The following is a 144,179-nucleotide window of genomic DNA, read 5'->3' on the forward strand; positions in this document are numbered from 1 at the left end:
GTCATATGCTTTCTCCAAGTCTACAAAGACACAATGCAACTCCTTCTGACCTTCTCTGTATTTCCCCAATAACACTCTCAGAGCAAACATTGCATCTGTAGTGCTCTTTCCTGGCATGAAACCATACTGCTGATCACTAATCATCACCTCCCTTCTTAACCTAGCTTCTACTACTCTTTCCAATAACTTCAAGCTGTGACTGATCAATTTTATCCCTCTGTAGTTACTGTAGCTCTGCACATCACCCTTATTCTTAAAGATAGGTACCAAAACACTTTTTCTCCACTCCTCAGGCATCCTCTGACTTTCCAAAATTTCATTAAGCTATCTAGTTAAAAATTCCATTGCCATTTCTCCTAAGCACCTCCATGCTTCCATTGGGATGTCATCTGGGCCAACAGCCTTTCCATTCTTCATCCTCTTCATAGCTGTCCTTACTTCCTCCTTGCTAATCTGTTTCACTTCCTGATTCACTATCCCCACATCATCCAACCTTCTCTCTCTCTCATTCTCTTCATTCATCAGCCTCTCAAAATACTCTTTCCATCTACTCAACACACTCTCCTCTCTTGTGAGTACCTTTCCCTCACTATCCTTTATCACCCTTACTTGCTGCACATCTTTCCCAGATCTGTCCCTCTGTCTAGCCAATCGGTACAGGTCCTTTTCTCCCTCTTTAGTGTCCAATCTCTCATACAACTCTCCATATGCCTTATCCTTAGCTTTCGCCACCTCTCTCTTTGCCATGCGCCTCATCTCCTTATACTCATGTTTACTTTCTTCATCTCTTTGACAATCCCACTTCTTCTTCTTCGCCAGCCTCTTCCTCTGTATACTCTCCTGTACTTCCTCATTCCACCACCAGGTCTCCTTGTCCTCCCTTCCTCTGTCCAGATGTCACACCAAGCACCTTTCTAGCAGTCTCCCTTACTAGTTCTGCTGTAGTTACCCAGCTATTCGGTAACTCTCCACTGCCTCCAGCTCAGTCTACACTAAAGTTCTATCATATCAACATCAGACGCATCAGTAACAAAACAAATAACCTTCATGCATGGTTATATGCGCATGATCCTGACATCCCAACTATCCTGAAACTTGGCTAAAGCCAGGCATCAAAGATGAGGAAATCTCCTCTGCTAGGTTACAACATTTACAGTCTCAAGAGGTCGTCGTGTAGCTATACTGTATTCTAATACCCTGGAATTCTCTCTCTACCTAAATACCCTCCTCCATTGTCAATAATGCTAAGATACTCATCCACCTCCTCAGACTAAATTACACGAAAAGACTGTATATCATAGTTCTATATATCCACCTGGTGAAAAGAACTAACACATTAGAAAATTTCCTCTGCTGGACTACATAAAATATTCTACACAAAACAATAATCCCAGGTGATTTAAACATAGACTGGCTCACCCTCACTGTCACTAAACTTGTACAGTTACAACTCATTCATATCCCACCCATACTCTAGAAGTCAGATATGAAAAAAAAATAACATCATACTGCTTTTTAACAAGCAGACCTTATAAAATGTTATCTACAGGCACTTTACTAGATACATTTAGTGACCATCAACCAATGTTCGCCCTTAAACACACAACTCCTCAACTCAAGAAATGCCATTTAAAGAAGTATAGAATCTAAAAAACTTTAATAAAAAACTTTCTTAATCATTCTTACCTCTATAAAATGGAGTATTCTCAAAACCATTCCACTAGATGATGTAGTCCACCTATTTAATCCTACCTTCCTCAGTGTTCTAAACAAACTGGCACCTAAATGCAGAAAGAGGGTCAAAAAAATACTGCCCCCGGCATTCGGTAACAACCAATAAATTAATGCAGAATAGAATAAGACATGAAAAACATGCCAAGTTAACAAAACACAGAACAATCTCTAGAACTTCAGACATGTTCACAATCAAACCAAAAATAAAAGTTAAAAATGATAAAATAAATCGCTACTTTAACTTAAAAAACAATCACCTTATTTTCCGATACACCATCAAAAAACTTTTATCACCAGAAAGAATAGAGCAGCCCAACCCTTACCATGATATGCACCCAGATAATGCTGCTTCATTATTTAACTCCCTCTTCAGCAACTCCATAAAATCACTACAGCTTAACCTCCAAGTCAGTGGCAACCATAACGCTTTCTTTGTCAACACTGTCCCTACCACCATCATTAAAAAGCACCTCCTACAAAAAAATCCTATCAGCCTATCTGCAGATAACCTACCTGATGAATAACTGAAAGTCTCAGCAATGCCATTGCCTACCCCATCTTAATACTCATTAGATCCATCCAACAGTCTTATGCCCCCTCCTTAAGGAAAAAAATCATTCATCCCAACCCTGCACAACAGGAGAAACACAACTGGTCTTTCCAAAATCTTAAAAAATGCATCCATTCACAACTCCTCTCCTCCACTCAGCATGGCATTAGACCAAACTATAGTACCACTACTGCACTAACATATTTCTCTTTAATGATAGCCGCAATAGATGTAACATTTTATCTTGATTCACTGTAAAGCCTTTGGCACTATCTCTCATAATAATCTGCTCCATCAGCTAGCCTCTCTTGATCTGTTCTACTCCAGTCTCACCTGGTTCATCAGCTACTTGTCCAACAGATCCCAGGCTCTTAACTGGCAATCTGCCAGACTTCCCCAAGGGATCATTACTGTTTAATATATTTGTCACTAACTTACACACTGCCTCAAAACATGCCAAACAAGTCCAATGTGCTGACAATGCAACCCTTATCCCATTCTTCACACAAGCTTCATTCTCCTCCATAGAAAACTGGCTAGCAAAATCAGACCTGATAGTAAACCCAAAGAAAGACAAAGCTTCTCCTCTGCCCTTCTAAATCTAATACCAAATGCAAAGCTAACTTTCAAATCACCTCTGCAAGTAACACATATATTGAGATAGTTTCCAATATGAAATTTCTAGGGGTATAGTAGACAACACCATGACATTCAACCTCCACATCTAACAAGCATTCAAAAAACACATCAGAAGTTAGGGCTGCTGTATACAGCCAAACACTATCTGACTGAAAACAGACAGATAACATTAGCATCAGCCTACCTGCTGCCTGCACTTCTGTATCCCTCTCCTATTTTCAACAACCTCCAGTTTACCCTGACAACTAAACTAGAGAAATGCTATAATAACCTAGATAAATTTGCATCCAAAAAGCCATACTCCAGACATCACTGTATTGCCCTTAGGCACCTGAATTGGCTTGAGCTACCTCGCCTCCTCATCTACTCTCAACTTCAATTTGCACACTGATTAGTCTTTCGCCCTGAACAATGCCCTGCCCTAAGCTGTATACTACAGCTCCAGTCCACCAATAGAGTATTCCACGCTACTAACAAACATCTCGTCCCAATTCACAAAGTTCACGACAAAGCAAGAAATGTACAATTGGTAGAATTGTACCTCAAAATCCTGGAACTCCATTCCTGCCCCAAGTCAGACTCCTCAACTACGGAAATATCTTCAAATATAAATTAAAACTATTTCTGCTTGACATCTGGCTATCCACCTGCTATTCCCCAGGCTAAATTATTCCTAAACTGCCTCTCCTATGTACTCACACGTCAGTGACTTTTTCTTCTCTCTTATTTTTCTGTCTTCTACTCCTCTTAAAATAAAATGCATATAATTATATCTGTCCTAATGTAAAACTATTTAATTGAACCCAGTGCTGGTTATAACATACTGTTTATTCCATAATTATTTGCTGTATTCATTGTCATTGGGTATGTAATACTGCTAATGTTACCTGAGCATTCTGTATGTTGTATAAGGACTAGTGTAAATATATTTTTACAGTTTGTATGTAGTGTTGCTAAATGGCACCTGATTATTGTTGTTTATGTGCTACTGTTATTTCTCATGGAGCTTTTATTCCTGGGCCTCTGCTGAAAGGAGTCAAGTTTGCCCAGTTAGACTTTCCTGGTAAACAGATGGACAAACTGTGTTTGGACCTGTGAGGTCATATGATCGACGGATGAAGAAGTGAAGTCTGACGTCTGGATGTTTTTTGGTGCGCATATATATTTTAGTCAATTGGAGCCTCACATCCACGAAGATTAAAGGAATTACAGTTTTGTATTGATGGACACTGATTCAACTTTTTCTAAATGTATGCAGGTCTGTTTTGTTTAACATGATATTTTTGTAAGCAGTAATGGTCTACTACAATAGTACAGACTCACTGATTTTTGCTAAATGATTATATGGTAATTTATGGTCCCACTGGGTAATATTTAGGGGGTTATTCGCATGAGAACTATTTCAAGATAGTTGATGTTTTAGGTATACAAATTTGTTCTAATTACCCAATGGACAGCATTTTTTGGAATTAGTGCTTATCAAACCATTTAAGAGGGGTGTGTTCAAATTCATTCCTTTATATAGACATCTATGTAGTTGTGGATATTTGTAAATTTTCAGGCCTGCTGGTTCATGATATTCAAACTGATATTAATAAGTGACATGAGATATTTATATTTGACTTATTTATGGTTATTAATGTATTATATTGAACTTATACACACTGATGATATTATACACACTTATTCACACTGAAAATATTACACACTCTTATGCACACTGAAAATGATGTCACTTCTTTTTCTCTTTCCTCTGCTATTTACACTGACATACCTCACATCTTATCACACTCCCCTGCAATCCTCCCCTTACTCTCCACTAGGTACATACATCCCTCCCAAGTTCTATCCAGCTCCTACCTTACTCTTCTATGCCCACACTCAATACACTCTACCACACTACTTATTTATCAAAACAAAATGACTCCCCTCACCAAAACAAATCCCAAAGTTAAAATCCAAATTTCTGTATCCTCTCCCCAACCTTTTTTATCTCTATCCTGACATCACTACTCCTTTCAGGTGATATACGCCCCAACCCTGGTCCTAATAACCAACTCTCATCTTCCAATTCCTCCACTCCATCTACTATCTCTACTACTTCCTCCCCCATCACCTCTATCACTTCCTCTCTTACTACTACCTCCTCATCTATTTTCACTTCCCCACACATAACCAAAAGACTAAATTTCCTCTCCCTTAATATTCAGAGCATCTCCAACAAAGTATCTGAACTCCATACACTCATACAACACTATAACCCCCACATCTTAACTCTCTCTGAAACTTGGCTTAAACCCTACATCCACAACTCAGAGATCTGCCCCCCTGGTTTCAACATCTACAGACTGGATAGATCTAGCAAAAAGGGAGGTGGTGTCGCTATTCCCTATTCTGACTCTCTCAATATCTTACCACTCACCATTTCCCCTCCCTCCTTCCACCCTACAGAGCTACTCATAGTAACCTGCCATCTCAACATCTAACAAAAACTAGCCTTAGCCTCAATCTATATCCCACCAGGGAATAACATTACCATCCTTGAAGATATCTTATCTTGGTGTTTTCATCACATCTCCTTTGAAACTATCATTCTTGGGGATGTAAATATAGACTGGAACTCAGTTAATTATACTATGCCTTCTCATAGTCTCAATCTACATGGTTTTACTCAACTTGTCTCCTCTCCCACTCACCTTGGCAAAAACCACTCCAATTCTATCCTTGACTGGATTCTCATAAATTCTCCAAATTGGTACCACTGGCCAGGTACACTACCTGAATCCATCAGTGACCACCTGCCTATCCACATTACTAGATACTCACCCAACCTCACTAATACTCACCTCATAAAATACATCCGTAACCTAAGAAAATTCAATACCATCTCCTTCGACGGAATCCTCGCCAAAATTAACTGGTCCTGCCTAGATTCTCTACCTTTAAACGACGCAGTCAGCTACTTCAACCAGACATTCCTCAACTCTCTTGCCCCCATCAGGAACATACTTCAACCAGACATTCCTAAACATACTCAACTCTCTTGCCCCCATCAGGAACATAAATGTTAAAGCTAAACATGCTCCCTGGCTATCCAAAGAAACCTTCCACCGTATGCATAAAAGAGATGCCACTTGGAAACAATATCAGAAAAGCAAATCTCCTGCCCTCCTACAATCATACAGGGAACTTAGAAACCTTACAAAAAAAGAGTCAACCAGGACAAAAGAAACTTTCACTTCTCTGACCAATCTCTGCACACTTCTAACCCCAAGAAGTTCTGGACAACCATAAAAACTCTTCTCAAACCTGGCTCACCCACAACTCCCAACCCTTTCCCCAATCAATCACCCTCGGATACAGCCATCCATTTAAATCACTACTTCATTGATACCATTTCTAAACTAGTACCTAACACCACCAACAACCCCAACCCTACCTCTAATTCCACTCCCACTACCAAGCCCACACCTTTTTCACATCCCCAGTCTGACTCCACTAACCTCTCAGACAACTTCATGCTCAAACCTGTCTCTGTTAGTTATATTAAAACTCTCCTCAATAAACTCAAACGTTGTTCTCCCGCCCCTGATAACCTACCTCCCCAATTCCTTAAACTTGCTGCTAACTCTATTGCCCTTCCTGTCACCATTCTAATCAAACACTCTATCCAAGAATCCACTGTCCTCAATATTTGGAAGCAATACTACACTATCCCACTACATAAAGGAGGTAACTCCACAGAACCATCTAACTTCCGTCCCATTGTTATTCTTTCTCCCCTCTCCAAAATTCTCGAAAAGTGTATCTATTCTCAACTACTTTCTCACCTTACTCAAAACAATCTTTTAACCACTACCCAGCATGGGTTCAGACCCAAACACAGTACTAACACTGCACTCTTATCCTTCTCACATACAGTAGCTGAGGCCAGAGGCAATAACAAACTCATGTCCTGCCTTTTTTTAGATCTCTCAAAGGCTTTTGATACTGTCTCTCACAACCTTCTAGTTCATAAACCTTCTCAGCTGAACAATTCCATCCCCACTCTTAATTGGTTCTCAAGTTACCTGTCCAATCGCCTACAAGTAGTTAAGTGGCTAAATTCCTTCTCTCCCTTTCTGGCAGTTCAGACCGGTGTTCCTCAATTCTCAATTCTCAGTCCGCTCCTTTTCAGTCTCTTCACCAATGATCTACACACTGCCTGTAACCTCTCCTCTATCATTCACTATGCAGATGATTCAACTCTGATCTCCATTTCTGACTCTATCAACAACCTCCACCATTCCGCCCAAACTTCATTTCATTCTGTTGAGAAGTGGCTCACCAACAATCAACTCATCCTGAACTCCTCTAAAGCTAAGCTCTTATTATTCCTGCCTAAAACTCTAGCCCAACACAAATCCAGCTTTCTGTTATCCTCTCTAAATGGCACCATCATAAGACCAGACTCACGCACTAAACTCCTGGGTGTCATCATAGATGACCAGCTCAAACTAGACCTCCATATACTTCATTCCATAAAGAAAACACACCAAAAACTGGGCCTGCTTTACAGAAATAGCAAATTCCTGACCCCCAACTCAAAACTTCTACTAGCCCAATCCTATCTCCTCCCTGCCCTCCTCTATGGCTCCCCTCTATTTTCTAATCTCCAAAATAACCTGCTGGCAATGCTTGACCAAACCTACAACAAAATTGCTAGATTTGTCACCAGCAGCTCCTATAAATCCCATCACTGCACAGCACTCACAAAATTACATTGGCTTGAACACCCACAGCTTTTGGCCAAAAGTCAGCTATTCCAAGTGTTTTCAATTCTTAAGTCTAACTCTGACTTTCCATCTCTGTCCAACCTGATCGCTTGGTACACCCCTCCCCGTTCCCTGCGCAGCTCCGATAAACACTTACTGCAAGTCTACAGACCCAATAAGAACATACGTAAAATACTCTATAAACGCTCAATTTCCCTTATCTGAAACAATCGTCCACTCCAAATCAGAAGCCATACCTCCCTTTCTAACTTCAAACATGACCTCATACTGTATCTCCATAACAACCCTATGTGTACCTGCAAACCACCCTACTTAACCCCCTCCCTCTCCCTATTGCCACTTTACCACTAAGGCTGATCTATAAGACCTTTCCTATTTCTATAACTTATTATATCTATATGCTCTCCCTTTTACACCCTCCCTCTAGATCACTACATCCCTCCTCTACTACTTTCTTCTTCTGTACCATCTCTTCCTCTGGTCTGAGGCCCCTTGTACGTACATGTTTTTCTTTTATTTTCTCCTGCACTAGTTTCTTCCTCAGATCTGAGGCCCCCTGCACTTACACAATTTCTCCTTCTTGCCTCTAATCTAATAATGCCATATTATTTTCAAATGATTACCTACAACCTTAATTCCCTTACTGCATTCCTCTTGAATTATCGTTTTTTTTCCTTTTACACCCTTATTATTATATTTTTGTATATAGCTGTTTAGTTCTATTGAGTACATTATTTTTTTTTTATCCATTGTAGTCATGACATTGTTTTTCTCTGTATTATTGTAAACTTGTCTTTACTTGTATGTCTGTTTGGGGCTTTTCCCCTCAGGTCTCCACTGAAAAAAGGTAAATTCTTACCCAACTGTACCAACCCGGTTAACAAATGCAAAATAAATAAATAAATATGTTAAACAAATCCCCCTACATAGGGGTGGTCCTAACTCCTAACCTGGAAATTATAAACCTCAGCCTGACTTACCTCACATGTAAAGCCATGGAACCTGTTATAACTGACCTTAAATTAGAATATCAAAAATCTTACTAGGCTTGACTCTCAGCAGTTTGGTTTTGTGAAGGAAATGCCTAATGAATCTAGTTAACTTCTTCAAGAGGTTTACACATACTGTCAACAGTGGCCATGGGGTTTACATGGAGTATTTTGACCTGGCCAAGATACTCAATATTATGCCCCATGCAAGCATTCTAAATACGCAAAATGCTTAAAAAACAGATCCCTATGAGTATGATCATTAGCAAACTGGATTAAATACAAAACCCACACAATTCAAGAGATAGGTACCTCACTAGAAAGTATGAAGGAAACTAGTGGTGTCCCCCATCGCTTAGTTCTGAGATACCTTCTTTTCAGCATTTACTTTCAATCTCCCGAATAGGAACCAGGACCTCTGGCTAACCAACTGAGAGTTATTACCAAGACCCTCTCTGATGCTCAAACCCTTCTGCAAGAATTCACACTCATAAATACCTGGCTTACTGAAAATGGACTCAGAAAAAAATGAAATAGCATTAAATTTTAGAAAACAACCTTCCTCTCAACATACAATGTAGCCTACACCCCACTACAAAATAAAAGTGGAGTAAAGGACTTTGGTACATAGATTGACAATTCCTTCTTTTTTTTAATCACTCCTCTTTTGATCATAATGTAACAACAGAAGTCAGAAAATCCTTCTACTTAGCTAATTGACAAAGGTTCATGGGTTTATAGGTTGTTAGCCCCGCACCTCAAACCATTTGGGTCCCAAGTATCATGCGGGGGGGGGGGGTCATGTTAGACAACAAGTAGCTAAGGATTTGTAGGGAGGTGTTAGTTAGGATAATACTTTTCTTATTGATGATCTCCATCCATAAGGAACATGGGGACCAGACCGGGGGTAAATTACAATTTCTCATCCAATTGTCAAGGTTTTGTTTGAATAGGATCATGGGAGCCTACTCCATAGTGCTGGGATCCACGGGAACACATATCTGTCTCTCCATAACATTCTGTTTTTGTCACAAGTGAAGCTCAGATCCCTGGATTTAGTGTTACTGGTGGTGTTTGTTTTGTGCATGTGCAACTGGTCCATCAGCGCTGGGTCTGAAGAAGCTCTCTAAGCCAGGCAAAGATCTCCTTTCAGCAGCCTGTAGGAGACTGAATACAGAGACACATCCTAGGTGATCAATGTAAGACAGAGTATTTATGCCCTGAATTCTGCTGATGGGAGACGTTTGAGGGCTATCCAACTGTTTCACGTGTCTGGTTATATACATACCAAAGGGGGCACTGTATTCAATTAAAGGATTGATAAGGGGGCTGGGTAGAGTGGTACTATAACTTCCTTGGAACTGAATGCAATACCTTTACCTATAAGTTGAGCAACATATAATGATTTTCTTACTATCTTAGCTACATGTTGGTCAAAGGCCAGATTGCTGTCTATATATGTGCCTGGATCTCCTACTACTGGGTCAATTCTTAGGCATGTTTTATCCATGGAGTAATTAACTTGTGATAACAGTTTCCAAAGGGCAATATAATGCATTTGTTGGCACTGAGATTTAAGCCATGGCTTTGGCATCAGTCACTGATGTTAAATCCACTTGCAAGATGTTTGCATCTGGGGGGAATCTGTAAGAGCTCCCAATTTACAGTCATCTGCAGACTTGGTGAGCTAGAGGCCTTTAACGTTAGCCTTCACTTCCAAGAAGTAGATGCTAAACAGGAATGGGCCCAGCACAGATCTCTGGGGTACTCCACTGGTAACTAGTCTCTTGGTGGAGGTGGTCTCACTGATACAGAATTCTTGGGTCCTGTCTGTGAGCCAGATGGCAATCCAGTGAGTTATGTAAGGGTTTATGCCTAGCTCAGAGAGCTTGTCAACAATGCCTGAGTGGAGTATTGTATCAAATGCCTTAGCCAGGTCAACATATGCAGTATGCACTGTTTTACCCTCATCCATTGCCTTGGTGACCCTCTCAAAGAAGACTACCAGGTTACTTAGGCATTATCCTCCCTTAACAAAGCCAAATTGGGGTGGGTCCAGTGTCTACAGCTTGCCAATGTCCTTCTTTATCATTTCCACAATAATCCATTCCATGACTTTACATATTAGGCTTGTTAGACTGATGGGTCTGTAGTTTCTTGAGTAGGCTGATGGTCCACCCTTGAGGAAGGGAATGACTACTGGTGTTCTCCATTCACTTGGAACATATCCTGTTTCAAGGCTGTAGATGAAGAGTGCCTCAAGTGGTCCTAATAGGTCATACTGTTCAAGAGGCAACCAAGGATATTATCAGGACGCATGCAAGCAGTGTTCATGGCGTTATCGTGTGCTGCCAGCACCTGGTCCCTGCTGATAGCTGGGGGGATTATGCTAGAGGGGATTTGACCTGGTGCAGCTGGGGGTGAGTGATGACGTCTGAGCTGAATTTATCAGGCAGTTGATTTGCTATGTCACCCTGAATTGTGTATATGGTACCATGCGTGACCAGTTCAGCACACTGTTGTGTGTTACTTGTAAGGTTCTGGATGTAGCTGAAGAAGGCCTTCTGATTGTCCTTAGCTTGTGAGGCTATCCTGACCTCATAGTTGGCCTTGTTGGGCTTGATTAGACCTCTTAGTTTCTTGTTTAGTTGTATAAGATAGCACTTGTCTTTAAGGGAGATGCTTTTCCTCATTTTGGCCATGAGTTTTCTTCTTTTACTCTATATCCTGCTAAGGTGAGGATTCCAGCAGTGAGGTTTATTTTGGATTTATTTCTGGTAGGTAAAGCAGTCTCTGTGCAGCCATTCCATATGCTTCTATAGTGACTCTGTGAATAATTCTGCACAGGTAGCTGTGGTCTCAGGGTTAGGGAGAGCCTTGAATTTTGACAAAGTACCACTTAATAGGATGTAGTTTGCCTTTGAATAGTTCTTAACTGTACTGTTTAGCTGAATTTCCTGGGTTGATTTTTACTTCAAATGAGAGAGCTTTGTAATCTGACCTCACTAGTGAGGACATGACACAGGAGGGGTGCAATACTCTCCCATGCTGGTAAGTACCAGATCCAGTATGTTTGAGCCTCTGGTTGGAGCATGCACTATCTCTTCCAGGGTGTTTGTTTTAATAAAGTCCAAGAAGCGTTGTGCCTGTGAGTTTGAAGCAGTATATGTTTCCCACTATATGAAGTGTCAGTTAAAGTCACCCATTAATAGGGTGTTTGGCTGGATGGTGAACACATCTAAGGGACCTTACCTGTGGGGACTTGCATGTGGATGAGCTCCATGGTATCATCCTATTTAACCAACCTGGGGATATGTTTATTGCTAACACAGATCAAAACACCTCCATCTTTGGCCCAAGTCTGTGCTGTTGTTGTTCTAAATGTGTAGAAACCACTGTAGCCTTGCACTTCCAGAGTACTTTCTATGGCTTTAAACCAAGTCTTGGCCATGGCACAGATGTCTACATTCCCCAGAATGAGGAAGGCTTTAAGGGTGTGGAGTTTATTTATGCTCCGTGCATAGAGCAGTAACACCTTAAGGTTGCTTGTAGACTTTTTCACTAAGTTGGTAGTGTTGTCTTTTTGGCATTACCTAAAAAAAAAGTTCTAAGGGGAGTGGATAAAACTTTAGCCAATATCCAAAAGCCTGGAGGGGGACAGGTGCAACTCATCCATGTCAAAGCAAGTGGTCTTTGATCATGTTCTCCCATGCTGCCAGGTATTGGATATCCCCAGAAGTGATACTAGCAATTACGCCAATTATTAAAATCAACAATTTTATGTTCATACTGAGGCATCAGCTATAGTGAAGGTAGAACAATTCTCAGTGCATGGCTCATACCTCTATATGACACATATTATGAGAGATCCATTATGTCTCTTTTCATATAGTCCAGTGAGGTATCTCTCAGGTCATTTACACTCACATGGACTATGTTGTTGTTGTTGTATCTTTCGGCTTTTCCCGGTTAGGGGTCGCCACAGAAGAACTCCGGTCCGCTAATGATTGGTAGTAGATTTTTACGTACCGAGTTGCCAGCCCTGAAGCACAACCTTCAAAGAAGGTACGCTCATTCACGCATGTCTCCACACAGAAGACGCTTTAGCTGAGAATCGAACAGGACAACGTCTTACTGTGAGGCGACAACGCTACCGCAGCACCACCACCGCAATCACATGGACTATAGCAGAACATATTGGTACCTGAGGTGCAGTAACCTGAGTACGTGTGTGATGTTGCAGATCCTGGCTCCAGACAGGAAACTAACCATTATCTTCCCCTAGTCTAACATGGTGAGTGGGGAATCTGTGCATCGCACAAATCTTAATGAGGTCATCATTCCCTTATCTTCAGCATTAATTAAGCCTAGGGCATTTTATAAGCCACCAAATTGTGTATTTGGCTTCGTTTCCCTATTAGATTAACCTACTGTACCTCTCTAAAAAGTAGGTCAGAGAAGGTACCCTTTTTTTTTTAGTTTTACTGCCTGTGCTCTGCAGGGACACACAGAAGAGATCAGGTGAATTTATATTTTTTTCCATCCACGTGTCCAAATTTCCAAATTAGACCAATTATTGAGTACAGTAACACCCTAGACATATTAAACAACTAGAAAAAAAACAGAGTTTCCTAACTAGGAATATCACAGGCTTAAAGACCCTAAACTACCAAGAAAGGCTGGAAGCATTGTCCTTCTATAAAGTATTCTACTGACTCTTGAAGGTAGAGCTATGCCATGCCTTCCTTCCTTGCCATTAGAGGCCCAGTTATCCTGAATCTCCTGTTATCTCTGCTACTCCAACAGCTCCACAAATACCACAACCAAAGCTTAAATTTTCACCAGCAAATAGGCAAAATAAGACAGGATGAAGAAATAGAATAATCATGCAGTGGCTACCCCAACTCAGGAACAATCTGCCCCTGCAGGTTAAGCAGTGTGATACACCAACATCCTTCAAACAGAACCTGAATAGCTGGATTGGTAAACACAAATTTTGACTGTCCGAGCCCTCCTGGCAAAAGGGGGTACAGCCTGAGGGTGGGTACCTGCAAAGCTAAAATTGTCACAAGACTCAGTTGCCTTGAAATTCCTCTGAATCTTATGACTCTTATAAACATTCATTATTTTTGCTGCTTAGGCTGTGTCACAGTTCTAAATTGTTGAAGAGTACGTCTCTGCTAGAATTTGAGAGACAGAATGATTACCCAGTTCTTTTGAGATGTGCAGCATTTGTTTAATTTTCCACATTATATATGAACTTTTCAAATGCCCCTGATTTTGCATCAAATCTTTGCCCTCTCCCACCTAAATTTTAAGATTTTCCAGTAAATCAGTAAGTATTATAGTCAATAAATAATGCCAGTCATTAGAGTTTCACCTGTTGTTCCTTTAATTATAAGTGACTTTGGGTACAATACTTAAAATCTTTCCCTAATTATGGTCCTGTTTGTCCCCATTATTGTTGACTTAGCCCAGATGTTTCCAGCAAAGACGTTGTGTTCACTACACGCAGAACCTTACTTGCACTTGTCTTGTAAGATGAAACAGATGTCAAACAGTTAGAAATAATTATTTTGTTGTGATTACATATACGGTAAATGTTTATTTTCTCTGCAGTGTATATGGCTGACTGGAAGCAGGGTTCCGCCTAGGGTGCCCCGCTGTCAGCTTTCAAAAAGAACTAACTAGACGTCGGGCGGGAAAAGCGACGCGTTGTTTGCTGCTAAGAAGAATATACTACAGGTTATCTGCTGTCTAGAGACAGAGGGACAGTTAAGTTATGACTGTCGCAGTCAGAGCCTAAGATAGGATATCTATGGAAAGACATAGTGGGGACCTAAGTTGCAGAAGCTGTCGATTTTTGGACCCAGAAGAGAGATATTTCTTGTTTCATTTTCTATACCTTTGTTGCTATTACAATTTGCACTACTGTACAGCGATGTCTGTTCCGAAAATATTTCTGTCTTCGTTTCTAATACAGTGCATACTGAGCCAAGAGGACGAGTACAAGTTAGAAGAACGTCCTTACTTCGTTTTACGGAACCAAAACATTGGTAAGACACTGTGCACTGCGTGCAGAATAACCGATTAAGTTCTGTGCTTTTTGTCTTGTCATCCCTTGCACAGGCCGCACAGCCGGGGATTTGAGTAATATTCTTATTGAAATAGGAGATTTGCTAGACGGTTCTTTGAAACTCATTTTTAATGCAACACCAAGCATCTCTGGCAAATCCCCCCTTGCTGCATCAATAATCAGAAAGCTGCTCTACAAGCAGGTGTTGTTGTGTACGTTGGAGAAGAGGGAGGGGGACGTAGTGCTGTGCAGCAACGTCTTAAATCCCCGTTTTGAAATATAATACTTGTGATATTTAGATATTATTATTTTGTAGACGCGCAATTAAGGATAGTCATTTGTGTTTTGAAAAAGCTTCGTCTCGTGGAGTGTTCTTTTAGAAGTCCGTGGTTCGTTCTGCATTCAGACATCGGTTGTTACACAGTGTCATGTAAATAAATTAGTCACTTTATAGTATTCTCTGGACTGCTGTATGGTCTTAAGTGAATCCCTTTTTGGCCAGATAATACTCCGCGAACGATCGCTAAAGCAACATATTCATTGTTACAATTTATACATGGCAGAGAGTGGAAAAGATACGCTTCTTTCCAGACGCAACTTCACACAAGACCCCCATATAATTAGTGGTAAAAAATCCTTGTATAGGCTTGGTTCAGTTAACGAATGTGTATACCCTGGATTTGTATTAGCGCGGTACCCTCAAATGGGTTTAATTTTATAAAGAAGTTCGGTAAGGTTAATGACTGTTTAAAAAAATCAGCGGTTGGGAGGTGCAAGTTGTCTGCTGCTGATTGCTGTAAGTGCCTGGTTACTTGGGTACATGCAGAAGGGAGCATTGTACTCAATTATGGGTCTGATGAGGGCTGAGTACGCAGTATGACGTACTTTGATCTTGATGCCATGCCTTTACTTATAAGTTGAGCCACGCAGAAGGTTTTCTTCACTACAGTAGCTACCTGGTGGTCAAAGTTTGTTACTATCTCTGTGTTCCTAGATCTCTCACCACTGGGTCTACTTTTAGGAGTATGCTATCAATATTATAATTTGCAATGATATCTGATTTACTGAAAGTAATGATTTTGCATTTTTTAGCATTTCTCCTCAGACCATGGTTTTGTCATCAGTCATTTACCATTTTTAGGCCTGTTGGTAGGGTGTCGGCATCATTTGGGGTTTCAGTGACTGTTCCAGCTTACAGTCATCTGCAGAGTTAGTGAGCCAGTGGCCCCCAACATTAACCCTAACTTCAGAGAAGTATATTCCAAACAAGAGGGGTTCCAACATGGGACACTGCTAGTAACAGGTTTCTTATCAGAAATGGAGTCACTTATCCAGACAACATGTTTCCTGTCAGTAAGCCAGTTTGCTATCCGTGTGACAATGTAGAGGTTTATGCCTAACCCAATAAGTTTATATATGATCCCCGGAGTGAGAGATTGTGTTGAAATATTTTGCCAGGTCTAGATAAGCGGTTTGTACCATTTACCCTCATCCATGCCCCTGGTAACTTTCTCAAAGAAGTCCACCAGACTGGGCAGGCAAGATTTCCTTTTGACAAAGCCAGCTTGGGTCTGCTCCAGTGTCTGGAGAGTTTCTATGTTGTTATTGATCAGGTCCATGATGTCTTAAGACAGGTCAAGCTTATGGGTCTATAGTTCCCTGTGTCGGCTCCCCTTGTACAGGGGATTGGTGTTGCAGTTCTCCATTTCTCTGGAACAAAGCCTGTCTGGAGGCTGTGGTTAAAGAGGGTTTCTAGTGGCCCTGACAGATTCTCTTTTAAGCTGTTTAAGAAGCATCCTGGAATGTCGTCAGGACCCATGGAGGCTGTGTTTTTGGCTTTAGTGAATGTAATGGGTGTGTACTAGGCTAATGCCCTGTAGCCTTTACAAGCCTAGCCCATTGAAATGCTCAGGCATTGTGCCGCTCAACATTAGTTCCCAGTACCTCTATCAAGTAGAGCCACTGGAGTGATCCCCAGTGTGAACTTTCTATTTCCCATCCACTCATCAAGATTTCTCTTTAAGAGGGCCAGTGAGGTGCTCTGCTTGACATCTATGAGAAGTGTATTCCAGAGCATGGGCAGTCTCTGGCTTATGAACATGTCCTTCCAGCATGTTCTGTTGATTGTGGTAATGAGGTTGAGGTTTCTAGAGCATGTGGTGCAGAGGGATTGGGATTTCTTTTAGATGTAGCATTTCTAATAGAGATGGGTCAGACATGGCTTTGTAAGTCAAGCAGAGATTGCCTCTTAGTAGACGATATGATACAGAGAATAGCTGGAGTTTTTTGAGTCTGTCCATGTAGGACATGTGTTTAAGGCGTATAATCCTCTCTGTGAGGTACTTTTGTGGCCTTTCCAGCTGTTGCATTTGTCTAGTGAGGTACATGCCAAATAGGGCACTATACTCTATGATTGGCCTAATGAAGGAAGAGTAGAGAGAGATGATGACCTCTTTCTTCCTGGATGCAAAACCCTTGGTAGTGAGATGTGCCACATAGAAGGACTTTCTGACCACAGTGGAAATGTGGTGGTCGAAGGAGAGGTTGCTGTCAACCTGTGTCCCCAGATCTGTTATAACGCCTTCAGTGTTCAGTGGGCTCCCATCGATGTGGTAATTAGTGGTAACTGAGTTTTTTCCCAAAGGGGATGACGACGCATTTTTTGGCATTAAGCTTAAGGCCATAGTTTTGACACTAGTCATTGGTCTCAGTGAGGATTTTCTGTAGGATGTCTACATCACTTGGGGAGTTAATAATGGCTCCCAGCTTGCAGTCGTCTGCGAACTTGTACAGCCAGAGTCCCTCCATGCTGGCCTGGACTTCTGAGAAGTAGATGCCAAACAAGAGAGGACACAGGACCGATCCCTATCGGATTCCACTCGTGACTGGTCGGCAGTCGGACTTGGAGTCCGCTACTTTCACACTGTGGGTTATATCTGTGAACCAGTTTGCTTCCCACCTAGTTATATAGGGGTTGATGCCTAGTTTGGTCAATAATTCCCGAGTGTGGAATGGTATCAAAGGCCTTGGCCAGATCGAGGTAGGCTGTATGAACTGCCTTGCCCTCATCCACGGCTCTGGTGACTGACTTAAAGAAGTCAACCAGGTTGAGCAGGCATGATCTACCTTTCACAAAACCAAATTGCGTGGGATCTAGAGTTTGGAGATGCCCTATATCCTTGTTAATTAGGTCCATTGTCGGGCTAATGGGCTGGTAATTCCCAGGTTCTGTAGTCACTCCCCCTTTATGGAGAGGGATGACTGTAGCAGTGCGCCATTCAGTTGGGACAAAGCCTGAGGTGAGGCTGTGATTGAACAGGGCACACAGATGTGGTGCCAGTTCACTTTGTAGCTCATGTAGAACACTTCTAGGGATAATGTCGGGTCCCATGGAAGCTGTAGTCTTGGCCTTAGACAATGCAGTTTTAACCTGTGCTGCAGTAATGCTAGCTGCCTGGGATTCCTCCAGTATTGTGATTGGTCCTTTAGCGGGGGAGAGAGGGGTAAAGTTGGCACTGAATCTGTCGGCCAGTATGTTCGCAATATCTGTTGGCTCAGTATAGGAGGTACCATTGTGCAGTAACTCAGCAAACCTGGGTATTGCCATGGCGATTCTTGATAAAACTGTAGAAGGCTTTGTGATTGTGTTTAGTGTCTGCCGCAATTCTGCCTTCATAACTGGCTTTAGAAGTTTTGATGTGGGATCTAAACTTTTGTTGAGGCTAATAAGGGGGTTTTTCCAGTCTTGGCACTTCACCTTTTTCTGCAACAGTTTCTTTATTCTGTTGTAGAGTTTATTAATGGTAGGGGACCACTAGATTGGTTTCCTTTTTTTGGAGGAGAGCGTCTTGGTTCTGTTGGGTATGGCTAGTTCCATGCATTTATGTACATGTTTATACAGTGCATCGGTGTATGATTCGGCAGTCATGCATCTATTTTTCATTGACATGGGTGCCGTGAAGTTAGCCACCTCTGTTTTTAGGAGACCAAAGTCAGCTTTGGAGAAGTTTTTCATGGTGATTACCTTTGCAGGGGGTGTGGGTGAGATGTGAGTTTCCATGGTGATTAGTTTGTGGTTGGATCTAACCAGGGATGAATTGACTATTGGTGTAGAGCAACAGTTGCCCATGTTAGTAATAACCAGGTCAAGGATGTTGCTTCCTCTAGTGGGGGTAAAAATGAGCTGGTCCAGGGCATTGGAATTGATGAATTCCAGGAAGCGTTGGGCCAGTATATTCATGCATGAGTAGTTTTCCCAGTTGATGGATGGAGGGATAGTTGAAGTCACCTAGTATGAGAATGTTGGGTTGGACCCTAATAGTTTCCAGGGTGCTTAGGAATGTGGAGTGAGAGTCTTGGGACATGGTTGGGGACCTATAGCAGGCTATGACCTGAATCGCCGTCTTACCCAATCTTAGTTGTACCTGAAGTATCTCAGATGTGTTATACTGGGCTACTAGTCTGGAGGTGTGTATATCCTTTATGAATATGGAGACACCACCACCTTTGGAGTTTCCGTCCATGTTCTGGGGCCGAAAGGTGTGGAAGGAGTTGTAGCCTGATAGCGCAGGGGTGCTTTCTGCTGCTTTAAGCCAGGTCTCCATTACAGCACAAATGTCGATGTTCTCCGTTTTGAGGAGTGCTTCGAGCAAGTGCATCTTGAGATTTATATTTCTAGCATTGAGCAGCATGACCCTCAGATTACGTTTATTTATAGCTGTTACGATGGTAATTTGGTCTTTGGAACATTGCCTAAAAAGGCACTATAGAGGTGGCAAGAGCCTTAGCCAGTATCCAGAAACCCAGGGGGTGACAGATGCAGGCCATCTCTGGCTAAGCATCGCGGTCTGTCAGTCATTTCATCTCAAGCAGTCAGATACTGGATCCCCTTAGAATGACACCAGAAACTTAGCCAATTGTTGGTCAGTCATTTTTTGCTTGTACTGCGGTATCATTCTGGGTGATGGTAAGATGCTGCTCAGGGCTAGGGTCATACCTGCCTGGGCCACATAATCCGAGAGCTCCTCCATGTCTCTTTTCATGTAGTCCAGGGAGGTGTGTCTCAGGTCATTCAAACCCACATGGACAGTGACAAAGTCATAATTGTACTTGTTGTGGAGTGACCTAAAGTCATACTTGTACTTGTTGTGGTGTGACCTGACTGCGTGTGTTATGTATCAGATTTTGTTCTTCTCAGACCAAAAGCAAAATGTTAGCACCGATGCCAAGAAGATCCACAGTCTTGTCCCAGATGACACAAGGGTCTGCAGGGTTGTAGCCTTTTTCTGGTAGATGCCTCGAATAGCAACCAGACCAATCAGGTACATTAACCACAGACACTCACTCTCCAACCAGAGTCAGGAATCAGTGCACTCCGCTCCCACTCTCACCACGATCAGAATATAAGCACAGATTCCAAGCTGTCCCCTATAAAGCAGTTATTAAGCTTTCTGGTGATCAACAGTCTCTGGTTTATCCTAAACACAGCAGTGTGCACTAGAGGAGTTAGATGTGAAAGTAGGTAACTTAAATTTTACCTATCTAAAAAGTTAAGTTTTAGTGGAGAGTCACTATTTTTAAAATAGCAAGATAGATTGAAAGGGGGTGATCACTTTTGTATTCTAGTACTATGGAATACAGCAGAATGGCCAATAAATTTAAATAGTAGAAGGGGAGTGATTTCACAAAATGATAATTTTGTGCTTACTCACACCAGCCAGTAAAAGCAGAGAGGAAATGAGATATATGGTCAAATTAACATAAGAGGCAGGCAACTAGAAAGACAGTGGTGTTTAAGAACACAACAGTAACCAGGTGGGAAACATTTCTGTCTGACTCACAAGAGACAGAGCTGTGGTCTCTTTTCAAGTTTTAATATGAAATTAAAAGCAGAATACAAGTAAAACAGTGTAAAGAAAACACCACAGTATACAAAATAGAAAAAGGCAATAAAGTAATACAAAATACAACAAATAAAAAGTAAACTAACCTTTCCCTCACAGCAAACTGTAGCAGAGTCTGGGTGAGCCTTTCCAGTAAAGCTGACTGTTAGGGAGATGCTTGCAGGTATTTCTTTGGGTGTAGTAGGAGGTGATGGGGGGAGAAGTTCGAACTGAACTTGTCGGCCAGCATGTTTGCTATAGTTTCAGGCTGGGTGTAAATGTTGCCATTCATGATTAACTCTGCATATTGCTGAGTGTTTACCCTGCGGTTATGAACATAATTAACAAAAAAAATGTCTTATGGTTATCTTTCACCTGGGAGGCTATCTTTGCTGCATCGTTTGCTTTGGCAGATTTGACCAGCTGTCAAATTTGTTTGTTTAGACTGGGGGAGTGTCATTTTGTCTGTTCCTTCCTAGGTTTGGAGAGGATTGCTTCCCTTTTTTTTGAATAACATTTATGCTAGGGGTCCACCAGGGTGGTTTATTTTTGCCAGTAATCATAGGTTTGGCTGTGACAGGTGCTGCCGCCTCTATGAAGCTATGAATGTGGTTGTACCGTGCTTTTGTGTACAGCTCAGAGTCGGCCTTGGTTTCATCCAGGTTTGGAGGGGCTTGGAAGCTTAATATTAATAAACTGTCGCTTAGTTTGAGGGAATTGGCCTTGGTAAAGTTCTTAACAGGTTTGAAGTTTGATTGGGGCTCTAGGTTAGTATTAATACTAAAGGGGATCGTTTTGTGGTCAGATCATACTAGAGAGAAGTTAATGCACAGCAGGGAGCAGCATCCCCCAGTGTTCGTGAGTACTGGGTCTAGGATATTTGTACCTCTGTTTGGGGTGCTAACTAGTTGCTCCAGGGTGTTTGTGTTGACAAAGACCAAAAACCTGTGAGTTAGAGAATTATGGGTTATGTAAGTCTCTCATTTTATGGACGGGTAATTGAAGTCACCCATAAGTATGGTGTTAGGCTGAATGTTGAGTTTCCAGTAGGTTTAGGTAGTTGTTGTGGTTTTCCAGACTCATGTTAAGGGCTTTGTAGCTAGCAAGGATATAAATGGGGGTTGTGCCTATGGTTTGTTGGGCATGGAGCAGCTCATTCGAATCATGTTGTTGGACGAGTCTAGTAGTATACTTGTCCTTTATGAACTCTGAGACACCTCCTCCCTTTATTTTTATCCTGAGCTGAGGATCGAAATGTATGAAAGGTATTCTAGCCTTTGATAGCTGGGGTGCTTTGTGTGGTACTGAACTATGTTTCTGTGACTGCACATATGTTTGCTTTCTCCAGGGTGAGGAGTGCTTCCAGGGAGTGCATTTTTTTATTTAAACTCTTAGCATTGAGCAGCAGTACCTTTAGGTAGTCATGAGGGATTTTTGTTATATTGGAGGGTTTAACAACTTGGCATGACCTAAAAAGGCACTATTGTGATAAACAAAGTTTTTGCCAATATCTAGAACCCAAGTGGTATCAATTGCAAACCACATCTGGCAAAGCATCTTTGTTTGTTAATATCTTCCCCACGTAATCAGAGAGCTCCAACAGGTCTCTCTTCATGCAGTCCAATAAGGTACACCTTAGGCCGTTTATGCCCACATGGACTATAACCTTTGGTACTTGTGGTTTAATGACCTAAGTGCAGGAGTGATCTGGCAGATCTTGGCTTCAGACAAACAGCTCACTGTGATGCTCTTGTTTAGCCTGGTAAGAGGGACATCAATATGTCTTACAATGGAATCCCCAATAACTAGAATGTTTGGCTGTGTGGTGTGTTGCCTAATGGGCTTGGAAGCAGGGCTACTATGATTTTCAGAGTCATGTGTTGTGTGAGGTGCTGTCTTTATTTTTTTTTTTTTTTTGTGCACCAGTCCACTGAGAGATGCTTTTGGCAGGGGTTGGAGGTTTGGGTAGCTTACAAGTGAGTGCCTCCTCATATGTGGGTCTGTGTGTTTGTTAGTGTTGGTAGTGAGTGTTTTGGGTATAAAACTGACAACCTGGTTTGCGTTTTTCTTGTGTTATATGAGACCTCCAATTACATTGTGTATGATTGTCAATGAACATGAGGCAGTTACTACACTGCTTCAGGATGCCCATATCCAGCAGGCCAGAAACGGAGATGACAGGGAAGCACCTATCCATTATACCAGATCCTTAGTTGATAGGAAAGAGTAGGGAGAGTCACTTAAAGGTCTAAGTAAATGTGGTGTGCTTTGATCTCCCAGCTACACAGTGGAGGAATGAGTCATTCAAAAGAACAAGGAGGGGTCTTTGTCTTGGTGGTGAGAGGCACAGAAATAAATGCATACATTTCTTTCTTCTGTACTTTAGTAGAAGGTGACTTCTCACAGTACTTTGTGGTATCTTATAGCTATAATACTGCCAGGAGGAAGTTAGAACAGGAATTACTCCTGGTTGGCCAAGCTGGATCCTGAGGGATCAAACACTTTGGCAAGAAAGGAATAAATCCAAACTGTGACATCCACATCTCTCAGGTATAATTGATGTTATGTATATGTATGCCAGATATTTTTATTTAAATTGGAATGCCCTTTTCCCCCAAATATTGCAGGTAGCGAATGTATTTGGTTGCTTATGGGGTCTGCTTGTCTGTCTTTGCTCCTAATGTAACTGCTTCAGTACAGAGCTGCTTTATTATGATTCAAAGATGACTTGAATGATTCCGATTTCTGTTTAATGCTAATAAAACCAAAGTTATCTTATTTAAAGTTAGCAACTGAGACTCCTCTGCATTTTCCATTCTTCGCATCCAGTCCATAAGTAATGCACATAATGAATGTCAGTACAGTCAAATTAACATGCATCATAACTGACCAAGAATTAAAGTTTGATCACCACATTAAAAAAAGTAATACTTTGTACAAATCAAAACCTGGGACCATTGGATAGAATAATACATTTCTTGAGTGATCATGAAGATCTCTAGACAGCAACGTCCTCCCTTCTGTCCTGCTTCTTAAATACTTCCAGAATATTCATCTCTCAAAATTGGAACACGTCTGTAATAGAGTTGCCAAGTTTATGGATAATGTGCCAGACAAAAACCACCACACCACATCCCTAATTTAGAAGTGAGCCACTGTGCAGTTTTCAGAACTACTCACTCCACTAAGTAGGTGCCCTGATATCCACTTAGTGGCTAATCAGGGGAACAGAGTGGTGTAGCAAAAGCATACTGGGCCCATAACCCACAAGATACGGTATTTAAATCATCCTCTGCTGTATAGCTACAGATATTTTTTGTCTGGCATTTAATCCAAAGGAATGAAGCTATGAGCTGTTAAGAAACTGCTTCCTGTAGTCTGATTTGCATACAGTGTAGCTAAGCAAGTCACTTAAGCAGACAGTGCTCCTGGAGGATTGAGAAATAAGGCTAGGTTTCTCGGTGATCTTTTGGATAACGTGTTGTAGCTAAATATGAACTTAATTGGTTTACTTCATCGCATAACTTGTGGTGAAAATTGCTGCAGCTCATTGGCTCTGAGACATGCTGAGATGAAGCCTAGTGTCCTGGGCAGTCCGAGTCTGATTAGTAGCTCAGGTACTGGAGGAGCAGACCAAGGAGGATATGAGTAAGTGGTCTAAGGACAGAAGCAGTATAGTTTACTTCACTGCTGACTCTTGCAGTGAAGCTGGTGTTCAGTCCACAGCATTTGGTCCGTAGACGTGCATAAGCTGTATTCAACAGTAGGTTTCCAGGAAATGTGCAGTAGAACAACCATGTCCATACCTCTCAACTGTCCCTGATTTTGACTCAAATTTAGTTCTGTTCCTTTTAATCCCTCCTAAAACTGGTGACTTTTGGAGGGAAAGTGGTGAATTGCATTTAATAAATAATGATAATTAAGAGCTGTAAACTTATTTTACTTCAGAAAGTGTACATTAATTCATATTCTCGTACTCTGTGTTAATAGTATTAAGATTTTAAAAGTGCCCCTGATTGTCTCTGATTCTGTTGAAATTTGTCCCCGATTGGTTGAGAGCTATGAGCATGTCTGTTTTGGAAGTGAAAGCATAACATATGTCAGACACATGGGACTGGAGAGCGTAGGATATTGGCCAGAAAATTGTGATGGCTACTGAATGACAGACCGTCATCCTGAGAGGGAAAAAATGACCCAGTCAATCTCAGGAGGGCTAATGGTTGGTATACCATGGGGATAACTTGATTTAAAAAAAAAAAAGTCACTGCATCACAGTTGCAACCCTTTGTTGAAGAAATCATCATAATCACTCAATTTTTTCCACTTTAATTTTTTTGTGTGGATTATTCCAGTATTTAGAAACCAGTTTGTTGATTCACAAATTCATCTTTAAAACGTATTAACGAACACTGTAGCATAAACTTTGAATGCAGCTGCTGCAAAAGTCATTTGTTTTCACTCATGCCCACGTGGTTCTGTCCAGCACTGTCATTTTATCTGTATATGTGTAAATGTTCTGTTGGCACCAGCTCTATTCAGCTGTGTGGTAGTTATCACATAGAATTAAGGTTATGCGTTGCTTCTTATGCTTCATGGTTTGATTCCCTTAGTTTCCCTTTGTACAAGTCACAACCAGACTGTTGTCAGGCTGAATCTGAAAGGGTCTTTGTGGATCAGTGCTCTCTTCCTAGTTAAACAACTGCAAACTTATGATTATTTATTTATTTGTATCTTGAAAATGCTGCTTGTACTAAATATTCTCATTTACTTGTATATTGTTTTGTGTGTAGTGTAGGTTTAGTGATTTGCTATGTTGTCATTTCTGGTTTACTCTGTTGTGTATATGTGAAGCTTTCCTCCATGAGCAGGGTGACCATTTTGAGTAAAATGGCACCGACAGATTTTACTTTCCTTATGCATTCCTTTACATGTGATTCTTCTGCTTACTTCACAATTGAAACTATTAAAAAGTCTGCTCATGCATTTGATATGTCTTTTTCTTTTCAGTTGATAAGTCCTTCTGGAGCAAACTTGTATCGTAGAAGCTACATTCATCCCTTTCAAAGCCAAAAACTTGTTCAGAAGTTTGCTTCAAATAAATCTCTTGGTTTTACCTATCCCTGCTTTACCAGTAAACACATGGAAGACCTTTAAAAAAATTGGGAATGCATGATATGTATTCAGTCTTTCTGGTACTACTTCATTTTTCTAACTGAACAGCCATAAACTTCTTTAGTTGTACCAGAATTGTAGAGTTTCCATTAGAGTTTCCATCAGACGTCCAAACACTCTTGTTTCTTTTACAGTCTTTTTAGCTGAAACCCCTGGAATGATTCCAAGCATCTGTTCAAGTTTTCACGTTATATTGCCAAAAAAAAATTGGAACAGAAAAGATAGGTGTAGCAGTATGATTTTAGCATTTTTAAAAATTTTACTCCAATGATATTACTACTGCCTTTTCGCATAGTGTTACAGTAAACTTTCAGTTAACCGGCACTCTCAAGCAACCAACAAAAAAATAGAAGAAATACAGTACAGTTTTCATGTGTTGCACTTTCTGTTTTGACCCCACAGAAACATACCTTATGTTTTTAGAGTTTTAAAAAGGAAGATAGGAATAAATTCCCTCTCTCCCCAACCTGAGAACAAATAAGTCAAACCAAACAAATAGTATAGGGTACAGTATTAGTCAGGCCTATTTTAATAGTAATTCGCAAGCAACCAGAAACTGCAGTTATCCGACATCTACCAATCCCCATGGGTGCTGGTTAACTGAGAGTTTATTGTATAATGTTGAGGTTACTGTATAGTGTTGAGGTAAGCTGAATTGCAGATTGATCAGAGGCACACAATTCCTTTCAGAGGAATTTGAGAGGTGTTGCATAAATTAAGGTATTTTGCTGTTTACTCTGTAATATCTGTATGCATACCGTTCATAAATTCTGAAACAGATGAGTGTTATATCAACACAAACACCGATCTGTGTACCAGTAAAGAAATCTGCCCCACCTATTCTCTAAATAGCAAACAATCCAGGAAACTTTAAATGTGTGTCCTTAGGAAGGAGAGATCCAGTGGTCCATTTCTAAACCTAAATTTTATTTATTTATTTTTTAACAGCATTATTAAAAATGACATTTAAAAAGAAAGTAACATAGATACATGTATAGTAATAGAAACGAAAACAAACCATAATATTCTCTTTATTTTCATGCAATAATACATTTTAATGCTTTTATTCACTCCAGCATTACATAAGTTGTTAAATTCCTGCCTCCCCTTAAATACCACACCTTCTCCTGAACACTATTGTGCATGTATTGTACCTATAAATTAATTTATTTTTATGTAATTTTCTCCTTCCCTTTTCGAAAGAGCATCCAGTTCCTTTATCTCCTTTACATTATTCAGTCAGTTTACGCAGTGTATCCTCTTGCCCATAGACTCCATCATGAGCTCACAGATAAACACACGCATGCACATTAACATGCGCACTTCCAGCAGTAATCCTTTCCTGAATGTCGGCTTTGATTAAATCTTGACCTAGTAATGTACCTGTCTGATATTGGTCTAATCTTTGGTATCAGTAACTTAACAAAATTAGCATATACAGGAAACTGGTTTTGTTCTGACTTGTAGAAGTACTTTACATGTAACACTAAAACGTGCTACAGAATGTATGGGACAAAGTGAGAAAAGGTGAGTGGTGGGCATAAGTAGGAAAGGACTGGATGGAGAGAAAGTATACATATTAATGGAAAATATTAATTTGTTACCAATGTAAGTGACCTGTATGGAGTAGAGAGACAGGGGCAGAGCGAATTCAGTGCAGTTGCAGTAGATATGGGCAATTAACGATAAAAGGTGAAACCTCATGTTTTGGAGAGATGGGAGAAGAACCATGCATATAGCAAGTAGAAGTTATGATTGAACTCAGGCCCCAAAACTGTGTGGCAGAAACCCTAATCGCTGAGCCACTGCTCTGCCTAAGATAACTGCATTTTTTTTTCATTTTCATCATACAACACACAGTGCATTTGCATATGGTCCGCACAATATTACTAGAGTTATTACTTTTAGACTTCCTAAGAACAGTGTATTAAACTAATAAAATAAGTTTTGTTTCATGTGTAAGCTGCTTTCTAGGCACCAGCACTGCATTTCTGATTACTAGAGCTGTAACAACGTTGATGGATATTGAAGTGCTTATCTCTTTACCTGGTATTATGCTGTTAGAGGCAGCAAATGCACGTTCGTTATCTTGCATGTAAATGTCATTTGTAATTGATATTTTCTTCTGAACCAAAACTGAGTGCAAGAACATAATTCTTTCATTTCTCCAGCACAATGATATTCTCAGCAAGTATTAGAGCTTGGATTCTAAGAATTTTTTCCCAATGAAATAGCTTATAAACTGGAGTATTTATACACATTTTGGTGAACAGCTTTCAGTGCATTACTTTCAATATCATGTTAATTAATCAGATGCTTTATAACTTTCACATGTGGCCTTCACATACCTGCAACAAACATCAAGACTGTACAGAAGTGCCTTCTCCTTTATATCGGGCAGAAGTATCATGCAGGTTCAGTAAAATGTATTTTAAACTACAGGAAAATACAGTGCTAATTGTTATGGAATAATTGTAAGAAAACTCCCATACTAACCCATATGTTTTAACTTTCTTGCCAAGTTAAATCACTTGAGACAAACGTCTGAGTTTGTTCAGTAGTGCAGTAGACTGCCTTTTATCCGGTTTCACTGGGAACCGGACCTTAGACTGGATAAACAAATGGCTGGTTAATCAGAAAAAGCATACAAAATAGCATTTATAGGTTATAAATCAGCTAGAATAACAGGATTTGTGTTAGTATGCATTTTTCTAAAGAATATTTTATTTTATTTATTTTACATTTGTTAACCGGGGGTGTCTGACTGAGCCGAAAAGGCCCTTTTTCAGCAGAGGCCCGGGGAGAAAAGCTCCACAAAGAAAAATTACAGACACATTTAGTTATTTAGACATAATCAGTATACACACAAATTACAAGAGACATGTTTTTACAGTGGTATGCGGCACAAACAGTTACAGTGGAGAGAACAATCAAAAAAGATATTAATTTTAAAAATAAAGGTAAGTAATAGATTTGTGGTGTACAGCTGAACTTTGGAATGTAGGTAGAATACATACATAGTACACAGGTACAGTACATACATTGTAGATTAGCCAGTGTTTGTGAGTAAGATTGAAAACTATTATCAATTGCTCTAGATTTAGTATGCATATGTTATCCGGCCACTAGCCTGGGGAGCAATCATGGCACTGCCAACTTTGCTTGAGATGTTGCCTGATGAGGTCTTTAAAGGAGGCTTTGGATGTGTTTTGAATGCTAGTAGGGACAGAGTTCCATTTTAACTACTATATAGTGCATCTCCAAAGCTATTGTAGCTGTTGGTGACTTCTAGTAGTAGTTTGCTTGATGATCTAAGAGGCCTTTTGGCTGAGTGATGTTGTACTAGGTTTTTGAGGGCAGGACACTTATTGGGGAGGTAATAGATAGAATGACAGAGGCAGAGCTGATTGTAGGTTAGGAGGTTGGGCAGTTCAAGCCAGGGGAGCTGTCTCAAAGCAGTACAGTGATGAGTTCTATATGAGCAATTTGCAGCAAAATGGGCAATTCTGTTATAGCAAGCTTCCATTTTGCTTAGTTCAGTTTTGTTAAGATTAGTCAGAATGGGAGATGTATACAGTAGGGTGGATAGAAGTTGGGAGCGAGCAATGGCTGATCTTGTGTTGTTGGTAAGAAATGGTTTGATACGGTAGAGTGACCCCAGTTTGGCATGTACTTTTTTAATAGTTAAGTTCAGATGACTATCAAATTTTAGGTGGGAGTCTATGGTTATTCCCAATAGCTTAGCCTGTGCCACTGGAGCAATTGGAGTAGCATTTGTGGAGTAGATAGTGAATTGACTGTTAGTGTTTTTGTTAGAACTGGTTATAATCATAAGCTGAGTTTTCTTTGGATTGAGGATAAGTTGGGCTTTGGTAAGGTAGTTTTCAACATCAGAGAATGCTAGTTGAGTTGTTTGCAGGAGGGTGGGAATGTTTTGTGCAGCACAGATTAAGGTAGTGTCATCTGCATACTGAATTATAGATGCATGCTGTGTGGAGGTGTGGAGGTCATTTGTGAAGACTGTGAATAGTAGTGGTCCTAAGATAGAACCCTGTGGGACTCCTATAGTTATGGGCAGCTGAGGAGAGAGAATTTTCCCATTTCACAGCTTGGTCAGTGTCACAGCTAAGCAGTTTTGGAACCAGGTAAGAGTGGAATCGATAGATGATATTTGTTTTAGTTTGTTTAGCAGGATTTGTGTGTAGACTGTGTCAAATGCTTGGACATATCCAAAAAAGAGTTGACTCTGAAACCATGCTGAGTAGGTGACAGGATGTTGCAGTCTAGGAGATAGTTTAGCATCTGGGTATGGATGCATTTTTCTAGGATTTTGGCCAGGGGAGAGTAAAGCAATGGGTCTGTAGTTATTAAGTTCAGTGGAAGTCCTTTATGTATGGGTGTAACATAGGATATTTTCCAGAGTTTGGGCACATAGTTTTCAACAATTGATCTGTTTATGAGAGTGGAGACTGGGATAGCAATAGCATCTGCTGTATTGATGAGGTTTTAGTTTGGAGAGCATGCTTTTTGAAGTGGTGGTGAAACTGTTTGGAGGGTAAAGCTAGTATTAGTGTTATTTGTGTTGGGGGATAGTGAGGAAGGAACTTGTCTGATGATAAGGATAGATATGAATTGAGTTTCAAAGTGGGGAGTTGAATTGTGTCGATGGGAACTTTAGTGTCAGGGTGGGTTGTGTTGGTATTTAGTTTGTAATGTTGTGTAGTAGATTTTTTGGATAGTAATGCCAGGCAGTGTCTCTGGACTTGAGGATTTGTGTCTAGGTGTTGTAGAAATGTTTTGTTGAAATATGCTACAGCCTATTGTGGCCTGGAGTTCAGGTATTTTATTTTTGATACTTCTAATATTAATATTTAGCATGAAGTCTAAAACTCAAATGTCTGTCATTATTTAGCCTAGAGGAGACAGAAGTGCTGTTCTTTGTTGTTTTTTTGCTAGGGCAATGGCAGAAATGTGATCTACTGTAAGTGACTTTAGCTCCCTGTTCCCCCTCCCATATTTTGGGGCAAGCCTCTCTAAATCTCCTGAACTTACATTTACCAATTCCATGGTCACTCAAACATGAGGGAAGAAATCTCCCAAAATGAAGGACTTTCAGTGGGTGCACATTAAGAAACCACACCAGTAGTGACTTCCTGTAGAAAACAGCGATTGCAGATTCACAGCTGGGGATACTGAATTTGGCAGTGGGATACTTCAGGAGTTGAAGCCTGGGGAACTGTAAGAAGCCATTGTAGGAATGCAGGCTAACTTCATGGGGTCTGTGTATGTCCATAGGACCACGGGTTGCGTTTCGGTGCTCTAAAGCTTAGAAGTGGGAATCATTACATTAGAGCTGAAAATCCTATTGGTTATCCCCCTCCCAGAGGCATGCATAAAGCTGACCCATAGAGCAGAGACCAAGTTGCCAGTGACTGGATCAAGAATGAATTTGTGAATTGTTTAAACTCTGCAGGGGTGGAATCTAGTGATTAATGTCCAGCCATGCTTCCTTGGCAGGGGCACAGTATAGCTGATACCTAGCAAAGGCAGCATGCTAGCCAGTTATACGCAGTACTCTGTAAAAGTATGTGTGAAAGTGTTGGGGGGGGTGATAAGCAATGCTCGCATGTACCATGCTTTTGCGTTGCTACATCGGTGGCTGCAGCGGCAGAAGGAAAACTGCTACTGAGAGCAGAATGAAGCCACCTTTTTCAGAAGATCTCCTTGTCTATATGGATTTGTACTCCTGGTTGTCAGAGCCCAGTGAGTATAAAATTGTGATGTACTGGAGCTGGTCTTGACTTGGAAGAATGGTAAATGTAAGACAGATGAAAAACTATGGATCCGTGCAGGTTGTACATTTATTATGAGGAAAGACTTTCTTGAGATGCTAGAATAAAGGCGTGCATAAGGCCAGATAATTTAGCGGGAGGGGGATGCTTATGTGTCACTATACATGTATCTGCAGCAAAAAAAGGAAATCTACTAGTTGGGACAGAATGAAGCCACCTACTTCCTTTTGCATATGTCTGGGACCCAGAAAGCAATAAGTGAATTTTTTTGTTTATTTTTGAGAGGCCAGTCTTTAGACAGATGAGAAGTTATAGATCCAGGCAGGCTGTACAGTACAGTTGTGACAATCAGTTGTACTGAGAGGTTGGATAAAGAAGTTACAGAAGGCTAGAAGATCTGGCAAGGACAATGTAGCCTTCAATGGGTAATAAAAAAAAAAAAAGTTATTTTGAAAAAGACATACTGGAATACACCCACTTTTTTGCATTCTTTTCTGGAAGGAGATAGCATTAGACTAATTTGTAGAAAAAATTAAGAAACGCATTGCTGATCCTCCGACAGAAAATACAGAGAGAACAGAGACAGTTGTATGTCATGGAAAAGGGAGGGACTCCAAGAAATGGCAAGGACAATGTAGCCTTCAAGTTATTTTGAAAGCATTCTTTCTGGAAGGAGATAGCATTAGACTAATTTGTAGAAAAAAAATAAGAAACGCATTGCTGATCCTCCGACAGAAAATACAGAGAGAACAGAGACAGTTGTATGTCATGGAAAAGGGAGGGACTCCAAGAAAATAATATATTGCATTAGTCTGTGTAGATGTTATGTGCAGTTAGTTAGTAACACTTTACAGGCTGTGGTGTCTCTTATCTGTAAGGAATAGGAGAAAAAAGAAAAGTTGTCATTTAAAGGTTACTACAGATACGAATGAGGAACACTGGTACTGAACATTTTGTTATAATGTTAAAATTGTCTGACTATTAAGGCCTTACTGTTTATTTAGTCAGAACACCAGTAACTATAAACTTTACTGTTAACATATGTGATAGTAATTTTTCTGTTGTCCTGAAGTAAAACACTGGTAACAAAACACAAAGCCCAGCAATTTTAACAGTTACAGTTAACTTTCTGTGATAGCAGTTTGGAACTTCATCATAATGTCCATACATTACCAGAACAAGCAATATTTCTTGCCCTTTAGTGCACCTCGTTTGCATCCACTGTTAGCTGCTCATAGTGAAAAATTCTTAAATGATACAGTGTTCCATAATTTAATGTTCAGATTGAGCAGCTTGGGTAGCTTTTTTGTTCTTTCCAAAAATGTGCGGAAATGTCTTTTGAAAAACGATAACCTGCCTTGCCTGATTCAGAACGGTCAGACTGTGAAAAATGCAGTGCTAGTGGCTTGTCAGTCATTTTGCATGTAGTGGTCTGTGGGCATTCAACCTTGTTCTGAGTGACTGGTCTGTCCTTGGACATTTCCTGCATTTGAGTAAATAAACCGCCTTTTTAGAAGTGCATCCAAAGGAACCCTGTAGTTTGAAACTTCTGTTAAGTTGCTATCTTGGAAGCAGTGCAAATCTTCTGACATGTTTTGCACCTTGTATGGTTGCTGGTTTTTGTGCCATTTTAGCCTGTTCTAAATGTACTTCTCAATAAGAAGACTATTTATTTAGATTTGGTGGTTGTTTAAATGACAGTAATGGGAATGCTTGAAACATGTTTCTCAGCTTATCTTTATTGAACATTGTATGTCCCTTTTGATTTTGCATAGTAAGTTCTGGGCGACATGTTGTCACTAGTGGAATTATATGGTAGCTGTGTCGCTATCTGCTGCCCTGTCAAACTCCTTGGCAGAGTGACCTCAAGCAAGCTTGGCTTCTTTCAGTTGTGCCAGCTGTGTCTATGTCCTAGCTGAACAAATGAGGTGATATTGAAGCACTTGACTGTAAATAGCTGCCTTATTTGTGTGGCAGGGATGATTACTGTTTCTGCGCAGATACATCTGTCAGCTGGTTTCCTGTAGACGCGTCTTTAATGTTCATGGTGTATAGTAACCTTAATATCAAGGAAGGTTTCATGAAGTCGACTTCTCCATTCATTGGCTATTTTGTTTCATTGAGTTAACCACAGCTTATGTAGTGTAATAACTGCACACAACACTGTACATTCTAACCTGACATGTTGTTTTCTTTTGAATTCCTGCCTTTTTCATAACCCATTACTTCACACTGAACTGGACATTATTGGAAATGCACATTTACTATTAATCGGAACATCTGTCTTGCTGAGATTGCTTGTTTAGACAGGCTAACGAATTGCTAATTATATCGTGTTGTTTGCCTTCTATGGGTCTGACGGATCTCTGTACACATTTCTTGTATTGTGATTTATTTTCTCATTAAGTGTCAGAGCAGTCTCTGGAGCTGTTATCTTCTCAGCTGAACAAATTTGTCTGTAATGTAACATGCAGGGAGAACCTTTTATTTTTATGGCAGGCCGTAACCTGGCTTTTTAAAGTTTCTCACACACACACACACACACAGTATCAGTTTCTGAGGTGTTAGTTCTCATAGTAAGTATCAGAGCTGCACACTGGCATGTTTGCAAGTTAGCCAATAAGAAAAAGAAATTATGTATTTTACCTTTCTAGTAGAAAGAGAATATTTCATCATTGTGTCTAACATCAGAAACCTCAAGTAATTTCAAAAGCTATGTTGAGCAAATAAAATATTGGATCATGTGTCTGTGTTTAGAGTAACATGCACATTTACTACAAGCTAATTGATTATCAGTTTACCTGCTGCTAAAGACATCATGACAAAATGTACTCGCTTTTGTTTAAGTTGTGATTAGGAAGCCTTTCAGTTGGGGTTTGTACCTTTTTGCTTTAATGAACAAAAGTATTGTTCTCAGTGAGTTTTGCTGCTTCAGGACTGTACTCATTACAGCCATTCAGTGCTAGTATGTTAGTTATAATCCTGTAGAACAGCAGGCTGTCAATGTCTACACCAGTGTTTAACCAGCACACTTCAAGGGCTATGACTTTTATGACATTTAAACTTCAGCTGTGTTGAATATAGGTTCATCAGTCCATGAAATGCTAAGCAATGTAAGCCCATGACACACATATAAACCCTAGGCTACTGTTAAGAGCAGCATCACATAGTATGTATTCTTTTAATCGGCAAAAAATAAAAAGAGAGCCCTTGTATATTGGATTTCTCACTTCTACAACAATTTTGTGCAGTCATGGCACCACAGAATGAAGTGGTGGCAAGCTGAGAAGTGTATCCTTCTCAGTAACAGTATTCATCTTGTCATGTGGTATCCACAACAGAGAGATGTAGTCCCTCCACCATGTGCTGGTTGTGGTTATGGTCTCTTCCAAGTGGGCTATTGCTGGTACACCTCTTGAGGGAGCATCAAAGAAGCATTCTATCTTAAGGTGCTCAGATCACTTCAGTTAATTCTTCTGAACCCAAAGGATCAGTGTCTGTAATCTGAAATCCTTCCACACTGTAATACTTGCTCTCTGAGTAAGCTAAGCTACAATGCAGGGGGAACCTTATTTCTGCCATTTATGATCTATTTTTTCCCCACTACCCAAGGCTTGTAACAATAGACAAGGATGGGGACAAAGAGTTATTACTGAGAGCTTCCTTCATCCTGTGACTGTTGGGTTTTCTTTTCATCACCATATTCTGATGCAGTACACACAGTTCTGATGGAGAACAAGATACTTTTTCTGATTTTGGAAGAACCAATTTTCATCCCAACCACTTCACAGTGTACATGCTTTAGTGCATGCTTAGGGTCACAATCACATGAAACTGGGAGGACAATCGTCTACAAACAGTAAAGATGTCATACTCTACGACCTTGGCTGCACCGTGATATCTGATGCATCAAAATCTCAAACAAGAGGCAGTCTTGATGAAGTCTCATGCTCACCCTTATGTATTCCACTTGATGCCAAGATGCCGACTCATCTCTCACTTTTCAGATATGGGTGGGGGATTGTATGCCACACATCTGTGGTATGGCACCCCTTAACTCTTGTAACACTTTTTTCTAAAAAGCTTTTCAGTGTGTATAACCATATGCAGCAAATATGGATCTATAAGCAAAACCCAGTGATCCCTCAACTGTCTTTGTGAGAGAAAGTTGGTCCACTGTTCCATGAATAAGATGGAATCTGCACTGCTTTTGAACCAGAGTTTCTGCTATTGGATGAATTCTCTTTTCCAGGAAGGCTGAAGTGCATGACCTCACTCTAACTGAAACATGCGTAGGCACTGTCCCACCATTCTACACAACAATGAAAAGGCTGTTAAACGTGGCGCTCCAGCAGTACCCAGGACTTTCTTCTGCAGCAGAGCTGTGTAATCACATGGCCTCCTCTGCTGAAATCTGAGACTACCTTCTTCTGGCATCATACTCCTTCCTTAATGTGATGGCTCCCTTCACTGCTGCTTTCACCAATATGTCCTAGAGTTTTCATAATAAGAAACACTGACCACCTTTGGTCCACAATTCTTTGCCATAACCTCAGCTGGATAGGTTTTGAATATGGTCTATTCAAACTTCATATCCCCTGTGACGCCCATGCACTGGCCCAGTAATCACCCAGAATGATACCACAGTACAAGGACAAAATGATTGACTTCAACAATTGGCTAAGCTTCTGGTGTCATTCTAAGGGGATCCAGTATCTGTTTGCCTGGGATGACATGATTGGCAGACCACGATGCTTTGCCAGAGATGGCCTGCACCTTTTGCCCTTGGGATCCTAGGTACTGGCTAAGGCTCTTGCCACTCCTAGGTTCAAATGACATATTCACCACCGTAACAGGTACAAGCAAGCAAAATATGAGGGTAATGCTACTCAGTGCTAGAAGTCTAAACCTCAAAATGCACTCACTCGAGGCACTCCTTAAAATGGAGAACATCGACATCTGTGTAGTGACAGAAACCTGGTGCAAGGCTCCAGAGAGCACTCCTGCATTACCAGGCTATAATTCATACCATACTTTTCAGCCACCTAACCTGGACCACAAAACTAAAGGTAGAGGTGTGTCCAAATTCATTAAGGATATCCACACCTCCAGGCTAGTTGCTCAGCATAATGCATCCGAGATTATCCAAGTGCAACTAACTCTGGGCAAGATCGCAGTCCAAATTGTAACTTGCTATAGATCCCCCACCATGCCCCATGATTCCCACTCCTCATTTCTTGATACACTGGAAAATATTAGGGTACAACCCAACACCCTAAGAATGGTCGATTTCAACTACCCCATCATTAACTGGGAAAATGACTCCATGTACCAACTCTTTTGCTCAACTTTTTCTGGAATTCATAAATTCCAATACGTTGGAGCAACTTATCCACACCCACACCAGGGGCAGCAGTATCCTAGACCCGGTCACTACCAACATGGGCGACTGGTGTTCCACACCAGAGGTCAATTTCTCATTGGTCAGATCCGACCAAGCTAATCACCCTAGACATCCACATCCTGCTCCCACCCCCCATTTGGGAAACTACCGTAAAAAAATTTCTCCAAAGCCAACTTCACGCTTCTTAAGACAGAAGTGGCAAACTTCACAACACCCATGCAGACAGACAATAGAGGTACAACTGCTGAATCCTATACAAATGCACTTTATAAGCACTTACATGAGTGCATGGATCGTGCTATCCTTAACAGAACCATGATGTTGTCCTCCAAAAAAAGGAAGCCAATCTGGTGGTCCCCTCCCATATACAAACTCCACAACAGAAGAAAGAAACCGTTGCAAAAAATCCCGTGACTGGAGGAACTCCCTGGTCAGCCTCCGTAAGAAGCTGAGATCCCTCATAAAATCCTCCAAAACTGGTTACGAAAACAAAATCGCCACTAGTTCTAAAGACAACCATAAAGCATTCTATAGCTATGTCAAGAATCTCAATGGCAACACTCAGATCTGCTCTGAGTTGCAGCATAATGACACTAAATATACAGAACCAACTGATATTGCCAACATCCTGGCAGATAGGTTCAGTGCTAACTTTACCCCCCTCTCATCCCCTAGAGGACCCATCTCTATACCAGAAGAGTGCAAAGTTCCTGTAATCATGGCTGCACACGTAAAAACCACACTCTCTCCAAAGCCAAGGACACAGCATCCATGGGAGTTGACAGCATCCCAGGCTGCATTCTACACGAAATACAGAACTAATTGGCACCTCACCTAAGTACCATGTTCAATCATAGCCCCACCTCAGGCTTTGTGGCCACTGAATGGTGCACAGCGATGGTTATCCCATTCCACAAAGGGGGAGCCACCACAGACCCCAGGAACTACTGCCCCATTAGCCTGACGAGCCTGGTCTGCAAGCCCATGGAACGTATCATCATGGAGCTTATAAACAAAGACATTGGTAATCTCCAAACTCTGGACCCCACCCAGTTCGGGTTTGTAAAAGGCAGATCATGTCTCCTAAACCCTTTGAAGCAGTCACCAAAGCCGTAGACGAGGGTCAGGTGGTTCACACAGCCTATCTAGATCTCTCTAAGGCTTTCAACACCATCCCCCACTCTGGAATTATAGATAAACTCACTAAACTAGGTATAAATCCCTATGTCACAAGATGGGTTGCCAACTGGCAGAACCCACACTGTGAAAGGAGCAGACTCCAAATCTGACTTCAGACCAGTGACAAGTGGAGCACCACAGGGTTCAGTCCTGGGTCCTCTCCTGTCTGGTATCTACTTCTCTGAAGTACATGCTAACACAGAAGGTCTTTGGGTAACGAAGTTTGCAGATGACTGCAAACTAAGAGCCATAATCAAAACTCCTAACGATGTGGACATCCTGTAAAAGGGCTTCACTGAGACAGATGCATGGTGTCAAAGCCATGGCCTCAAACTTAATGCCAAAAAGTGCATTGTCATCCCCTTTGGTAAAAGCTGTGTACCCATGAACTACCACATAGCCGGTAGTGTACTTAACACCGAAAGTGTGACAAGACAAGAGACCCTGGGACACAGGTGGACAGTAGTCTTTCCTTTGATAATCACATCACCACAGTAGTCAGGAAATCCTACGTGGCACACCTCACAACAAAACGTTTCTCATCCAGGAAAAAGACGTCCTTGTTCCCCTCTACTTGTCACTCATTAGACCCATTATCAAGTACACCCCTTTTGGTATGTACCTCACAAGGCATCTACAACAACTGGAAAGGCCACAGAAATACCTCACAAAGTGGATTACTGGCCTCAAACAGATGCCCTACGCAGACCATCTCAAAAAACTCCAGCTTATTCCATTGCATATCGCCTACTCAGTGGCAATCTCTGCCTAACATATAAAGCTATGTCAAACCCAGAGCTGTTGACATGTTCCACTTAAAGAAATCCCAATCCCTCCGTGCTACATGCTCTAGGGACCTAAACCTTGTCACCACAATAAACAGAACATGCTGGAGGGATAGATTCCTGTCCCAGAGACTTCCCATACTCTGGAACAAACTACCTATCTATATCAAAGTTCCTCATTAGCACTCTTCAAGAAAACATCTTGATGATTGGATGGGAAATAGAAAATTCACCCCAGGGGTCACTTCTGTGGCTCTGCTCAAGAGGGGCACAGGAAAATAATTTTCTTGGGTGGCAAAAGCCAGGGTACCTTTTTGACTAGGCTTATATAGGCCCTAGGGCCAATAGCCTAGTACCTACCTATGAGCCTCAATCCTCACCACAAGCACCAGCGAGGGGTGTCCACATTGGGAGGATAACCAGTATGGGAGGGTGGCCTAATGGTTAAGGTGTTTCCCTTACAAACACAAGGTGCAGGGTTTGAGTCTCACAAAGGATAATTGGCTAGGCTGAAAATGGCTCAGAAGGGCAGTTAGCCTAGTACGAACCTAAGATGCACGGTAAAGTACAGTTTCCCTTAAGACCACAGAGGGATCACAGTCAGTCTGGGGCTGGTTTCTCTCCAGATCCCCAATAAGACTCCCTACTGGCACAGCTATAGGGTTAAGATCTCAGCCGAGTGGCCAAGCGAAGACCTCCAGCACCCTCTCTGTCCAACCAGTGCTTCATGTCCCTGCCCAAGTAGCTGACAAACACACACTTTGAGATTTGACTTGTATACAAACCCACAGACACTCCTGGGGAAGGCTTCATTGGGAAGGCTGGCACAGGTTTACTAGCTATGCCCCCTTCTGCCCAGACTATAAGGTAGTTATCACTGCCACCAGCCAGCTCTTATCAACTACTTTTAAGGCCCTTACCAAAGGCTGCCCAATCTTGCTGTGTGTTACTATTGGCTAAATGGTAAGTGTGACCAAGACTTTCAAGGCTATTGGAGTGGCCTGTACAGTGTCACCAAATACATGCAAGTACTCTCCTAGCTTAAATTATCTCTACACAAAACAGCCACAGTTGAAAAGTTTAAAAATATTTAATAATAAAAACACAAGATAATACTCATTAATTCAACACAGTGATAACAGAGAGTTCAGAGATCACAGGAAAATAATTTAAAACCGTATTGTAGATGGTCTCGCATAAATATAGAAACTAATCTGCCTATATTCCTATCTGTCTCTAAGAGAAACTATGTTCTAAATTCTACTTACAAGGCAAAGTGCTGGTGAGTTGTTGTCAGCTTCAGAACAAAATACAAAATGCTATTCTTACTTTCTTAGATAGCCCTTAAATTGACTATACACATTACTGCTGAGTCATTTCAGATTACATCATTTTTGACATTTCTGTTTAACTTTCCTTGGCTCACAGAACTTTAACATTTCTTTCTAATCTGCACCTGCCAGGAAGCCACAGCAATAAAAGATACTTTTTACATGTGAAACCTATTAATTATCCCTGTCTTAAGACAATAGAAAGAAGCTCCTAGCACAGACATCATGTCTCTTAGCTTGAGATAAACTGGCTTTATAACGCATCATAAAATTCTTTATTTATCCGCTTATTTTCTTAGAGTTTGCCAGTTAACTTTGTATGCCCCAGTTTTCTACCATGAAAACATACATTACATAAGAATAGAGTTACATTTTGAAGCTCAGCACATAACAGCTTTCTTATATTTATAAAACAAGCCTGTGGATCATATTAATATTTATAATGACCTAGAATTACTTACAAAATTCTATGTGGCTGGGCTGGCAGCCCCTCAGTTTTTCAAGTGTCCCTTGAGAAACGTTGCTTGAGAGGGTTGCTTGGGTTGAGTCTATCTTCGTATACCTTACCCCATTCCCTGTCTTGAGAGTCCATCTGCATTGGCGTTGCTAACCCCACTGTGGTGCTGCAGTGACATATATTATTGCAACGCTAGGCTCTTTGCAATTTGGCATTTTGTTGGCTGGCTCAATGTAACCATGTTAGGGGATTGTGATCTGTAACTAGACTGAATTTTCTTCCATACAGATAAGGCCGAAGTTTCTGCAGTGCCCACACTATGGCTAGACATTCCTTTTCTACAGCTGCATATAGCATGCCTCCCTGGGTTGGAGCCTACGACTGAGATAAACCACTGGGTGCTGTCCTCCCTCTGAAGAAATCTGGCTAAGTACAGCCACCATCCCATGGTTCGAAGCATCCACCTGCACAAGTTACTTGCTGTAATCTGGACTGGCTAACACAGGGGGTCCTACGAAAGCTTCTTTACTTTTCTGGAATGCCTGCTCACATGCTGTGGTCCACACTAGCTTATCTAGCCTGTTTTTCCTTGTCAGGTCTGTGAGGCAAGCAGCTATGGTACTACAATTGGGGATGAACTTTCTGTAGTACCCTGCTATCCCTAAGAATGCCCTCACCAGCTTTTTGGCAATAGGTGCAGGCCATGCCTGGATGGCTTCCACTTTGGCAGGTTCTGGCCTGATCTTACCACTCCCCACTCCATGTCCCAGGTAGGAGACCTTTGCCATACCACCTGACATTTGCTCGGCTTAATGGTCAACCCTGCCCTCTGTATTCTGCCCAGCACCTCCCTGACATGTCGAAGGTGCTCGTGCCAGAAATGGCTGTAGATGGCAATATCATCTAGGTAAGCAAGGGCAAACCCTCCTGCTAGGATATGGTCTACCAACCTCTGGAAAGTTGCTGGGGCATTTTTCATTCCAAAGGGAATCTTTGTGAACTCATACAAGCCAAAAGGAGTCACAAAGGCTGACCTCTCTCTAGCACTGGGATTCAAGTACACCTGCCAGTAACCCTTGGTAAGATCAATGGTGATAAGATACTTAGCCCCACCCAGCTGCTCTATGGATTCATCTGTCCTAGGCATGGGGTAAGCATCTGACTCTGTGTGACTATTTTATTTCCTGTAGTCCACACACAACCTAGTGCTGCCATCCTTCTTTGGCACCAGCACCACTGGGGTGGCCCAGGTACAGACTCCTGAATTACCCCTACTTCCAGCATTTCCTGTATCTCCTCCGTCAGAGTCTGACTCTCTCAGGCACCCTATAAGGGGGCTGCCTAATAGGCCTTTGGGGTCCTGTATCCACCTGGTGCTGCACCAGGTGGGTGCACCCTGGTTTCCCAGTGAACATGTCCCAAATGGATTTCTCTAACCTGGGTAGAAGATAGCTGCTGGGACATTGCTACCCCTTCCACTGAGGTGTCAGCCTGAGCCTCACTGAGGAGATCAGTCCCCACATCTCCCTCAGACTCCTCCTGCAGTCCACTGCAAATACTCAGCACAAGGGCTTCCCTATCATGGTAAGGTTTCATTGTGTTAACATGGTACAATTTGTGACCCTGCCTAGCAGTTCCACCATGTAGTTAACATCACTGGCCTTCCTTGCCACCTTGTAGGGTCCCTCCCAGGCTGCCTGCAGCTTGCTGTGTCTGACTGGAATGTGAACCATTACCTGCTGCCCTACAGCATACTTTCTAGCTCAAGCATTCCTGTCATACTAGACCCTTTTCTGCTGTGAGGCGTCTGCCAGGTTCTCCTGGGCCAAACCCATGAGTTCCCTGAGCCTTGTCCCGAGGTTTAGGACATATTCCACAACAGACTCCTTGTGAGATTCACATTCACCCTCCCACTCATCGCGAATCAAGTCTAGAGGCCCCCTCACCCTATGCCCATACAACAACTCAAAGGGTGAAAAACCTGTGGATTCCTGGAGAACCTCTCTGTAAGCAAACATGGGACAGATGTTTATCCCACTCCCTCTTAAACTGGTCTGCAAATGTCCGTAGCATGGACTTGAGTGTAGAGTTTAACTTCTCAACAAGACCATTAGTCTGGGGATTGTAGGGGGTGGTCTTTAGGTGCTTCACCCCACAGTACTTCCACAGACAAGCCAGCAGGTCTGACATGAAATTGGCATCTCTGTCGGTCAGTATTTCTTTTGGGAAACCTACTTTGCTGAAAACCTCCAACAAAGCATTTGTCACCTTTTCTGCCTCAGTAGAGGAAAAATCCACTGCCTCAGAGTATCCTGTAGTATAATGTACTACCACTAAGATGTACTTTTTCTCTGTGGAACTTGGGGTACTCCACAATATCCATAGCTACCCCCTGAAATGGCTCCTCAGTCACAGGCAAAGGCATCAAAGGAGCTTTCTTGTCTCCTGCCTTGCCTACCTTTTAGCTCTGCTCACAGGTCCTGCAGTGCCCTGTTACATCTCTGGAAATCCCAGGTCAGTAAAAATTCTGCATAGTACATCTTTGTACATTTTATGCCTATATGACCTGCAAATGGAATATCACTGGCTAGGGCTAGAAGTGCCAGACGGTAGGCTCTAGACAGTACCAACTGCTGTATTTTCTCACCCTCGAGCCTTCCCTCAGGGGTCAACTCTCTATACAGTAACCCTTTGTCCCAGTATACATATTCCCCCTTCCCTTGAGAATCAGGTGGCTCACTAGCTACCTGCCTCAGGCCTTGTAATGCAAGGTCGGAGAGCTGAGCCTGCCTCAACTCTCTCTCTCTCTCTCTCTCTCTCTCTCTCTCTTTGTAACCCTTCCCAGCTCCCCTTCTACAGAACGTCTGGTATCCTCTGACAGCGGTGCCTCACTGTCAGACCAGGTACTGCTACTCACCTCTGCCCTTGCAGTCACTCTGTTCACGGGAGCATCAGTACCCACAAGCGGCTGTGGCTCACCTTCAGTCTCACTGCTACAGGGTAGCTTCCTCTCTGAAGTAATCACCTCAGCAGTCCTGACTGCAAGTGTGCAGTTTGTCTGGGACTCCCCCAGGATACCAAACCCACATGCTTGTCTCCAAGCCTGGCTGCGTGTAACTGCATAAACACATGGTACTGCCTTATCAGAATCCTTCCCTATCAGGACATCTGCAGGATGATAGTTTGGTACTCCTGTTGTCTCAAGACAACCTACTATTGGCATTTTGTCGTTCCCACTTACTGGCTCTCCCACCTTTGTTCCCCACCATACCTCCATGGACATCTGTATGCTACACAGCCCCACTAGTTGCATTCAGAACATTTAACCCTAGGTCCTGGGCGAGTACCTGGACTAGTGGCTTCCCCTGCCACTGTCAGATTCTGTTGGGGCAGTCTGGGCTGCCCACCATGGGTTCCCTTAGACCTATGAGCAGCACTGGGGGTCCCTTTCCTGTGCAGGGATGCCCTGTTTGCTAGGTATAGGTCTCCCTGCTTCCCCAACTCATCTGAAGTAGAGCATTGGCTATCTGCTAACCAGATCCTTATGTCCTCAGGCAAAGTGCTAAGGGCTTGTTCCATCACCAAAAGGTCTGTCAGCCCTTCAGAAGTGGTGACCTGACATCCACTCACCCACCTATGAAAATAAGTGCTTAGTTCAGCAACATATTCACACACACTTTCATCTGCCTTGCATCTATGCTCTCAAAAAGTTTTCCTATAAGCTTCAGGTGTTAGCTTAAAAAATTCTAGCAAACAATTCTTTACAGCATTATAATTTAAGAAATAATTGTCAGACAGTTTTTGGAAAGTACATTTACAGCTTTACCTTGAAGTAAGGGGGTCAGGAACCATACCCATAGCCTTTGGCCAACATCATACTGTTTACATACCCTCTCAAACATGTGAACGAAACTGTCTAAATTATCCCTGTATAAACTGTGGAAGACATTTACTGACCTTTGTTGCTTCAGGGGTTCGGTTACTCTTTTCCCCATTACCTCCATGACTCTGGAGAAGAGTCAGCATCTCCTTTTTGTTCTGCCTGTCCTCCTCCTCAGCTTCCAGGTGTAACAATTTCTCATTCTCCTCAGCCTGCAGACATCACAGTTTCTCTGCTGCTTCTATTTCCAACCGCTTGGCCTCCAACTGAAGTCTCTTTAATTCCAAAGGGATTTTTAAGTCCTGTGTAGAAAAGTTGAGCTGTCCATTCTTTGTGTTGTACATCTCCACGGCCAGTCTGATTATCTTCCTGGTTGCTATTTTCTGATACGGCTGGGACCAAAGCTGCAATCATGTCTGCTTAGTCAGGTTTCCATGGCCCATCCTTTAGCCTGGCACATCTCGGCCAACTGGCTCCTTATCAGCTTACCATACTCCTCTGCTGACATGCTTGCCTGCTCTCCTGACTGACTAAGCTAACAAAAGAAATAAAACAATTGTAATCTGAACTCTGAATATTAAGTACAAAAACACCTTCAGTGATCACTGTACACATGCTACAGGAATTCACTATCTACACCCCCTACAAGCTAACTAAAATGTGATGTGGCTAACTCACCACTATCAACCAATTAATATTTGATGTGGATATCCCACCACTGCCAAACAGTTAATATGGGATGCCCGTGTATTGGCCCTGTAATCAAGGAGCCTCAATCCTCACCACTAGCAGCAGCGAGGGCCATGCACCTTGGGACGGATAACAAGTTCATACACAGTAAAGTACAATTTCACTTAAGAGCACACAGAGATCACAGTCAGTCTGGGGCTGGTTTCTCCCTTTCTCTCCAGATCCCCAATAAGACTCCCCACTGGCACAGCTATAGGGTACAGATCTCAGCCGAGTGGTCAAGCCAAAACCACCAACACCCTCTCTGTCCAAAAAGTGCTTCGTGTCCCTGCCCAAGTAGCTGACAAACACACGGTTTGTGATATGATTTATATACAAACACACAGACACTCCTGGGGAAGGCTGACACAGGTTCTCCAGCTATGCCCCCTTCTGCCCAGACTGTAAGGTAGTTCCAACTGCCACCGACCATCCGTATCCACTACTATAAAGGCCATCACCAAAGGGTGTCCAGTTATACTGTGCAATGTTATTATTATCCAATTGGTAAGTGTGACTAAGACTTGAAGGCTATTTAGGAGTGGCCTGTACAGTGTCACCAAATGCATGCAAGTAATATTTTCTATACAATAAAAAATAAAAACAAAATAATAAATAATAAATAAAAATAATAAAAAAGAGAATATACTTCAAAACTCATCGATATAACACTGAAAGAAGAGAGTAAATAGATCACAATAAATAAATCTTTGAAACAATATTGTTATATCTGCTCTAACATAAATATAGAAAACAGCCTAAACTATACATCTATATTCCCTAGTGTTTCTAAGTCAAATTCAACTTCAAAATCAAAACTTACAAGGACTTTTGCTAAGAAGGATTAACTTCATATTAAAATATACTGCTGAGATATTACTTTCTGAGATGGCCCTTTGAGCTGAAAATATATTACTGCTGAGTCATTTTTGACTTCATAATATGTCTCCCCAGACATCCTTTCCCTTAAGAGTAAGACAATAGAAAGAAGTTCCCAATTATAACACCATTTCTAGCTTTGCTTAAAGCTTGTTTATAAATACATTTTAAAATTCATTATTACATTACTTATTTTCTGTATTTCCACATTTTTCTGCTTTCTAAATACAGGTTGCAGCAGCAGGCAGTTTCTGGATTTCTGCTTTCTTTTCAGCAGGCTGCACAGGTCAAATGGCTGGGGGGAATCAAGAGAAAAGGGGGGTAGGGAGAGCTAATGGATGGGGCCAATGGAAGGGTGACCACAAAAAAGAAGCTCAAAACCAAATGCCAAAACCACAAAAACGAGGACTTAATTAAATATGCTGACCTGGGGGCAAACCAAAAAAAGAGAATCCATGCTACAAAATGGAAGTGGAGAAGAAAAAATATTTCAATGCATTGACTACATGGATACAAACTTGAAAAACAAAAAAAAAATAAATTACTTTTCTAATCAAAAAACAAAGCTGGTCAAAACTTCTAAAAAAAAGCACAGCACTCAACTACTTACACTTCTACTTTATATAGTTCTATTATAATAATATATTCAGCTTTATAAAAAGTACCAAGTAACATGCTAAGTACCACCTCTGTGATACCCCTTCCTAGAAAAGAAAAATGTCTTATCCAAAAAGACCTGCTGCCTGATAACAACTATCTATTTGTTTCAGAAAACATGATCACAACAAAAATGAAATAAGCAACAAACAACAAGCTTCAGGATATTTGCTTGGGTCATGGACACACATGACATGATCACACATGATAGATTACATTCTGTTTAGTTTACGGTAAAGCCTGCAAAGATTACTGCAAGTTTCAACAAAATGTAATGAGCTTCTGAAAATACTGTAATCTGGTCCTTTTATTTCAATATGCAAAATAATGCAGTTATATAGTTTTTATAAGGTTATGTAGTATGTAAATATTCTCTGCATGGCAACAACAGAAAAATCTTTTTATTTTGATAATTTTTAATGCTATGCTTATATGCTTATTACTGCACTTGCATATTACAATGTCAGACCTGATGGTCATTAAATTATTGCTATACTTAAACAAACACAGGGCAGCAGGCATTCAACAACATGCATTTTTAAATCAATAAATCAACAATATAACAAAAACATGAACAGAAAACTAGAACATTCTGCAAAATCAAGGACAGATGAAAAGCCACGACTCTACTTGTGTCCATCTTGGATGGGGGGATAGTCCATCTGCACACTTACACTGCATAACTGCTCCTTGCCTTGCTTGGACACATGGAAAGTGAGTGGGGTACAACAAACATGTCAACAAGTATGTTTGAAATGTATCTGTCTGGCGGTGACGGGGACACGATTTGTCATACTCTCACTCTCAGAGCAGGAAATGGAAATCTGGACAATAAATAAGTGGGACAAAGGCCCAAAAATAAGGACAATTTTTAAATATTGCTCTTACAAACTTAGGAAGTTAATAACAGTAGGTCTTGCATTAGTATGAATTTTCTGAAGGGTATGAAATCTGAAACTCGTGTCTGTCATTATTTTCTAACTTCAGTCTTTAATGATGCGCCACTAATTTGCCAGAAAAACACAATTTTATGAAAACAGACCAAAAATGTGATGTGAAAATCTGTTCCTAAAATACATTCCAGGAATAGAAAGAAAACAGTGTGGTACAAAGAAATAGACTACTACTGTATATTAGTCCCAAACAATACAGTACGCTTGAAAAATGGCTGCTGATACTTAAAAAGTTAGAATTATGCTGGGTTACTAACCTACCATAATAATTTGCATGCTAGTCTGCCTGCTTATTAATGTGCAGTCTAGGAAGTGAAAGAATCCTCACTTCCAGTGTCCTCCCTGCCAGCTTTCAGAACAAAAACATACTGAACAAAAAAGAACATACTCAGTAGTCATAGCTGTAAAGGGGAGTGTAATCCCAAAAGCCAGCATTTGTTTTTACAAGAAACCTCTATATGTATATATATATATATATATTGTGGCTGTACCTAAGTATATTTTCATCTATACCATGTTACAGAAATTAATCTTTGATTCATTTACAATTACCATTAAGATTCCTCCCTAGATGGAACCCTTCAAAAACATTCCTCCCTAGAGGGAACCCTTCAAAAACAGGCATGCACCCATTTCAAAAAATAGAAGCAAACAATTTCTTGTCCCCGATATTTAAGTATGAGAGATTAAACACAGATTCATCAAGTCAGTCATTTGAATGCACAAACTATCAAGTCTTCATACTGTACTGTAGAATGCATTTCATATTAGCAGAGTAGAATATACACATGCAGGTGTGTAGTGTACATTTTAAGCTTAAATCCTTGTCAGAAGCCGGTCTAGCTTTCATAGTAAACCCGATGAACTGTGTGTGCAAGTACACAAGGAGACGTTTTCACAGTCGCCTATAAATGCATCGGAGCAGAAGAGAAAATGTTTTCCAAAACTAGCAGGAAATTAGAAATGGTCCAGCTATATCACTTGGCGACTTACCGTTAGTTGTAAGAAGGTGAACACAGGCAGCAACCAACAAGGTACGGAGCACATGACTAATTAAAAGTTTTACCCTACCTTTTAATCTGCTGTTGTGTTTCTGGCCATTTCACAATACGAACTGACAAATCCACAGAAAAGAGGAGTTTCTTTAAATGTAACTTTCCAAAACAGATCTGGATGTCCAAGTCTTGGCAAAAACTGTAACAGCTATGAACCCTTTCTTTGAAGAACCTGTCCCCAGAGGCTGAGATTCTGACACACGTCCCACCATTCACACACACCCTAATTTATTAATACCTAACAGCAGGCCAGGTTGCATATTATTTTTAAAGGGAACCCGATGTTGGTCAGCATGTCACGGGTCCATGCTACTGTAGATATAATTTGGCGATGCTTCTTCTCCATGCAAGGCTTTGACAATTGGGTGCATCACTGGCTGTGGAATTTTGATTACCACAGTCCACAGCTTTAAGGAGACATGTTATGGACCTGGTACAACTTGTAAAATCGTGACCAGATGAATGGCCTTGTTTCCGAGATGATGCAGTCCTGAGTCACCACTGGTAGTGGTACATCAATGAGTGTGAGGTGCACTGCTGATAGAGAGCTTGGGGCTTTGAGTAGGCAAGGCTGGCAAACCACTTTACATGATCAACTGCTGCTTTGTGCCTTCATCAGCTCCATTCTCAGGACTCCTACCTCTCAACCTCTTACAACAAGAAATCTGGACATAAAGCTTGTACACATCTGTTTCCATTACATGGTGCAACCATGCAGGTGATGTGCAAATTCAGCCTGATGCTAATTATTATTTGCTAGTTTTGCTGTTTGCTTGTTTCAACCCATGGAATAAGTATCGATCACTCCCGCAGTTTTCATAGTAGTGTGGTTAGTAAGACCAAGCTTCATAACTCTAATCACTTTTGCTCAGGAATCAGACAAAAATAAAGGGGACAAAAAAGACCCTACAGCAGATAGAATTCTTACTCTAACTCCCTTAATAGTGTCAAAATTACATTACTCTAACTCCCTTAATAGTGTCAAAATCACATTAGAGAGACCTGTGGTTCACAGCAAGGGTTCAAAATATTTAGATAAAGGAAACGCCATTAGCAGATCAATCAGCCATAAATGTAGCAATCTCTTCACCATTTGTAAATACAATATGGGCCCAAAAGAAAGAGGGAAAGTGTGATAAGTTTGCATCAGCCAAGCTAAACTGCTGGGCTACAAACCAGAAGGACAGAGTACTGACTGAGAATTGCAAATAGTCTGAACTCACAAGATGCTCAGCTCAAAGAGAATTCTTGCTGAATGGGGAAAGAAATCTAATCTAAAAATTGTAGAGGGGCAGCCCCAACATGTGAAATACCTTTTCTCTGTCAAGGATAGAGTATTGTATATCTGTCGGACACCCACCTCTGTAAATTTAAAGTTAAATGAGTGACTTGACTGTCCCTCTCTTGTCTGTCTGACAATCACAAAGTTAGGATTAGAATGGGAATCAAAGTTCAACTATGTCAGCAGAAAGCAGAAACAATTTTTGTTTCAGCAACTGTATGGTAGCAAAAGTACTCTGCTACTACTGATTGATTCTCGCTCTCTTTTTCGGGAAGAGAGTGAGAACCAGTCAGTAGCCGTCCATGTCAAGTACGAGACTGCAGACGTGGCAGTCAAATCCTCTTCCACTTTACCATGTGGTTAAACCACATAGACTTCTGGGCATCACACTGATGCCTTCGCTCCTTAATCTGGACTACTTTTTACAGCAGTCCAGATTTACAAACTAATTTAATAAAAAATAAAAAAAAACTCTGAACTCACCGAGCATGCACAGTTAGAGTTCCGGGACTTTGCGAGTCAGTCGGACTCAGAGCTATGCAAAGCACTGCAGCCAGATAATTAATTTATAAATATTTTATTTTTAACCTTTCTTTTCTTTCCAGCTTTGGGGGGGGGGGGGGGGGCGAGCCGCCACTGGTGCACAGTGGTTACATTTTTGAAGCTCAGCACATAAGTTTTCTTACATTTATAAAACAAGCCTGTGGATCATATAAATATTTATAATGACCTAGAATTACTTACAAAATTCTAACTGTCTGGGCTGGCAGCCCCTCAGTTTTTCACATCCCCAACCACCCCAGGTGTACAAGAGAATCCCTCTTGAATGTAGGAGTTGAACATATTCCCTACTAACATACAGGCTTTGCATTCCCAAGAGATCTTTATTTATTTATTGAGGTATTTGCACTTTGATCAGGGCTTGGACCGCAAGGATAAGGGTGAAAAAGAAGGGTACATATCGACAATTTATTCTCCAATAGACAATTATACTTCTGGGATGTAGAAAAAGAAATGGACAAGAAAAAACAGACACTAGGAGAACACTTGGATCTTTGCACAGAAAATGTCTGGAAATGTGAATTGAACCTTGGGCCCTGGAGCTGTAAAGGAGAGATCTTACCAAGTTACCCTGCTACCCATTAAGAATATGGGTTTTCCGAGGCCATACAGCTGCTGCCCTGGCTGTGTTATCCAAACCACCACCAAATCATGGCCAATTAGCAATCAGCACTTTTGTTAACCAGCTTATTCAGAATATATGACCTCAAATGTGGGGAAAAATGAATGCAAAGTCAATCATTGACCCTTGGTCCAAGGTGCTGTATCGTTTTTGTTAATAGGAAGTGCATGAGTAGCATAGAAGCCCAAAACAGTTCATCAAATGGGCTCATATCAGACGAGCCTTTCCTCCCAGGTTTTCCTTTCCAGATATTTCCATCATTCTTCGCAAGCACTGAAGTCTCCTAATAGTACCATATTGAATGCCACATTTCAATATTTAAGAAGGCCAAAGACTTCAAGCAGCTTCTAAGGTGCTAGGCTGGGTAAGTCTGTCTCCTTCGAAGACCTGTCCCTAGTGGTGTACAGCAGGGTTCAGTCCTTGGGCCACTCCTCTTTGGCATTTACTTCCTGGAGGTCAAAGCTGCTGCTGTTAAGGTTGTATGGCTGCCCAAGCTTATAGAGGAGCTATAAACTTGGTACCATCAAAATCTCCCAAGAGTATACCACCATCCTCCAAGAGTTTTTCCCAAACCAATAGCTGGTGTCAAAACCACTGACCAAAACTAAATGTCAAAAATTGCATAATATTGACAAGCAAAAAGTCCCTTGTAATTGTCACATTGACAACGCACCCCTAAAAAATTGATTCAGTAGTTGGGGACCTGGGAATTTATGTAGACAATGAACTTTCCTTCAATCATCACATAACCACTGTTGTAAGAAAGTGATTTTTCATTGCACAGCTTATTACTAAGAGTATGGTTTGGGTCCAGGAATGTTATCATTCCTCTGTATTCTGCACTCATCAGGCCTATATTGAGTGTAATTGCACCTTCGGTATGGACCTGTCCAAATTTTTGACACAACTTGAATTCCCCCAACACTTTCTTACTACGAAAATCAGTAAATCATTAAAAAAAAAACCTTCTCAAGGCCTTGACCCTCTTCTTGGTGTCATACAGGCTACTGATGGGTGATCTCTACTATCTATGTAGAACAAACACTATCTTGTCAGGCCTATTGCACATTGACAAGTCTAAGGGGGTGTAAACACCTGCTCAAGAGATCTAAATATCTTTTTGAAACATGAGTAGATATGTATCCCTTACAGTATCACTTTGGAATTGTCTTCCCTCCACATAAAGCAGAGTACTTCTCTTAACACTATTCAGACATAATTTGGATGAGTAACCACAAATTCACTCCTGTTCCTCATAGGGGCAACATATATATGTTCTGCCTGTCTCTGGGTTATTTGTACTTGGTGTAAGGTAGAAAAACTTCATGGGAATGGATGGGTAGGCTTCTAAAGATTCTCTCAAATCAGTAGCCTACTAGATACCTATGAACAACAGAAAGATTTGCTTTTTGCAGCATGTGGTTTCACTGAGGTGACCCTTTTGTTTACTGGCACAGGCTCCAGCTAAAGAGTGTGCAGCCAGCATCTTGTGAGTATCCTCACACCCGCCTGTTTCATCTCTTGAGGATCTGCTCATAGCAGGAGAGAGAGCATCCCTGCTCATAGCAGGAGAGAGAGCATCCCTGCTTGAGAAGTCTCGTTCCATTCAAGGGGTGGGTGTGTGCATGTGTGTAAAATAGAAGTATCCTAATCAAGTTGGTATTTTTTTAACCTCCCTTATGAAGCCTAGCTCTTCCCATGAGGTGACATACATTACATTTCATGTCCATAGAGATCATTTCCATTTGCCATGGTCTTGTCCATCCTGATCAATCTTGCTTTTGTCTGCCACATGACTGGCATTACACTTGACCCACACCCATGACTTTCTGGACTGTAAGCCTATGCAGTGTCTTCAGCTGAGCCCAGCTGGACTTTGTGGGCAACCCAGCCATCAGGTCCACACAGGCAATCATCACCCCCCCAGGGCTGGCTGTGGAGAAGTTCCTGTTGTCTCTGTTCTAGGAGAGGTACTTTGATATTTAGTTTTTAACTAAATCTTCATTTAAAATGTTTTGGATTGCCCTCTGCCTAACCCTTCATCTTAGCTCAGTTTGTATTGAATGACCTTGCTAGTGGTAGTATCTTAAGGGACCACAAACCCTTCCACCAAACGTTTATTTAATTTTTTTTTTTTTTATGTACATTTTGAACCAGGCCAGCAGGCCATCAAGCCAGTCCATCACAGACAGGAGACCATGTGCTTCTTTATACTGAACATCCGTTTTTCAGGGTGAGGGCCATTCAGATGGGTATGACTGTAATTAAGGTAGCCATGCGGGTCCTTTTTCCTTCTCTGCTTTCCTTTGGTGCTGAAACTGCATTCTTCTGGCTTTGTTCATACACCACTTTTCTACCCTTATATCAGTCATTTACTTTTCTACCCTCATATCAGTCATTTGCTCCAAATCCTCACAGTAGTTCACACACCACTGGGAGGCGAAGTGTTGGGAAAGTGACCTCAGTGCTTTCAAAATCCCCCAGTATATTGTATATGTGGACTACCAATAAGAGGAGTGCATCCGTGCACTCAGTCTCCCTGATACTTTGCAGCTCCATGGAGCTGCCAGTGGAAGGAGAACTTCTATTTAACCAGAGAGGACCATCTGTCCATCCATACAGTGGGGAAGAGTTCTGTGCGCCTCTGGTGAAGGATGCTGCCATATGTCCAGACGACTACCCAAGGGCCATTCCTTGCAGTCCATTCTACACCTCTCAACTCAGAATGGGTGCAACCATCTTCCTTACATCAGCTTCTGCAATCTCCTTAACCAGAAATCAAAACAGTCCAGAGTTTCCTTTACCTGACAACAGTCTCAAGCCCATCCTTTTAGATCATAATGTGTTCTCAGGTAAGCTGAGAGATGTAATCCCTTAAGCTTGTCCTGGATATTTACCTGGGCCTCCTCCAAGTTAGCTTTCCTTGGTATACATCTCATGGGGACACCCAAAAAGTACCTCACAAGGTGCCCAGACTAATTTAGATGATTCATTTCAACACTGAGAAGTAGTGCCATAATCTGAAGTCCTCCCAGATTGCCAAGTTCCTCAGTCTGTCACTGAGAATGAGACTACCCTCCAAAGGACCCTCATTTCTGCTGCATATGTCTATGATGCCATCCTTTTGGTTACTACCCAAGGCTTATGAACACAGACTATGATGGTGATATACACTGACCAGTAAAATTATAGCTTTGTCCCATGACCCAGATTTCACTTTACCTCCACAGTCAGATAGGGTGGATGCAGGATTTCCACTGCTGTGCAAGTTCACTGGTCAATCTCCTGACTCCCTCTATGTTCCCTCATAAGCAGGACTTCAGGATACTTAAACTGTTCCACCTGAGGTAGTTCCTCAGCCCTCGCATAAAAAAAGAGCAATCCACTCTTTCCATGAGAGAAATAAACTTGTAATTTGATGGTAACAATGGTGTTTATCAACTCCACTGCACACTCTGCATCAAAGCACTGCAGTGCTCTCTGGATTGAGGCTAGCACTGACAATTCAGACACAACTTTCACTTCTCAAGTACAAGAGTGGAAAGTCCTACAGCAGCTGCACTGGGAACGTACCGCTGGACTTCTCGGAAGACATTTTAGGGTGCATGATCATATGTCTTCTTCATCTCAAAAAAAGAAAAACTTGAGACCTAGTATAGGTGAGCTCCCAGTATCTCTGCAAGAACAAAGAGTTGATCCATCATTCTACAGCCAGGATGGAATCTGTGTTGCTACTTCTGAATTATGGGCTTGACTGGTGACAGTCTCCTTTCTAGCACTTTGTTTTCCCATGGAAACTTAAGACTCTGATTCCTCTATAACTGGAACTATTTATGTAGTTTGACACAGAAAGGATTCAGTGGGTAAGACAAAATAAAACATCATTAAACTAATCAACTGTTATCCAAGTATAAAATCCTTTCTAAGGCTGCTGAAAGAGAGGGTTTGCTATGACTAGTGAATTATTGTGGCAGAACTCTACCAGTCTGTATCCTGCTTCATTTTTGCCATTTACACATGACTATCGCCAAAATGGTCATTACCAATATCAGATTCACTGTATACTTTGCAGTCAAAGATGAGAGATTTAGGCCTGACATCAGGTAAAAAGGAAAGCAGCCGACACCATTTCCTCACTCTTTCTTGCCATGGAGCCCGAAGCAGAAGCATTTTGCACGAGTGCTGGTCGGCCAAGTACTTTCTTTTTGTATTCCGACTGCTTAGTTGAAGACATCCTCAGATAAGTAACCCGTTGGGGGCCCCCTTTTCTTGCTTTAACAAATGTCGGAGAAAGTTAATAACTGTCTTGCCTGTGGAAAACAGATTCAGCACTGTGATTTTCACTCCTAGTGTATTACTTGTTTGGGCCTTGAGCACGATGTCCTTAAATGTGTTCTCTGTGCTTCTTTCAACCCGCGTACCATACGCCATAGAGCTAGGATCTTGTTTAAGCATTTTGGAGTTTGGCTTAAGTTCGTCAATATGGCGTCTTCTGGTCTCCTGACTTCACAACTTCAGATGTTCCTAAGAAGCGCAAGGATAAGGACCGCTACAGGCTTAGGGTCAAATTAGCCAACGACGTCACTGTTAAGTTGGTTGTCGGACCAGTGGTAGTCAGTGAGGCGCTTGCCTTGCCCCTGCAGTCCGCGGATGTTGAGCAGCAGGCCTTTTCTGAGTCCTCCATACCGCAGGCTTCCACTTCATCTTCTGACCCTCTGCCAGTCGCCGCCTCTGATGGATCTGGAGCCACTAAGCAGGTACCGGATTCTGAGGCCTCTTTTCTCTGCCCGGAGACCAGATCCAGACCGACCTTGATTCAGACTTCTGTGGTGGCTAGGCCTCCTGAGTCCCTCCAGCTTTCTAGCAGGCCATCCAGCCGAAAATCTACTCCAAAGCAGGCGCCGGCCTCCCCTCAAATGCCTCCGGCTCAGATGGTTAAAATGGCTAGTGATCTCTTGACCCTTATCAAGGGCTCTCAGCCACCTCCTTCTAAGAGGATTAGGGAATTGTCCCCAGAAGATTTGTCTGCCTCAGACTCTGAGGTTTCCAGCAACTCTGTTGATGAAGAGGGAAACTCTGAACTTTTTTCTGGTTTTGAGGATTCTGATGCAGAAGACTCCATCCCTTCTGCCTCCCCTCCAGAAGATTTTTCTTTTGGGGATACTCTGAATACTCTTAGGAAGCATTTCAAATGCGAAAGTCAGGGCTACCCTCAGTCTAAGAAACAGATTAGGGAATTCTTGGATTTGCCACAGCATAAGCCTTTGACTATCCGTCCGGTTTTGGAAGTTGTTGTTGATGTTTTCATGGAGAATTCTTTTGACTCCTAATTCTGTTCCTCCTGCTCCCAGAAAGCCTGACATGTATTATAGAGTTCCTGACTCTCATCAGTTCCTCTTCAAGAATTCTACTGCTGATCCAGAGATTATTTCTTAGGGCCCTAAGGGTGTTAAAGCCACAGTTGCTAAAAATCCTGTTCCTTCTGGCAGGGAATCTAGGGCCTTGGATAGATGGGGTAAAAAGGTTTATACTTCTTCCACCCTGACTATTAGGTCTGTTAATTGTCTTTTTCTTATGCTTAAGTATCAGCAGCATACTTTGGAGGCTATTAAGGCTAAAATTGCTGGTGTTCCTTCCCTGATGGAGAGAAAGGACATGCATGATTTATTGAATTCTGCTACTCTTGTCACTAAACATTCTCTACATTGTGGTTTTGACACTTTGGAGGCTTCTTGCAGGGCAGCAGCCACTGGTTCTGTCATTAGAAGACATGCTTAGCTCAGGGAACAGCCCTTTCCTGAACCTGTCAAATCTAAATTACTGGATGTGCCTTTGCACAAGGACAATCTTTCTGGTAGCAAAGCAGAAGATGTGTTGAAAAAGTTGGAGGATAAGGCCATATCTATGCAAACTGTTAAGGACTTTCTGCAAGTTCAACCTCCTCATTTTAGTAGACCTTTCCCTTCTAAGAATTGGACTTTTCCTGACCCTAGTAAACAGAGTCGCACTAGGCCTAGGGGTTATAGGTCTTCTAGGGGACCGACTTCCACCCCTCAAAAGGCTAAGCACTGGCAGGCTTCCTCTTCAAAATCGGGGAGTTCTAAGCATACTTCTTAAAGCAAGCATTCCCAGTGACTCCGGCTTTCCCCTGCCTGCCTCTGTGGGCCCAGGGTTTCCTTTGGGGGGAAGGTTAGTCATGTTTGCAGATGTCTGGTTCACCATCACAGACAACAAAAGGGTGTTCAAAATAATATCCCAAGGCTACAAGTTCTCCTTTCACACCTTCCCTTTCCACAAAGGTTACCCAGATACCCCCCCCCCCAATCAAAGGGCAGAAGCAGAAATACAAGTTTCTTCTTTGCTAAACCTAGGAGCAATAGAGCCAGTTCCTGCACTACAGATAGGCCAGGGTTTCTACTCAAAACTTTTCTTGGTTCCCAAAAAAGGAGGCACCTGGTGCCCTATTCTGAATTTGTCCATTCTAAACTCTTTCCTGGTGATTCCCAAATTCAAAATGCTCACTCTTCAGCAGTTGCTGCTAATGCTGGCTGGTGACTTTAGATTTCAAAGAAGCTTATCTGCACATCCCAGCTGCAGGCAGTTTCTTCGCTTCAGGGCTGGGAACAGGCACTTACAATTCTCTGTACTGCCCTTTGGCTTATGTACTGCTCCCAGAGTTTTTACCAAATGGCTCCAGTCATTGCTTTTTGCAGGCAAAGAAACATTCATATTTACCCTTACTTAAACGATTGTCTTATTCAGGCAAACTCTCCAGAGCAACTTCTAAAGGATGTGGACTTTGTAAAGAACCTTCTCACCTCTTTGGGCTACACCATCAACAAAAAGAAGTCAAAATTGGTACCCACCAGGGAGATTGTATTCCTGGGAGCGAGCCTGAAACACAGCTGCCCAGATGGTATTCCTCCCTCAAGAAAAACTTGGATCTTTAAAATTACTTCAAAAATTTGGCAAGCATGACCCAGCTGTCTGCAGGGCAATTCCTGCAAGCCCTGGGATTCATGGCTTCATATATTTTGATGATTCCATATGCCAGACTGCATATGAGGAAAATACAATGGTACCTCAAAAACCTTTGGTGTCAACACACTTAGGATTTAGACTTGATACTTCCTCTGATTCCCTGCCTACAGACGGAGTTCCTTTGGTGGGTGATGGCCTGTGCACAGAACAAAGGCCTGCCTGTCTGTCCACCTCCTGCCAGCCAGACTCTCACCACAGATGCCTCGGACTATGCTTGGGGAGCACATCTAGAGGGCAGATGCATTCAGGGGACTTGGAACTCTCAACAGGTTCATTTGCACATAAATCTGAAGGACTTGATGGCAGTCCAGCAGGCATTGATGGCTTTCAAACATCTTCTCTCTCCTGGTACTCTTCTGGTTAGGGCAGAGAACACCACAATCATGTGGTACATCAACAAGCAGGGAGGGATGCACTCCTACCCCCTGTGCAGACAAAGCATGATACTATGGTCTATAGCAGCTTCCATGGGCATTCATCTGATAGCTCGGTTTCTTCCAGGAAGGCTCAACACCTTGGCAGACCGGTTGAGCAGGCAGGTCCTGGATCCTCACGAGTGGCAACTAAACTATACCATCTTCTATTGCATCATTCAGCGTTGGGGCACTCCCCAGGTGGATCTTTTCTCATCTCCAACCAACCACTTTCTTCCAACCTTTTGCACCAGGGATCGTCACAACAAAGCTTGGAAAGTGGATGCTCTGTCCTTCCCCTGGACACAGCTCTCGATCTATGCATTCCCTCCTCCGCCTCTTCTTCCCAGAGTGCTGTTAAAGATAAGGGATGAAAAACCAAGGGCCATCATCATAGCTCCAGACTGGCCCAGACAATAGTGCTATTCACTACTTCGCAGTCTCTCCCAGTCTCAGCCTTGGCATCTTCCCCTGATACCAGATCTCTTGGTTCAGGAGAGGGGGAAAATTCTGCATCCTCATCTTCAGACTCTGCATTTGGCAGCTTGGTTCATAATTTAAACCGTTCCCAACAGGTGGTTGAGGTAATTCGTGAGGCCAGGAGGCCTAGCACTAGGAAATCTTACGCAGATAAGTAGAAAAGATTCTCCATTTGGATGCAGGCTAGAGGGGAAGACCCTTCACAACCTACTCTTCCTCTTATTCTTGACTATCTGGCAGGCTTGCTTAATGGTGGACTTTCCTTTTCTTCTATCAAAATCCATGCTTCAGCTATTTCTGCTCATTGTTCCATTTGAGCATCCCATTTTCTCTCATCCCTTGATGAAACAGGTCTTCAGGGGAGCTAGCAATTTAAAGCCTCCCAGAAGGGCACCTACTCCTGCTTGGGATCTCAGTTTTGTACCTGAGAAACTTACTCTGCCTCCTTTTCAACCAGCTGCCTCAGCAGACCTGAAGTTTCTCTCCTGGAAAACTGCCTTTCTTTTGGCTATTACTTCAGCTAGAAGAGTTTCTGAGCTGCAGGCCATAATGGCAGTAAAGCCTTTTATCTTCCATGTGGATCAGGTTTCTCTTCGAACTAATCCCTCCTTTATGCCTAAGGTGGTTTCTAGCCTGACTCTTAACCAGCCTATCCACCTGCCTACCTTCTTTCCTAATCCTCAGAATAAAGGGGAAAGGTTACTGCATTCCCTGGATGTGCATAGACAGTTTAGATTTTACCTGTACAGGACTAAATCTTTTCAAAAGTCATCAGTTATTGGTCAGTTTTGCTCCTGGAGCTCAGGGCAAAGCTATTTCAAAACAGACCATTTTTAAGTGGATTGCTCATTGCATTCACTTTTGTTACTTGCAGCATGGCAAGGTTCCTCCTCAGAGTATTAGGACCCATTCTACTAGGGCAGCCTCTACCTCAGCAGCTTTTTCATGAGGTGTACCTACTAGGAACATACTGAAAGCAGCTACATGGACTTCTGTCCACACTTTCAGGAAACCATTACAATTTACCGTTGTTTCCTAAGTCCAGGGCTGGTTTTGCCACTGCAGTGGTTGCAGGGCATCCTTACCAACCCTTAAACAGTGAGTGTTCCTCCTCCCTTTTGTGCCCCCCCCCCCCCTGGGCTTTAGGAATCAACCCATTTTGTAAGGACTGCAACAGTGAAACACGATGAACATAGAACAGTTGTGTACACTTACCATAAATGTAGATGTTCAAGTGTATTCACTGTTGCAGTCCTAATCTCTCCCCCCCGCCCCCCTTCCATCCCCCTTTTTTCCTGGGGCACAGACTGGATTTTTCTTTTCCTGGTCTAACCTTTTTTGGGGGGCTCCTGACAGTTAAGGCAAGAAAAACTGAGGCAATGGCATTGGCTGCCTTCCTTTGTACCTGACATCAGGCTTAAACCGAGAGCAGCCAACGTCATATACCAAGGACTTTGGTATTCTGGCGGACTTTGGGCTATCGGTAGCTGGATAACCCATTTTTTTAAGGACTGCCAACAGTGAATACACTCGGAACATCTACATTTATGGTAAGTGTACACAACTGTACTTTCTATGCAGTCAGCTTAACAAGACCTGGAGCTCACTGTGGCTCTGACCATCAGCTTTTATCACAGTGTTATTTTTAAATAAAGGAAAACAAGAAAAGTGTAAAGGCCAGTAAAAATATGAGCTCAGGAGTATTCCAAATGAATATGTATTGGAGCTGTAGAATAGAATTAAGGGATTCAATCTGGTGGACAGAGTACCTGAAGAAGTATGAACGGAAGTTTGTGATATTGTCCAGGAAGTGGCAGAAAAAAATATTCCAACTATAAAGTGGATTAAGAAGGCTGTCTGTGGAGGCTGTAGATGTGGCTGAGGCTAGAAGAAGAGAGAGCAAAAGGCAAAGATAGTTAAAATATGTGAAGCTGATTGCAGAGTTTCAGAGAACAGCATTAAGAAATAAGGAGGCATATTTAAGTGAGCAGAGCAGAAAACTAGAAGACGACAATATGACATGAAGGGTTCAGGCTCTGGGTGGGTGAGACATTTCCCTGCAGTACGTTTGGTTGGGGACACATGGCTGAAGTGACATATAGCTGCAGAGGTATATGGCTGTTGTAACTTCTCTAAGGGCAAAGAGAATCACTCGGTGCCATGCCCACAACTTTATTTTTTCTCTTGTGCATTTTGGTTATTAATGTCCATGTCCCCCAAGGCACAGAGACAGCAAAAAGTATGACCAGCTGCCCAGTGGATATGTCACTGGATGTAAAAGTGCAGTGCGCAATGAGCAGTGCCTTTATTACTGGTATAAGTGGGCTGTCACCCATTTGTAGTGTCAAGGAAACATTACCTAAAACCTGTACTGGAGCATAAGTTTGAGTACAGTAGCATGCAGGATTTCTTCCATACTGTAGCATAGTTCTGTATAGTGTATTTATATAAGCATGTACTGTACACCAGGCAAAACGCACATTACTTTTACTTCCCTTCCTACATGCTCTTTTTTTATTGAAGCTATGAGCATGGGGCAACTGTCCCTAACTAACTGTACTGCAGGAAAATGTCTCACTGCCTAGGATCCTGAACCCAGATGGAAAGATCTGGGAGATCTGTTTAAGACAATTTGTGATTTTAAGGGAACTGCCAAGTAAAAACGGGCATGATAAAAAGCAAAGATGGGAGTGACTTAACATAAGCATAAAATGAAAATGTAGCATGAATACAAAGAAGGTCTGCAACATCACTGTCATGTAGTGGTATGTTCTGTAATGTAGTGCCAGACATCCTGGAGAACTGAAGTTAAATGGGCCCTACGAAGCTTTGCAAATAACAAAGCTGCAACAAGTGAAGTAATTCCATCTTGCAAAATGATGTTAAATAATGATGTTACAGTGCTTCATGGAACATGCCAGCAAATTTGAAAAAGTGGCTGTTGGATTAGAAAAGGTCAGTTTAATTTCCAGTCCCAAAAAACAACAATGCTAAAAAAAGTTGAAATTATCAAACAATTGCACTTGTTTCACATGCTAAGAGGGTAATGCTCAACGTCTTGCAGGCTAGACACCAGCAGTGTAATGTATCGACCAAGATGTGCCAAATGTGCAAGCAGGTTTTAGAAATGGCTAAGGCACAACAGATCAAATTGCCAGTGTCCACTGGATAATGGAGAAAACAAGGGAGTTTTAGAAAATTTGTCTGCTGTGTTTTATTGACTACTCCTAAAGCCTTAGACCACGTAGACCATAACAAACTTTGGCAAGTTCTTAGAAAAATGGGGATACTAGGTCACATTATTTGCCTTCTGCAGAGTCTGGGTGCAGAACAAGAAGCAGCAGTTAGAACTGAATATGAAACAACAGACTGGCTTAAGATTGGAAAAGGAGCAAAAGACTAAATCATCACCCTATTAATTCAGTTTATACACTGACTATATGCTGTAGAATGTTGTGTTAGATGAATCAGATGCTGGAATCAGAAGTACTGGGAGAAATATTATCAAACTTGGATATGCAGATGATGCTGATGGCTGAAAGTGAGGAAGAGTTGAATGGCCTGTTGGTGAAAGTTGAAAGTGTAAAACCTAGCTTTTTGCTCAACATAACTCTGTTGTTTTGGTTTTCTTTTTTTTTTTTTTTTTTGTCATCTAGTCCTGACATTTCTTTGAAACTAGATGGAGATATGTGATGTAGTCCTACCATTTCTTTAAAACTAGATGGAGAAGAAGTTGGGGCAGTAACGGACTTCATTTTCCTATGCTAAAATATGTCTTCAAATGATGATTTCAGCCATGAAATTAAGACGCCTGTTTTTTGAAGGAAAGCTAATGCAAATCTGGATAAAGCAAAGACATCACATTGTCAACAGTCTGTATAGTCATTGTTATGTTCTTTCCTGTAGTACTACCTTTAAGGCCAGAACAGAGATGGCAGGGGGACTCTGCCCCCATCCCTTCCTTATAACTCCGCAGTCACAAAGACTATAAGGTGCATGTGTGTGAGTATTTCAGGGGGCCAGCCTTAGGCCAGTTGAACCTATTTGGCCCAATAATGGCCCACTCCCACAGGGTGCCCTAAACTAGGCTGTGATCATTAAGCTTTATGTGGCTTATCTGAGAGACACTCCAACAAAATGCAGGGCATTTTCCTACATGTAAGCTTACTCCTGAAACAGGTGTGAGTCTCATTAATGGAAAGAGCTACATTTCCTGTCATACACTGTACTGGTGTCTAGTCTAGTCTAGTATTATAAATACTGCACTTTCGTACCACTTTATTTGAGTCGGTAATCATACCTCTCAACTTTAGACATTTTCATAGAATGTCCAAATTTTTACTTCATATTTTTGGTCTGTTTTTCTGGCAAATCGCTGGTAAGTCATTGTCATTTTTTCAGACTTCACCCCTCAGACATTCGAGTTTCAGACTTCATGCCCTTCAGAAAATTCATGCCAATACCAAACCTGTTGTTCTATCAACTTTCTAAATTTGTAACAGCAATATTTAAAAAGTGTCCCTATTTTTGGGTTTTTGTCTGTCCATAATTTATGGCTTTGTCCTGATTTTTTGTTCTAAGAGGTTGAGAGGTATGTTCTATGCTGCACGTGCACCTATAGCAGTCAGGTGTTGAGTGCTCAAAAGGATTTTGGACCCAACTGAGATTAGATTAGTTTTGTGTTTCACTACAGTTACTGTCATGAGAGATAAGACTTAGTTTAATTTTGAAGACTGACAGCAGTACTAGATTTTCTTTTTGCTTGTCCTGCTGATGGAGGATTTATGATTGATTGGCTGCTAGTGAATACAGTCATATAAAAATAACTGGAATAGTAGACCTCAACCAGTATGAAAACACAAGTGCTAGTAAGTGCAAAAAAAAAAACATGAATAAATACTGGGAAATAAATTCTGATCGCTACTCAATGTTAGAAGTCTAAACCTCAAAATGCACTCTCTCGAGGCACTCCTAAAAATGGAAAACCATCGATACAACATCGATACCTGTGCAGTAACTGAGACCTGGTTCAAGGCTCCAGAGAGCACCCCTGCAATACCAGGCTACAACTGTTGCCACACTTTTCGGCCACCAAACCAAAACCGAAATACTAAAGGTGGAGGAGTGTCCATATTCACCAAGGATATTCACACCTCCAGGCTAGTTGCCCAATGCAGTGCATCTGAAATTCTCCAGGTGCAACTAACACTAGGTAAGACTGCAATCCAAATTGTAGCTTACTACAGATCCCCCACCATGCCCCAAGATTCTCACTGCACCTTTCTAAACATACTGGAAAATATTAAGATACAACCAAACACCCTAATACTGGGTGATTTCAACTGCCCTGCCATTAACTGGGAAAACTACTCGGGTACCAGCACCTTTTCCCAGCGGTTCTTGGAATTCCTAAATTCCAATGCCCTGGATCAACTAATCCATTGTCTCACCAGGGGCTCCAGTATCCTAGACCTGGTCATTACCAACATGGGAGATAGATGCTCCACACCAGTGGACACCCTCATTGGTCAAGTCTGTCCATAAGCTAATCACCCTTGACATCCACATCCCACCCCCAGTAAGTAAACCTCAGTAAAAAACTTCTCCAAAGCCAACTTCATGCTACTCAAGTCAGAAGTGACAAACTTCGTGATACCCATGCAGATGTGAGCTGAAAGTTTGACTGCTGAATCCTACACTAAAGCACTGTACGAGCACATCCACTCATGCATGAATCATGCCATCCCAAGTAGAACCAAGATGCTGTCCTCCCAAAAAAAGGAAGCCAATCTGGTAGTCCCCTGCCATAAACAAACTGTACAACAGAAGAAAGAAACTGTTGCAGAAAAGAGGAAAATCCCAGGATGCAAAATTTTACCAGCCTCGGTAAGAAGCTGAGATCCCTCATAAAATCCTCCAAAGTTAGTTACGAAAATAAAATTGCCAAAGATTCCAAAGACACCCACAAGGCATTCTATAGTTATATCAAGAATCTAAATGGCAATGCTCAGTTCTGCTCTGAGCTACAACAGAATGGCATTAAATATACTGATCCCAAGGATATTGCCAATATCCTGGCAGATCGATTTAGTGTTAACTTCACCTCCCTCTCACCCCCTAAAGGGCCCATCTCAGTACCAAAAGATTGACAAATTCCAGTAATCACGGCCACGCAGGTAGAAACCGCACTCTCCAAAGCTAAGAATACAGCATCCATGGGACCATATGACATCCTGGGATGTGTACTACATGAACTACAAAATGAACGGCAGCTTACCTAAGTGTCATGTTTAATCGTAGCCTCACCTCAGGCTTCGTGCTCACTGAGTGGCGCATAGCTACAGTTATCCCACTCCACAAGGGGGGAATCCATCTTGGATTCTGGGAACTACGGTCCCATCAGTCTGACGAGCCTGATCTGCAAGGGCATGGAACTTGTAAAATATTGGCAACCTTTAAACACTGGACCTCACCCAGTTTGGGTTCGTGAAGGGCCGATCTTGTCTCCTGAACCTAATTGATTTAAAGTCTCCAGAGCTATGGACGAGAGTAAGGCGGTCCACACAGCCTATCTGGACCTCGACAAGGCCTTCAACAGCACCCCGCACTCTGGAATCATAGATAAACTTAGTAAGCTGGGCATAAATCCCTATGTCACCCAATGGGTTGCCAACTGGCTTACTTGACAGAACCCAGACTGTAAAAGTAGCTGACTCCAAATCCAGCTCCAGACAAGTGGAGTACCTCAGGGTTTTGTCCTGGGACCGCTCTTGTTTGGCATCTACTACTCTTGACGTACAAGCCAACACTAAGGGACTCTGGCTAACAAAAGTTCGCAGATGATTGCAAACTCGGAGCTGTTATTGAATCCCCAAATGATGTGGATATTCTACAAAAGGGTCTTACAGTAACAGATGCTTGATGCCAGAGCCATGGGCTCAAGCTTAATGCCAAGAAATGTATAGTTATCCCCTTTGGGAAAAAACATGTTCCCATGAATTACCACATAGGTGGCAGTACACTAAACACCGAAAGTGTGATGAGAGACTTGGGGACACAGGTTGACAGTGGTCTCAACTTCGATAATCACATCGCCACAACAGTCAGGAAATCCTTCTATGTGGCACACCTCATCACTAAGGGCTTGTCATCCAGAAAAAAGGAGGTCATTGTCCCACTGTACTCATCTCTAATTAGACCCATTATAGAGTACAGCGCCCCGTTTGGTATGTACCTCAAAAGACATCTGCAACAGCTGGAAAGGCCACAGAAATACCTCACTAAAAGAATCACAGGCCTAAAGCTGATGCCCTATGCTGACAGTCTAAAAAAACTCCAGCTATACTCTGTGGCATATTGTCTACTCGGAGGCAATCTCTATTTAACATACCAGGCTATGACAAACCCTGAGCTTTTGGATATGCTCCACTTAAAAAAAATCCCAATCCCTCAGAGCCACATACTCCAGGGATCTAAACCTTGTCATCACAAAGAACAAAACATGCTGGAGGGATAGGTTCCTGACCCAGAGACTCCCCATACTCAAAAGGAACCTTGACGATTGGATGGGAGATAGGAAATTCACCCCAGGGATCTCATCAGTCACCCTGCTAGACAGGGGTCCAGGGAAGTAAATATTGTGGGAAGAAATATCCAGGGAATTGTTATGGCTAGGCATGTATAGGCCCTAGGGCTGATAGCCTAGTACAAACCTATGAACCAAGAATTGTGACAGTACAGTTGCCAGTCGAACTTACCATAACAGTAGATGTACAAATGATCACTGCTACAGTAGCCTTAGCAATGCATGTTATATCCTGCAAGGATATAACAGCTGTTCAGCTTCCAAGGGCATCTTCCATGTGTCCAAACTGTCAAGCAGCTTGAGCTGAGCTGACTAAAAAACAAGCTTGTGTGCTATGCCCTTCAGGCTTTCCTGCTAGCAAGAAGGAGACTTACCCCCTGAAATTCCACACTGTCTAGCATTAAAAAAAAAAACGCAACAAAAAAATAAGGGGGAGAGAGGGAGCAGCTATTGCAGCAGTGATCATTCAAACATCTGCTGTTCTGGTAAATTCAGCTTATACAACTGTGTTCTTCATATTGATCACTGTTGTAGTAGCCTTAGCTATACGAGTAGAGTACTATGACTCATTAAATTTGAAAGAAGAGTCCAGGAACCCCCAGGAGAATGTTCTAGCAAAGCTTGATTTGGACCTAGAGAAGGAATCAAGCTTGTAGTGCTCTGTAAAAGTATGTACAGAGGACCAGATAACAGCTCCTAAAATCCACCCTTTCCAAAAAAAAACATAGATGAAACCAAGGATCTGGTAGAGAGTGCCTTAACCCTGCCTGAATAGATTTGTTATGGTGAGTATAACAAAAGGCAATAACCTTAGACAACCATTTGGAAATGGTCTGTTTTGACACAGGTTGTCCCTTCTTACCTTCACTAGAAATATACGATCCAAAGATCTGAGGGAGAGAGAGTTCTGTCAAAGTAGTGCCCAAGTTGTCTGTGGACATCCAAGTTATCAAAGTAAATTTGGACATCACTTTAGGCGTTCTCAAAGAAGCCCTTTCACTATGGAAAATAAGATAGATTTGACTCCCCATATGATCTTGCAACTCTGATACCCTTTTTGCAGAGGTCAGACCAGTCTGTAAAATTGTTTTCCATGTTAAGACCCTCAAGTCAGACAGATTAGCTGGCTCAAATGAAGTATGCATTAGCTTCTGTAACAAACAATTAAGATCCCAGGGAGGGGGCCACCTGTTTACTTGGCAGCCTGTTATGCAAATCCCCTTTCAAGAACATTTTTACATGAGAAAGGCAGACATGATGACATGGCTGATAACCTTGCTAAGGAAATAAGAAGGGCCATAGGATAGTAACTTGCACAAATATTTTAAAACCAAACAACAACTAACCCTGAACAGGTGCTGATTATGTCGTTGGCACCATCTAGAAGACCTTTTCTATTTGCTAATATAAGATTTTCTAGTAGCAGACATTCTTGCTTCCATTAGTAGCTTGCTGCAGTTCCTCAGTAAACAGGTGCCTGAAAGGAATTTAAGACCTTATCGTCAGGGCAGTGAGTTGAAAATGATTGATGGTCTAGGTGTATCAAACACCCCTGTTTTTGTATGATCAAGTCTGTGAAGAAGGTTGTCGTAATTGCCCCTGGCTATTCCAGAAGAAGGGAAAACCACAGTTGTCTAGGCCAGAAGGGAGTCACCACAGTAATCTTGGTGGATTCCTTCTCAGTACACTGGATATTAGTGGAAAGGTTGGAAAAGCATACAGGAAAATTCCTGTTCAAAGGAAAGAAAAGGCATCTGTCTTCCATGCCTTCTTGCTTAGAGTCCTGGAACAGAATTGTTCCAGAGGATTGCTCAAAGAGGAGGCAAAAAGATCTATTTCAGGAACTCCCACAGATGAAGCAAATCTTGAAAGACGCCCTGATCTAGTTTCCATTCATGAGGATTTGCTTTGGTCCTTTGCAGTTTGTCTGCCACACAGTTTTGCTCTGATGGAGTGTAGGACGCCTGTAGAGTGAGATTGTGGTGTGAGGCTATATCCCAAGCTACCGTGGCTAGTCTGCAAAGGGAGTATGCCCTGATTTCCCCCTTGCTTGTTGATGTATCACAAGATTGTGGTATTGTTTGAAACCACTTTGAAGCGGTCCCAGGGGCCAAAGATGGAGCAGAGAGTTGTGTGTCTCGATCAGGGCAAACTTCGCCTAGATATTTATGTGCTTGTATCCGTCTTTTGTGTACCAAACCCCTGCACTTTTATCCTTTCAGAAACTGTTCCCCAAGCAAAGTCTGGATTGTCTGTGGTGACTAATGTTTTTGAGCAAGGATGGAGAAGGGAAGACCTGGATTTAAGGATATCTGTTGTCTACACCCAGCATTGGGATTTGAAAAGATAAAATGTGTTGATGGTGGAACAAAAGAGATTTCTGATATCACTGTATCTTTCTCATATGGAGTCTTGCCAGGAGTATCGTGAGAATCCTAGATGCCACAAGACCCAAAATTCTGAGGTATTCCCTCAAAGTGATTGAAGTATAAGTAGAAGACCTTAGAAATGGATCTAAATAAGGATCTTTTTTTTTTTTTTGCTGTGGAAGAAAAGCTGTTTGAACTGAGATATCTAATTGACATCCCAGGAACACAATCCTGTGTGAGGGAGTCAAGAAGGACTTTTGAATGTTCTTTCGGAAGCCCAGCAGCTTGTGTAAGAGATCTTTCACCCAAGAGAGAGATCCCTGACACTTTTGAAAAAGACTGCAAAGATAAGCAAGTTGTCTAAATAGGGAAAACTATGGATACCCTGTAGCCTGCAGTGAGCTATAACTGGAGCTAGACACTTTTTTTGTGAACACTCTTGGTGCAGTGGAAAGTCCAAAGGTAGAAAACTGATAAGATGAGCCATACATACAAAACCAATACCTCCTGAAGTCTGGATGAATGCAGATATGATGATAAACATAAATATATGTAGTATTACCAGGAAACTTGAGAGGAAGAAGAGGTAACTGGTTGTGAAGAGATGTAATGTTTGAATCAGGGAAATATCAAAAACGGGTTTAGAAAACAAAGATCCAGAACTGGACTCCAAATGTTTTCATTCTTTGACACTAGGTACATCCTTGGAATAAAAACCTTCCCCCACTTGGGAAGGAGGAACTGGTTCTTCATCACATGCTGCCCAAGGACTGATAGAACAGGTGGAAACAAGAATCTGATCTGGAAGATGAGGAATGACCCCCAGTAATGTTTGAATGAGGGAAATATCACAAACTGGTTTAGAAAAGAAAGATCCAGAACTGGTCTCCAAATGTTTTCGTTCTTCGACACTAGGTACATCCTTGAATAAAAACCTTTCCCCACTTGGGAAGGAGGAACTGGTTCTTAATCACATGCTGTCCCAAGGACTGCTAGAACAGGTGGAAACAAGAATCTGATCTCGAAGATGAGGAATGACCCCCTAGAAGGAGGAATTTCCTCCCACTACCATCGGTAGTCTTGATGAATGATATTCAGAACTCATTTGTCTTAAGCAGTCTGTTTCCTCAGAGATAAATTAAGATTTTCTGGAAGAAAAAGGGGGCCAGGGTGGGAGTGGGTCGCAAGTTCTCTTGAATAGTCAGTCATACATATTTGACTGTCCTTGGTTTAGGGAGGTTAGAGAACTACTTTGCCATTCCTCCTTTAATGTGTGTTTACCTGAATTCTGTTGAGACTATTTATTCTGTCTTCTGCCAAAAAAAGGAAGAAGAGAAAGAAAATCCAATGAGCAATTCAGAAAAGGAGAGCTGACAAATCTTAAGAGATTCCAAGGCTCAGCTTGCCCTTTTAATCTCACTTTTTGATCAGTTCTGCAGCAGAGGAGCCAAACACAATCTCTCTATCCGAGGGAGAATTTAAAATACAATTTTTAACATTATCTGGAAGGTATTAAGAATGCAGCCATCCAAACCCCTTTAAAACAGTACCAGTGGCCATAACCCTGGAAGAAGTATCAATGGAGTCATATAATACACTGCAACCAGAAATAGTGACCTGCGCAAAAGATGAAACTAAGGTATTTAAAGTAGATTTTTTTTCTCACAAAAAGAAACTGCAAATAAAACATTTCTCATATTTTCACAATGTGTCAGAACAAGTTTTAACTTGAGCCTGACCGTTCAAAATTCTGTAAATCAAAGTTGGACTGTACACTTTTTTCAATAATTTTTCCATCCTTATCAGAAAGAGTAGGATTGGAATTAACTACGTGCTTAGCAGCAGTCTGATCACCTGAGGCTGTAGCTGCAGGCCAGGTTCGGGAATAGTGTATAAAAATTTAAAAGACCTGAGGAATTTTATACATCTTGTCTGCCATTTTAGGGGCAGCTGGCTGACTAACAGGAAAATTGCAGACAGTAGCGCACACACACCCTCTAAAGCGGACAGAATAGGAGGAACGGGTGCAGGGTCTAGAAAATATTTCTGCAAAACTCATAGTATTTTGTGAGGGTCTGAGAAACCTCAGTGTTCTCCCACTGAAAACACTGGCACATCCTGTGCATATTCAGAATGTTGAATCTCTTCAGGAAAAGAAGAATCCCTCTTTCTTTTACCAGAAACTACTTTACAAGAAGGATCAATAGCCTGAATTAAACCCTGCACTAGACCCAGTAAACTACTCCTGTCTAAAGAACATTGAGGAGGAGTAGATACATGTTTGGTTTCCTGTTCTGGAAAAAAATGGGGTCAACTGTGTTACTAATGTCAGCAGTTGCTTCCTCAAGGATGGGCACAGTATACTAGCACAACAGGGTAACCTTCCCTGTTCCCTCTCACAGGACAAACAAGAATGGCTCTCCCTTGCCCACTGATGGGACGTCAACAGCTACAGAGGACATGGGTAACCCCTGGTCCAATGTGGTTGTAGTTGACACCAGCGGGATCTGGTGTAAAAGTTTTGTCGTCTGAGGTACAATAAATGGCCACAACAGAGTCGCCCACCTGCTGCTGAGGCAAATTGCTAGCATACTGTGATGGCAGAGACTGTAAACTTTTTCTTTTTGTGGCAAGAAGACTGACTGTGGGACTGGTAGTCTGTTCCATGCTGAAGCTCAAAAAAGGGGTCTATATTATAAATTGTATTTTCATGTTTTAAACTAATATTAAATGAATATTAGTGGGGGGCTTCGCCCCCATACCCCCCATTGTGGGGGGCTGTGCCCCCCCCACACATATATATATATATATATATATATATATATATATATATATATATACACACACACTTTGGGGAGGGGGGCAAATCCCCAAGTGCCTTGAATACTGGTTGTCGACCAAATGAGCCGTCGAACAAATAAGTTTCGACCATGTCTTCAAACATCAACCTTGTAAAAAGACAAAAAAAGAAAAAATTACCCTAACTGGTAGGGGGGGCAAGCACCCCCTGCTACTTAAGTATACCACCTCCGAGACCGCACTACATTGCAGTAAACGGAAATATCCCCTTACTGAGATTTCCGTTTACATGCTCGAGATTCTGAGCATTCGATATTCTCGTGTCGACATTGTCGGCTTTCAAGAATATAATATAGACCTGAAAATGGTGCCCCTTTCCTAGTGAAGACAAGCAGCAGGTGCCAGTAAAATTAACAATCCACAAAAGTTTATTTTATTTTATTCAGGAAAAAAAAACACAATAAAAACACTTTCAAACACTATACCAGCCCCCCAAAGAAAAATAAGCAAAATACATTTAGTTACTTAACACTGCTTTTAAAATGACTGAAAAACAAGTGCTCCAAAAGTACATTTCAGTCTTGAGACAGTCTATTAAAACACAGCATAACACTGCTAGCTAAGCAAATAGAAAGTTTTCTGCTAGCTAAGCAAATAGGAAGTTTTTCCCCTCAAGGAAACTTATCTGCCAAGTAAAGTAAAGTACAAGCAGACCATCTATCCTCAAAAGTCTCAAAGGAGTGTACTTTTTAGCAGCAGGAAAATTCTGAATGGTTTTGTGCCCAAACAGCTCAGCTCAAGCAGCTTGACAGTTTGGGTGTGTAGAAGGTGCTCTGAAGCTGTGGAAGAGGCCATTTTATCCTTGGCAGAATCTAACCCATATAGCTAAGGCTACTAGAGCAGTGATCAGTATGAAGAAAGTACAGTTGTGTACTCTTACCATAAATGTAGATGTTCGAGTATGTTCACTGTTGCAGTCGGACTGCTTCTTCCAGCCAGCAGCAGCCAGCTCGAATCTGAAACTCAATCAAGGATAGCTGAGTACGCTTTTATCCTTATGACAATGCACCAGGACCTATAAAGACCTCAACCCGGCGCCATTACCCCAGTTTTTCTTGCCCCAGATGTCAGGTGCCCAAAACCTCAGCAGCCAAAATACCTCATAACAGACAATACTCAAAGAAAAACAAAAGAGGGATAGGAGGGAGGGTAACTCAGACTGCAACAGTGAACACACTCGAACATCTACATTTATGGTAAGAGTATACAACTGTACTATGTCCTTCGTGGTTCACTGTTGCAGTCATGACTGTAGGGTTGAGTCCCAAAGCTAAGAAAGGGTGGCTGGAGGAGAAACAGAAGGAGTGGCCACAAAACTTTGCAAAACTGCAGAAGCAAAACCAGCCCTAGATTTAGAATAGAGAGGGAGGTTGTAATGCTTAGAAAAAGTATGCACAGAACTCCAAGTAGCAGCCTCTAAAATATCCTTGGTAGGAACCCCACAAAGAAAGGCTGCTGAAGTAGCAGTAGCCCGGTAGAATGAGTCCTAATATTAACAGGAACTGGGTTGCCATGAAAAGAGTAACATAACTTGATGCAGTGGGCAATCCACTTAGAAATAGTTTGCTTAGTAATTGCTTTCCTAGAACAGTAGAAGCATAAGCGACAAACAATTGGTCAGATTTCCTAAATATCTTGGTCCTGTCCAGGTAAAAGCAAAGCTGCCTGTGCACGTCCAAAGAGTGCAAAAGACTTTCTTCCTCACTTTGAGGATTAGGATAAAAAGTAGGCAAATGAATAGTCTGATTCAAGGCCACTGCCGAAACCACCTTAGGCATAAAGGTGGGATTAGTCCTTAGGGATACCCTGTCCTGATGAAAAATAATGAAGGGTTCCACAGCCATGAGTGCTTGCAATTCTGAAATTCTTCTAGCAGAGGTTATAGCTAAAAGAAAAGCAGTTTTCCAAGACAAAAATTTTAAATCCGTGGAAGCTGCAGGTTCAAAAGGAGACAAGGTTAATTTTTCCAAAACATAGTTAAGATCCCAAGTGGGAACAGGTGCTCTTATAGGGGCGAACATTCTTAGCCCTCTAAGAAATTGTTTAAGTAATGGATGAGAAAAAAATCGAAGGATCCGTATTGTAATGTGCAGAAATAGCAGAAGCATGAAGCTTGATAGATGAAAAAGATATGCCCGTATGTAACAACTCTGCCAGATACTTTAAAATCAGAGGAATGTTAGGAACACCTTGATCCTGACTGGAGCAAAATCTTTTCCATTTACCTGCATAAGATTTCCTAAAGGCCGTCTAGCTTGGGATTACATCCATTAGCTTCAGTTACAAAGAGTAGGTGTTTTTAACAGTCCTGAATCCGGGCAGCTAGATTCCATTCAGTGTGCTGATGTGTGTGCAGGATCCGGGCCGGGCCCTGTCCGGGTAGTAGTAGAGGGATTTGAGGCAGCAGAATCCAGGGCCCTGAACCAGGTTCTCCTTCTAGAGGAATGGTCAGAATCTGAGGAGGCCAATTGGGATTGTAAAAAATCATTTAAGGTCTGTCCTGTTTTACCTTCAGAAGCAATTCAAGTAGAAGAGGAAAAAAGAATACTAGAGAGGTGTTTTCAACTGAATGAGTTTGTGGTAGGTCCTGGTGCAGAATGTTGGAAGTTGATGATTCTGAGGGGATGCAAAAAGATCTATGTCCGGACATCCCCATGCCTGTACTATCATCCTGAATATCCGAACATCCAACATCCATTCGTGTGGATCCAAAAGTGTCCTGCTGAATGTGTCTGCCAGAGTGTTGTCTTTTCCTGGCAGGAATTGTGCCTGTAAGTGGACTCTGCAGGTCAGTGCAGTGTACCACAGAGCCATGGCTAACCTGCACAGGGGGTAAGAGTGAGAGCCCCCCTGTTTGTTTATGTACCACATCACTGTAGTGTTGTCTGTCTTTAGCAACAATTGCCCTGGTAGAAGAAAATCCCTGAAGGCTATCAGAGCATTCTGTACAGCGAGCATCTCCTTCAAATTTATGTGCAGGTGAATTTGCTCCTTTGTCCAAACACCCTAAAGACATCTCCCGTGCATGTGGGCTCCCCAGGCATAATCTGAAGCATCCATTGTCAGAACTTGGTTGGTTGGTGGAGGACAAAAAGGCCTCCCCTTGTTCTGGAGATAGGCTTCGGCCCACCAAAGAAACTTTTGCTGTAGACCAGGCAAAATTGCGATCACTGTTTCCAAACTGTGGTAATGCTGAGACCACACACTCTTGAGGTACCACTGTAGTTTCCTCATATGCAGTCTTGCATATGGTATTAGGAGAATGCAGGAAGCCATGTAACCTAAAGCCTGCAGAACCTTTCTTGCAGTCAGCTGTTTCATTGAAGCCAGGTGTTGGAAAGAAGCCAGTTGCGCTTTTTTGTCTGGTGTCAAGGAAGCCATCTGGGTTGTAGTACTCAGAAGAGCACCCAGGAAAGTAATCTGTTGTGTGGGCACCAGATTTGACTTCTTTAGATTCACTGTGAATCTGAGGTACTGTAGAAGATGCTGCACAAAAGCTAGATGCTGAAGTAGAGTGTCTTTGTCGTCCGCTTGAATAAGACAGTCATCCAGATAAGGGTATATTTGAATCCCCTTCTGCCTGCAAAACGCCATTACCAGTGCCAGGCACTTTGTAAAGACCCTAGGCGCAGTAGATAAGCCAAAGGGCAGCACAGAGAACTGGTAATGCTTCGAGCCCGCTTTGAATCTCAGATACCGTCTGCACTCTCGCCTTATAGGAATATGCAGGTAAGCTTCCTTTGTCCAGAGTCACCATCCAAGCGTTCTTGCCCAACATAGGCAGCAGCTGCTGCAGAGTTAGCATCTTGAATTTTGGTACATCTAGGAAGGTGTTTAGTACGGAAAGGTCCAGGATTGGTCTCCACGAATTTTCCTTCCTGGGAACCAGGAAAAGTCTTGAATAAAAACCTTGCCCTATTTCTAAATTTGGTACCAATTCTATGGCCCTCATAGCTAAGAGGGACTGAACCTGCAGTTGTGCCTCTGCCCATTGATGATTTGGCAGATCTGGCCAACCGTTCGGTCTTGGCAAGGTGTGGAAATGAAATCTGTAACCTCTTGAGACTATGTCCAGAACCCATTTGTCCCGGGATATGCAGCCCCAATTCTGATGAAAAAGAGAAATCTTTCCTCCCAAAGGTGCTTCCAGGAGAGGAGTCCCTGAAACCAGAAAGGGAGAGTCATAAAGACTGTTTCCGGTAGGGTTGAGACTTATCTTCACCACCTTTGGGAGAGGGGGCAGGCCACTGCCTATTCCTAAAAAGGGTTTGTGCCTGTCCCCTACCTTTGGAACGCCTGAATCTGCTTCTCTAAGGCCTGTCCGAGCTCGGAAAGGACCAAGGTTTGGCTGGCCAGTGCCTGCTAAATCTAGGAGGTTGCACCTGTAGAAAATCCTTAACCATCTGCATAGATTTGGCTTTGTCCTCCATTTTCTTTAATACCTCTTCAGCTTTGGCCCCAAACAAAACATCGTGCTGCAAAGGGGCATCCAAAAGTTTGGCTTTAACCTGATCTGGCAAGGTTTGTTCCTTTAACCAAGTATGTGTAGTATAAACTGGAAGTCACCACCACGTAGGAGAATAATTCTTTATTAAAACAACAGAATAAAGGGGTTTCAGTTTTCATTCCAAAATTACAGTACTCCTGATGGGCTCACAGGCTACAAGGATGGGCACAGTATACTAGCACAACAGGGTAACCTTCCCTGTTCCCTCTCACAGGACAAACAAGAATGGCTCTCCCTTGCCCACTGATGGGACGTCAACAGCTACAGAGGACATGGGTAACCCCTGGTCCAATGTGGTTGTAGTTAACACCAGCGGGATCTGGTGTAAAAGTTTTGTCGTCCTGAGGTACAATAAATGGCCACAACAGAGTCGCCCACCTGCTGCTGAGGCAAATTGCTAGCATACTGTGGTGGCAGAGACTGTAAACATTTTTCTTTTTGTGGCAAGAAGACTGACTGTGGGACTGGTAGTCTGTTCCATGGTGAATCTGAAAATGGGGGTCTATATTATAAATTGTATTTTCATGTTTTAAACTAATATTAAATGAATATTAGTGGGGGCTTCGCACCCATACCCCCCATTGTGGGGGGCTGTGCCCCCCCCACACATATATATATATATATATATATATATATATATCTATATATATATATATATACACACACACTTTGGGGAGGGGGGCAAATCCCCAAGTGCCTTGAATACTGGTTGTCGAACAAATGAGTTTCGACCATGTCTTCAAACATCAACCTTGTAAAAAGACAAAAAAAGATAAAAATTACCCTAACGGGTAGGGGGGCAAGCACCCCCTGCTACTTAAGTATACCACCTCCGCGACCGCACTACATTGCAGTAAACGGAAATCTCCCCTTACGGAGATTTCCGTTTACATGCTCGAGATTCTGAACATTCAGTATTCTCGTGTCGACATTGTCGGCTTTCAAGAATATAATATAGACCCGAAAATGGTGCCCCTTTCCTAGTGAAGACAAGCAGCAGGTGCCAGTAAAATTAACAATCCACAAAAGTGTATTTTATTTTATTCAGGAAAAAAAACACTTTCAAAACACTATGCCAGCCCCCCCAAAGAAAAATAAGCAAAATACATTTAGTTAATTAACACTGCTTTTAAAATGACTGAAAAACAAGTGCTACAAAAGTACATTTCAGTCTTGAGACAGTCCATTAAAACACAGCATAACACTGCTAACTAAGCAAATAGGAAGTTTTTCCCCTCAAGGAAACTTATCTGCCAAGTAAAGGAAAGTACAAGCAGACCATCTATCCTCAAAAGTCTCAAAGGAGTGTACTTTTTAGCAGCAGGAAAATTCTGAATGGTTTTGTGCCCAAACAGCTCAGCTCAAGCAGCTTGACAGTTTGGGTGTGTAGAAGGTGCCCTGAAGCTGTGGAAACGGCCATTTTATCCTTGGCAGAATCTAACCCATATAGCTAAGGCTACTAGAGCAGTGATCAGTATAAAGAAAGTACAGTTGTGTACTCTTACCATAAATGTAGATGTTCGAGTATGTTCACAACGCCATTACCCCAGTTTTTCTTGCCCCAGATGTCAGGTGCCCAAAACCTCAGCAGCCAAAATACCTCATAACAGACAATACTCAAAGAAAAAATAAAAGAGGGGATAGGAGGGAGGGTAACTCAGACTGCAACAGTGAACACACTCTAACATCTACATTTATGGTAAGAGTACACAACTGTACTATGTCCTTCGTGGTTCATTGTTGCAGTCATGACTGTAGGGGTGAGTCCCAAAGCTAAGAAAGGGTGGCTGGAGTAGAAACAGAAGGAGCGGCCACAAAACTTTGCAAAACCGCAGAAGCAAAACCGGCCTTAGATTTGGAATAGAGAGGGAGGTTGTAATGCTTAGAAAAAGTATGCACAGAACTCCAAGTAGCAGCCTCTAAAATATCCTTGGTAGGAACCCCACAAAGAAAGGCTGCTGAAGTAGCAGTAGCCCGGGTAGAATGAGTCCTAATATTAACAGGAATTGGGTTGCCATGAAAAGAGTAACATAACTTGATGCAGTGGGCAATCCACTTAGAAATAGTTTGCTTAGTGATTGCTTTCCCTAGAACAGTAGGAGCATAAGCAACAAACAATTGGTCACATTTCCTGAATATCTTGGTCCTGTCCAGGTAAAAACAAAGCTGACTGTGCACGTCCAAAGAGTGCAAAAGACTTTCTTCTTCACTTTGAGGATTAGGATAAAAAGTAGGCAAATGAATAGTCTGATTCAAGGCCACTGCCGAAACCACCTTAGGCATAAAGGTGGGATTAGTCCTTAGGAAAACCCTGTCCTGATAAAAATAATGAAGGGTTCCACAGCCATGAGTGCTTGCAATTCTGAAATTCTTCTAGCAGAGGTTATAGCTAAAAGAAAAGCAGTTTTCCAAGACAAAAATTTTAAATCCGTGGAAGCTGCAGGTTCAAAAGGAGACAAGGTTAATTTTACCAAAACATAGTTAAGATCCCAAGTGGGAACAGGTGCTCTTATAGGGGGCCGAACATTCTTAGCCCCTCTAAGAAATTGTTTAAGTAATGGATGAGAAATAATCGGAGGATCCGTATTGTAATGCGCAGAAATAGCAGAAGCATGAAGCTTGATAGATGAAAAAGATAGGCCCGTATGTAACAACTCTGCCAGATACTTTAAAATCAGAGGAATGTAGTGTGTGGTAGGTCCTGGTGCAGAATGTTGGAAGTTGATGATTCTGAGGGGATGCAAAAAGATCTATGTCCGGACATCCCCGTGCCCTGTACTATCATCCTGAATATCCGAACATCCAACATCCATTTGTGTGGATCCGAAAGTGTCCTGCTCAATGTGTCTGCCAGAGTGTTGTCTTTTCCTGGCAGGAATTGTGCCTGTAAGTGGACTCTGCAGGTCAGTGCAGTGTACCACAGAGCCATGGCTAACCTGCACAGGGGGTAAGAGTGAGAGCCCCCCTGTTTGTTTATGTACCACATCACTGTAGTGTTGTCTGTCTTTAGCAACAATTGCCCTGGTAGAAGAAAGTCCCTGAAGGCTATCGGAGCATTCTGTTCAGCGAGCATCTCCTTCAAATTTATGTGCAGGTGAATTTGCTCCTTTGTCCAAACACCCTAAAGACATCTCCCGTGCATGTGGGCTCCCCAGGCATAATCTGAAGCATCCATTGTCAGAACTTGGTTGGTTGGTGGAGGACAAAAAGGCCTCCCCTTGTTCTGGAGATAGGCTTCGGCCCACCAAAGAAACTTTTGCTGTAGACCAGGCAAAATTGCGATCACTGTTTCCAAACTGTGGTAATGCTGAGACCACACACTCTTGAGGTACCACTGTAGTTTCCTCATATGCAGTCTTGCATATGGTATTAGGAGAATGCAGGAAGCCATGTAACCTAAAGCCTGCAGAACCTTTCTTGCAGTCAGCTGTTTCATTGAAGCCAGGTGTTAAGAAGAAGCCAGTTGCGCTTTTTTGTCTGGTGTCAAGGAAGCCATCTGGGTTGTAGTACTCAGAAGAGCACCCAGGAAAGTAATCTGTTGTGTGGGCACCAGATTTGACTTCTTTAGATTCACTGTGAATCTGAGGTACTGTAGAAGATGCTGCACAAAAGCTAGATGCTGAAGTAGAGTGTCTTTGTCGTCCGCTTGAATAAGACAGTCGTCCAGATAAGGGTATATTTGAATCCCCTTCTGCCTGCAAAACGCCATTACCAGTGCCAGGCACTTTGTAAAGACCCTGGGCGCAGTAGACAAGCCAAAGGGCAGCACAGAGAACTGGTAATGCTTCGAGCCTGCTTTGAATCTCAGATACCTTCTGCACTCTCACCTTATAGGAATATGCAGGTAAGCTTCCTTTGTCCAGAGTCACCATCCAAGCGTTCTTGCCCAAAATAGGCAGCAGCTGCTGCAGAGTGAGCATCTTGAATTTTGGTACATCTAGGAAGGTGTTTAGTACGGAAAGGTCCAGGATTGGTCTCCACAAATTTTCCTTCCTGGGAACCAGGAAAAGTCTTGAATAAAAACTTTGCCCTATTTCTAAATTTGGTACCAATTCTATGGCCCTCATAGCTAAGAGGGACTGAACCTGCAGTTGTGACTCTGCCCATTGATGATTTGGCAGGTCTGGCCAACCGTTCGGTCTTGGCAAGGTGTGGAAATGAAATCTGTAACCTCTTGAGACTATGTCCAGAACCCATTTGTCCCGGGTTATGCAGCCCCAATTTTGATGAAAAAGAGAAATCTTTCCTCCCAAAGGTGCTTCCAGGAGAGGAGTCCCTGAAACCAGAAAGGGAGAGTCATAAAGACTGTTTCCGGTAGGGTTGAGACTTAGCTTCACCACCTTTGGGAGAGGGGGCAGGCCACTGCCTATTCCTAAAAAGGGTTTGTGCCTGTCCCCTACCTTTGGAACGCCTGAATCTGCTTCTCTAAGGCCTGTCCGAGCTCGGAAAGGACCAAGGTTTGGCTGGCCAGTGCCTGCTAAATCTAGGAGGTTGCACCTGTAGAAAATCCTTAACCATCTGCATAGATTTGGCTTTGTCCTCCATTTTCTTTAATACCTCTTCAGCTTTGGCCCCAAACAAAACATCGTGCTGCAAAGGGGCATCCAAAAGTTTGGCTTTAACCTGATCTGGCAAGGTTTGTTCCTTTAACCAAGTATGTCTTCTAATAACTGTGCCAGTTGTAGCAGCCCTACAAGAAGCTTCCAAAGAATCAAAACCACAGTGCAGGGTATGTTTACCCACTTGTTCAATAGCATGCAATAAATCCTGTAACTCCTTGTCATCCGCACCAATAGAAACAGCTGACATCTTTTGTTTAAATACAGACAAAAGGTATTGCTGATACTTTAGCATATGAAATTGACAGTTCAAAGCTCTAATAGACAATGTAGCAGAAGTATAAACTTTTTTACCCCATCTTTCCAAAGCCCTGGACTCTCGGTCAGAGGGAATAGGATGGTTAGCAAAGGCCGCCTTAACACCCTTAGGGCCCTAAGAAATTGTTTCCGGATCAGGTGAAAGATTCTTAAAAAGAAACTTGTGAGAATCTGGAACCCTATAATACCTATCTGGTTTGATCGGAGTAGGGGGAAAAGAATCAGGAGAGAGGGAAGCTTCTGAAAAAAAATCATCTACAATGTCCAATACAGGAGGAATAGCAAGAGGCTTATTCTGAGGGAGAAAATCCCTAAGCCTTTTCTTGGTTTGAGAATTCCTGCCCTTCCCAGTGAAAATGCTCCCTCATGCAAAGTTTCACCAAAAGAATAATCCTCAGGAGGAGAGGCTGAAGGAAAGGAATCTTCAGCATCAGAATCCTCATAAGGAGGAAAGGAACAATCGTGCTCAAGGGAAGAAGCAGAAGAAACAGAAATTTGGTCTGAAGAATCATAATCGGTTTGTCAGGAGGGGTATGAGAACCCCTGATCATAGATAACAAATCTTCAGCCATCCTAAGCATCTGTCTTTGAGGCCTAGGACCCTGATCAAAAGGCGTCTGTGCTTGCCATTTCTTTTTAGCTGGAGCCGTAGTCATTGTCTTAGAATGCAAGACTGAATCCATATTTACATGAAGTTGTGAAGGCCGGAAAACTCCCTCAGAAGCCGGTACCTACCTACCGGCTCCGGACCCAACTGAGGGAGTAGTATCCGAAGGTCCATTCCCTGGCAATTCTGAAGGCCCCATCAGCTCCACACCGGAGTTGGTACAGGCAGTTGGTTCAAAAGCGGCAGACGACAGGGGCTGCAAAGGCGCCTCACTGATGACCGACGAACCCAGCAACTGGCAATAACTGAGAAATATCCTCTGCTTTGGACCTCGGAGGCCTGTCTTTATCTTTGTGCCTCTTACACACACCAGAAACCGGAAAAGAATCCAAAGACATATTATAATTAAACCTTTTACCAAAATAGTAGAAGGCAAAGTTGTACCTACGCCTAATAGTACGCTGATTAAATCTAGCACAAAACCCACAATTAGCAACGTTGTGGTCAGGCCCCAGGCAGGGAATACAATAAGAGTGAAAATCCCTATGAGGTATTTGTTTCCCACAAGAAATACAATTATTAACTTTTTCTGACATCTAACTGGAGCAAGAAAAAGACCTCCCCAACGGGGTACTTATCTTAAAAAACGAAAAATCCTGGAAGTAAATCCAAAAATGGCCGACCGGCATCAGCAAACTGCTTAGGGCACCACACGGCAAGAAAGACTGGGGTAATGGGGTCGGCTGAGGTCTTTATACTTCCTGGCGCATTGACGTCAGGATAAAAGCGACCTCAGCTGACGCCCAATCCAGACTTTGGGATTCTGGCCGATCAAGGGCTACTTCTGGCAGGAAGAACCCTACAGTCATGACTGCAACCGTGAACCACAAAGGACATCATAGAATGTTACCAGTTCAGTGGTGTGGCAGTGAAACACCTGCAGCAGTTGCAGAATAACCCCTTAGAAGTGAAACTTGAGGGTGTGCGCATGCAAGTGGATATGTGTGTGAGCTTCAGGAGGAAACACAGCAACAGTTTAGCATGTACGTGTACTTCAGGAATCCCATAGATTTTGTCATATACAAAATGGGGGGTGCGCAAAAAGAAACTTGGAAATAGATTGGATTTGGAGGATTTTTTAAGTAAGTGCATTACAGAAAGCTGAATAAATTGTATGGGGATTCCTTTAGCATTCTGATTTCCTTTCATCTGCCAAAACATGTTGTTAGTGGCTACTCTAAAGTATCCCTATTTGTATTATGTGGCCTCTATTGCCTGAGATATGTCTGGAAATGATCTACAAACATTAGTCCACTTAATCAGTTTAACAAATAAATAATTAAATAAAAATAAACTTTTCAGAAATTCTTATAAGCATGATGGTGTGTGAGCCATGTGTAAGGAGAGGCTTGAGTTATTATTGAATTATTATTATTATACATTCAGAGGAATTCAGCAGTTTTATTTGGTTTTGTGAAAGCACACTGACTGTAACAAAGTATAAGACCTAACTGGGCAAGGGATATGCACAGTTCAGAGCAGGTGTAGGAGATTATTGGAAGCTCATGAAGGAAGAAAGGAGTAGTATATGATGAGAATGTATAATGGAGCTTAGAAATTTTTCATCCTGTTTTTGCCGCCATTCTCCCGCACAACTATTGAGCCCCTCCCCACTGACTCATTTATCCACATTTCCTGTCATCCAATGACATTAGGCATGGGAGTTGAGTGTTGGGTGCTGTGTTGAGTTTGAAAAATTTTCCAGGTTTCATGTTTCTGGTGAGATTGCTTCAGATAGCATGAGCTGCTTGGTTTGTCTGCGGCACTTCCCAAAGAGCGTGTGCCTGTAAAGGACTTCATTTATCAAGACAGGATGGTAACATTTTAAAACCAACGTAGATAGATTATATATATATATATATATATATATATATATATATATATATATTATTAAATGAACAGGGTCGCACAACTTTGGGGAGGGGGGCAAATCCCTGTTAAGTGACTTGAATACTGGTTGTCAACCAAATGAGCCGTCGAACGAATGAGTTTCGCCCATATGAACTGTCGACCATATGAAGTTGACCCGTGTGTGTGTATGTATGTAATATATATATATATAATGTATTTAACATCAGCCATTGTTAGCCCTGTTATGTCTACACAAATTATTCATGGCAATGGTTCTAACCTATACATTTCTTCATATACTCTGTTGGGGCAGCAGTTTTTATGGAGAGAAATGCTAACATGCCAGTTCCAACTAAGAGTGCTTTCTCTTGTTTGTGCTGTGTAACACATACAGCAACGCAGTTAAACAAAAATCAGGCATCCGTTCCCAATTCCGGTCCATTTACCAATAACTGGACTACCATCGATCCTCACAGAGACTGTATCCCCCAACCAAGTAGTGAACTTGCCCCTAACAACCGTTACTATTCTACAGTAAGTACCATACCAACAGAGATTACTCATGACACTTGTAACACGGGTACGAGAGAAGATTGGGATTCTCTTAATGCACATGCACGATCTTATAGTGCTGGTAGCATGTGTGGTACTGAAAGTCTCAGGGCTCTTGTTGTGGATAGTGAGCATTTATTTAGTAATTCAGGACATATTAACAGGGACATCCACAAAGAATTTGTTAATAATTCTCAGCCCAGTTATGTCCTTTTATCCTCGGAAGTGCAGGGAAACCAGGAAGCTAACTGACTCGCCTCTAATGGCTCGTTTTTAAGTAACAGCGCTCATAAGAATATTGTTTACAGTTCTTCAAGGCTGCTTTAGCCGATTCCCACCTTTGTGCTTGCATAACAGATCAGCCAGCGCAATCTACCATCACATCTTTAAGGCAATCTGCTGATGTCTCCTCGTCTGGAAGTGAAATTATTTACTTCAGAGAACCAGAAGGAGAGCTCAAACAGTCACCAGCAACAAACCCAAAAGAAATACGTGGAAGTATTAGCTCAAACAGTCACCAGCAACAAACCCAAAAGAAATACTTCCACGTATTTCTTTTGGGTTTGTTGCTGGTGACTGTTTGAGCTAATACTTCCACGTATTTCTTTTGGGTTTGTTGCTGGTGACTGTTTGAGCTCTCCTCCTGGTTCTCTGCAGAAATTATTTACTTGTTGCATGAACATGAGTCACATAACCCTTTTTTAACCACAAGAACAATTACACACACTACGAATTCAGTGCTTGATTCTAACAGGCATTCACAAGCTGTAACAGAATGCAAACCATTGTTTCTTAAGTTAGAAAGACTGCTTATGGTATTTAAGAGCATTGAGTTAGACTATCTTTATTTAGATGCTTGTATATTAATGTGTATAGTTCCAAAAGGGTTACGGTTTTTCAAATTTCCAAATAGAACCATTGTTAATTCTAGATTACATCAGGACCTATGTAAACTTTGCAATGAGGCTAAGTTGACATCTTTGAAGATTATTAAAGATGACAATACCAGCAAATTAAAAGATTTAAGGACACAAAATGAGTCTTCAAATAACACGATTTTGCAACATCCCCAGTTTCATTATGTCAAACCTATTTATGATTCCATTTCTGCCAGACTTTCGAGACTTGTTGCAACAGTCATTTTAAGGAAGAAACAAAAGTTGGACAGAGACTTCTTTTAGTACAAATCCAGTAGCTTATCCTGTTGGGCTTGTATTGGGCACGTACTTCTGTGTTACTAAAGTTCCTAACACCAGAATCCAGGTTCGCAAACCTAACTATAACTTCACAAATCACAACCTACATGTTTTTGATGACAACTACAACTTCAGTCATATTCCACAAACTTCCACGAATAATGCATAGACTAGCCTGGTCAACAAATGTAAAATAAAATATAGTATTCCACAGACTGTCACTACTTCTGAAAGTAATGTTCCTTTTAGTGCTCCATATGTTAATGATTTACCAGTCACTTCTAACTGTAATTTACTGGAATTTAATGGAGTATCCACTAGAAGCAGGACTGGTCAAGGGAGGAGTTCTTTTAATGTAGAGTTCCCCCCTATTACTACCAATCATACACTACATAGTGAATCTGGGAATGTTTTTTTTTTTCTCTCATTCTCCATCCCCCAGGCCCTCCACCTCAAATTTCTTCCCAGAAGATGCATCTACTACCACTGTTCCACACAGAGCTAATTATTTAGCCTCCAATTCTCCAGCCCTCGAGAGCACACACACTCCTTTTATCACAAGTCTCAGAGAGGAAGAGGAAGGCGGAAAGAGAAAGGAATGGAAAGAACAAACAAAGGGAAGAGAGTTGGGGAAGATAGGTTATTACATAGCTCCCATTCACATCAAAACTAGGCGCTGTTACAAATAGATCATGTCCTTTGTTCTTAGGATATCAACTCTATTAGTACAGTAAGTTACGTTACTAATTTAAATCTTTTTAATACAAATTCCACTGTATTCAGAGGACCACATTAGAGTTCTTAATAAAGGACATTAATTTGTGCCAGCTCAAAGAGCCAAACTTCCAGACTTAGTAATGGATTTAAGATTGTTTTTTAGAAAGCTCAGTTTGCAAGTGTTACTGGGTGATACAGACATTGACAATTCTGTTAATGAGAATCTCAGCCTATCAGTTGTTCTAACACTTCCATAGTTTCTAGTTCTCTAGATAGGTTTAATAATTCTCAAGTAAGTGTTACCCATGATGTTATAAATAACACTAAAAAAGTGGAAAGTTCTGTGTTAAAAAAGAAGAGTATTTTCAACCCTCCACGCCACAACACCATTTCTGCTTTTGTAAGGGTTTGTGATCTTACACAGTTATTGAACGCTAATTGTAATGACAAATGGTTCAATTTAAGCAGGAAAGAAAAATCAGCTTTACTTGACTTAGTCAATGACAACAAGAACTTGAGAATCATGAAGGCTGACAAAGGTATGGTGATAGTCCTCATGTGCCAGGATAATTACATTTTGAAAATTGAGAAAGCCTTGTTTGATGATAATTTTTATGAGATTGTTTCCTTCGACACTGTCAACCAATGTTTTATACACACACACACACACACACACACACACACACACACACACACACAAGACCCTCAAACCTTTATTAAGCAACCACAGCATTTCACATGAGGAATTCATATTCATGAACACACCTAACCCTTGCTTAGCCAAACTTTTTGGGATTCCCAAGATCCAAAATAATACAGTTGACCAACGTTTTAGGTTACTTATTTCAAATAAAAGAACCAAAACTGAAAGGATAGCCCAGTATGTGGATTTTATTTTAAATCCCATTGCCCAAAGTATCCCTTTCTACATCAAATATTCTTGGGATTTTTTTAAACAAACTTCACAGTTCTAATTTTAACGAACACAATAAAACACTTGTCACCTTAGACGTAGTAGGCTTATACACTAGTATTCCGCACCAGGAAGGGTTAAGTTACATTAAACATTTTTTGCACAAGTTTGTTAAATTTCCCAAATTGACATTTTACATACTCATGTCTTTAGTTTTGGACAACAATTTCTTTCATTTTAATAATATTTACAAACAGATTAGAGGGGTTGCCACAGGCACAAAAATGGTCTCAGCATTTGCAAATATAGTGTTAAGCGAATGGGAGTTAGTTACTCTTAATACATATCCCAGATTTTGAACTCACTGAACATTGTTGTTGTTTTATTGACTACACTTTTTCTGTGTGGAAAGGAACAGATAGACAATTGAATATTTTTGTTGAATCTTTGTCCATCAGTATTGGATTCCTTCAGTTTGTTGTTGCAGGGAAAGGATCCTCGGTGTCATTTTTAAACACCACTTTATCTATTAATAAATCATCTGGTGACCTCTCCTCAAACATTTTCAGGAAAGAAACATACAGGAACAGTGACTTCAACAGTCAACATCCCTGGTTTATAAAAAGAAATGTTGTGAAAGGTCAGTTTGTGAGATTGTCCAGATTGATTAGTGACAACAGCACCTTTGAGGATGAATGTGATTTTTTATCTAGATTATTCTTACAGAAAAATTACCCAGCCACTTTAGTTAATCAAGTCAGGAATGACATTAGAACTTACAGATCCAGTAAGTTTAAACTTATTTTAAAACATGGTTTTATCCCTAACATTATCTTCTAATGATGATAATTGGTCTTTTAAGTTTTTCTCTGCCCATAAGCAGAGACATTGTCAACAATAACTGGAAGATATTGTACAGTGACAACACCATTAAAGAACTGGTAGGTCATTTTCCCAAGTTTTCTTTTAAGAAAATGAAAACTTTCAAGTCATTTTTTAGAGACAAGACCGAGCATTTTTGTTATCGGAGTATGCCATTGTTAATAACTCTACAGGACTGTTCACATGTGAGAAATGTGTAGCATGCAATTTCATTTTGAAAGGCGACTATTTATTGTTTTCCACATTGTAATGTTTCTGTCCAGTTTGAGAAAAATGTCAATTGTAACAGTTCAGTGGTGGTGTGCGCAGCTGTTTGTGCAGCCTGTAAATGTTTTTACATTGGAAAAACTACCAGGAAATTAAGGGACAGAATCAAAGAGCATAACGCAGCAATTAGATCCAGGGATTTATCCAATGCTTTAGGTAAACATAGTGTTTATTGTCCTAATTTCTCTGCTGTCCAGTTCTTTGTTTTAGAACAAGTGGACAATTTCTTTGGAGACTGTGACGGTCTTTTGCAAGTTTTAGAACTTAAATGGCAATTACATTTAAAGGCAGACTGTCACCCTGGATTAAATGAAGCCATGAACATGAAATGTGTTTTAAAGTGGCTGCAGTAAAGCAGACAGTGTAAGTTATTCATTATTCATCATTATTTTTAATCAGTTGTATTTATTTAACACATACATCTTGTTGTTTGGTTGACACCTGTTAAATAGTAAGCATTCACATGATATTTACAGTTCCCCATTGGTTGTTTATTATTCTATGTATTAGATTATACAGTAAGTGGAAAGCATATCATCTTTCATTCTGAAGAAGTTCCTACACAATAAAGGACGAAAGCTCAATCCATTATGAGGGTTTCCTTATTTTTATTTCAGACCAGTTCATATTTTCAATAGAAGTTTGTTGATACATGTGTGTGTGTGTGTGTGTGTGTGTGTGTGTGTGTACTAAACCCACTTTTAAGAGGAAATGACCACGTTCCATTCTCAAGAAGACCACAACTAGTTTGACTGGTACTTCTGGAGATGAGTCATCCTCGGCCACTGAGGTAGAGACTGTTCACTGTTCTGACTCACCTGTGGTGAAGAAATTTGTGGGTTTTTACCCTTTAGGAGGAATAAAGACGGGGGGGGGGTGTAAACATGCAGCATCCATGAAACCTAGAAAAACATTTGGAAGTATTGATACCCCGGTAAGCCCTATTCATAATGTGCACAATATTTCATCAGTGCAGTTGTCAGATGGTGAAATTAATCTTCTCAATAAAGGCTTGAATTTCATACCTGGCTTTCTGGTGTATGAGGATGCGTTTGCTAATGACATCATGGCGTTTTGCTGTTTGATTAATTTAAAATTGTATTTTCAGTCTCAGTCACATACTCACAGATCTACTGATTTTACGTTTCGTAAATCTTCATTTATGTCTCCGATGGATAGACATACGGCCCCATTCCAACAGTGTGTGCTGAAGGATTTGCACTTTTTTGGCTCTGATTTTCAGCTTCAGAGATCTAATCTCACCAACTTGGAAAAACAAGCATTTGTAAATCTTCTTCTGGCTTTTCCTGGTTAAGGGTCACCACAGCAGATCACCTGTCCGCTCATGATTGGCAGTGGAGTTTTACGGTGTCTAGTTGCCAGCCCAGCACACCTAGGGCCAATTTAGAGTATCCAGTCCACCTACAGCATGTCTTTGAGATGTGGGAGGAAACCCACGCGACCACAGGGAGGACATGCAGACTCCGCACAGAAGGCACCCTAGCCGAGGATCGAACCGGAGAACCTCTTGCTGTGAGGTGGCAACAAGCCCTTGTAAATCTAAAAAAGAGAAAAGGTCTGGTCATTCTCTCTGCAGATAAGGGTTGGGCTGTGGTGGTTCTGGACTGGGCCATGTATTTAGCTGAGGCTAATAGACAATTATCAGATGGTCGATTCTACATGTATCTGCCTTTGGATCCTACTGATAGATTTAAGAAGGAAATTGATGATTTTCTTAAGAATGCCTTGGAGGAGGGGATTATTAGCAAGACGGTATGTTTCCATCATAACGTTTCTGATCCTCAGTCACAGTATCTGTATTCGCTACCCAAAATTCACAAAAATGTACAAAAGCCTCCGGGTAGACCTATTATTTCTGGTAGAGGCTCTTTGACTGAACCCCTATCGGCATTCTTAACTAAATATCTCAAACATTTATTACCACTAATCAGGCCCAGGATCCAGGACACCACACAATTTTTGCATATCATTTCAAACACACAGTTGGAACCACATTGGCTTATGTGCACCTTGGATGTTAGTGCATTGTATACCAGTTTTCCTCAGTGAGCTGGTTTAGAAGCCATTGAATACTGGTTGAAAAGGGCTAATATATAATATATATCCACTAGGCTTTAATACACTTTTGATTTGTATGCCTGAACACGTTCTTAGTAAGAATGTATTTTATTTTCACGGCAAATGCTACTGGCAAGTCAAAGGTACTGCTATGGGAGCATCTTTCGCTCCCATATATGCAGATTTGCTCATGGGATTCCTAGAGGAACAATTGATTTACATTTGTCATAATTTATACATTTCTGAAATTGACATTTGGAGACAGTATCTGGATGATTGCTGAATGGTATGGAGAGCAGATGAGACCTATTTACAGGAATTCATGTAATATTTGGATGAGAACAAGTGGGGCATTGCATTCATGGTACATTATCATTCCATGGAAATTAATTTTTTGGATGTGACTGTAACTAGGGAGAGGGAACAAACAGTACCAAGGTGTTTCGGAAATATCCCCAGTATAATACGCTACTCCATGCCTCCCACTTTCATCCCAGACATATAATTAATAACATTCCCAAATCTCAATTCCTCTGTATTAGATGGGTATGTTCCTCTGAAAAATCTTATCAGGAATTCCAAAATGATTGTCAACAGGTTTGATCATAGAGGTTATGATCACAATATCATTTTGACTGCCAGTAATTGGGTGTCCACACAAACCAGATCTGATTTATTGACATATAAATCCAGAGTTTCGGATGACAACACTAACCTTAGGTTTGTCGCTATTTATGGGCGTAATACCAATGTTCTTCGAAACATTGTGGATTGGTATTGGGGTATCCTTAAATCAGATGATAGAATCTCAGAAATTCTGGGATCCAGGTGTTTGTTTTCCTTCCAAAGGGGCACCACTTTGGGGTCACATTTTAGTCACTATAAACACAGTAGGGAAATGACTTCATCACAAACTACCCTATTCAGAGATCTACTCAAGGGTTGTTTCCCCTGTGGTCATTGTTCAGCCTGTCAACATGTCTGTAAATCTAAGAGCTTTACCAGTGCAAATACTTCCAGGGTTTATGACATCTCATTTTTTGGGAATTGCAGCACAGACTGGCTAATTTATTTAGCCAGTTGTTCTTGCTCAGCTTTTTATGTGGGCCAAACATCTAGGTCTGTGTGGGTGAGGGTCACAGAACTTCAGTGATATCCGTAACAAAAGAGCTTCCAGCTCATTATTTAAACATACTTTACAACATACTACAGCACAGTTTAATTTTATTATTATTGATATAATAAAAGGGAATAGACAGGGCAAAATGATTTGGCACTCTATTTAAACACCAAATAACGTAATTGGATCATTAGACTAGGGGGAGTGTTCAGACCTTGTCTTAATGAGCAACTTTAATTAATAATTGAAATGTGATGTGTATTTAAATCATGAAATATTTGTGTGCTATATGTTCACTGAGGAAGGCATATGGATGCCAAAACCGGTTTGACTGCTTTGTTATAGCTATAGTTTTACTATAGCTTTTGGAGTTGCCACAATTAAACAGTTTTTTTGGTTTCACTAAGGTGCTGGCCAGTTTTGAGACTGATCTTTATATACCCCATAGAAGCCACATTTCACTCCACAACTGCATTAGTGCATCTGAGGAATACAACATGGCTTAACATCGTTGCATCTCTCACTGGGCTCCATGACCTGCCCAGGCATGTGCAATGCACATCACACAGTTTGCACATTCAGGTACAAGCCTCGTTGCACTGCCTTGGTCCAGTACGCATTCCCTAAAATTTATGATTTAGGGATATTTACCATTGATTGTCTGCTTGGCATAGCTGCTACAGTGCAAACCTCAAAACCGCACAATAAATAGAGCCATAATGGAAATTTGCTTCTGAGAAAGAAAAGGAATTAGAGAGTGCTGAGTACACTTCAAATGGCTTTGCAGACCTACTGCTTCAGTTGTCATGTATGGAGAATGGGTGACATTACATGTAGCTTTGTTGTTGTATTTGTTGTGAGGGGATGGGCCAACATCTGACTGTTAAAAGGGTTTGTTGTTCAGCTTTGCAGTCCAATTCCACAGTGGTTTACTGGTAATAGGATGAAGTATTTGGAAGCCTGGTTGATGGGTCATATGCGGGAGGAGTTGACTTTCTAAATGTATTTATCTGTCACGATGGGGTTCAAAGGCAGTCGTGTGGACTAAAGATTACTGCATATGCAACATGATGCAGTGAGCTGTTTTTTTAAATTTCACATGTCCAACATTACCTTGGGGCCTCCACACGAGTTGCACATGATATAATTTGTGATGTCTTGCAGTGGGCCTTACCTCCTGATCACACAGCACTAGAGAGTGGCCGTGCATTTACTATACCTGTTTGCCAGAAACATCCTTTTCTTGTGGAGCAGAATTAAAAAGCAGACAGCACATGCTACAGACCACCGCAGATGGGCTACACATGCAGAAAGCTGTAGCCTTCCAAATGTGTGCGGGTGTGCTGAGTGGACCAGAAGTTTGTGTGTGCTTGTGTGCGTGTGCACACACAGTCAGAACAGAATTCACATGTTCATACTGGACAACATGGTGTAATAGCAACAGCTGCAGGCAGCTGCCCCATGGCTGCAGCCTTTTAAGGTTTTCTGTGCATCTGGGTGGGTCAGATGTTGCAAAGACTGTAATCACTTTGAAGTGGGGGACTGTATTGTGGCTGTGGCAGATATCCATTGCCAGTAACTTACAATATTTTTATATCATCTCTTTTACACAGCAAGAGCATAAAAGAATGGAGATTTTCTCCCAGGCAGAGGCTGACATCCTGCTACATGCTGTTAATGACCACAGAAAGCAGATCCTCCTTACTGACAATACAGATATTGGGCCTTCAGTGGCTTTGTATGGCATAACCTTGCTGTGGATGTAAGTGCTGTTGGTGGACATAATGGGGTGGTGCAACAAGTGCACTGTAGGGTTACCAACATGGGTGGGGATCTGCATACTCCGATATTTGTAATGGTCATAGAGGAGTTACTGGCATCTCTGTGGGGTAATAGATTGCTCCCTCATACCCATTGGAGGACTATACTTGGAGCTGAACTTCAACCACCACTACTACTACTGGTGTCTAAGGCTGATGCCCCCGTGTGGTTATGCCCTTAAATCTGTATAGGCAGTGCAATATGCCATAGCTAGAATCAGTCAAATAGTGAATATTGTTGTGTCATATCCTTAGAGGAAATTCAGGGCTTTGGCTGCTGTATATGCATAAGGTATGTAGACTTTAATATACTTTGCTTTATTGCTTTATAGCTAATGCAGCACTGAGATCTGTGATTGTCCCAGAGTAGTATTGATAACCCAGGGTGGTTGTCTGCTTTCGCAGGTTATTCACTATATGGATCCCCCACAGTCATTCTTGATGTTCGTGAAGCATTTGAGCCTCACAGTTATGGCAGCCAAAACACGGCACAATCTGGGCTACAGTGCCACTGCCAGGCACAGGTACAGTAGTGGGCATATTGCCCTCCAGCTGGCACAGCATTACCTGTGCAACCCACCACTCAATCACAGGTGTCTAGTATAGGCAAGAATCGGCCAATATAGCAGCCCTGTGTGCACCCTCTTCCTACAGCCCTCAGGCAGCAGTGGGTGCTGGCAGCACCAATCAGTATGAGAGACAACGGTGGGGGTGGCATGTCAGTAGTTTTCACCACCTTGCCTCCTGCCCCTCACCAAGATGATTGTCTCCATGAAATTTACACAGTGGATGTGTCCAACATTCATGCAGGCAAAGGCTGATGCAACCTAAGCAACTGCAGATCTGGTCATTGCAGTACATGGGCAGTATGATAACATCATAGGTAAATTTGCCAATTTAGTTAGCATTTTTGAAAAGCGCCAAGGGGATTTATGTTCTCCAGGGGCCTGTAAGCTGCTATACACTGGGGATGATGCCATTCATGTGGCTGTCCCTTTTTCACCTCCAGTTGGGAAAACCACTTAATGGTGAGAGTACAGTCTAGCTTCCATAGTACTGCATCCTCCATGCTTAATACCAGTGTCAGGGATGCTATTGCTCACCATGGCACACACATGGTGTGGTGCTTGGTATACCTGTGGCACGATCTTACTCGCAAAGCACACCATCCTCTGTTTCATACTCTGAACATTAACATTTCTCAGAGTATGCCTCCATGGACAGGAATGCACATGATCAACAAGCTACCTGTTTGGGTACCTTGGTTCTGTCACACAGAAACATGCATAATGTGGCAACATCTGCAGGGTCTTTGTCCACCCACTCACCATCTGACCATTTCCCGCACACCTCTATACATCAACCCTTAAATAGACACTTGTCGTCGTCCCCTCTTTGCTCAGTTTTCCAAGCTTGGCTGACTCACAGGTAGTCACACACATGCATCACTAGTCTCCCTCCACTGCCCATTACCAGCCACTCTTACTGGCCTTCCTACCTATGCATATGATAACTTTGACCATCCTCCAAAGTTATATTACCAGGGTGGCTTGTGTCTGATGCAAATCACGACTAGTCCGTGCACTATATGGTATAGCATAGTGGTTGTTATGCATTCATCTTGCTACTCTTTATGTCTAATCTGGCTCATAGCTATAACCCAGGTGCTGCATCTTAGCCAGTGCCATAGCTTACATCACTTATTTACACCTCTCATGGTCATGTCTTGCATCCAGGTCTTCCACAACCTCGTCATCTTGCCCCTTCCAGTGCTGGCTTTGGTAAATCCTCTCCCTTCCCCCTGATCCTTTCCCCCTGATGGCAGTACCTTTCTGAGTCTGTGTTACAACATGTTGTGCAACACTGCACACACAACATATATCTTGCTGCAGGTTTCTGGGGCATACTGTAATACCCCTCCAAGGACATTTGAGCAGTGGAAGAAAGCCTTCATTACTTTGAACACACATTCAACAATGATTTCTCTGCTGTGGTCTGTGGGTTTCATAGCCATTAGTCATGGACCTACAGTATGTCCAGCATCTCCAGTAAGATGTCCATGAGAGAAATCACCCCACATATATCGCTGATATAAGTTGCATGTGTGCCAGTCATGGGCATTGTGTGGGTGGTATATTAACATATTGTATGTGATACCCTGTGCATTGCATATCACCTGGCAGTTAATGGAGTAGAATCCCTTTTGGTTGCTGCCTCTTGTCCTTGTTTCCCAGCTTGAACCTTGATGGCGATGTTAGTGGGAAATGGTCTGTGTTGTAGAACACCTGAATCATGATGTTTCTCTCCTCCACAGTATATGGAAACACGATTTGCTCCTCCTTGTGTTTTAACTTCGTATCAAGAAACTGGTGTCATATCCATATGGGAGATGTCTGGGATACACACACCGTGTGCATTGTTAGTCACTCAAAGGTGCCTGTAACAAAGATTGCCAGTGCTTACACATACATTGGTGTCCACAGGAATGGACATTCATGGATTTCCTGTGTGATATCTGTGTCAGCATTGGAGTGGTAAATTATTTCCATGTCCTTTAGAAAATACAATGTTAGATGCGATCAAATCCTTTTGATAGCATAGAGAGTGACAATGTGCACCTTTGTGGCTACTGGCTGTGAGGACTGCCTCAAACAAGTTAATTTCTGCTAATCCTTTCCCTAACATCTTAAAGCTGTCTCCATCTTTGTTCACCAGGATTTTGTGGTATACAGCTGCACTGGTGGTTAAGGATCATGGAGCAGTTTTTGTACATTTCTGAATCTCTGCACCATGTTGTGTACCCTCATTTGCTTTCAACATTACCAGAATGTTATTCATTTCTACCTCGTTGCACAGTCATCTGCGTACAGTGTCAGTTGTGGTATTTCACAGCCTTGTGCAACCGCAATGTCTCTGAATTACCTCCATCCTATGTGGCACCAATCATCATGCAGTTTTTGCCTTGCGCATTGCATTTTTGTCTGAATTTGGTCTTATTTTTTTTTTAAACTTGCATTATGCCTACTGTGTTATAGTGTGATTACTATAAATAATTTTCAAAATTGTATTCTAATGACTTTTTATTTGTCATTAGGGTGCCGATTGTTTTCTGTTTCTTTGCCTTTTTTGTTGATTTAAGTAGTTAGTAGTTATCTAATCCAACTAGCTTTTAGAAAATAGTAGCAAGATTTTAATTCCACTGTTAGCATTAAGATTATGAAAGAAGCTGACTGTGCAGAAATGTATAATGCTTGCAAATAACTGTATCGTTTAACAGTTTTACATTTTTTGTTCTTGTTTCATTCTGTAGCACTGACTGCTGCTGTTTGCAGCCTACTACTAGTCATTATGATCCTGATGGCAGTCTGTGTTTACAAACCTATCCAACGGTGGTAATGGAGAAAATATCCAGATGTACAGACAGTGCTCCTGGAAATAGAGATTCATCCCCAGTCTTAAAATGTTACATTCCAAAACCTTTCATCGCACAGGTGGATCACAGTGATGTCGCCAACGGATAGGTTACTACCTGAATAAGATTGATGTTCCTTTTTGCATAGATCAAAAAATAAAATCATTCTTTCAGATCCCTATAATGTGGGTACATGCTGCAGCATATCCTTTTATGGAGTAGCTGTAAAATGGAATGCATTATTTAGGACAAAAGTTCTTTTCTTGGTAATACAGTAGTGCAAAATATGGACATTGTTCTTGTTCCGAAGAAGAACTTTGTGGATTTGATTCTAGAAGCTATTCAGAGAATCATTGTAAAAAATGTCTAGGTAGTATGGTAACGAAGTTTCAGTACCCAGAACTGGGTGGGAATATATAGCTTGGAGGAAGATCCATTTCACAACTACAGTTTTAGCCGAATAGTTGCTGGCTACAGTTTTCATCTGACATGAAGATGTTAGCATGTAATGTCTGTTTTCGGTCATCACTTTTTAACTGCTTATCTTCCTCAGTATCTCTTTAAACAACTGTAAAAGTTGTAGTTCCTGTTACATTTCATAATTCCCAGCATTGTTAAGGTTCAGTGTTTGATCTTAATATAAATGTAGAAAACATTTTTTAAATAAGTTTACACTTTTTGTATTATGATTCTAGAATGTTTAGATCTGCTCAGAAGGTAGCTGTATGTTTAAGCGAGTCCCACTAAAGCAGTGGATTATTTGACAAAGCATTTAGCTTATTAACCTATTTATTCCTTATTTGTATGTTACTTGAGTGTGTGTTTCCGACTGTTTGTTGTGCTCCTGCCTGCGTGAGTGTACATAACTATTCTACAGTATGAAGTGTAGTCTTCTTTTGTGTTAGGTCGTTGCTTCTGTTTGGTCATGGATAAAAGCAGCCATTTGTTAGGACCAGTTCACTTACCCAGTTAAAAAAATGAAAAAATGAATAAATAGCCTACCCTAAGATTTTGCAATTGGGAATTTGTTGTGCTAAGCAAAAGGATGCCAATGGCTTTGTCCTGCAACACCCAGGTCTAGTTTTAGCTTTATTTTTTGCTCTTCCTCTTTACTGGGACTCGCTAAACATATTGTATTATGATCAGAATTATGTCTGTTTTGTCAAGTGCTGCAGAACCAAGATATGTGAAAATAATTTATTGGGCTTTCCTTTTAGTGGGATTGCTGTGTTTCATGCCTGTTTACGTCCACAGTTACATGAAGAAAATGCAGAAGATGTGAAAAAGCTGATGTGGAAAATATATAATCATTTTGAATCCCTGAGTAGAATTTTTGAAAATGTCATTCAAGCGGTGATTTTTAAATATGCATTTATTGAGGTACCTCAGAAATTTTATTTGTAGGAAAGGCTATAATTTGTACTTTTTAAACTGGTATCATTTTTGTTACCCTTTTGTCACTTCTGACTATACATGGGGTACTATAAAAGTGGAATTTAGTTTACCTTAATTGGCGCTTAAGATACAAACTACACATCGGGTCATAGTATGTCTTCATTGAAACAGTCTAAATGCCTTTCCTATCAGTTGGCGCAGTTTGTTATTCTGTTTACTGTGCTGATATATTAATTGCAACAGTTGCAGTTAACAGTAGCATATGTCAAATATCAAATGTGACATTCATACATGTGAGCTTACATTTAAAAAATATATCCGATTCATCCCCACACGTGTATGCACAAATAATTCAAAGGCCAGCAAGAAATGAATAAATCAGAAACACTAGTCATAATGGCCCACCGGTAAGACATTACTCTGGAATAACTTTAATTGTATAAAAGAAGCCAGGGCTTAAATATAGCCCCCTTGTCCATAGTTTATCCTTATTAATTATAGGATTACAAGTCATTCCCAAAATTTTAATGAGAGCTACGCATGAAACGTGAATGAACATTTTCCTTCCTTTGGTACTGCTAAGGACTGAGCACTTCTGCATATATTTGCGACTAACTGCAGAGTATAAATTGTGTAAATGCTGCTATTTTTATGGTTTTGCACTAGTGTTGACTAACAGTAATTGGTATTGTGTTTTCTGTTAACACTTTATTTACTTATCTATTTAAGTTTGTTACTGTTATTTATTTGTTCCTATTTTGGAATTACTAATTCTTTCTAGAAACGTAGGAGAATAACTGTACCATGTAAAAGTAATAAATCATATTTTTTTTATTTTTATATTTGTAGTTATGTTTATGTTTAACTGCAGTATGGCAGCAGTGTATTCATTGTTACTGTAGTTTGCTGCATGTTTTATTTTGGAATAGGGCTCATAATGTGTTTAATTAAAAAAAATGGAATAGCTATAAAGTGGGTCACTGTGTATCCTCTAGGCTGAAATTCTGAAAAAAAATGTAATCTGGTAATAAAAGACCTTTGCAGCTTTGATGTTTGGCAGTATGGGTAAGTCTTGACATTCCATTTAATTGGTTCTCCTTATTTTTTTCTGTTTTAAGTATTACATTAGTTTTTTGCAGGTGCATATATATGGGTGTGCCAACGAGCTCATGCCTGTGTGTAATATCTAGATGTTCAGTATGTATTGCTTTTTCTTCGAAAATAGCCTTTTGCACTTTAACAACATAGTGATGTCATTGGTCATCTCCATCTCCTGTAATGAACTGAACAGTTAAGCACCCTTGAAAGGAGAACTTTTTTTCTGTTTGTGATTATGTATCAGCAGGGCCTTGTGTTGACTTTAAAGATTATTCCTAACATTGCATCTGAACTTCTAATCTCAGTACTCATGAAAATTAGTTTTTAAAACTGCTGTGCCACTCGCACCCTCAAAGTTGCATAGCAAAACTCCAGGTTGCACATTCAAGGGGAAACGGGGGAAAAATCAGGGGGGAAAGCACTTTTAAAAACTCATTTTCTGTTCCACTTGTGTCCTTGATAAGTTTAGATGCAATAAGTCATTAGGTTTCTTTATTAAAAATGTTATTCTTAAAAACTAGATTTCCATGTGAAATAGATTTCAACATCATGCTTTTTGAATCCTGAAAAACATTTGTTAATGGTACTGTTTAAAGTTATAGAATAATGTTTTAGTGTTGTAAATGTGGCCATCTACAAGTGGATATTTTTATTTCAGAGCAGCAGTACAATATGGGTTTGGGTTCATGCATGTACGTACTTTGGTGCTGCTTAATTTGAAATAAGAGTACAGTCTGGCAGGGAGAGATATGTTCATATATGCTTCTATTTTAGTATTTTTTTTAAATATTTTTTTTTTGCAATCCTGTTAAGAATCCGTCTGTAATATTACACTGCGGACTTACTTAAAATGAATACAGAAATGTACCTTACTATATATAACAGAATTATGCTGTGTCTTTTAATAATTGGAATTCAGTCAAGCCATTGCAAACAAATAAATGTTGCTGAAGAAGTCTTAATTTTTGTGCAGACACGATTCTTTTGTACTTAAATAACAGAGTTAAAGAAAAGAAAATACTTAATGGCTTTAATACTTAATGGCTTTGAACATGTGAATACCTTGCTTTCTTTAAAAATACTACATATGAAAAATAGAGATTGAGATTTTACATGTGGCTTTTCTTAGGGTCCTGAGGGATGGTGACAGCATTATTTAAACAACAAAATTGTCACAGCATAAGTGAGTGCATGCTCCGCAACTAAAGTTACACACTTAGTGCTTTTTATAGTTTTCATCAAATAAATGATGGTGGGTGGTGCAGCGGTTAATGCTGTCGACTCACAGCAAGAGGTTATCCGGTTCGATTCTCGGCTGGGGTGCCTTCTGTGTGGAGTTTGCATGTTCTCCCTGTGTTCGCGTGGGTTTCCTCCGGATACTCCGGTTTCCTCCCACATTCTAAAGACATGCTTCTGGAGCATTTCTCACCGGGCCTCCGCTGAAAACAGGATCTGTGGAACCTAGTTGGACTTTCCCGGTCAACGATTGTTAAATAAAAATAAAATAAATAAATAAAAGTTTGTAACAAAATGATACATATGCATCATACATTGCATAGAAGGTATTATTAAACGGCTCCCTATTGAAATGTATGCAGTCGAAATGCTGAGCCCCATAAAGCCAGGTGGAAAACGACAGAAAACACCAGAGAAGAGAGTATCTCGAAAATCAATTCTTCTTAATTCCCCCTACACACACGCACACACTGAGATTGGGGGATATTCTGAGAAATGGCATCTCAGACTTGGTGTGTAAGTCCGTTCTTTCAGCCAGTCATTCTCTGTATTTCAGGACTTGCTCTAGTTAGGTCCCAGCATTTCAAATGATTACCATATTAAACTGCATATAGAATTATAGAAATGAGTTTCTGTATTTGCAGATATTAATGCTTCTTAATGACAAGGAAAACATTTACGCAAATTTAATATAAGAGTTCCACATACTAAAAGAGCAAACTAGACAAGAAACCTTTAAACGAGCATATAGCCATTAGTGGTTGGTTTGGTCTAAGTGAGCCTTAACTTGCACTGCAAATGTAATTCTCTTACTGTTGTGCCTCACTTGCCAGAATCAGAAAACGGTAACAGAATTTAGTTTGTGTCCTTGTGTTCAGTATCTTTATGTGTAAGATTAACTGTCCATTGCTTTAACATGAACAGAAAGGCCATTGTGGAGATCATGGGCAAAGGTGAAAGAACTCCACACAAATCAGATTTTATTTATTTTATTTACATTTGTTAACAGGTAGTATCCTACTGGGCCATGTAGCCTGTTTTCAGAGGAGACCCGGGGAGAAAAGCTCCAACAAATAATACATAGAAAAAAATCATAAATGAACAAGATACAACAAGGTAATACAATAATTATTGGATTAGATAAACAGCACAGTGGGATCCAAAAATTATATAACTGAATAATATACATCTGGAATGAAAAAGCTAATAAAATTGCAAGGAGAACAAAAGCTGGAAGAATAGGAAAGTTTTATTACAGGAGGAGTAGACCAAATACATTTTCTGTTTTCTATATTATTAGAGTCTTCCATTTCCTGTACCTGTGCCCTTTGCTAGCAGACCCCTATCTCTAAGTGGTGAGGAATAATTTTCCTAAGCTGGTCATAGTATCACTGCTGCAGTAGCCTTAGTCATATGGGTTCTGTCCTGCCTAGAATATAACAGTCGGACAGTCATCCAAAGCCCTGGGCTGTTTCCACACATGCACCCAGGCTGCTGGATACACAAGCTCCACAGGGAGAAAACCAGCAGCCAATGTGACAAAACCTTCTTGCTACCCTTAGAGAGAGCTCCTGTTAGGGCTTCAGAGGATAATCAGTCTGAGTCTTTTCATTGCTGGGCAGGTTAAGTTCCTTATAGGGAAAACCTTCCATAATCCTTTGTATTCAGAAATAACTTTATTGTCATTCAACCACACACAAGTGCACAGTTAAAGGAGATTACGTTCCTCCAAGCTCAGCATAACCACAAACATTTACACAGCAACACAGAACAAAAATAACATTAGAAATGAGCCACCAAGGCACAGAAGTTTAACTATGGCATCTTCCATTCCAGCACCAATTTCAACCAAGTCCTAGACCAACCGCAGTCAAATAAGTTTCAACCACCGCATCACCACTCCAGTACCAGAAGCATTCAAGTCCCAGTCCAACCGGCTCACTCTTGAAACAGCCGCATCTCCTCTCCAGTACCAACAATCTAAGTCCTAAGACCGAACCATCCAACCCAGCAGGCCTCACAGTCGCCGCCATCCACAGACCCAAACAACCAGCCACTCAACAATCTTATTTCCTCATCCCCGTCCACCATAATCAGTTCACAAAAAAAATTCTGGTTCTCTCTCCGACCCAAAATCCATTTCCAACATCCCACTGGCAGGCAGGTTTCAGCTTCCACATCTGGCAACTCGCTACTGAAGGCCAACTTCTTGTTAACAAGAGCCAAGCAAAAACTCACATCAGGGACTCCACGGACATCACGAGCTCAGGCAACAGGACACCGGACACATTGGACCAGACAAAGGGACCAACACATCAACAAAAAAAGTAGGTACAAAACAGAACCACAAAGTGTACAACCGGAGCTGGAGAGGCCACTGCCATACAAGGCATATATTGTATATTATGTGTTGATTTATGTGAAAAACATTGTATTTTCTAAGAAAAATGGTTATTATTAAGCATCTCAAAACCAGCTGGTGTGACAGAATGTTTACCTGTAATTTTTTACTTTTATTGTTTGTATGTATTGTAAACACTTTTTGTGATTTAAACTTGTGCTTATTTTAATGGATTTACTGTATTAGAGGCAAGTGTAATTTCTGCCACCACCAGCTAATACTTATCAGCTACCCAAAGGCCCTTAAAAGGGTGTCCAATTATTACTGTGCAATATTATTATCCAATTGGTAATGTGACTGTTCAGTCTAAGGCTTGTTAGAGTGGCTTATTACAATAAAATCTATAAATATGCAATATAATCTAGAGCTTACTTATCTCTACACAAACCAACCACAGGTAAAAGGTTTTAAAATATTTAATAATAAATAATTAAAACGCAAGACAATACTACTACACCACAGTGATATCTAAGAGTACAGAGATCACACAGAAGCTTAAAACAATACAGTAGGAAAGTTGTGATATAACAGAAAAAAACAGTTAAGTCTAACTTTCTTCTAAGTTCTTAGCTATTACTCCAAGAAAACATACTTCTAAGACGCCACTTACATAAGACAACAGGCAGAGTGCTGATAAGTTAGATATCAAGATCAAAATGCTCACAGTCTCTCACTCTACAATAGTTTTTAAACTCGCTAACAAACAGCTCTGCTAGGCCCTCCCAAATTACATCATTTTGACACTTAGGTTTTCCCAGTATACATGTTACATCATTTTGACACTTAGTCTGGAGTTCCCAGGCCAACAAACTGCATTATTTAGCAATCTAACACCTGCTCAGGAAACTACAACAATAAAAGACATTTCACATGTACACTCAAGCAATTATTCCTTAAGACAATAGAAAGAATGTGTTCAGCTAGCCGCTTCGGCACCACTATTTAGATAATTTTAACTTCAAAGGACATTTGAAATGCTTGGCTTAGTTTTCCTTACAGCAGATGGCAATGTTGCAACAATCTTGGAAGTTCACATTTTACAGTGTTTTCTTTCATTTAAGAACACAAGCCTGTATTTTACATTTATATATACAAATGATAGAATTATGTATCAAATTCTATTTGACTAGGCTGGCAGCCTTCGCCCATCTTTCCCCAATCTTCACATCTCCCCCCCTGGAGAACTCAAGATAATTTTTCAAGTGACCCTTGATAAATGCCGCTTGAGAGGGTTAGGTCTATCTGAGGATACCTCACCCCATTCCCTGTCTTGAGAGCCCATCTGCATTGGCATTACTACTCCCACTGCGGTGCTGCACTGACATATGCTTGCAACCCCAGGCTCCATTTTAGCAACTTGGCATTTTGCTGACTGGCTCTGTGTAACCATATTAGGGAGTTGTGATCTGTCATAACAGTGAATTTCCTTCCATACAGATTAGGCTGAAGTTTTTGCAGTGCCCACACTATGGCTAGACATTCTTTTCTATGGCTGCATAGCATTCCTCCCTGGGTTGGAGTCTACAACTGAGATGACCACTGGGTGCTCTTCCCCCGCTGAAGAAATCTGGCTAAGTACTGCCCCCACCCCATGGTTTGAAGCATCCACCTGCACAACAAATTATTTGCTGTAATCTGGACTGGCTAACACAGGGGGTCCTACCAAAGCTTCTTTAAGCTTCTGAAATGCCTGCTCATATGCTGGGGAGCAACTATGGTACTATAACTAGGGACGAACTTTCTGTAGTACCCTGCTGTCCCTAAGAATGCCCTTACCTGCTTTTTGGTAACAGGTGCAGGCCATGCCTGAATAGCTTCCACTTTGGCAGGTTCTGGCCTTATCTTACTACTCCCCACTCTCTTAGGTAGGAGACCTCTGCCATACCCACCTGACATTTGCTTGGCTTAATGGTCAACCCTGCCCTCTGTAGTCTGCCCAGCACCTCCCTGATAATGCTGAAGGTGCTCTGGCCAGGAATGGCTATAGATGGCAATATCATCTAGGTAAGCAAGGGCAAACCCTCCTGCTCCTGCTAGGATATTATCCACCAGCCTCTCAAGTCGCTGGGACATTCTTCATCCCAAAGGGAATCTTTGTGAACTCATACAAGCCAAAAGGAGTCACAAAAGCTGACTTCTGTCTAGCACTGTGAGACAAGGGCACCTGCCAGTAGCCTTTGGTAAGATCAGTGCTTGTAAGATACTTGGCCCCATCCAGCTGCTCTAGGGCCTCATCTGTCCTAGGCATGGGGTAAGCATCCAACTTTGTGACAATTTAATTTCCTGTAATCCACACAGAACCTGGTGATGCCCTCCTTCTTTGGCACCAACACCACTGGCGAGGCCCAGGGACTGTTGGACTATTGAATCACCCCTAGTTCCAACATCTCCTGTACCTCTTCCCTCAGTGTCTGTTTTGACACTCTCAGGCACCCTATAAGGGGCCTGCCTAATAGGCCTTTGGGGTCCTGTATCCACACGGTGCTGCACCAGGTAGATGCACCCTGGTTTCCCAGTGAACATGTCCCCAAATTCCTGCAACACTGCTAGGATTTCTCGAACCTGGGTAGAAGATAGCTGCTGGGACATTGCTACCCCTTCCACTGAGGTGTCAGCCTGAGCCTCACTGAGATCAGTCCCCAGATCTCCCTCAGACTCCTCCTGCAATCCACTGCAAATACTCAGCACAAGGACCTCCCAATCATGGTAAGGTGTCATCATGTTAACCTGGTACAATTTGTGCCTCTGCCGTCTGCCTAGCACTTCCACCATGTAGTTAACATCACTTACCTTTCTTACCACCTTGTGGGGTCCCTCCCAAGCTGCTTGCAGGTTGTTGTGTCTGACAGGAATGAGAACCATTACCTGCTGCCCCACAGCATATTCTCTAGCTCAAGCATTCCTGTCGTACCACACCTGTTTCTGTTGGGCTTCTACCAGGTTCTCCTGGGCCAAGCCCATGAGTTCCCTGAGCCTTGTCCTGAGGGTTAGGATGTATGCCACAACAGACTCCTTGTGAGACTCACACTCACCTTCCCACTTATCTCAAATTAAATCTAGAGCTCCCCTCACCCCATGCCCATACAGCAACTCAAAGGGTGAAAAACCTGTGGATTCCTGGGGAACCTCTCTGTAAGCAAACAACAGATGGGGCAGATATTTGTCCCACTCCCTCTTAAACTGATCTGAAATGCTCGTAGCATGGACTTGATTGTAGAGTTTAACCTCTCAACATGACCATTAGTCTGGGGATGGTAGGGGTGGTTTTCATGCGCTTCACCCCACAGGACTTCAACAGACAAGCCAGCAGGTCTGACATGAAATTGGCACCTCAGTCAGTCAGCATTTCTTTTGGGAAACCTACCCTGCTGAAAATCTCTAACAAAGCATTTGCCACCTTCTCTTCCTCAATGGAGGACAAAGCCATTGCCTCAGATTATCATGTAGCATAATCTACAACCACTAGGATATACTTTTCCCTGTGGAACTTGGGGTATTCAGAGGACCCACAATATCCATAGCTACCCTCACCTTGTCTCCTGTCTTGCCTACCTTTTGGCACTGCTCACAGGTCCTGCAGTGCCCTGTTACATCTCTGGAAATTCCAGGCCAATAGAAGTTCTGCATAATATGCCTCTTTGTACGTTTTATGCCCAGATGATCTGCAAAGGGAATATCATGGGCTATGGCTAGAAGCGCCAGACGGTAGGCTCTAAGCACTACCAACTGCTGTACTCTCTCACCTTCTAGCCCTCCCTCAGCGGTCCCCTCTATATAGTAACCCTTTGTCCCAGTATACAGATTCCCCTTCCCTTGAGAATCAGGTGCCTCCCTAGCTACCTGCCTCAGGCCTTGCAATGTAGGCTCTGAGAGCTGAGCCTGTCTCGACTCTCTCCTTGTAACCCTTCCCAGCTCCCCTTCCACAGGAAGTCTGGCATCCTCTGACAGTAGTGCCTTACTGTCAGCCTGGGTACTACTACTCACCTCTACCTTTGCAGTTACCCTGTCCAAGGAAACATCAGTACCCACAAGCATCTGTGGCTCACCTTCAGTCTCAGTGCTACAGAGTAGCTCCCTCCCTGAAGTAACCACCTCCGCAGTACTGGCTGCAAGTATGCAGGCTGTCTGGGTCTCCCCCAGGCTACCAGACCCACATGCTTGTCTCCTAGCCTTACTGCGTGTAACTGCATAAGTACATGGGACTGCCTCATCCAAATCCTTCCCTCAGGACATCTGCAGGATGGTTGTTCGTACCCCTGTTGTCTCAAGACAACCTACTATTGGCATTTTGTCTTTCCCACTTACTGGCTCCCTCACCTTTGGTTCCCCACCTTGCCTCCATGGACATCTGTATGCCACATGGCCCCACTGGTTGCATTCAAAACATTTCACCCTATGTCCTGGACGTGTACCTGGACTAGTGGCTTCCCCTGCTACTGGTGGATTCTGTTGGGGCAGTCTGTGCTGCCCAACACGGGTTCCTTTAGACCCATGAGAAGTACTGGGGGTCCCCTTCCTGTGCAGGGCTGCCCTGCTGGCCAGGTATAGATCTCCCTCCTTCCCGAACTCATCTGAAGTAACACATTGTCTCAGCTAACCAGATCCTCATATCCTCAGGCAAAGTGCTAAGGGCTTGTTCCCTCACCAGAAGTTCTGCCAGCCCTTCAAAAGTGGTGACCTGACAACCACTCACCCAGCTATGAAAATAAGTACTCAGTTCAGCAACATATTCACATACATTTTCATCTGCCTTGCGTCTGTGCTCACAAAACTTTTTTCTGTACATTTCAGGTGTTAGCTTAAAACATTCTAGCAGACATTTTTTTACAGCAGTATAATCAAAACAGAGTCAGACATTTGTGATGTACAAGTTACAGCTTTCCCATGGAGTAAGGGGTCAGGAACCGTACCCAGAGCCTTTGGTCAATACTATACTGTTTGCATACCCTGTCAAACATATGAATGAAACTATCAAAATTATCTCCCTCTTTAAATTGCGGAAGAAATTTACTGACTGTTATGCTTCTGGGGTCCAGTCACTCCCTTCCCCATCACCTCCATGACTCCGGCGAAGAGTCAGCATTTCCCTCTCATGCTTCCTCTGACACTCCTTTTCTTCGGCTTCTATCTCCAAACGCCTGGCCTCCAGCTCAAGTCTCATTAGCTCCAGCTGTATTTTTAAGTCCACTGCAGAATGGTTGAGCTGTCCATTCTCTGAGGATATTGTATCTCCACTGCCAGTCTGAATGTCCTCCTGGATGCTGTTTTCTGATGCAGCTGTAACCAAGGCTGCAATCAGGTCTGCCTTAGGTTTCCATGCACCAGTCCCCTAGCCTGGCACATCTCCACCAGCTGTCTCCTTGTCAGCTTTCTATATTCCTGTGCTGACATGCTGCCTGCTCACTCTAAGCTAACAAAAGAAATAAAACAATTGTGATCTGAACTCTTGAGTATACACTGCGTGGCTGATTTAGAGTACAAAACACCTTCAGAGATCACTGTACATAAGCTACAGGATTCACTCTACCCACACCACTGCAAACCACAAGTGAGGATATCTTATCCCAATCACTAATGTGAGGATGTTTTATCCCAACCACAAATGTGAGGATATCTTATCCCAACCACTGCCACAAGAAATGTGACGACCGTGCCCTGGCCCAGCAATCAAGGAGCCTCAGTCCTCACCACTAACACCAGGGAGGGTGTCTCATATAAGAGGAAAGGATAACAAATGCACACAGTAAAGTACAATTTCCCTTAAGTGCACACAGAGATCACAGTCAATCTGGGGCTGGTTGCTCCCTTGCTCTCTAGGTCCCCAATAAGACTCCCCACTGGTACAGCTATAGGGTCCAGATCTCAGCCTAGCTGGCAAGCTAACGTCTTCAGTACCCTCTCTGTCCCACCAGTGCTTCGTGTCCCTGCCCAAGTAGCTGACACACCACACACACTTTGAGAAGTATTTATCCAACTTCACAGACACCCCTGGGAAAGGCTGACACAGATTCTCCAGCTGTGCCCCTTTACCCAGACTATACAGTAGTAATTTCTGCCACCACCAGCTAATACTTATCAGCTACCCAAAGGCCCTTAAAAGGGTGTCCAATTATTACTGTGCAATATTATTATCCAATTGGTAATGTTACTGTTCAGTCTAAGGCTTGTTAGAGTGGCTTATTACAATAAAATCTATAAATATGCAATGTAATCTAGAGCTTACTTATCTCTACACAAACCAACCACAGGTAAAAGGTTTTAAAATATTTAATAATAAATAATTAAAACACAAGACAATACTACTACACCACAGTGATATCTAAGAGTTCAGAGATCACACAGAAACTTAAAACAATACAGTAGGAAAGTTCTGATATAACAGAAAAAACAGTTAAGTCTAACTTTCTTCTAAGTTCTTAGCTATTACTCCAAGAAAACATACTTCTAAGACTCCACTTACATAAGACAACAGGCAGAGTGCTGATAAGTTCGATATCAAGATCAAAATGTTCACAGTCTCTCACTCTACAATAGTTTTTAAACTCACTAACAAACAGATCTGCTAGGCCCTCCCAAATTACATAATTGTGACACTTAGGTTTTCCCAGTATACACATTACATAATTTTGACACTTAGTCTGGAGTTCCCAGGCCAACAAACTGCATTATTTAGTCATCTAACACCTGCTCAGGAAACTACAACAATAAAAGACATTTCATATGTACACTCTAGCAATTATTCCTTAAGTTAAGACAATAGAAAGAATGTGTTCAACCAGCCGCTTCAGCACCAGTATTTAGATCATTTTAGCTTCAAAGGACATTTGAAATGTTTGGCTTAGTTCTCCTTACAGCAGATGGCAATGTTGCAACAATCTTGAAGTTCACATTTTACAGTGTTTTTTTTTTCATTTAAGAACACAAGCCTATATTTATATATATGCAAATGATAGAATTATGTATCAAATTCTGACTAGGCTGGCAGCCTTCGCCCATCTTCCCCCAATCTTCACAAGGCTCATACATTGAAGTTTATCTTGGCTAATTGCGAAAGGATGAGAAATGATTTGACATCAGTTTCTTGTGAGGAGAAATCTGCTTTGTGTAATTTGGTTTCGTCTGTTTCCCGAGTTGCTAACTATTGTTTAAAATATGCTTATGACTCTGTGGATACCAATTCCAAGGCAGTTGCCTCTGAAACTGTTTGTTTCAAGTGGTTTATCTGTCTGAGTTCTTGGAGTCTCCCAGTGGATGTCAAGATTGAAGTATTGCATTCTGTCTTGGTCAGAGATCTAGTTCTGGACCTTCTGCTGCAGAAGTAATCAAAACTTGTGATTGGGGGGGGCTGATTCATTGAATCTCTCAGATTTTTCTCTTGTTTTTCAGTTTTCAAAGGGGGTTTTCACTCATTCATCTGACATTAGTAAAAAGTAGAATGAACAGTAAATATGTAAAAAATAGTGGCAGGGATGATGGTCACTGTTCCCGCTGCCTCAGTGGCATTTTGGGTTATTTGCCAAGGTAATCCAGTATTGGCCAGCTTTCAAAAGTTCAGACTCCTCCCTCCTTCCTGTGGCAGCTGATTGGCTGAGCATATTCTGAGAGGAAGGCTTTAGCTGTCATATGAAGTGAGTCTTCAGTCTTTTTCTACCATCCAAAGAAGGACATTGGATTCTTCGCAGGACCCAGTGCTGATTTTTCCATCTTGCTGCTCAAATAAGCCTTATTTGGTGATGCCTTTCCTCTCATTTTATTGTTATGTCTATTATTTGGTTTGTATTTTTCTGCTTATTAAAAAAAGAAAATGTAACTACCTGGTAGAAGTAATTAGTATCCAAATCTGACAAAATGGCACAGCAGGCAAAAGAAACCTAGGATGCAGAACAAGGCTAAAACACAATTGCTTTAACATAAAACAAAACAGACAAGTGCTTTCACACCTAATATGGCACTTCCTCAGATCTTAAACATTGCTACAAACAATCAGGCACTAGCAAGTCATCGGGCTTCATTATTAGTATGCGAACATAGTAACAACCAATCCATGTTAAAAAGTAATATCCTGAATGAACTACTTGTAGCCAATCACAGAAAATAATTACTCAATACAGATAGGTAGTTTGAGCATCCTCATGAGAGTTGATAGGTTTAAATGATAAATGTAAAAAAGGGGTGTGACTTGAAGTATAGTCACAGCCATAAGGTTGCGTTTAAGCTGTAACCTTTACCAGCTTAAAACAAATTCATTTTGTTCAATTACTTTCCCAGTGTTTCTACTCTTTAAAATCAAAGGTAGAAATGAAAAAAAGCACACAAAAATCATGAATGATTTCACTAATACATTTTTATCAACTGTAATAATGGTCTCGTATAAAGATCGCAAGCTCGTGTAAAATAATTAATAATGGGTAGATGATAAATAGATGACCAAGCAGATAATAGCAAGTCATCACATAACTGAGGATTCATGATTAGCATATGCACATAGTAGCAAATGATCCGTATTAAAAAAACAATATTCTGAATGAACTCATGTAGCCAATGATAATAAAATAAAACACACAGCAGCCCATCACTGAAAAGAATGTACTCAACACAGATAGGTAGGTTGAGCTTCCTCATGAGAGTTGATTGGTGTTCATTTAAACCTATCTAAAAAAGGGGGCATGACTTGAAATATAGTCACAGCTGTAAGGTTGTGTTTAAGCCATAATCTTTACCAGCTTAAAAATAATTTATTTCATTCAATTACTTTCCCAGTATCGCTACTCTTTAAAGACAAATGTAAAAATGAAAAACAGACAAAAATCATGAATGATTTCAATGATACAGTTATACCACCTGAAATAATGGCCTCATGTAAAGATCGTAAGCTCTTGTAAAATAATTAATGAGCAATAGGAACAGCCTATCACTGAAACAATGGACGTAGCAGATAAATCAGTGCTACCATCAGTAGAGTATAGAACCGCAAAACGGGAATACTAAATAACCTATCTTAAAAGTAGAAGTAATAATAGATAAAACACAAGGCAGCCTATCACTGGGAAGCAAACTCCATACAAATGAGTTAATACATACACCAAATGACTCATCAGTAACACCGAAAAAGCTCAGCTACCTATAAAGAAAATTAGTGTAATCTAAGGTACCTTATATGGTTGTGTATAAAACATAACCATTCACTGAAAATCGTCAAGTTCAATTTCAGTCTCAGTGTCCATCTCCAAGACACTTCCACAAACTAAACGGCTCAATTCAACATATCTCACTGATATTATTTAAGTTGCTGCCCCATGCAGGAATTCATGGACTCATGACAATGCAAAAAATGTTAACAAATCTTGCACCATGCACTAGAAAGTAAGCAGAAAACAGCATCTCACTACAACTGAAGGCATAACTGTAAACAAATCCATCATGACAACTCCCAATGAAAGGAAGGGAAGAGGAGCAAGGGACCCATACAAGCTATCTGAAAAGTGGACATGATTTTAAATGTGGTTTCAAAGGCACTGTTTCATTTAAACTGTAGCCTTTATTGGTTTGCAATGAAATAACCCACTTAAGTTCATTCTGTTGTCATCCATCCTTAAGTCATTACAACAAATTTGTAACACTAGAAATACAAAGGAATGGGAAGACCCACAATTGATAGCATGTTTACCTAAAGCATTTCTAACACTAGCCATTCTGATCTCATATAAATGTTCACGCATCTGCTTTTTCAGCAAGTGATTTGTCTTCCCCACATAAAAATAAATGTAAGACATACATCTTGCTAAATATACTAAATGTACAGTAGAGCAATCATCATAGAAACAGGATTTATAAATTCTTCCTGAGGAGGGATGCTTAAAGAAATTGGCTTTAGCATCAACATACTTAAATATTTATGCACCCTACAACTGTAGGTACCTTCTCTATCAGATCATATAGTACCATCCTGGCTAAACCTTTTATACCACAGTAAACATTTCAAGGACTTACTATTCATAAAAGAAAACTTTGGTTGCCCACCTACTATCTCCTTTAAACTCTTGTCAGCTAACAAACTATTCCAATTCCTTCTAAAAACATCATCTACAGCTCTAACATTGGAAAATTGGAATAAGAGAATGCCAACCCTAGGTTGATCAACTGTAGAAATATTATTGCCTGATGGAGGCTGCATGGTGGAAAAATAGAACTTAGCATGACCTGTTCTATGTTCTCAGGTGCCAAAGATTGGTAGATTTCGGTCTCTCTCTGTATAACCTCTAGATCTCAAATCATCTTTAAACTTAGATAACTGTCGAATAAACTTTGTGTCCTCACTTACAAGTCTGGAAGTCCTCATACCTTGACTCTTCATAATCTTATAAATGTGCCTGGGTTGCATACTGTCCCTTTGTAGGATGTGATTTCTCATACAAGGTTTCCTGTACAGATCCGAGGTAAAACAACCATCACAGATTTTATAAATGTGAGGAAGTCTATTTCACTGGCTGAACATTTCATTGTAAAAAACAAAACAAGGTGGAGGCATTCAAGAAGTCTACAAATCTCAAAAGATCAAAACTAGATCCAAGGAGTAGGACCTAATTTACACATCTATAATAAAGAATAAACTGACAAAATTAATTGGGAAAATACTAGAGTACTTGTAGACAATGTGCCAAAACAGCATTGGCATAGCTGTTGGCACAAGAGGTACCCATTGCAACCTCCAATTTCTGTAGATAATATTTATCAAAAAGAAACATTATTATTGAGAGCTAATTCAATAAATAAACATATTAGGTTGACTTTCCCTAATCCTTGCTCACAAGAAGCTGCCTGGTAAACTCAATCCCTATGTCATCGGGGATGATGGTGAACAAAGATCTAACATCTAAAGTAACCAGCATGACATTTTTATCTGGGGAAATGCCAATAGAATTCTCAAAGAGATGACAAAAATTGTTTAGTATTTTTCAAAACTGTCAAAATATTATCCAGTATTGGTCTGATCATTTTTTCAACATATATAGACAGTTTTTCTGTCAACCAACTTCTCTCTGATACTGTGGGGCTCATCTGTGGACTCCTAGGATGCTTGTGAACCTTTGGAAGACCATGTAGAACTGAAATTACTGGACTGCCCACCTTTAAATAATTATATAGCTCTCTAGTAATACATCAACTCATAAGACAGTCATACACTTCATTATGTAGCCTTGATATAATTCCCTGCTCACCTCAACATAGGTTGAGGCATCAGATAACATATTGTGCATAGTAACAAAATAAAAATCATTCTACACAAGGACAGTAGCTCCTCCCTTATCTGCAGGACATATAGCTAAACTATTCATGTCCTGTAATTCGGACAGCACTAAATATTCAGTTTTGCTCAGATTGGACAAATTCCTATCCTTCCTATCTGGATTGTCAAATATTTCTGCTAGGTCGAGTTTACAAACTTTCATAAAGGCTTCTAACAAAGGATGCACAAACATACTAGGTTTCTTAAAACCACCTCTCAACATATCGGACAGATACATTAATTTAAGCATAACATTCCTAGTAAAACAGTTTAAATCTAGCACAGCATCACAAAAGTTAGAAGTCCTCAAGGGTATAAGTGGTAATCCTTTCTCTAAGAGTGACATCTGTGCAGGTGTCAACTGTACTGAGGAAATGTTCCATACTAAGGAGTCTTTTCCTGGCCCCACATATATTTGATGGTCAGGATCGTGAATTGTTTGTGCATTGGTTTGTGGCGCTTCCTCCCTCTGCTTTGAGACATTCATTTCACTGATGTGTCTCTGATAGGAAGAGGTAGAGAGGGAAAAAACTGATCTGTTTAATCCTGTGTACTGTGGAGTCTTCTACGAACATCATTGCCCAGGAATAGTCATTGCTGACAACTGCTGTCAGTGAAGGCACATTTGTGATGGTATTCTTACTAGTTTGAGCAGTCTGAGTGTCTAAAACTGTGTCTGGTGCATTCTCCATAGTCATGTCACACTCAACTCTAGTCTGTGCTGTATTATTCCCCGTGTTCACAGTACTAATTGATGTTTTAGGTAACAAGAACACATTGCCAAACCTAAAATCTGCCAAATCTCAACTTAATTTTCTCTTTTTCTGCATCAGAAGTCTATTCTCAAATAATGAGAGATCCCTCATGACTTCATCCAAAGCTGAATGGAAAATGTCAAGGGGGAAAGTGTCTTGTAGTTGCTGAAATAATACACTGACTTCCCTCAACAAAGTATCCTCAGTCGGTTTAAAAAAATCTATCAGAAACTTCATGTAATTGAAGCTCATATCAAGATTCAGCTTCTGCCATTTGACTAGGAGCTTGGGGTAGAAGTCTGTGTATGCAGGCATTTTAATGACTCTCAGTCCTGTCGCCATTACTTTATAGTGAATACAAGCTTCCAAGTGAAGGCGTTGATACTAAAGACGCTTAAGTTTAAAAAGAACATTCTCTAGCTGCTTAACAAGAAAACAAAATGATTGAATAACATAATCTGTGCAGACGGTCAATTCCTCATTGCCCATAACATTATGTAGAAGTAATGGATTACCTTCCACTCTCAGCATATGTGTGAAACATTCATGATGCTATGGGGGTGTAGCAGTGTTCACCATATTCGGATAGTAATCCAATTCAGTGCTCGTACCTTCAGCCATGCTCACACCAGTAGTACCAAACAAGAAATACAAAAAGAAAATATAACTACACAGGGAAAGTAATTTGCATCCAAATCTAACAAAATGGCACAGCAGGCAGAAAAAACATAGGACACAGAACAAGGCTAAGATGTGATTGCTTTAATATAAAACAAACAAAATGAACAAGTGGTTTCATGCCTAATATGGTGCTTCCTCAGATCCTTAAAGATTGCTACTAACAAACTCCATGCATGTAAAATAGATAACCAATTAGGTAATAGCAAGTCTCACATGACTGATTCATAGATAAACTTACTAAGCTGGGCATTAATCCCTACATCACTCGATGGGTTGCCAACTGGCTTACTGACAGAACCCACACTGTAAAAGTAGCTGACTACAAATCCAGCTCAAGACAAGTGGAGTGCCTCAGGGTTCAGTCCTGGGACCTCTCTTGTTTGGCATCTACTTCTCTGAAGTACAGGCCAACACCAAGGGACTCTGGCTAACAACGTTCGCAGATGACTGCAAACTGGGAGCCATTATTGAATCCCCAAATGATGTTGACACTCTACAAAAGGGCCTTACAGAAACAGATGCTTGGTGCCAGAGCCATGGGCTCAAGCTCAATGCCAAGAAATATATAGTTATCCCCTTTGGGAAAGAAACATGTACCCGTGAATTACCACATAGGTGGCAGTACACTAAACACCAAAAGTGTGATAAGAGACTTAGGGACACAGGTGGACAGTGGTCTCACCTTCAATAACCACATTGCCACAACAGTCAGGAAATCCTATGTGGCACACCTCATCACTACGGGCTTTTCATCCAGAAAAAAATGAGGGCATTGTCCCACTGTACTCATCCCTCATTAGACCCATTATAGAATACAGTGCCCCATTTGGTATGTACCTCTCAAGACATCTGCAACAACTGGAACGGCTGCAGGAATACCTCACTAAAATCATCACAGGCCTAAAGCAGATGCCCTATGCTGACCATCTTAAAAAAACTCCAGCTATATATCGTCTACTCCGAGGCGATCTCTGCTTAACATACAAGGCCATGTCAAACCCAGAGCTGTTGGACATGCTACACTTAAAGAAATCCCAATCCCTCAGAGCCACATGCTCCAGGGATCTAAACCTTGTCATCACAATAAACAAAACATGCTGGAGGAATAGGTTCCTGACCCAGAGACTCCCTAGACTCTGGAATAGACTGCCCATACATGTCAAGCTGAGCACCTCTTTGGCCCTCTTCAAAAGGAATCTTGATGATTGGATGGGAGAAAGGAAATTCACCCCAGGGATCACATCCATCGCCCTGCGAGACAGGGGTCCAGGGAAGTAAATAATGTGGGAAGAAATAGCCAGGGAATTGTTATGGCTAGGCTTGTATAGGCCCTAGGGCCGATAGCCTAGTACCAACCTAAGATTCATTATTTGCGTACGAACATAGTAACAACCAATCCATGTTAAAAAACAATATCCTGAATGAACTACTCGTATTGCCAGTGATAACAACATAAAACACATAGCAGCCTATCACTGAAAAGATGTACTCAATACAGATAGGTTTAAATGAACACCAATCAACTCTCATGAGGAAGCTCCGACTACCTATCTAAAAAAAGGGGCGTGATTTGAAGTATTCTGTCAACCAACCTCTCCCCGTTACTGTGGTTCTCATCGGTGGAGTCTTAGAATGTTTGTGAACCTTTGGGAGACCATGTAGAACTGGAACTACTGGATTGTCCACCGTTAAATAATTATAAAGCTCCCTATTAATACATCAACTCATAAGACAATCATATAATTCATTATATAGCCTTGAAATAATATCTTTCAACTCTTCCCTGCTCACCTCAACATAGGTTGAGGCATCAGATAACATATTGTGCATACTAGCAAAATAAAAATGAGTGAAATCATTCATGATTTTTGTCTGTCTTTTTCAGTTTTACATTCTCTTTGAAGAGTAGCGACACTGGGAAAGTAAATGAATGAAATCAAGTCTTTTTAATCTGGTAAAGGGTAAAGCTTAAACGAGAGTTAATTGGTGTTCATTTAAACCTATCTGTATTGAGTGCATTCTTTTCGGTGATAGGCTACTATGTGTTTACTCATGTACGCAATGATAAAATTAGTGCATTCAGAATACTGTTTTTTAACATGGATTGGTTGTTACTATGTTCACATCCTAGTAATGAATCATCTGTCATGTGACAACTTGCTCTTACCTTATTGGTTATCTATTTTTTATGAATGGAGTTTGTAGCAATGTTCAAAGATCTGAGGAAGCACCATATTAGGTCTGAAAGCACTTGTCCATTTTGTTAGTTTTATTGCTTTTCTATTAAAGCAATCACATTTTAGCCTTGCTGAGTGTCCTGTGTTTCTTCTGCCTGCTGTTATTTAAAAATATATATTTATTTTAATATTTATTTATGTTGGTGTTTTTACAGTATTTCCTGTGGGAACTTCTATTTGGAGTAGTGTTTATTTGATTTCTGTCTTTGACAAATGTTTCGTTTTTACTGTTTTTGAGGAAACTTTCAGTATTTATCTCAGAAGTGCAGTGTGTGTATGTTTGCTGTTATACAGTAAGGGCTGTCTCATGCAGTCACACCCATTAATTAATCATGCCTGTTTTTACTGTTTGCTTTATTTTCATGTTTCATCAGAAAGTTTTGCAGAACTTGATTTTTTTTGGTACATTATTTATCGCATGCATTGCTCTGCTCTGTGTGGTTTTAACATCACATTGTGATTTTACAGCAAATGAAGTTAGTTAAATGTAGTGTGGAGATTTTACCCTCTCTGGTAAGAAAATGTGGTTTAAATTGCTATTAAACACTATTTTATGGCAGTTTAATGTGGTTAAAGTGTGTGGAGCTACTTTTTAACATTGGTTTGGCACATTGGTTGCTTTGGTGTTTGGAGTTTTTACTGGAAGCTCTTTAACTTAGTCAGCTGTATAAGAATTTTGAAAACATTTCAAACTTTTTTTGTGATAATATGAGTTTAGTTATGTGGGGGACATACTTATTACTAAAAATGTTTAAGTGTTTGTTGTGGTACATTATCCAGCACTGTCAGTTTATTATTATGGCTGGTGTTCTCTCCCCTGACTTGATGGATTCTAACTGTGGTACCCCCACTTCAAATCCAGTTGTACCAAAAAAGAAAAACAAACATTTGCCTCAGCAGATGGTTAGTGATCCTGTTGGGGCCACCACTCAGCCTGTAGACCACTTAACTTTTGACCTATCTTGCTAGCCACTATTTAACAGGGTATAGAAACATCCTCAGGGCTGTTCCCAGTACATGGTGCAGGTATGGGAGAACAAAACCCTTTAAGTGCAGGAGTAATCCAAGGTAAGAGACTCCTTACTGGGCATAATACTTCAGCTAGTAGTGAAGCTCACAAGAAAAAGAAATGAAGGATTAACCATACATCTGATAATCAGATTATAGCTGGTTAGAAGGTTGAAGTGTTTTTCTTGGCTAAGAGTGCTCTGCAGACAGCTAATTGAAGTAGTTGTGTTCCCATTCATGGTATTAGTACTAATTTAACTTAGAGAACTTTCTAGTGTTTCAGAGAATGATGAGGACAATGGAGATTTCCTAGATGACGCTGAGTCCAGTCATTCTTATTCTTTGGAAGGTGATCCTAAGCTTAAGTCCAAACAAGTGTTCACTTTTCCTCGGATGATTGCTAGATTTAGTGATATTTTTTCTTGAGAGCATTCAAAACTCCCCCAGAGCTAGTCAGTGTATATGACTTTATACAGGACAAGATGTCCAAGTCTGTGGTTTCCTTCTCTTACCGGCTTTGGAAGATGTTTATAATGCTGCCTGCAGGACACCAGTGTCTATACCATAAGTTTGTAAAACATCACAGAGAAAATATAGGGTCTCTTCAGATATGACACATCTCTTTTCCAATAGGCTATTGACCCAGCTGTTGTCTCCCCAGCTGCTTGCTCAAATAAAAAGTCCTTGGCTTCACCTAATCCAACAACCACTGATAAAGAGGGAAAATGATTAGAGCAACAGGGCAAAAAAGATGTCTGTAGTAATCCAGCCTTTAGAATGTTAAATTATCAAGGCTACATATGGACATTTATTTTGCAGTTCGCTTACAGTCTGGGTAATTTTGCTGCATCCTTACCTACACGACAAAAGTCTTGAATGAAATTGCTTCTAATTTGACTTGAATGTGCAGATACAGTCTCAAGAATTTTTGCCACTGCTGCTTCTTCTGTTGTATGCACATAATCGGAACATGTACATCATGTTGATCACTGCTGAAGTAGCCTTTACTGTATGGATTGTATCCTGCCAAGGATATCACAGCCAGCCAGCTTCCAAAGCTTCAGGGCACATTCCATGAGCCCAAACAATCAGATGGAACTGAGCTAACTAAAGACAGGATTGGGCTCCAAGCCCTTCAGAGCTTTCCTGCCTCTGAAGACCACGCTCCTCTGAGGCTTTGAAGGGTCGATGGTTGGTTTGTGCTGTTCCTTTGATGGACAGATGAGGTCACTTTGGGGGGAAATAAATTCCACTTTATTGAAATTATTTTACTGTACCTTCCTGTTTGGGAACGTTATTTTTAAGCTAAGAGTGCATGTTTTAACAGACTGTCATGAGACTTAACTGTACTTTTAAGTAGGAGTGCTATTGTTTCTCATCAGTTTAAAACTTATTTAAAGTAATTGAAAAACATTTTTCTTTGGGGAATTTTGTTTATTTTAGGTTTTTGGGGCTTGCCAATTGTTTTAAAATACTTTCTACTGTGTTTTCTGTGAAAGAAAGTGACTTTTAAAGACTTTAGATTTCACCAGATTTTGCTGTTAGTTTTCCCTGAGGAAGAAGGACCATTTATGGCTTCACCATGGAACAAACTACCAGTCCCATGGTCAGTCTTTCTAGTCACAAAATGAAAAATTTTAGCAAACAGCCTTTGCCACCACAGCAGGCTTGCAGTTTGCCCTAGCTGCAGGTGGGTGACTCTGCTGTGGCCATAGCTTGTTCCTCAGACCACTCATCTTTTATCCTGGTTCCTTCTGATGCAACATCTACAGCCACTATGGACCAGGGATTAGCCATGTCTTTTGCAGCTGTTGGGGTCTCCTCAAGAGCCAAGGGAGAGCCACTCTTGCTGGTCCTGGGAGCAGTAATGGGGAAGGATTCCGTTTAGTTGGAATATTGTGCCCATTCCTGGGGAAGCTGCTACTGCCATTAATAACACTGTTGGCCCCATTTTACCTGTCAAAAAGAAATCGAAAACTAAACATGTATCTATGTTTCCTCAAATTTCCTTAGACTGGAGTAGTTTACTAGGTCTGGCACATGGTTTAAATCAGGCTATTTATCCCTCTTAGAAGGTAGTTTCTGATAAAAGAAAGAAGACTATCTCTTTTTCTAAAGCGTTTCAAGATTTAAAATCTGGAAATGAAGATAAAGCAATACATATTAAGGTTTTCTCCTCAATTTTCTGTCTGAGATTCAGAAGGGAGCTCAGTTTCTGAATCCCCCTGTGGGGATTGTCTTTCTCTGAGATTATTTTCAGAATATGCCAGTGTTTTCAGTAGAACACCGAGGTTCTTCAGTCCCTCAGAAAATACTATGAGCTGTTACAGAAGGAATTTCTAAAACCTTCACCCATTTCCCCCAGTTATGTCAGCTCTGGAGGATGTGTGTGTCACTACGTGCAATTTTGCTGACAGCTTGCTGCCCCTCAAAAAGGCAGATAAAAAATATAAAGTTCCTCAGGCTTTTAATTTTTTTTTTTTTTTATATACTCTTCCCACACCTGATACAGCAGCTACATACTGCTTCTAAACATTTAGTTAGTTTGAATCCTACTCCCTCTGATAAGGATGGGAAGATCATTCATAAGCAGTATAGGCCTCTTCAAGTTTGATTTTCAGAATTTTGAATTGTCAGGCTCATATGGTAAAGCTTATTCTAATTGTGAAAGTATGAGGAATGTTTTGTCTGCAGTCTGTTCTTGTGAGAAACAAGCTGCTTAAAATAATTTAGTTTCTTGCATTGTTCAAGTCATGACCCATTATTTACAGTATGTGTATGACTTAGCTGATACTTCTTCCAGAGCTATGGCCACCAATACTGTTTTGAGGAAGTTTGTCTTGCTGCATTCTCTGAACCTCCCAAATGATGAGAAAAAGAATATAAATTCTCTTTTGATAGAGATTTAGTTTTTGGTTCTTGTGCTGCCCAAGTTATCAAAAAGAGTGATGAAAGGGGAAATTGATACAGGAAATCTCTTTAAGATTTTCCAGCCCTCCTTTTCCAAATTTTTAAGAGATTTTCTAAACCCTCATCCAATTTTGGCAAAAAATAAAATAAACAGTCTTAACAAAATGCAAGTAAACAGACATTAAAGAAGAAATGGCAAGAGGTCTCCAAAAAGATTTCAGGACCCCTTTCCCCAAAACCATGGACAGTTCAAAAAGTCAGAATGTCTATTTATGGTACTTTGCCCCTCCCCCCACCAGACCCTTCTAGAAAGTATGAATTTCCACTTTTCTCTTTGGCAACATACACATGGGTTGTGAGGATTATATATCAAGGTTACATATGACAGTAGGAGGAAATTCCTCTTTTTCAGAGGGTAATTTCTCATCCACCAGACCAGACTTTTTATTTCCCCATATCCATCCCATGCTGTCTTTGGGAGTGATAAAACCGGTTCTTCCTTCCCAGATTGTAAAAGTTTTTTTCCAAGCATGTTTTTAGTGCCAAAGAAATACAATGCTTGGAAACCAGTTCTGGACCTTTCTTTCCTAAACCTTTTAGTGATAATGCCCAAGTTCAAAATGTTTTCACTTTGCAACCTGTTACCTCTCCTTCACCATTCAAGTTTCCTGGTAACACTAGATTTAAAAGATGCTTATCACATCCCCTGTTCATCCAGACTTTAGCTGTTGAAGGTTTTCAGTTCTAAATCAAATTGTCAGTTCTCTGCCTTTGAATTATCCACTCACCAAGAGTGTTTACAAAGTATCTAGCTCCAATTATAGCTCATTGTAGGCTACATGGTATCCACATTTTTCCATATTTAGATACTTGCTTATGTTTTGTAGAGTCTTCAAAGTGTCGGGTATTTTTCACTTGTGTAAGATATCTTTTGCACAAGCCAGTATTCCAAGAGGACATTCAAAAGTCTTTTTTGGATCCTTCACACCAGATTGTGTTCCTGGGGTGTCAACTAGATGCCTCAGTTCAAGAATCCTTTCTTCCACGGGAAAAAAAATAGATCTATATCTAGATCATTTTCTAAGGTTTTCACTGCAAGGGAATACCTCAGGATTTTGTCTCATGGAATTTATGATTCTCATGATATCCCTGGCAAGACTACACATGAGAAAGGTACAGTGGCATCTGAAGTTTCTTTGGTCCCAGCATCAGCATCCTTTGCCTTTTAAAATCCCAGTGCTGGGTTTGTCAGAAGAGAACTCACTTGATGGAGACAGTAAATATCATCACATCTGGGTCTCCCCTTCTGCCATCCTGTTTCAAAGCAGTCAGTTACCACACTCACCTCAGACTTTACTTAAGGAGCAGTTTCAGGAGAGAGAAAAATACAAGGGATGTGGGACACCAAGGACAGATGCAAGCACATAAATATAAAATAAATGCTTGCCCTGATCACTGCACTCAACTCTCTGAATCATCGTTGGCCATGTAACCTCTTCAAGTTGTTACAAACAATACCACAGTTATAAGTTACATCAACAAGCAAGGAGGGGGTCCAGGTCGTATCCCCCTACAAGTTGCAGGCAAGCCATCTTAGCTTAGAATCTAATGTTGTCTCTTCCATCCATTCCTCAATGGATAGATATTCAGATCTGAGATGGATCCAACTTCAGCCACTCTCAGACTTTGGATCCAAGTCTCAAGCCCCTCCTCTTACCCAGAATGCCAAGCTAGACCAGTATAACCTCAGATGTTTGCCACTCATTAATTTCAGATGTGGATCTCCTTGATTTATTTTTCACAGTCTTTTTTTGCCTAGATTGTTAGAGGGGACTTCTTCCCTTATAATTTTTCCTTCTGCCTCTCCTTTGTATGATATCTATGTTCTTACTTGTTTTTGTTTCTCTGGCTCCATTGGCACCTTCACTATCTTTCACTAATTTTTTTTCTAATTTGTTGAGTAGTGTGTATGTAGGTCTTTTTTTACAGTAATTATAGTAATATTTTTGGCTCTGCAAGTGTTCTTCCTCTGTAAACTAGTTTGTGGTGTAGTCTAGTTTGTTCTTTCTATAGTGTACTCATCCTCTACTGTGTGTATGGCTGAGAGTTTGGCTGAGAAACATTTGGGGTTCAAGCAATGTGTGGCCTATGGCCACAAGATCCCCAACTCTGACGAGCACACCAAGTGAGTATATTGCTTTGGAGCTGCTCATTTGGAAGAGCAGTGTTCCATCTTGCATGATTTTTGGTTCACTGGTGGAAAAGCACAACATGTTACTTCATAAGGGACTTCTCTCTGCCCCTGGGGTTGAAGGTTTTCTCATACTTCCCTCTATTTCATCTCCTTACCACTCTACAAAGAAGTCTTCAGACAGGAGGGGCAAGCTGGAAAAGCCAAAAGAGAAAGAAAAAGCTAAAGAAAAGGGGGAAGCAAAAAAGCAGTTGTCAGATCAATCATCTATTTCAGACCTCATGCTAAAAATCTCTAAGCTGTCAGATCTACAGCCCTAGGATCCAGCTCAGCTTGAAGCTTCTACTCCACTGTTACTAGAGCCATGCCTCTCCCCGGAGTCAGTTTTTCCATGACTTGGGTTGATTTTTATTGCAAGAGAGGTCATCCCATCACACTTCCAGACACCCTTTCCTTTGGTCCATGTAGTCCTCCAGGAGTCTTTCCTAGGCAGACATGGGCAGAATGATGAAGTTTCTCAGGACCCAAATCCAGTTCTGGGTTCTCCTGTTTTGGGGTCAGCTTCAAGACCTTCATAATGGTCTCTTCCTCTTAGAGCCTCAGTGTTGGACAGCTTAGTCCCAACATCGATATCTGAGTGGAGTCCGCTGAGTATGCAGGACCTACCAGTGTCAGGAGTTTCAACCCTGACCAGTAGGTTGCCCAGACTGGTCTACCTTCAAGGCCTTTGAGAGGATGCTGTTTATTTCAGCAGAGCAGATGTCTAGTTCTCTCTCAGATCCATCCACCCCCTCACAGGAGTTCCCTGGATGCAGACCCTACTCTCTCCGTCCCATTAGGACAGCCAGCCCCTAAAAGTTTCAAGATTTTCCACATTGAGGATTCTACAATCATTTCAGAGTCCCTCCACCAAAATACCCTGCTGAGGAGGTAGGACAGAAACATTTTTGCAAAAGGAGGCACGTTAACTCATCACCAGAGTCTTTAACTGAGGATACTGACTTCAGTGAAAGAGAGGGGTCCCCCAGATCCCCCCTTGAGTAAGTCTCATTCAGAGACATTTTAGAATTTCTAAGACAGAAAAGTGGGTGGGTCTTTGAAACCCCTTCCCAGGAGGAATCATTACTACATTGGTGGATCTCCCCACAGATGAGATGGTGGACTTCATCTTGAAGTGGGCATTGAAAGAACCGGATGTTGTTGAACTGATACCTTATAAACCAGACAAATTCTTGGTGTCCTTTTGGAGCAAGGGTCCCACCATAAATTCCATGGTGGTCGCAGCGGCCACCGAGAAGGAGTTCACTGAAGAGAGTGTCACTGTTCATCCCCTGAACAGGGAGTCCAAGGCTTTGGACAGGTTTGGGAAGTGGGTTTGTGCTTCAGTGACCTTAGTTCAGCATCCTGAGAACAATCTGGCACACCACTCATTTACAGCAGGACTTCTGTCTCTTGGTCCATTTCTGTGTAGGTAAAAAAAATGTCAACTCGCAAATGGCTACCTTTCAGCCCCTATTGAAGGTGTCCATGCATCTCATATCTAACGTGATGGAGCAGAGGACAATTCTAGAGCTGTAGGCACTGGTATTACTGTGAGGCAGCATGCCTAAATGCTCTTAATGTGACTTTGTGGAAAACTTTGACATCTTTCATCAATGCCCCTTACAGTGGGTCCACCCTTTAGGACCTAAGGTGAAAGACACATTGCCCAAAAGTGAACAAGAAGGGAAATCCTTATCTGCCATTGATATCCACTTCTTCATTTTTCATTTAACCAGAGGGGTGACAAGAAGTTGTGGTTCTGTAAATCATAATGTTTCAACCCAGACACTTCTGGAGATAGAACTTCCCGGGGTTTTGGGGGGTAACAACTCTGGATATCACTCACATGTTGGGCATCAAAGCTTTCCAGGTCCCTTCTCAGGTCCTTTCAGTGCTCCTGAAGGGTTTCCTGACTGCCATTCTCTGGAGGCAGTTGGGGGCAATTATCATTGCACCCCATAGCATGGACATCCAGCACTCAAGATGTTTAGGTGCAGAGGATAATAACCAGTGATTACACCATTCCCTTCCTGTCCCTACCTCCTCCAACAAAAAGTTTACCTGACATTCCACCCCTTCAAAGAAAAGCAGCAACATTAGAGACGGCAGAGTTGCTGAACAAAATGGCTGTCCAGGAGATCCAACAAGCATCTGGAGTCTACTCAAGATTCTTTTTAGTGCCAAAAGAGCAGGCACCTCAGCCATTTAAATCATTATGTGAAACAAATGAAATTCTGGATTGTCACAGTGCAGTCTATCCTGACATTGTTAAGTAAGGATGATTGCATGTGGTTAATAGACATTCAGAAAGTTACTACCATATAAAGATGGATAAATGCTCCACAAGGTTTCCATTTCTGGCTGGGAACCAGTCATTTTCACTTCAGAACCCTGCATTTTGGTCTCATCACAGCTCCCCAGGTGTTCACCAAATGCATGGCAGTGGTTGTAGCTCACCTCAGACTGTTAGAGTTTCAGCTGTTATCATACTTGGACAACTGGCTGCTGACTGCTCCCACCCAGAATTATCTTCTTCAAGCCAGGGACTCCTTGCACCAACTTTATGCTTGCCTGGGGATTACTGTGGACACAGCTAAATCCAATCTTTAACCAGTTCAGACCACAGAGTTTATTAGGGCACACCTGGATTCCAAGTTACAGATAGAATCCTGGATTCTGGCAGTTTATCTTTCTCTTCACATCAGACACAAGCTGTTTTTAACAATCAAAAACCTCCAGTGAAAATGATTTTTATGTCATCTTGGGTTAATGGCAGCGACCATCACCTTAGTTTGTCTAGCAAGATATTACATGAAGGGGCTCTTGTGGACTTCAGTAGTACAGTGGTCAATGCAGTCCTACCCCATGAACTTTTCTATATCTCAAGAACATCTGCAGGACTCTTATCCTTTGGCTGGAATCACCTGTGGTTCTTCTAGTTCTGCCATTTTGGTCTGTCCTCATCAAAGCGAATTGACTACAGATGCTTCCCAACTGGTGGAGGCATGCTTTGGGAAAGACTGTACAAGGACTATGGTTCCCTTCAGAGTCCAACCTACACATCAGTGTTCTGGAGATGATAGCAGTCTTCCTAACATTACAGGCATTTCAGGACTTGCTCCCCAGGGGTGTGATTTCTAGCCAGACAGACAACATGTCAGTAGTCTGGTATATCAGCAAACTGGGAGGAAGGGAAGAACACGTTCGTATCCATTATGTCAAGAGGCCATGAGATTTTGGCAGAGGGCAATGTCTTGTCACTGCTTTCTGGTAGCAATGCATATACCAGGGAAGTCCAGTGTTTTGGCAGACGCGTCTATATCATATCATCGTATGATGTAAATAGCGAATGCTATTTCATCGTACCGATAATATTGAAACAACAAAATATCGAACAAACGGAACACTGAATTTTTCCCAGGGAAAAAAATTGCTGCTCCATAAAAAAAAATAAACTTAAACACAAATTTAAGTGGGGGGCTTCGCCCCCCACACCCTCCCCTACTTAAATATTCCAACTCCGAGATTGCACCATAGTGGAGGAAATGGCAAGGTCCCAAAGATGGCCCACCAAATTTTTTCCCTGGGAAAATATTTGATGTTCCGTGACTTCACTATTTTGCCATTTTTGGCAGCATCTGATCAACTAAATAGCATTCGCTATTTAGAGCATTTGATACTGTCATATAGACCCTTGGCAGACAGGTTGAGCAGATCTTTCTTCCTCATGAGTGGTCCCTGAGTCAGTCAGTGGCTAATCAAATCTTCAGCCGCTGGGTCCATCTATGCAGTAATCCAGCAAGTGCAGCAGGTGCTTCATACTGATTCCCTCAAAAGGGGATGTCCCTGAGAGATGCTTTGATCCACACTTGACCCCCCAATCTCCTGTATGTTTACCACCCTACCCCTCTCATTCCAACATTTTTACAGAAAGCAATGCAGAGCAATGCTACAGTGATACTGATTTCTCCTTTTTGGCCGCGACAGGTGTGGTTTCCATTCCTCTGGCCTTACCTTGTACATTCACCATGGATGCTGGATACCATGCCAGATCCCCCTGTCTCACTCTTCCAGGAATCCTCACCCAGACACAGAGGTGCTCAGACTGAACGCATGGTTTCTCCAGTTCCAGTGATGGCTAGACAGTCCAGCCTTTCATTGCAGGTAGTAAAGATTGTAAATTCTGCCCAAAAGCTTTCCACCAGGAAAATCTACAAGAGCAAGTGAAAAAGATTTTTTATATGGGCTTCATACCAAAATTTGGACCCTTTCTCAGCCAATCTTTCTGAAATTGTAGATATCTTGACCTCTGTGTTTCAAGATAGAGTTAGTTAATCCACAATCAAGGTGGAAATAGCTGCCATTTCTTGTTTCCACATTGGGGAAAACTGAAAATACACTGCCTCCCTCAAACTATTGAAAGCATTTTTACAAGGTGCCTTCTTATTACAGACTGTGTTTACAGATCATGTTCCTCCATGGGACAACACTGTTCTCCTACAGGTCCTGACTGCACCCCCATTCAAACCTGCAGCTAAGGTGGAATTAAAGTTTTTGACCTGAAAAGCATTTTTTTTAGTAGCTGTCACTTCTGCAAAAAGAATTTCCAAGCAGCATGCCCTCTCCTGCAAGACTCCATATTTAATTTTTCACAAGGACAGGGTTACCTTAAGGAAAAATACCTCATTCCTACCTAAGGTAGGCTCAGAGCATTCTCTTAATCAATCTATTGATCTCCCTGTTTTCTTCCCTTGATTTACCAACAAAGGACAATATATGCTACACTTTTTGGATGTTTACCTTCAGCTCCACTTCTATCTACATCACACCAGGACACTTATGAAAATTCATCATTTGTTTGTGTCTCTTTTTTCAACAAAACTAGGCAAAACAGTGTCTAAGATAACCCTCTCTCAATGGCTTTCCCGATTGCATTTCCTATGTTTACAAGAAGAAGAAGTGTGTGTTCTTACCTAGGCCCCAAAAGCTCATTCCTCCAGATTTAGGGCCACCTCTACTGCATTCTTTTCCAGGGTTTCAGTTGATATTTGTGCTGTAGCAACCTGGTCTAATATCCATACCTTCATATCCCATTACAAATTGGATTCACAAAACAGATACAGGGCTTCATTTGGTTTGGTATCGTCTAGAACATCCTTCCATGAGACCTCTCAAGAGACATAGTAGCTGGAAATGTCACATCTATTGAGGAACAGATGGAAGAGACAACATCAGATATGAAAGTTATGTACTTACCATAATGATAGATCTGAGTTGTTTGCTTCTGTCCTTCCTTCCTATTTCATTTCTGGAGTGATAGCACTGAAAATCTTTACAGCCTGTTTAGGTACTCTCCAGGCTATGGATCTAAAAGCAGTACTTCTGTGTCCTTCTTTTACAATGGGTGCCATTATTTCATAGTGATAAGTTATGAACAAATTCTATATGCGGTAATGCAGGTCTAGCATGGGATTATGGGTAAGGGAGAGGCTTCAGTCATGAGAGTGGCCAAAGTTGGAACCATCTCATATCCAAATACCCATCTATTGAAGGGGAACTGAAGCAGAGAACACTGATCTATACTTATGGTAGGTACATAACTTTAATATATAGCTTCATAGCACAGTCTTATTATACAGGCATCCTATGCTCCATCAGCACAAAACTGTGTGGCAGGCAAGCTAAGCAGGACAAGGGCAGACCCTCACAGATGGAAACTAGATCAGGGGTCTTCCAAGATTTGATCCATCTGTGGGGAGATCCTCAAATACATCATTTTGTCTTGTCTCTAAAGAATCAGATGGCAAGATTCTGCTCCAGGACTCTATGCAAGAAGGCCTGGAAGAAAGATGCCTTTTCTCTTCCTTGGACATGAATGTTCCTGTATTCTTTGCATTGATATCCAAGGTACTTCTTAAAATTCAGAAGGAATCCCACAAGATCATTGTGGTAAATCCCTTCTGGCTCAGGCAACAGTGGTTCTCCCTTCTTTTGGAAATGGCCAGGGGCACTTACCACAAGCTTCCTCACAGAATGAATCTACTCACACAACTTCAGCGATGGTTGATACTCCCCAACCCCAATCAACTTCATCTGACTGACTGGATGATATGGTCTTAATTCCCTGTAGGCACCTGCTTACTGAGGATGTGCATCATGTACTGATAGAGGCAAGAAAGCCTGCTACTAGAAAATCATATATTATTACACGGAAAGGTTTTCTAGTTGGTGCCAACAACATAACCAGCACCTGTTTAGGGTGGGTTGTTCTCTGCATTTACATTATTTGTGTGTATTACTATCTTATGGCCTGTCTTACTCCTCCATCAAGATTTATCAGACATTATAGCATGTCTGCCCATGGATCCTCCCCTTTCAATGCATTCTCATGTCAAAATGTTTTTGAAAGTGGTTTTGCATGAGAGGCCTCCAAGAAAATCAGTGTGCCCCCTCCTTGAGATGTTAATTTTGTGTTAGAGAAGCTAACACTTGCTCCATCTGAACCAGCTAACCTGGCTGATGTGAGGTTCTTAACATGGAAAACAATTTTACTGATTGCTCTGACATCTGCAAGAAGGGTATCTAAGTTGCAAGCTCTTATGGTGAGTCAACCCTATCTCATTTTCCACAGACAGGGTTTCCTTGAGAACTAATCCTTCTTTTATGTCTAAAGTGGTATCCAACTTTATTTTTTAAGACAAACTGTCCCTCTACCTGTTTTCTTTCCTTCAAGGGGCAGAACAAACAAAAATCCCAGCTAAACAAAAGCAAGGGATCTAAATGGAAATGGCAGGAGGATAATTCTTTGAAAATAAATAAGAGGGGCTCCTTTCCAAAAATTCAACCCTTTGCAAAGGAATGACTATGCTGAGTTACAAGATATCCACAGACAACTCTGTTTCTATCTTGACAGAAATCCTTGAATCAGTTGTTCATTTCTTGTGAAGGTAAGAAGAAAGTACAACCTGTGTCAAAGCACACAATATCAAATGGTTGTGTAAGGCTATCACCTTTTCTAACACAATAAGACTATTCCAGGCAGGGTTAAGGCCCACTCTACCAGGGCCTTCACTGCATCTATAGCTTATTGGAAAGGGTTGGTTTCTAGCAGCAGCCGCAACTTGGTCCCATGTATGAACATTTACAAGACATCACAAGCTTGAGTCCTTCTCCAGGTTCAGATTGGGCTTTGCTAGGACCATTCTCCAGGGGCTCCTGAACCCTTCTGTTTCCACCTCCCAAATATAGTAAGCTGAGGTAATCTAGCCATCTAGCTAAGGCTACTGCAGCAGTGATCAATAAGATGAGCATAGTACAGTTGTGTAAGAAACGTACCATAACAGTAGATGTTCGAATGATCACTTCTGCAGTAGCCACTCCCTCCCTCTATCCCCTTTGTTCTTTGGTGTGCTGTTTATGCCAGGGTGGGGACATTTTATTTTTGTTGTCCTTTCAGGGCTCAGCCTCCCTCTCTCATTCTCTCTCTCTGTTTGTTGGCACCCAAACCTGTCTTTTTAGTCAGCTTAGCTCAAACTGATTGGGCACATGGAAGATGCCCTAAAGCTTTGGAAGTTGACTGGCAGTTATATCTTTGACAGGATATAATTCATATAGCTAAAGCTACTGCAGAAGTGATCATTCAAACATCTACTGTTATTGTAACTTTACTTACACACCTGTACTTTCTCTGATGATTTAAAAGCTGAAATTTTGAATGCACCTTTAAGTTCTAAAATGTTGTTTGGGTCCTCTGTTATACAGATTCTCAAACATTGAGATAATAGAGGCAAATTAATGCATGGGGTATTTAGGATGTTTGGGTCCTCTGTTATACAGATTCTCAAACAGTGGAATGATAAAGGCAAATTAATGCATGGGGTATTTAGGATGTTTCATGTACCCAAGTTCTCTCCAAACAAGGCATCTTCCTTCACTGGGTAAACAAACAAAAATCCCAGCCAAACAAATGTTAGAGCTCTAAAAGGAAATGACAGGAAGATAATTTTTCAAAACCAGATATGAGGGGTTCCTTTCCAAAAAGAATCAACCTTCTGCAAAAGAATGACTATGCCAAGTCACAGAGCATCCCTACCTCTCCTCCTGCCATTTCTTTTCCACCTTCCCCCAGCCGCTCTCCCAACTTTGAAGCCTGACCGCAAGTAGTCGCAGACAGATGGGTTCTGAGAATAATTCCAAGAGTGCACACTTAGCAGTTGGGTGGCGCAGTGGTGCAACAGTTAGCATTGTTGCCTCACAGCAAGAGGTTTTCTGGTTGGATTCTTGACTGGGTGCCTTCTGTGTGCAGTCTGCATGTCCTCCCTGCGTTTGTGTGGGTTTCCTCTGGGTGGTCTGGTTTCCTCCCACATTCCAAAGACATGCAGTAGGTAGAATGGGCACTTCAAATTAGCCCTAGATGTGATTGTGTGTGTGCAAATGTGTGTTGCACCCTTTGGGGGGGGGGGGGGTTGGTCCTTGGGCTAGGAACCTGAGCATGTGCTACAGAAACAATGATTACTGAAAGGTGCTCATTGCTTGATGTACCTCATGGTGTGTAAACAGAAGAGAGAGAGAGACACTTGCCAGTGGCTAGAATATTTTCACTCTTTCAGGGGAATTCCCTTACACCCACCAGACCGAAACATATTTTTGCTGCAGTGTTCAGTCACATAATAGAAGGGGAACATGTCATTTGGATGAATGCAGTTTCAATGAACATAAAAAGAACAGGTGCTGTTTGCAGAAACTACTTCCATCATCAGTGGAGTTTGCTTTTTTCTCCACTTTTGTGTGACTTCATAGTTGGTATATAGACGTTCGCGGGTGGGGAGATTAGCACCCCCACCTCCACCCCCAGAAAAAAATTGTAATTCGCCAAAGGTGGTTTTGGTGAATGCTTTTTTGTTTCTGTTTGCTGAAATTACCTTTGGCAAATAAACATGAATCCAGTAGAAGCGGGGTCATACAGCAATACACAAAGTCAAAGAATTTCACTCCAGAATCCTATCCTTTTGATACCAAAAAAGAAACACTCATGGAAACTCATCCTTGATTATTCCTTTATAAACACCTTTGTAAAAGTTCCAAAATTCAAAATGCTTACCTTGCAGTCAGTCCTAGCATTACTTCCTGTCCATTGTTTCATGGTGAGACTAGATCTCTAGGATGCTTATTACCATATTTCTGTTGCTCACAGTTTCAGGAAATTTTTAGATTTGCTGTGTTTGGCTTATGTTATCAGTTCTTTGCATTATCCTTTGGACTATCTACAGCACCTCATGTGTTTACAAAGTGTCTGGCCCTGGTAGTTGCCCACTGTATAACCCTAGGCATCCACATTTTTTTCATTATTTAGATAACTTGCTAATTTGTGTAGATTTTGTGTCCATGTGCTTGGTGTCCTTAGACAAGGCTGTATTCCTCCTTTCCCACTTGGGCTTCAAATTGAATCTTTGAAAGTCCTTCCTCACACTCTCTCACAAATTGTTTTCCTGGGGTGTTTGAGAGACACAGAAAAAAGGATGGCCTTCCTGCCAGAAGACAATGTTCTGACTCATCGGGGCATTTTCTTGGATTTCTCTCTTCTAGGCTTGGCCTTAGCCACAGAGTCCCCTAGACCTCATGACATCAGTGATCCTAGTGATACCACTAGCCAGACTGCACATAATTCAATGGCACCTGATGAATTGTTGGACCTAGTACCTTCATCCCTTGGATTTCTAATTCTGGTACTGGAATATGTGAAACAAGAACTGCTGTGGTGGGGAATCTCTGAATCCAGGGCTCCATTTCTGTCTTCAGACCACAGTCCAATCTGTCCTGACTGATTCTTCAGATTTTGCATTGGAGCAGTTTCCATGGAAATTGAATTGCAAGGCTTGCGGGGTCCTCATGACATGCCAAAGCACATAAACATAAAATATGTTGACAGTAAATCTCCACTCAGAATTTCTTCATCACTTCTAGTGGTCACAGACCACAGTACCTTGATATGATACCTGAACAAGTAAGGGAGTACAAGGTCATACACTCTTTGCCAATTGGTAGTGATGGCCTGGGAGCTGGTTCTACAGCATTTTCTGACTCTTCAAGCCTAATAAATTCTTTCACAGCAAAGTACAGTGGTAGACAGACTAAACAGATCCTGAGCAGACCATCATGAGTGGAAGCTCTATGTGAAGGCCTTCCAGGACTTGATCTAGATATGTGGCACACTTAAGTAGATTGTTCACATCCATTCAAAACAGGCAATTGAAAAAAATCTGTTCAGGGACATTCTTGTAGCCATGCTTGGAAGACAGACACACTTTTTCCCATTGTCAAGAATGTTCCTGTATGCATTTCCACATTTTCTAATGATTCCCAAGGTACTTCTACAGATTCAGAAAGAATTACCAAAGATCATTATGGTAACCCCCCCCCCCTCTTTGGCCCAGGCAGAGTTGGTTCTCTCTTTTAATGGAATTGGCCAAAGGCAATTACCACAAGCTTCTTCACAAACTGGATCTGCTCACACAGCAGCAAGAGTGAATGGTGTGCCCCATCTTAGAGCAATTATAAGTGACAGCCTGGATGATTCTATTTTGATGATTTTTAGACACTTATTCCATGCAAATACACAGCAGGAATTTAAGGAGGCAAGAAAACCTGCAACTAGACAATCTCACCTTTACAAGTGGAAGAAGTTTTCTAGGTGGTGCCTAGCCAATAACAGTACTCCCAAATGAGTTTTGACCGGTCTGGTTTTGAAATGTCTGTGTGAGCTACTTAGAGATGGTTTGCCATATGCTTCTATCAAAGTGCAGCCATTCATCTTGTCTACCCATGGAGACCCCTCTTTCGTCTCTTTTTGTGAAAAACAAGTAGGAAAACTGCCACAAACACAAGCCAATACCCTCGAGCCAAGGAACACCAATGGTAGTTTAACGTTCTTTATTTAAGACAAACGTTTTCGCCTCCGCTATGCAAAAGCTTCATCAGAAACAACACAATAAAAAATGTCAGCACAACTTTTAAGCAGTAAAAACATGATGTCATTTCCTTAGAAACGATGTTACCAAGTTGAATCATACAAGAAAGGGGTTCATTCCAAACGTACCATTTAAAGTACAAGATCTTGACTTTAAGAATGTATAGATTCCGAAAAAGGCATGACATTGCAAACAACATTATATATAAAAATCATAATAAACATTAAAATTGCATTAAAAATGCATTCAGCATAAGCATAAATTTAAAATAAACAGTATCATCTCTTGTAACTTTTATATCTAAGTATCGAGGAGATGTTACAAGACTCATTTAGACCAGGGTATGAGTAAGCATCCACCCCAATTTGCCAGTCTAATTCCCTGGTCTCCAAAAATAGAGACTGGGGTCCACCTCTAGGGCCCATAGTAACGTGTTCAATCCCCATAAATTCAAAACTGTGTCCTATGTTATTAAGGATATGTTTAGATAAAGCATTGTCAGTTTTTTTATTATTTATTGCATAACAGTGCTGATAAATGCGATCACTGAACTTGCGGTCGGTTTTCCCTATGTAAAAACAAGGGCAACAGACGCAAAAGGCAGCATAAACAATTGATTTTGTGTTACAATTAATTTTTGAATGGATAGTGTATTTCCTATTCCTGATTGTGAACGAACTGCCCAATCTCAAATATTTACATCTTTTGCAAAAACCACAGGGACCATTACCAACCTGCCTAGTGAATGGCATAGAAGGAATAGTTCATTGAAGTAGTTCCTTCAAATTTTTCCCTCTCCTATAAACTACAGAGGGGGATGGACCTAGTTTTTGAAGTAATGTAGGATTATTGTGAATAAAGTACCAGTTCTTTTTAATAATGGCCCAAATAGTACTTCTTTACAGAAAGTTAACACAAAACTGGTCTGAAAGTCAGTTGGAGGTGGAATAGTAGTGGCATTTGTATTATCCACCAGTGAACGATCCAATGTATCCGTGCCTAGTTGGTGCCTTACAGTAATTAGCTCATGAGTATTATTAAGTAGTAAAGGTTTATAAAAAACAATATCTCTTTTCATGGAGACCTCTTCTATGAGCTCATCAATCATCAGGGATGGGTAACCCCTATTGGAAAACAAGTCCTTCAAAAAAGTACACTCAATTTCAAACGCTTCTAATGTGCTACACATACGCACGGCTCTTACCAATTGTCCCTTGACAATTGATCTTTTTTGTTTGGGCGGGTGGTTGCTAGAGTAGTGTAGGAAAGCATTACAGTAAGTAGGCTTCCTATGAATACAGGATGAAAAACAGTTATTAACAAAATCCTTCACCAGTTTGACATCTAAATAGTCAATTTCAGTTGTAGAAAATTGGTAAGTGAATTTTAAGAATGTGGAAGAACCATTCATAAGTTGTATCAGATCAACTACATCCCTTTCATTACCATCAATAAGGATGAACACGTCATCCAAAAAATGCGTGTAGTATTTTACCATATCCTTAAATTTAGGATTAGCCCTAAAGAATTCTTTCTCCCAATAAGCGACAACCAGGTTAGCCACACTGCCGCCACAGGGAGACCCCATGGCAATGCCCTGTTTTTGTAAATAGTACTGGTTGTCAAAAAGGAAGAAATTGGAAGATAGAATAATCTCCAATAGTTGGGTAACAATGGATGTTTCTTCCTTAGTGGCTCCAAGGCTCACTAACATTAATTCGACCCATTCCACCGCTTCCAAATGCGGTATGGACGTGTATAAATCAACTACGTCGATTGTTAAAAGGTTAAAGGAAGGGTCGAAACCGATGTTGTTGATAGCTTCCAGGAAGGACCAAGAGTCCTTACATATTTCAGGGATACCTCTTAGATATTTTGAAAGGATCCCATCAATGACCCTTGAGGACGGGTGTGTGATTGCACATCTACCATCAACCAAGGCCCGCAATGGTGGATTCACAAGGTCTTTATGTATTTTAGGGATACCAAACATCATGGGCACTTTGGGAGATGAGATGTTAATAAAGTTGAACATATCAATATCAATCAAACCATCAATGAATAGGTCCCTAAAGTATCCACTAATTTTCTTGAAAGACCCCACCATCTCATTCAATGAAGAACATTCATATGCTTCCGAGTCTAATACTAAATGCATTCTCCTATTGTAATCACAGATATCGAAAATGACCAGACCCCCACCTTTACCCCCACCTTTACCTCCACCTATACACGTCCATACCGCATTTGGAAGCGGTGGAATGGGTCGAATTAATGTTAGTGAGCCTTGGCGCCACTAAGGAAGAAACATCCATTGTTACCCAACTATTGGAGATTATTCTATCTTCCAATTTCTTCCTTTTTGACAACCAGTACTATTTACAAAAACAGGGCATTGCCATGGGGTCTCCCTGTGGCGGCAGTGTGGCTAACCTGGTTGTCGCTTATTGGGAGAAAGAATTCTTTAGGGCTAATCCTAAATTTAAGGATATGGTAAAATACTACACGTGTTTTTTGGATGACGTGTTCATCCTTATTGATGGTAATGAAAGGGATGTAGTTGATCTGATACAACTTATGAATGGTTCTTCCACATTCTTAAAATTCACTTACCAATTTTCTACAACTGAAATTGACTATTTAGATGTCAAACTGGTGAAGGATTTTGTTAATAACTGTTTTTCATCCTGTATTCATAGGAAGCCTACTTACTGTAATGCTTTCCTACACTACTCTAGCAACCACCCGCCCAAACAAAAAAGATCAATTGTCAAGGGACAATTGGTAAGAGCCGTGTGTATGTGTAGCACATTAGAAGCGTTTGAAATTGAGTGTACTTTTTTGAAGGACTTGTTTTCCAATAGGGGTTACCCGTCCCTGATGATTGATGAGCTCATAGAAGAGGTCTCCATGAAAAGAGATATTGGTTTTTATAAACCTTTACTACTTAATAATACTCATGAGCTAATTACTGTAAGGCACCAACTAGGTACGGATACATTGGATCGTTCACTGGTGGATAATACAAATGCCACTACTATTCCACCTCCAATTGACTTTCAGACCAGTTTTGTGTTAACTTTCTGTAAAGAAGTTAGTACTATTTGGGCCATTATTAAAAAGAACTGGTACTTTATTCACAATAATCCTACATTACTTCAAAAACTAGGTCCATCCCCCTCTGTAGTTTATAGGAGAGGGAAAAATTTGAAGGAACTACTTCAACGAACTATTCCTTCTATGCCATTCACTAGACAGGTTGGTAATGGTCCCTGTGGTTTTTGCAAAAGATGTAAATATTTGAGATCGGGCAGTTCGTTCACAATCAGGAATAGGAAATACACTATCCATTCAAAAATTAATTGTAACACGAAATCAATTGTTTATGCTGCCTTTTGCGTCTGTTGCCCTTGTTTTTACATAGGAGAAACCGACCGCAAGTTCAGTGATCGCATTTATCAGCACTGTTATGCAATAAATAATAAAAAAGCTGACAATGCTTTATCTAAACATATCCTTAATAACATAGGACACAGTTTTGGATTTATGGGGATTGAACACGTTACTATGGGCCCTAGAGGTGGACCCCAGTCTCTATTTTTGGAGACCAGGGAATTAGAGTGGCAAATTGGGGTGGACGCTTACTCATACCCTGGTCTAAATGAGTCTTGTAACATCTCCTCGATACTTAGATATAAAAGTTACAAGAGATGATACTGTTTATTTTAAATTTATGCTTATGCTGAATGCATTTTTAATGCAATTTTAATGTTTATTATGATTTTTATATATAATGTTTGCAATGTCATGCCTTTTTCAGAATCTATACATTCTTAAAGTCAAGATCTTGTACTTTAAATGGTACGTTTGGAATGAACCCCTTTCTTGTATGATTCAACTTGGTAACATCGTTTCTAAGGAAATGACATCATGTTTTTACTGCTTAAAAGTTGTGCTGACATTTTTTATCGTGTTGTTTCTGATGAAGCTTTTGCATAGTGGAGGCGAAAACGTTTGTCTTAAATAAAGAGCGTTAAACTACCATTGGTGTTCCTTGGCTCGAGGGTATTGGCTCGTCTCTTTTTGTGGTTAAACAGTTTATGGAAGGAGTATTGTATCTGAGACCCCTCAAAGGCAAATTTGTCCTCCCAGGGCTGTCAACTTTGTTCTTGAAAAGGTGGTCTTACCTCCTTTTCAACCTGTTTCTCAGATTTATTTACAGTTTATTACTTGTTAGACAGTTTTACGTATTGCTATGCCATCTGCAAGGTAAGTCTCTGAGCTTGCAGCTTAGTGACTCACCTTGTAAATGTCAGGTCATTGAGTAAAACAATACACCTCTGGAGAACAAACCTCAAATACTTCAGAAACTTCAGAAACACCACCACAAAGTTCAAAGGAAGACACAGAAGTAGTAGATATCCATCTTTATTCTTTCCGTCCTGGTACCTCAGCTATTCGCCTTCAATGGGACATACTTTGACATTTTCAGTGTTCTTTTATATATGCATTAATTAATTGATTGAGCATCAATTAATCTATTAAACATCATTATGTCAAACATTTTAACTCTTTCACCACTGAAACATATTCCAAGGAAAGAAACATTACTATTATTTGACTATTTACAACACATTTTTTTCTGTTTTTCATTTTTTCTTGATCTACAAAATTTATAAATATTAATTACAAAATATAAACTAAACTAAACACTCCAAATGTAATCAATTAATAAAATTCATAAATACAATAAATTCTTTTCATTTAAATATGTGTATAAATATAACAACCTATTAGTCACCTTAACTTATCAATATTACAAAACTTCATTTTTAATATATATTAAATCAACAAATATAAGTTACATTTCATTTACACTCATTAAATTTCCAGATTCATTCCCTTAGGGAATAAAGTATGATACTCAATGATCATCCTCTGTTCTAACTTACTTAGGGCTGCTTTATAATTTCCTTTACTAAAATGGGGCCTAGCTAATGCACTAAACTAGAAACTTTCATTCTCACCATTATGTATGCTACAAAAATGTGCAGCTACGGGGCTCTCTAAGTTGCCCCTCCTTATGTCACCCAAATGTTCCAAGATACGAATCTTAATTTGTCTAGTGGTTTGCCCAATATACCACTTAGCTGGAACACAATCACACCCTAAGATGTAAATAACACCTGTTGACCTACAATCAAACCTTTCAAAAGCAGTGTACATCTTTCCATTAATTTTCACCCCGTGCATGTTTTTAATTTTATTACAGACAGAACATTTCCCACATCTATGCATCCCTACCATACCATCTGTTCTAACTTCAACTTTCCTATTTAGAATCTCTTTCAAATTCGGATACCTTTTATAAGAAAAGGTAATGTGTTTTGGAAAAAGGTGACCTATTACAGGATCTTCACTCACCACGGGCCACAAATCCCTGATAACTTTTTCCATAATGCATGAAAAATTGGAATACTTGGATACAAAAAACAACTTGTTTAAATCTAATACATTTTCAGATTCAAATGCATGCTTATGCCCTCGTGTCCCAAATGTTCTATTTTTACACAATCTGTGTTTTAGGGATTGAAGCCTGTCATGCTCATATCCACGTGAATATAATCTATCCAAAATTTCATCACACACCTCTTCCCAAAGATTTTTATCCGAGGTGTTCCTTAAATTCCTTTTAAATTCCCCTTCCGGTATAGCCTTAGTCAAATGTGCTGGGTGCATGCTACTAGCATGTAGAAAATTATTCACTGAAGTGAGTTTCCTATAGGTTTTATGCTCAACCAAACCATTTACCCCCACATAAAATTCTACGTCAAGAAAAGGAATTTGAAATTCAGATATATGTGCCACAAATTTTAAACCATGGTGATTGTTATTTAAATTCACCATGAATTCATCAAAGAGAGTCATATCCCCTTTACACACAAAAATCAAATCATCAATATAACGTTTAAAGAAAACAACATTATTAACAAAAAATGTGTTTTGAAACATAAATTCCTTTTCAAACTCTCCCATATAGATCACAGCATAGCTGGGAGCAAAAGCTGCACCCATAGCTGTTCCCTTTGTCTGCAAAAAATATTCTTTTTTCCACAAAAAATAATTGTGTGTTAAACTAAACTCAAGCAAACTTAACATAAATCTAGTATATGGTCCTTCTCCCATCATTTTGTACACTGCTTCCAGGCCCCATCTAGTCTTAATATTGGTGTAAAGTGATACAACATCAACACTGGCCCAATAATAGTTCTCTTCCCATTTAAGTCCTTTTAAAGCCAAACAGACATCCTGAGTATTCTTGACATGAGATTGAACCTTTGGCAAAAATTTCTTTAAATGATGGTCCAAGAAGATATTAATTCTCTCAACAAAAGACCCGATCCCCGAAATAATAGGTCTACCTGGAGGATTGGTAACATTTTTATGAATCTTGGGAATTATATACATGTAAGGGTGTCGGGGTTCCCTCATAGTTAAACTTTTTACATCTTTACCAGTGAAAAATCCCAGTCTTTCACCTCGCTCCAATAACTCATTAAGTTCACAAGAATAAGAGTCGAGGGGGTTACTTTCTAACTTTTGATAGGTATCATCCACTAGTAAATCATTAACTATGTTCTCATATTTTTCATTATTCATAATCACCCAATTGCCCCCCTTATCCGCCGGCTTGACAGTGACTTTATCCAATTCCATCCTAAATGTTTTAAGGGCCAACCATTCACTTTTACTTAAAGATCTTTTTACGTGTGCAAAAGGCTTTATGTGCCGATTCCAACTTGGCCATAATAACATGTTCAAAGGCATTTATTGCCAAAGATTTCTTAGGAGGCAGAAAGTTACTGTCGCCTGAAAAATAGGGAACTTCTAAGTGACCATATCCACCTCCAAAAAACCCTTCCATGTTGGATTCCATAGAGAGCTCATAAATATTCTCATTTTCATCCCCATTTACATCCAATTCCATACCTTCATAATCATAAATGCTTAAGTTTAAGAGAGTTTCATCCAAGTCACCAGCATTTACCTTATTTATGCTTTTTTCCTTTTCATGAAAATGAACCCTTAGATTTAGTTTTCAAATAAAGGCTTTCACATCAAAAATAATGTCTGAAATGGACGATATCCTAGTGGGTACAAATTTTGTTCCTTTTGAGAAAACACTTAACATTTCTTCAGACAGGGGAAGATCAGAAAGATTAATCACATTTAAACCATTATTGGCAGTAGTGCCAACACTAAGTCCCATTTCATTTTCATCTTCACAAATATCAATAATGCCAGTGGGCTCACAAAATATGTTAAAATTATCCTGATAACCATTCTGAGATATAACTGATTCACTGTTGTCCTTATAGGTATCACTGATAACTTTCTCATTCATACTGCTGTCCCCATAGCACTCACAAAGAAGTTGAGACTGACTATGTGTGATGTTACTATAAACATTTTCAGATTTACCAGTGTAATCACATACAATTACATCCCCATTATTTACATCAGGCTGCATGTTTTTACTAAAGCCATCATTCTCCAAACTAACTGGTTGTCCTAAGTCATTCCTAAGGTCATCACTGACGATATGATTTACATCTTCCATATTCAGCATCTGCTCCGCAGAGACGCCAACTAAACCAGACAGTACACTTTCATAACATGGTTTTAACACTAAATCCGAGAGACCAGAACTGTCAGTAGTTTGAGTGGCAAAGGAACTATTAGTGTATCGTGAATTAACTCGACCATTAGAACATTCAATTTCCGCAACAGCTAGCTGCTCAACACTCCCACACATAGAAACAAAAGAAGCAAAAGAAGCATTAATATATCGTGAATTAGGATGATTATCTAAACGGTTAATTACCGGAACAGCTTGTTGCTCTAAACTCCCATTCCTATAAACGCTTTCAAATTTGTCGGCATTATCACGTACAATTACGTCCCCATTATTTGCATCAAATTGCATGATTTTATTAAAGCCATCATTCTCCAAAAAACTTGCTGCTTGTCCTAAGCTCGTACTAATATCATAACTATCTGAATGGTTTGCATCCTCCACATTCAGCGTCTGCTCCACAGGAACACTAACTGACTCAAATAATACACCTTCATAGCTTGGTTTCACCGCTGGATCCAAGAAACCAAAACTGTCAGTTATATGAGTGGCAGGGGAAACATTAATATGTCGTGAACTACCACTACTATCTAAACATTCAGTATCCAATGCAAATAGCTGCTCAGCACTCCCACACTCAGTGGAAAATAAAACATCACCATATCGTGAATTAACACGACTGTCTAAGCATTCAGCTAGTTGCTCTACAATTCCATGCACACTACCAGTCAACGGGGAATCATGTCTTATACTTGCAGTATGTTCTAAAACAGTATCAGATAAATTCAACATTTTAACAGTTTTACGTGTTTGCGCATTAAATTTAAATGCGCCAATGTCTTTTGACGAACTATCCTCTAGAAACCCACAATGCTCATAAACATGTTCACTACCCTTTTTATAACTTTTTTTATAACTTTTTTTATCAGTTTTATCAGAAAAAAGCAAATTTTCATCATGAAATTTAACTTTGAATGGCGCACTTGCTGACAAAGCACGCTGACCATACAGGAAGTTTAAAGTCAGTTTTTTGGCTGATTGCTAGCTTGCAAATGACTTGTCTTACCCTGTTGTTTTCTGGTTGATCTGGTCTGCACGTTGTACGTCCTGTTCCGAGAGTTCTGATGTCCCCTTCTGTTCTCTTCATTCATTTCCACATCTTCAGCTACAATGTCCTCAAAGGACACACTCTTTCGGCTACCACCAGTCTCTACAGAAGAACAAGAAGAAATCTCATCATTTCCTTCTCTATGTCTTTTAAAGTTCCTTTTGAAACGGCGCCCTCTTCTGGGCCAGTTATAGATTTCATTTCTTTCATAATCACTGACATCCCTGTTTAATTTAG

At 41.0% G+C, this 144,179-nt stretch overlaps 1 long non-coding RNA gene across 1 annotated transcript; it reads left to right on the forward strand.

Moving 5' to 3' along the window:
* The first annotated feature begins 14,234 nt into the window (after positions 1-14,234).
* On the forward strand, positions 14,235-100,445 carry LOC122799438. Its single transcript, XR_006364472.1, has 2 exons — positions 14,235-14,743; positions 96,889-100,445. It is a non-coding gene; the product is annotated as an uncharacterized LOC122799438 (long non-coding RNA).
* Positions 100,446-144,179: the final 43,734 nt, after the last annotated feature.

Source organism: Protopterus annectens, chromosome 4.part0, assembly GCF_019279795.1.
Source record: "Protopterus annectens isolate FY-2018-M chromosome 4.part0, PAN1.0, whole genome shotgun sequence".
In the NCBI taxonomy this organism is placed as follows: domain Eukaryota; kingdom Metazoa; phylum Chordata; order Ceratodontiformes; family Protopteridae; genus Protopterus; species Protopterus annectens.